Consider the following 144,179-nt stretch of genomic DNA (forward strand, 5'->3'; position numbering starts at 1 on the left):
AGCCGGTGGAGTCGGGTGGAGTCGGGTGGGAGTGATGTGGTCACGTGATGTGGCCTGGTGGGCGAGAGGACACGAGCTGCAGAGTTTTGGATGATCTGTAGCTTGTGAAGGGAAGAGTTGGGAAGGCCGATGAGGAGGAAATTTCCATAATCGAGCCTTGAGGTGACCAATGCGTGGGTGAGGCAGTGGCGGAGTCTGCTGACTGAGGGAAGAGGAACTCATTAAGTCAGCGGGGAGCGATTCCAAAGGACGCCCTAACGCCTGTAACATTGAAACTTTTCAATAAAATGTTTTACAATCAAAATCAATTGTCATAATTATTTTCAATGATAATAATCCTTGGATTTGATAGTGTCTTATCGTGTTATCAGGGCGTTCTGGAGCACTTTACCTCTCAAAGTGCTTCAATGGATATAGGTTTGAAGATGGAATATAAGGGTAACTGGTTTGGGAAATGACAACATTGTGTTGGGGCAGCAAGAATGTTCCAGAGATGTCTCCTCAATATCTGGCAATTTAACATAAACTTAAGACATTTGTTAGGCAGATTGATTGCACTGTGTAATGACTTACAGTATCATACAAGAAACTGCACGAAAAATCAGTTTCATACCTAGAAACAAGAAAATACAAGAATAGACAACATCTTATTCAATGAGCAAGTGTTAAGAATTAGTCATACTTTGAAAGTTACAACCAACTGTACACTCATTGGAAATGGCAATAAGTTTCAAGCTTTGTGTAGGACATGAGTCACACAATAATATTTTTTTGACTTGTCAGGATGATTTTAATAAATTTGTTTTCGACCTCCACAAATTTTAACCGCTGTACTACCTACATGACTCTCGGTTTGTTAGTCCTCATCACATTGGAAAGTTAGATTTCGAAATACGCAGAGAGAAAAAGTTCCTGGTTTTCTAGGTAATTCAGTAAGTTATCAGTTCCTGGTACATTATCAAATATATCTGAGTGGCTGGAAGATAGGCAGCTGGCAAGCTCTCCCCTAATCCTCACAAGTACAGTAAAACTCCTACAAGTCTCAGCTTTATAAATCGTACAATCGCTTAAGCCGTATATGCACCCGAGTCCCATTCATTTTCTTATCAACACTTGAATTTCTTTGCATTCATCGGATTAATTATTCTCCAACTTGTAACGCCACTCCCCTACCTGCCATTACCTCAAATGGCGACCTGACCAGTCACCACATGCATACTTACCGTCCTGTTGCATTGAATCGCACGAAGCACAGACCTGTCGCTTTATGAGCAGAACTTCATTTTCCGAGATTCAATGCGTTTCCAATGCATGTGGCGACTGGTCAATACTACATGCCTGTAACAATATAAATGCAAATTGTTGTGGTTGTTGCGTGTTCAGCTGGGATCGTCCTACCCATTATCGGAGGTATTGAAAGTCATTGAAAGAATGGAAGTCACTGTCACTGATGTTAAGCCAGTCAACAAAATTAAATTATACAACAGTTCACAAGCTATTGGAGACTCCCCCATCAGTGCACCAGAACTACTCAGTTACTTGGAAGTCACGTGAAGAATATGTATTAGCTCCAATACCTTACCTTATTTTGTTAGCTCTGTTACATTACCTCACTTATGTAAGGTACTAGAGGTAACACAAGTGTATGCCTTCAAAAGGGGTTGCAACAATACTGGAGGGAATTTTAAAAATGATATTAATATTTTGGGGAGATATTTCAATTATTTTTGCTCCGTATGGTTAGAAAATTCATCAGGGTACGTACACAGTGTTCAAAACACAGATCAGGCATAACGTGTAATTTGAAAAACATTAAAAATATGTCCAGCATTTGCAGACTTTTATTTGGAAAGTTGTGGTAAGATTTCCAAAAATGCAGCAGTATTTACCACTAGGCAACCAATTCAGACAGAAAATGCACACAAACATATTGCATCAGTTTTGTTTGCTGAATAGTTGGTTTTCCTATTTTCCTACAGATCATTGAAAAAGGGGAACTTAAGTTACCAAAAATATCATTTCCTCTTTATTATATACTGATCATATACAAATCTTTCAGAGTAAGGAATGCAAGTGGGTGACAGTCTGCATCACGTTAATAGCTCTGTTGACAATTAAAGCAGTTTCTTTTCCCCAGTCACAAAGTCGCATCTATTTACAAGAAACTACCCATTGCCGTGTGGAAAATCAATGGACAATTGAGGATTTTTGAGCCCATCCCCATCAAAGCAGTCACATCAGATGTTGGGGTGGATTTTGAGATACAGTGGACAAGATTTGAGGTTATGAGAAAAGATGTGGATAAGATAAGCCAAAACATAAAAAGGGCAAAATACCAGATATTCTGTATTGGAATCTTCACAGAATGAGGAACGGTATCAGTTCAAGGCTGAAAAGGGAATCCGTGGGGAATGAGTGAATACCCTGAAGAATAATATAAACATGTATGGAATGTATCGACGACGTATCAGTTTATTATTAAATATAACCAAACCCAAGTACATGAATTGATATCCTTATTTTTACACAGCATTCCATCTTTTCGTTGTGAAACACGTGTAGAAAAAGAAGTGTAGCCAGGAATCAACCTGAACGGGAAGATAGATCTGGGTTTAATAATAATAATAATAATCCTTGCATTTGATATAGCGCTTTTCACGTCGGGAGGACGTCCCAAAGCGCTTCACAGAACACACTGTAAAGTGAATTGACTGTATATTTGTGGGCGAACGCGGCAGCCAATTGCGCACAGCAATGTCCCACAAACAGTCGTAGATTGAAAATGACCAATTTATTATTGTTTTTGTTTTGGAGGATTATTATTAGGCTCTGTGTGGAGTAAGGAAACTTGCCCAAGGTTTCGCCCTCTGCCGGGAATTGAACTCAGGTCTCTCACTTGCAAAGCGAGTGCTCTAACCACTGAGCTACAGGACTCAACATCTCATTTGATGAATGGCATCTCCAGTAATACAGCACTCCATTGAAGAACCAGCCCACACAATGAGCTTGAAGTCCCTACATGGGGTTTGAACCCAAAATCTGACTCAGAGATCAGAGCACCACCAATTAACTCAGATTTACACCTTTTCAGTACTATAATGAGAAAAATGTATCATGATGAAGCCAGATACAGACATACTGTTTTTTGTAATAGAATGTGTGGACTGCAATTCCAGAATTCACAGTAAAAGGATACAGGGTTAACCCGATGCGGGTCACGGAGACATACAGACCAGCTTGCCTTCTAAATTAATATGCGTTAGAGCACATTGCTACAAACAATCAAAAGAGCACTCTAGTTCCAGTAAGTCACCCAGAGGCAAGGTTTCAAGGCCTAAAGGATCCGAGTTTGCGAGGCCAGTGAACCGATCTGGTGGTGTCCCTGATGAATCAGTCTGCAAGGACTGCAGACCAGGAAGGGTGGTGAAGAAAGTGTTGTTGTACGGAGAGGGGATATACGATGAGCGCTGTGCAGGTGATTGATATGCCTGAAAAGTAGACAACAACAAACAAAACAATCGAGTCAATACATGCTTGAAGGGCCAGAGCACAACTGAAGTAAAGAATTGTCCACAAGACCTTATGGTGACCATCACTAAATTAAAATGAGCTGTTTGAAATATTTGTGTAAGTTCCCACAGCCCAACATGTACTGTACTAGCTTCAGCAATTTGATCGATGGTTAGAATTATTGACAACAGAAGCAAATTGAGATTATTCCCTCTAAAAGATATGCTCAGACACTAGAAAAGCTAACACCATTTATGCAACCCATTTTTTCCAGCCAAATAATTGTTAAAAATCAAAACATTGATATCCTTCAAAAATGAAAGTGAATCCAGCAATCACCTGCACTGCATAACTTACCATTTCTCTGTGGGATGTGCCCTGGATAACTTGGTTAGAGACACGGTTCACAAGATCATCAACAGACAATCCTGACAGCGTGCCACCATTTTCCTCCTTTACTTTATTGATGAACGAATGAAATACATCTCTGGAGCACAAAAACAAGATCAAATTAATCAGACTCATGCTGCTAATAACTACATCTTACCAACAAATTACAAGAAATCTAACAAAATTAGGTCATTTCTGGGGGTGAGAAGCTGTTACAAGTTCCCTAAGACTTTGCAGTCAGGTATATCTGAAATTATTCACACCATTAATTCAGAATAAAATAGTATTCCATGAGCAACCTTACATTCTTATTTTTCAATACATTTTAGTGGTTTTTGCTTTTGAAAGATGCTCCCATTTGGATTTAAGTCTACAAGAATGGGTCAAGTCTAGACGGTGGTCGAGACCAGTCTCAAAGCCCTTCACAGATATACTGTAAAACAGTGTATTTTATGGGTGAAAGTAGCAGTCAATTTGCACACAAACAACCATTAACTGAGTGACCAATTTTATTGGAGACACTGGGATAAACTTCATTTTGAATAGTGCCATGGGATCTTTAACATCCTCCTGAACAGCAGACGTTTTAACATCTCATTCAAAGGATGTTACCTCTTAAAATGCAGATGAACTGCAAAACTGCATTGGAGTATCAGCAAAGACTACATGGGTTCCTAACGTGGGGCTTGAACTCACAATCTTCTGACTCAAGTGGCGAGAGTGCAACAGCTGAGTCAGACTGACACCAACACAAAATTTCCCAATCCCTTTGCTCAAAATCATCCATATGGTGAACACGCCTTAGCAGTAGGACCTGAACACGAAAAATGAAAGGGCATTTCTGAGGTTAACGACAAGAGATGACTAATAATGATGTCCAGCATTGGAAGGTGGCAAATTGAAGCTGTAGTACTTTTCTCAGCATCGAGTTGGGTTGCTTTATCTAGAGAAAGACAATAATAATCCTTTGCATTTGATATAATGCCTTATCATGTCTGAGACTTAAAGCGCTTCACTGAATTTACTGTAAGTGAAATGACTGTATTTTGTGGGCGAAACGCAGCAGCCAATTACACACTGCAGTGTCCCACAAACAATCGTGGATTGAAGTGACCAATTCATTATTATTTTTTTTGAAGGACTTATTACCCCCATAAAAGCAATCCACCAATTGACTAACAACCGGGATCCTACTTACTACTAGGTAAGCAGAGCTGTGTGGAGTAAGGAAACTTGCCCAACATTTCGCCCTCACGGGAATCAAACCCAGGTCTCTCGTTTGCGAGTGATCCAAACCATTGAACTACAGGACTCCGATATAAGTATAAAACTTACTTGCTTGTTCCAGGGAATTGGAAGAAAAGTTGTTCCATTACTGCATGATAAGATGATCTTGGTTCTGTAAGTTTGGTTAAGCCAACATCGTTTGTAATGTTGCTGGTAGATGTTCTTAAAACAGCATCAGGAAATGTATGCTCAACTCCACCAAATGACATTTGTCCATGTAAAATCTGAAAGTCCTCATTCTTCATGCCCGGTGGCACAGATTGTAAAGATGTTAACTCTGTATCAAAGGATTTGGCTCCTGGCACAGAAGTCTCAAACAAATGGTTCTGATGATTTCCAGGCTCATGTGTGGTTAATGTAGAAAGGGAAATATCTGGGATTTTCTCTTTTGTTTCAAATGAAAGAGAGGAATTTGGTATTTCCAAACCACCAGTCTGTCTACCATTTGAAAACTGAACAGATGTGTCGAGGAGTAATCTTTCTTGACCAGCAGACATCCTATAATTCATTCTACGTTCAGGATTTTGGATATAGTCCAAATGATCAACGGCCAAGTTTGGCGGCACATTTGGAGATTTTGCACGATTAGCAAGCCAAGCAGCTGATGTGTAGGAGTCTTTGTCTGTTCCCACTGAAGATGAAGCACTTCCGTCAAGCCTAAGGAAAGCAGGTTTGGATCCTGGTAAAATCCAGCTATTTTCCGAGGGTGCAGAATTTCCACCAAATACAACATGCTTGCTCACGTCCAATCGTGTTGGAGATGCTGAAGCTCTTTGCTGTTTTGCAGAATAGTTAGAACTTTGAAATTTAGACTTATACAAGGATGATATTAAATTGCTGGAAGATGTACCGTAGGACTCTCCATCACTGTATTGTGGTAGAGCTGTAGCAGCCTAAATGAAAATATAATGCTCAGTAAAATCAAATTCTATGAAATCCAGGGCTACATATCTTTATAGTACATCTTTGACTGAGAAGTTTGGAAGAATACTCAGATCCAATTATAAAGAATTCTTTATTTGATACGTTGCTAATAATGTCTACACATCTCAAATTACATCAGAGTAAAATGTAGTGTTTATATAATAATCCTTGCATTTGATATAGCACCTTATCACGTCTTCGAGACGTATCAAAGCACTTCACAGAATATACTGTAAAGTGTAATGACTGTATATTTTTGTGGGAGAAATGATAGGCTTTGAGTAATCCCTCAGATTAGTCACCCGAGTCCGATTATGTGATAGTAAAGGAAACTTACATTGATTTGTCCTTGAATTTCTTTGATTCTTTTCTCTCTCACGTCACCAGCAGCATCCAAAAAAACAATATTTCTATGTAAATGTGAAAAAAATTACAAGAATTTACATTTCAAAACTGCTAGAGTTTTATAAAATATGAAATATCTTATTTGTGTTTTAAATTAATGGCCCTGCCTCATCAAGTAGTAACAAAAAGGAGATCCATTTGGAATTTACTATCTTCCGTTTGGTAAAAGATTGATATTGTACTTTGTAAGAAACATGGTATTTGGTCTATACGGACAGGTTATCTCTGTGCACATCAAAAGAGTATTGCTTCCTTTCAAAGGGGAGGCGGAAAAAAAACCTTCATGGTGCATGGAAGTCACTTAACAAACCTTATCGATTCTAATAATAATGTTTCTGAGACTCTCCAAGTCTGGCTTTGTACAGCATGAGACGGCGAGATCTGTTTGAAGTACATTCTTGTAATTTTCAAACACTTACTGTGCGTTCTGCGTAGAATAAAGCTTCATATTTCCACCAGCCTCCTTCAGCAAATGATTGGGTCCGTGCAACTCTATGTATTTCATCCATTCAGAAGTCTGAACCTACACCAGGCAATGGAATGAAATATAACATGTTAAATACTGAAATTGGGCTGCAACATACATTAAAATATGCAATACAAAGTATCTGAAAACATTCTCCAGATTTTCTTATTCCTTCGTCTGATCTCCATTTAACCACATTTTATAAAGACTTCAATTTCAAGAAGTGAGAAAAATGTCATTTATTTTCTGGCTAAAATACACACATCTAGTTTCACCTTACCATTAAATGTAATTGGTGGTACAGAGAATGAAATCAGAAGGACCAGAAGGATCAGAAGGACAGCATCACTCCCTTTAAATAACCCCAGTGAGAAGCTTAAGTAACACTTGACTGATTGATATAAAAATCCTTGCATTTGATATAGCCCTTTATCACGTCTTCTAGACGTCTCAAAGCGCTTCACAGAATATACTGTAAAGTGAATTGACTGTATTTTGTAGGTGAAACGCTCCTAACATGTTGAAGCTTTGGTTAACAGGTAAAAGGAAAAGTCTAAACCTCCAAGTCTCACAAATGAGGATAACANTTTTTTTTAATCTCTAGGTTTTGAGCATTTTATTGTACAAAGTAGAATACACTAAATTATAATACAGTATCGCTGCTAGGTGATCATCTAATGAACCATATTCACTATTCAAGAATAAGTGTGAAATTGTAATAAGTGATAAATATCAATTTCATCCAGCTTAGATGGCTGCACAGACATTGCCATAATCTATTATTCAAACACCTACCTCAGCAGAATGTATTCTGTTTGCTGAATCTCTGCAATTTTCCTTTTGCTTGTGAAGAACTTTCTGTAATTTCTTCTTATCCCGTGCCCATTTGGCCCTAATATCAATAAGTGACACCCACACTTAGGCACAGATATCCCAAAGACTAACACTATCATATTTACACAAGTAAGAATGTTCCAGGGTTAAAATATTGCTCTGCTTGGTATGTTTAACAGCTGTTCTCCCCTGGTTAATGGTGAAAATGCAGTTTTACTGACACCTTTGTTTCATCAAATTAAATGTTCCAATATTTTTCCACATTGGTAGTGTATAAAATACAGTAAAGTAAAATGGCTTCAAGCAGTAAAGCAACATGGAGTTGGAAACCCCGTCAATACTTCCCAAGACTCAGGATTATGGGGATGTTGAAAAATAATTCCTGATTTCAAAGTTCTGTGCATGTGATTGAAATATTAACAAAAATGTACTGGATCGCTCACCATTGTCAGTCAACATAACCAGCAGTGAGCATTCCTCTCCAAGTAGTCTGAGGCTCATGTGATTTACTATTCAGCCCAAATTCATACAGTATTTCTACATGAATGCAGATTTAGTGTATAAAATGTAGTACAAATATCACATTAAATAACCTACAACCTTATTGTTTGAAAGAAGTGTGATCACCATATAAAAACGGGAAGTTACTTTAAGTTTCCCATTAGGAGGGAAAATTAGAAAATTTCCAATGAGGCTGGAGGAGAGCGCCTTGGAACAGTTTTGTTTAATAATTGTGTACAAATGAGTTCCTTATTTATTTTCCCACTTTTTGTACTTCTGCTTTGCTTTAAAGAGAAGCTGGCGAGGGCAGGACTAAGCCACCCTTCCGAAATAAAGAAGGAATAAAGTAGTGGTGGGGAAGACACCAAGAGTAATATGGCTCCTGTACACACACACACTGAGACGTTACCCTGCATGAGGGGTTCTTATATAAATGCAAGTGGTTGTACAATACTAAATCTTTGAAGGAACTGTGTTGCCCTAGATTTCCCCAAGTTTAGATTGAAGTCTACTTATCTATAGACTGAATGAACAAGGAACAATGTATTTTTATCTGCTGGATTACCCAATTATAATACGCCAACATTAAATGCACACTTCTTAACATTGTGGGTGTGCAGTGGCAACCAGTAGAATACCTTTCTTTCTGCATCTCTTCTTTCAGCTTCAGAATTTGTGTATCTTTTTCCTGAATATGTTTCCTGTTACTAAAAAGAAAAAAAAAGTATTGTAGCACACTTGGCTAGATGTGAAATGCTTTCATTCTGCAAACAACACATTTAGTGCAAAATGATATGGTAATTATGTTCACAATTTCGCTCACGTTCTCAATTCATTGAACATTTCAGTGCAGGAGGCTCTTTGGACTAACCAAATACACTTAGCGTACTCCAATTGAAAGGAAAAGCTTGTCTGGACAGCAGAGCTCTCTTCCCATTCCCCTCACAATTTTAACAGATTTTTCAACAGTCAAACATACAGTACATAGCATTCCCAAAGTCAGGCCTTAACTTAAGCAGATAAATCAGTTATCATCATACACAGAACCCAGAGCAGCCTCTCAAATGAGACCAGCAAGTTTAGGCAGCAAGTGATGATAAAAGCGGTCACCCTGGCTCAGCTGGTAGCATTATGGTACCATTATTCTAAAACAGAAGTTTGTAGGTTCAAATCCCAGGTTGCACCTTTATACCCATAGTCCAGAGTGACATACCAATGCTGCGCTGAAGGAGCGATGCATAGTCAGAGGCACCATCTTTCTAAGGAGATGTTAAACCAAGTCCTGTCTGTTTTGGATGGATGTTAAAGAATCCATGGCATTAAGTAACAACAACAAAATTACATATGTGTCGCACCTTTCAGATCGGGAGATCGTCCCAAGCCATTGGATAATCAGTTTTTCGGATCCGAGCTGGGGATCAGGGAGGGTGGAGAAAGGAAGGTGATCGAAGAGGAGGGTCTTGAAACAGGTCTTGAAGGAGGTAAGGGAGGGGGCAAGGCAGAAGGACTGCGGGATGGAGAGGAGCTCCTCTGGATGCCCCAGCCAACAATCCCTATTGTTGCTGTAAGGCACTATATCAAATGGCAGGATTTTAATTATAAACACTCCATACCTTTCACAATTATCCTTCACAGATTTAAACCTTTCCTGTGCCTCGCAGAGTTCTTGTAACTGAAGCTTTCTTTTATGATTCATTTTCTCTTTCGTTTCTTCCAACTGCAGTTTTGCTGCTGTGAATTTCTCTCTCAGTTTCTATTACATAGAGGCAGTAGTACATATTTTAGAAAAAGACAGTATTGGGAAGAAAAGTTGCTGTGACACATACAAAAGCTACAATGAGGTTCACAAGATTTTAATCTAACAACCCGTCCCTGACTTTATGCTTGAAACACAATAACTTCAATAACAATAACTTCCTCTCATTCAATAGTATTGTGTTTATTTCTGCAGATCTCAAAAATTGCTACTCCATTTTCAAAACGAATACTAGAATTTCTTGTTTCTGCCTGGACCCGATATATGCACCACATGCGTTTGTTTTGTGCAATGAAAAGCTCATAGCTCTCCCCAACTCACCTAATGAGGTTGGCCATTTTAGCACATAGATTTGAACCAGACTGTAAGAAGTCAGCATGCTACCTTTATGCAACAGCCTTAGAAGCAAGTTCACACGACTGTACAGTTACGTGCATTATAATAGGACTGGAATAATGCGCTTCAGTTCAGTTTCTGGGATTTGCAAAAGAAAATTAAATCGTAATTTATAGCTTTATAGTGATGGCTACAAGTAGAAACTCATTGCCAAAACCAAATAGGGTTGGTACCCAAGTAACAACAACCTGCATTTATAGAGTCTCTCAGGCTGGGTAGCATCGTAGAGCGCTTGACAGTGGCTGAGCACGACCCCGAGCCGGAAGTGGGGGGGGGAGAGAGGGAGATGTGTGCATTTTATAATGGTGTGTTCCAAATACGCATCCACACCAAGAGAACAGGAGAATTCAATGGAAAGAAATTTGCTGTTTACGGGGTTCACTGCTCAATGGGGGAAACACAGAACTTCGGATGAACATCTTCTATTCAGGAACAACTGAAGCAAATCGATATTGGACAATACCCAAAATAGAGTACAAGACCAGCACCAGTTATATCAGAGTAAATGACACTGACCTCCTCCCTGAGCACAAGCTGCTCATGCTTTTCTTTTGAGGCTTGGATTTCAAATGGATTTTCAGAATTTAATCGGACGTACAGTCTTTCCGATTTCTCATAGTTCTGTAAGAGCTGGATCCTCTCGTGATACAGGTGCAGAAAGGTTCTCTAGAAAGCAAAACCCAGCAGTTTATACAGTGCAGTATCAGTAGAGAGATTTAACAAAGAATTTTATGATTCTAGTTTTACCTCTCTGGTTTCAAATGGTTTTATTGGGTCAGTGAGGACTTCAGCATTGCAAAACGTTGTACTCTGAGGAAAAAAAAATATATTTCATATAATCTGGGGATGGGGGGGGGTGGAGAAAACAATATTTTTTTAAAAAAATTCTCTGGTTTTAAAACTTCAGATCCCTCAGAAGTAAAATGAATCCTGTAGTTTTTACCATAGTAGTCACCAATCTGTATTTAAATTAAAGTGACCTTTATTTTTCAAAAACAATCTGGTCTGAAAGGGGATTTCCAGAACATTTCCCACCAATCTCACTGCGTAACTTAAACCAAATGACATCTTTCTGTAGAATTCTCAAATGGTACGAAATACAATTACTGAGAATTTATTAAAACTACTCACCACTTAATGTTTTAATACACAAATGATTTTACTATGGGAGCAGAAAAAAATGGGTTTCTACATATCTCATGTAGGTTTTTTTTTAAGATAATAAGCTGAGAGCGATTCAATGATTGGAAACACAGGAAAGTAGAATCTAATCCAAAATGTTTCTTCTTCATAAAGCCCTTTTTTTTTAAAAGCTGTTTATTTAAAATTCACAAGATTCATTCTTTGGCACCATTTGACTGGCCAGGAGAGTTCAAACAGGATGATAATTTTGTCCATATTCCTAAAGTCAACCAGTCATTCATAGCCACATCAATTTCAGGTTCGCAAGATTTCTAGTTCCTATCTCATTGTTGAATTCCTCAGTTAGATAGCTATTTTAACATGAAATTTGCAGGAGACTAATATGCTTTGGTTTGCTAACCTGAACATCCTTCTTTTGGTCCTGGATGAATAAACCAGAATGGAGAGGAACACTGAGAGAATGAGGCTGGAAATGCGGTGCAGATGACTCCTTGTGGGCAGTTAATGAACCATCCGCTAATCTTTCAATCTTTGGTGACGGCCCGTTTGCTTTAGTGTTGCATTTACTCTTTTTATCCGGATAAACCCCCAATGGAGATAATTGCATTTGGTCCTCAAAAGCATGATCCAAATAGGCTTTGATGCTTGAACTCCGCAACTTCACTTCCTCACATTTTGGTGCCTTTTGACAGAGATCAAGATTTTCAGAGCCTACGGAACTGGTTTCATCCAGATTAGACATGGAGCTGAAAGATTAAGTGCAGGAAGGTCATTTCAAAGAGTTATAATGACTGAAGAATTACATAGAATATACAGCACAGAAACAGGCCATTCGGCCCAACTGGTTTACGCTCCACTTTCTCCCTCATGTTCTTATCTAACTTCCCCATAAATGCATCCGTGCTATTCGCCTCAACTAGTCTTTGTGGTAGCAAGATCCTCATTCCCACCACTCTCTGGGTAAAGAAGTAATTCAACACAGATTTGGTCCCGATTATTTCTAGCTTTGAAAAATGGAATGTCAGCTAAACTTTCAACTCAAGTTATTCAAGCCGACTTGCTGAGGAGGTGGATCCCAGTCCAAATCAGTCAAACCTAAGCACTCGAGCAAAGAGCCAATATCACAAATCAGCCCAAAAGCAGGTCACGCACAGGCCGATAGACAGTAAACATGTTTCTCGCCGGTCTCAGCCCTCACAATGACACCATCTACAGCATCAATATTGATATTTTCTCTTCCCACAAAGGCATCCCTTGTGTCACCCACATTGAGTCTCCTAGTTGTGGATTTGGAGTGTGAAAGGAAAGGCTCATAAAGTCGAAATGATATTTTCTGTTGGTAAATGCGGGAGTAATCGAGGGTAAGGGAGCAGAAGTACGAGTTCAGAAATGATTAATATGAGTCGAGCAAAGAAATCTAAGTGGTTTCGATAGAAAACTGAATGGGAATTGGTTGAATGTACAACTTAGACGACTATACAATTTATAAATCACGGTTTTTACACCACTGCTTTTACACCATATCCAATATCCATTCTCTTTCAAATAATAGGTGATCAGCAGTGAACTGAAATAGGTTTTCCTGTCACCGTCAGGAAAAGTTTCAGAAATAAGGAGATTCAAAGTGGTCACATCAATGGTACCAATGGTATCAAGACAACAATCTTGATTTGAAGCACTTTCTGCCCAGAAAATAATTTTTAAAAATCCTTGCATTTGATTCAGCACAAAATGGAAATAAATTGGGAGTTTTAACATCACATTTACATTTCTGACGAGGGCCAACTTCAGGGATGTGCTAACATGCCATTGAAAAGCTCTCATGAAGAATTTTTCAACGGTGGAATTTCCCAAAACATTCATGTTCCTTATTGCAAGTAAAGTCAAATAGGTATGCAAATTATCACCCACGAAAATGTCAACCCATTCACATTTATTTCCAATTAACTAAATTATTCAGTGCTAAATTCGACAACACAATGGGATAATGCTTGTGAGATCCCCAAAACACTGATTAGGAATGGAATGTGTTTAGGTGGGGGGTGGGAGTGGTTTGTTCCACTTAGTGTCCTAGTGCTGGGATTGGTTTCATAGCAATTCTACTTTGTAAACTTTAAGCCCTATTTTGCAGTAGTTTATTTGCCAAAGATTGGCTGAAATTGTAGGCTTTTACCAATTAACTTTTATCAATCAAGTGAAAGGAACCTGAAGCCTCTGGGCCAAACTGTACAAGTATATGTTTTGGCTTAGGAGAAGCAGGCTTTCTTGGGGGAAAAACGTTGGAAAGGTAATAATAAGCAAAAAAAACAGAACACCGGCTTGACGTACAGCTGAAAATGTGCTCAATGTAGTGTTAAAAAAAAGGCGATATTCCGACTCGAGTAAATCATTTGCCTAGAGTAGGGTGCAGCTAAATGTGTTCCTAAGAATAAACTCAGGAATGGTTTAGGATTCCTGCAAACCTTCTCCATATTTGTACAATTGCCTTCCAATATGAAATGATTCTTACCAGCTTTTGTCATTCTTTATCCGTTCATTTGAAGGGCCTGAAAATTTCTGAATGTCGGAAGTGGAGCAAAAAGTGTGGGGGAGGGGGGGAAGGAGGGAAGATGGAATAGATCAGAATTGTCAAAGTAAATCAAGTGCCACACAAATATTTACCAACTTTACAATAAAAATTGGCAATCTGAAAGTATCAAAATGCAACTAAATATAAACAGCATCAATAACAACAATTATTTTGCATACATTTCTGTGTCAACATATTTACGACAATATGCTTCTGAAAGAAGTATTACATAATCAGGTGGCCGGTGCAGTGCCACCCACATTTCATGCTGACATTAAGTATTTGCAGATAATGAACACAATGTACAAGCAGTCCAGATCATTTCAATCCCCCTTTGGCTTCCCATTACTTTGCAACAAAGTCTAGAGACTGGCACCCGATTCCTCCAGACCGGATAAAATAAAAGCAAGTATCCACACTGATTAATCACATCATACACTAAAATATATTAAACTAGATAACTCTTCATTCAAAGAGAAAAGGGCCCCAGTGATGAATTATCCGATGTGGTGAGTTAACCCTTGGACCTCACTTTATGGTCCCAGGGTGGTCAGCCTTGCTCTCTCTCGCTTGCTCAGCCAGCCCGCTCGCCACGCACACAGCATCTGAGGATGCGTGCTCAACGCTCGCTAAGTCTCCGCACCAGTCACAGGATAGGACGGGAAGACACAGCAGCCCTCCAATAGACCACAGGCCTCTGCGATCTGACATGTGCGCCCAACCTCCACCGAGTGCCCACAATAGTCAGCACGCGAGGTGATGCAAGACGCCATGTTATAGGACGAGTTATCCAATGAATTTTACATTGTAAGCACTCACAAGGCTTTCTACAATGCAACGGATTACATGTTAAGAGGAGTGACCATATTTATATGGGAAGGATATCGACAGCGTGATAACTTGGAAGTGATAGTGACGAACGACTTAATCCAGGCTAAGTTATCTGGAGTTTTCTGTAAGTGGTGTGCTTTTTTATAACCTGTTGTGTCTTTGCACACAGCAAAATTCTGTTGCATGATTTATAGAACGCAAATCCACTATGGGCAAAAATCAGGAGGGAGAAGAAGCTATTCCTAAAGTCAGAATTTGAGTGTGAAGCAGGAACAATAATGAACGTATTACAACGAGGCTGATAACGATCCTTGCATTGGTCGCAACTTCCCTCTAATTTTGGGGAAAAATTTATACAGCAAACACTAGGAATGAGGAAGGACTTAAAATACCTTGGGTTTGATTTCTTTCTTTCTGGCTCCAAAGGTTTCATCCTGTTGAGATGAAAAAGCAATTCCGTGCTCAAAACAAGTAAAGAAATAAATGCTCTGATCAGAAGACTTTGATTCTATCCGAATAGTACATCTTCTTAGGTTCAAGTGCAGTCTACTGCCAATTATCTGAATGTGTTCAGCAAGTACAAATATGGCTTCAGAATAGGTATTTTCCTACTGTTTATTTGTCCATTCACAAGAAAATGTGATAAAATGATGCTGAGCATAGATTTTAAAAACCCAATGATAGTCGAAAGTAGAGACGGAGATTTTGGCACTTTCACAAGCTTGAGGATTTGGAACCTTTTATTAAACAAGAGTCACCTAAAAATAGTTATAAAAGCCAAGAAACAGTTCAGAAAATAAGCAAGTCCTAATAGTAGCAGGTCAAGAAGAGAAATGAGAGGAAGGTTGGAAAAGACCCATATACATGAAAGTTGATGGTCTTTCAAATGTCAAACGTTCCCAGTATTCTTGATATATTCAACTCGACACAAAAATGAAGCAGGAAAAGCGAAGACAGGAACTCTGAAGATTTATGCTTTTAGCGCAGCGGAGTATGTGCTGCAGCATCAAGACACTGATCATGAGCAGTCAGGTCAAAACAACCGAACTTGAAAACACATGTAAATCTTTTCAGATAGCCAGCTGACAGAAAAATCTGTATTCCCTCGAGGTTAGAAGGTTGAAGTGTGATCTAATTAAGTTTTTTAAAATAATAAAGGGATTCAACAGGGTCACTCCATTCAGCGTGAAGGATGCTATGTAAAGGCAAGTTGTTGATGAACACAGATTCTTATTTCGGAGTCTAAGAGTCTTTCACTGGAGATAACTGGGCAAGAAGGTTCCTAGATTTACCTGAATCTAAAATACAAGGGTGAAAAGGTCGAACCTTAAATATTGGCTTCTATCAAATACTGATCAACCAGCTGTGGTTTCCAGCATTTTCTATTTTTAATTTGTTTTCCATGATTTTTTTCCCCCCCTTTGAATCTCTGCTGAATGGCATCTGTTCCATTTTCTATACACAGCTGAGGGAATTTACTCCTACTTTAATCAGAAAAGCTAAAATATCGTTACGTTTCATGAAATGGAGAAGCTCAGTATCAAATTTTAATTGTCTACTACTAGGAATCAGTGTTAGTTATCAGCACACATTTACTCGAGTTCAACAGCAATGTATGTTTCTGAGAACAAAGAATGATAAGTCAGATTTACTGTACCTTCAGTTCACTTCGATCAGTCTTTTTGCTCAAGGTATCTATTTGAAAAAAACACATCAACCCAGCTTTATTTTGCATTAGATCTAGATCAAATATCAAATCAGATTACATTTGATCGGTCACTTGATCGTTTCCTAAAGGTGCATTTTATGGCTTCAACTGCATCATGCAAGATTAGTTAGTTTCCAAAACGATTGTGCCATAAATGAATGTCAGTTTTTTTTGCAGTATTTTGTGCTTCATATTGAAATTGGTAACATGGTTATCTCATCTAATCTTACACCCACTTAATTATTAAAACAAATGGTTGCCTCCCTCCTGCTCCAGGTAAAATAATCCCATTTCTTTTCACTACCACATTCCATTGATGCCCAAGACCTGATTACATTAAGGTTATTGCTTCCAGTGAAGTTAGAACCCTCTCTGTAACCACATGCTGGGTCTTGTGAATATTTGAGTTTTCTGGGGAAGGTGGGGGAGAAATTTCAATCACCTCAAATAACTACATTTTGCCAATTGAGAAAATATCCTCAAATAATCCAGAAACAGAAAAACTGAACATTAACATCATCAGGTAAGGACATCGACCAGAAGTAATTTCCATATGGAACGGTAGTTAATTACTCACCAGACTGTTCTTGTTGGATGTTAGATGGTGCTTTTCCAAGACTTTGATTCTTTTTCTTTTCTTTTTTTCTGCCAATCTTCCTCATGCTTTTAGAGGATAAATAGATATTTAAAAAAGTAACATACTTCATTGTAAAATCTATGCATCCACGGAGTTAGAATTATTTTGCACTTAATGACTAACTCTACATTTAGGTTTTATTTAAAAGCAACATTAAAAGATTTAATGCACTTATTTGTTTACCATGTTTATTCATAATATCAGATCAAAATGTACCCAGTGCCATCTGTTACTTGGATAAGTCAAGCTGTGCAAAATTCATTTAGCAGTATCAAGGTTTAGCTAATATTTTTAATTAATTATATCCGCAGTACTGAATCTTTTATTTAAAAACACATAAAGAATAGACAGCGATCAGAAAGACGGAGTATTGCAGCAGCTGGATAAAGGAGTAGGCTTGAAATATAACTTTTGATAAGTAAAGTATACTGAGCAGTACACATTCAACAAAAGGACAGGTGGGAAAGGATTTGGGTGTGACATTTGGTTAAACACAAAGTGTCTAGTCAACGGGTATTGATCACTAACCAAATTCCCAGATGCATCTAAAATTATTACCGAGCTCACATTTGGAATTCTCCACACAATTTCTGACATTACAATTTAGACACCACACTACAAATTGGGACAGGATTCAGAGAAAGCGACAAGGATGATCTAGTGATTTAAGGCTCTGAATTATGAAGAATGCATGAATGCAGTTTGAAACATTGACTGTCCAGCGCCTTGGGACGTCCTTCTGATGTGAACGTCGCTATACAAAGTAATTTTGTTGTTGTATTTGTTGATGTGCAGGATGGAAACAAAATATTTTATTGTGATCTGGCCAGTCGCAAATGTATTTTGAAATATCTAAAATAAAAATCTTATTTTGAAGGCATCCCAAAATAGATTTAAAGAGAAGCATAAACAGAATTCACATCTTTATAAAGCTGGATAACAGAAATACTGAATTTTTCAACACCCAAAAAATTGTCAGGCAACTAAAAATATTCAGAAACTTACTTGCTAGAGGACTGCTTAGCACCTGTGCTTTGGCTATTTTTCTTTTCTTTCGGCTTTGGAATTTCAATCTGGGAAGACAAAATGTAAATTTATCCAATACTTTAAATAAATGTTGAAAAATTAAATTAAGCGAGTGAATAAACTAATGTCTAAAATTCCCCTGAAAGATGTTTTCTTGCAAACACTAATATGGTGACTAATACTCTGCAGGAAATTATTGCAAAACCAAAACTATGTGGCTTTAGCTGGTTAAATTCCAGCAGCCCCCCAACGCACAAGCATTGCCTGATGCTTTCCAGATTTTCATAAGGGTGCATCACCCCTGAGAGCGTCTAGCTTAGGTGATAGCACTCTTGCCTCTAAGTCAGAAGGATATGGGTTCAAACTCCACATCTGGACTTTAAGCTCGCACAGTTTAGGTTGAGACTCCAATGCAGTTCTGCAGAGGTGGTGTGCTTCAGATGAGACTTTAAACTAAGGTCCCACCTGCCTATTCAAGTGGACGTTGAAGATCCCATGTCAAGACTCGAAAAGTTTCTCCCGGTCTCCCAGCCAACAGTCGCCCCCCAAAAAAATATTGGTCATTTTATGGCAGTTTGTGGGACATTGTCATGGGCAATTGGGCTGCCACATCTGCAAACAAATGCACACAAGTAAATCCTGTTGGAAAATGTTTTGGGAAGTCCTCTGGAAAGTCCTCCCGGTGTGCAATTATACTCCATGCCAGAAATTCCCATGCATTGGTGGCACAAATATAGGCTACTTTAGTTTGTATAGGTTGAGACTCTAATGGGCAATGGGTTTCCACATGTGTCAGATGCACAGCTGACCGAAAAAAATGTAAGCTTACAATCTTATGACGAGAATCCTGAAAAATGTCCACTTTCCAGATGCAGCCAACACAGTCTGGTGTGTGGCAATTAAAGCCAAGGATTTCCTATAACAAAAGCAAAATGTAATTTGTGAGCATTTCCCTGTTTGGGAGGCAAAATAAAGTATTTTGACCATCAAAAGACAAACAAGTTCACTTTCTCCAGCTTACTCTCTATGTTTCTTAACCTTTTAGAATCTTCTAACCAGTGCTACCCCATCAACATTGTAATAACTAAATGAAAAGTTCTCCCTCTTAATTCTTCAAACTATACAATAAAATGAAGAAACAATTTACAATGTACAAGTACACACCTTTTCTATTTTGTCTTGGAATGCTTTAATTTTGCAGCGCTTCCAGCAGTATATGTGATACTCAATGCGACAATTCTGACTGCAATGCACACGAACAAACCCCTTCAGATACAAAATGAAGGAAAGGACATGTAAATTGAACATTGGGAAAAGGGTTACGAACAAAACTGACATCTTACATCTTCATTAAAAAGATGATTCAAATCTGACATTATTGAAAAAAAAGTGTAACATGACGGATCAATTATATATAATGTATAACTGACTTGAATGGAACATTCGGATTAAGAACATTTGGATATAACGTCAACCATTATACTGGTGATATTTGTGATACGATCATAGGGAAGACGGTTTTAGATTTAATTTTACTTTTTAGGTCAAAAAAATCTTACATTCGCATGAACCACTGCATAAATCAAAAAACTCCTACCTTGAAATCCGGATCAGATCTATAAATATTACATTTGATGTTGTGCATATGACACAACTCATAATGACAAACGGCATCAGGGCGTGGGTGGAACCAACACTCTTTAAGAAGGGAGTCCAGCAGCTCCTAGGTTGAAATATAGTGCAAAAGATTCAAACCAAATGAATTTCACGGCTGCAAGTCTTTGCTTAAATAAATGCCCTGGTTAGAATCCCATTTCTGCTGATGGAAAGTCTGGGGTGAGAAGAATTACAGAGAAGAGAATATGATGTACCTGCTTTATCTACCAAGAATCGAGCTGAAAAGTTCACCAGATAGAAGCGCACGGTACAGAACGTTCTACTCAAACACAAGCTTATTTAATAGCCAGTTTGAGCATTATTCTGAAAATGTGCAGCAATACTAACACAGCCTTAAGTTATTTAACAACGGGTCTAGATTATCCAGTGTACAAGTTTACTCTAAAAAGGTATTATGAAGCTTTCTTACTTTGAGTACTCCATCCTTAGTTTCTTCAATAATTGTATCAGTGCTTGGCCACACCTGAAGCCCTGGGACTAAATTATTGTCAACCAGTGCAAGAGACTTCTCTAGCGTTGTCCTTGCTTCTTTATGTCTAAAACGAAAAGTAAAGATAATAATAATTATCCTTGCATTGTCATCGTCGAAACGTCGCACTGTGAAGTGGTGGTATTTTGTGGGTGCACAACATGATTAATGGATAAAGTAAAATGTATGATTCTTAAAATTAGCTAAAGTACAAAAACTAAACACTCTTCCTCCTCTTATCCTTGGATCAATCCCCATCTGATCAGGAAAGATGTGGAGCTCAAGCCAAATTCACATGCTACAGCATTTCAATTATTTCATCTTTCAATTTTGCTTTTAGAAACATGGAAAGATTGGGTTAAAAGCAAGAATAGTCCTTTACTCCAACAACTTTTGTGATTTGAACTGTATTACCTATTCCACTTGAGGTAGACACGGCTTAGACCATAATATGGTAGACAGATGAAGTGACGGAAATCTGCACCATTCAACTCTTCTAGCATTTTCATAAAATGCCGTTCAGCCTCCAAAATATCCTATGGAAAAGAGGTATAATTTGTTAATTAGCATCCTTTCTTTCAAAGCGTGTCACAACACCTGCTATAGTGTTGCAATGTTTCAGCATACTTTGCAACCAACTGTATTTTCACCATTGAAATAAATGTATTTTCATCATCTCTGAAAAACTACCTACTACACGTTGAAATCAAATGGCCCTGAATTAACTGAAATAAATGACCCTAAAAGAAACCCTTAAATCCTGAACCACAGGATTGCAGGTTAATCGTTGCATATCCTTCACCTTTCAACGATAACTGTAAAAGATACATCTCCCTAGTACCTTGTAGACTGGTACTCATTATACTGGGATTTAAACAATGCAACCATGGTCGAGTGCCAGCACAGCTAACTCCTAAAAATTGCAACAAAAAATAACCTGTGGATAAGATAGCCATTATAATTTTCAATAAGGAAAAAATACTGAAACAAAATTATAATTCTTTGCAGCTATTTGAATTTTTACAAAAACGGGCCTCTGTGGCAAGACCCTCTTTTTTCCTATATATAAAAATATAAACTCACCTGAATTAAGTTTTTCCCGAGGAAGGACACTCCACAGGCATACTGTATAATAATGTACTCCAGAGTCGTCAAATTATACACCTGTAAGGAAAAATCTTTTGAAATTCAGAAACCTTCAGACTCCTATATACAATATATATTTAGAGTGTCTGTCATGTCAGGAGGACATCTCAAAACACTTCACCCTCCTGGTTGGGCAACAAATGACCAAAGTGGAGTTCAGTTTACAAAAACACATGAACCCAAAGTAATTAAACATGCCGAAATGATACAGAACAAAAAAAAAGAATAAAGTAACCAGAATGTTATATTTGCATTGAAATAGTGTACATCATAACAACTTCACTGGCACAGCCTCAGCAACTATTACGAAATTAAGTCAATGATTCAGAAGACGTTTACCAGGAAAAAATTATATTGCTTCCTAAGAGCCATCATAGACTTGTGACAGTCTAGACTTAAAAACTAGACTTTATACATGAAATTCATTACTTCATCAAACCACAAGCAAAGTGGCCAGTTCCAACACTGAAACCATGCACCCTCACCCACAGCAGAAAGGAGGATAAAAAGTGATGAGGTGCGTACTGAAAATTAACCTTTCGCACCATTCAAAATCAAGGCTTTAAGTCAAGACTGCTGTTAGCATTGCTGTTAATTTCTATGCTGCAATAGAGAGCAAGAAAAGTATGCAGGTCTGGAATCACAGCAGCATAAGAAACATCTGTACAAACTGTTTCAAAAGAATTTTGGTGTAAAGTACTCCACTCGTCCTCAAGGGATTAAATCAAAAGAGCTTCAAAAAGTCACAAATGCAAGAATGTGCACTGCGGATCATGTTTTCTCTCAGCTGATTTCAAGCCGTTTCAGCATCAAAACTTGCTAACAACTGCCTGCTCTGAAGATGAACACAGAGTGATGAGTTACTGTCCAGACATGAGAGATTCCCTCACTGAGGTAAGTGTTCACCCGTCTCCAATAAAAAGTTTTTAGTATTTTTGAAAAATTCTGGTTACTCTCGTCAGAATGTTTAAAATAATGTTAACGGCTAAGAATTAGATTTCATTCATCATCGACGTGAAAAATAGTTTGTGACAGAACTCGCTCACTATGAAAAAGGTGTTGCAAATTTAAAAACAGATTGATTTTACGGTCTTCAAATATTTACCGCTCTAAATCTCCACACTGGAACTTTACCTTTTTCTCTTTTATTAGATTGAGTGCGTTCAGGTAGCTCTCCTGAGCACTCCTAAAATTAGAAGTAATCAAAGCTTCGGAGGCTTCTTTCAGTTTGCCTCTGATCAATCTTTCTTCCACCTGTGACAAAACAGGACATGTTAAAGCCTTAACATTTATCGGTAAACAGTTTAAATAAAAACTATTTTCGCTTTGATAACACGGGATTTTATCTTCAGCTCCTATTAAATCCCTATCCTAGGCCACTTCTTTTATTGAACCAATAATTTGCTGATCACAAAGGATCTGATACTATGATATCGGATACTGCTGTGCGTAATTAGCTGCCACATTTCACCCAGAAAATATACAGTCTACACTTTACAGTATGTCCTGTGAAGCGTTTTGAGACGCCTCGTGATAAGGCGCTGTATCAAATACAAGGATTATTATTATTATCTGTTCATGTTACTCTCCAGAAAAGTAAAGTTGGATTTATGCTGCATGTAACTATGGACTGCTATTCTGCTAATTGGGTGCTTTTAGTGAATTTTTATCCACCCCTCCAACCCACTCCCATATGCTCAATTCTGAAGTTCACAATCCAGAGCCCAAAGCACCAATTTCCAAATTTGTGATCACAGTGCTGCACTGATAGTGAGCAGGATACTGACATTTCAGCAATGAAAAACTTAAAAGGTTATTAACCTGAAAAGCTAACTGTTTAAGATCGAGCAAAATAGTCCAGAACATACACATCAATGATAAATTGACCACAGTACAGAACATTGCTTCTCAATGCAAATGTTGCCAAGAATTAGCATTTGCAACCTTTGCACTGTTTATATTGCAAGATGCTTCAGAACTAGTCAGATATCCCCAGTGCTGCGATCTTACCTGATTTATTGTCATTTATATTGTTACACTGCTGCTGAAATAAATCCAGAGCCCTGGAGATAATTTGTGAAGAACACATTTTCACTAGTCCCAATCTTGCTTAATCTCTGGAAGAAGACCAGTTAACCATATCATACCTAAACTACATTTCAAGGCTGTTTCAGCAAGTTGAAACCTCAGCTTCGCTCTCACAATTTGCTCTTCACCACCACCAGAAACAAATCTCACTTTTATATTGCAGAATTGACTTTGACAACACTGTCGCAAGATAAATGTGTGTTGGTATACATTATTTCTACAATACATTTTTTTCTTTTCAGCAAGTGATTATTTTTTGGATCAGCCAGGTGGATGTGAATCAACATGCTAAAGAGTATCCAAACCACAGAGAGTTCCCCATTTGTATTCCACCTACACATTGTAATTTCCTCAAATACAGAATACACCCTGCTTACCTAATTCCAGAGAATATTAGTGTGCGGATATTCCAGCTAAAATATTCCAGGAATTTAACCAGTTAAAACACGCACAGCTCTTCATCGAGAGCAATACCTGGATAACTTCCAGCAACTTCTACATCTAGGTACACCCTATCCATTAGGGATTTGGTTTGAAGGTTTAATAGGAGCCAAGTGGGAAGAATAGTATAGTCTCCCAATAATATGAGCCTCAAAGTTCAGTCCCTTAGCCAGTCTGGCTTGTCTGTCATCAGCAGTGCCCCAATGTACTGCGGAGCCACCTGGATCGGAAACTTGACAACTGAGAATGCCACTCTCTTGCCAAGTATGTCACCTTGCAACCGGCTCAGCTCCAAGGAGACCCTGTTTACCTCCTTGTAAACTTCAAACAGAGCTGACATGCAGATTCCTACGGACAGGATTACCTAGTGAGAAAGGTCTTTCAATCACTGCACTGAATCCTTCCAAAGAAACAGTGCTCTGTAGAAGCCTTCATTGTGGATAAATGGATCGGGATTTGAGGAAGTGCAGAACCTTTATAATTTTACCCAAAAGAAGATCTTCAATATTTAAAGAAAGATCATTTCAGGGATATGTGGCTGTAGACTTACAGAGCTGACCTTTGACCTTGGCACTTAGTCATCTCAATTGGAAGACACAGGAGTAGTTTTGAAATTTAGAATTAGTAAGACTTTGCATGCCTTTGCAACATAAAGCAATGTTGTGAGAAACTGCAGGGCACAAAGAATCACTTAAAGAAAAAAAAACACACACCCACTTTGTGGTTTTCAAATGTCACCAAAAAATACCAAAAGGGCACTTTGGTTTTGGTTGTCTGATGTCATTTGACTACATCACAAAACTTCCACCATGTCGGGTTTCCCTCAAATGAAGTGGGGATAGTTGTTTGGCATTTCAAGTTAACGCACAAGTTTCAGTTAACATTTGCATAGGTTGTGTCTGTATGCTTGATAAAAAATTGTGTGGGAGGGTGTCATCGGAGATCACTATATATACACTCACTCAGACAGACACACATGTGAAGCATTAAGCTGAAAACTTACAGTTCACAGCTGAATCTCCAAATGTGCGGATTTGCGAGGACTACAAAATGCAAGGAATGGTTAACACTATCCCAGTGGTAAGTAACTAAACAGTGTTTTAAGTTTCTGTCTTGAATTATATGAAATGCAATGGATGAATTTATAGCAAGTTATGTTGTGTACATACTCTATCTCTTTCCAATTACAGAAAGATAACCAGTTTAATGATTTTTTTAAAGAAGTATGTTCAGTTGACAATTGCAGTATTTTTACTGCGCAGAATCCAATGATTCAGTAATGGCATAAAACTACTACATTTATTTAAATCCTGAAGAGCCTGTTTCCTTGTTTATCGTTCTTCTGTAAATAGCTACTTGTACTGAATATCTGCCAACTGGCCATCCCATCAAAATCGTCATTCTTCACGATCGAGCTCCCAAAGTGATAGACAATTAAACCAAGAAGGAGTTAGCACAGCAACATCATATCATACACTTCTGGAGTACACAGAATCAAATCTGCTAGGAAGCTTCTGCCTTTAAAGATGACTTGTACCACCAGATCCTTTCCTTTAATGTTAACTTCCTGCAATTTATGCCAGTTATGTTGACTTCAAACAAATAATAATCCTTGCATTAGATATATCACCTTATCCCGTCTTTAAAATGTCTCAAAGCACGTAACAGTATTACACTGCAAATTGAATTGACTGTATATTTTGTGAGCAAAACACAGCAGCCAGTTGCGCACAGCAGTGTCCCACAAGCAGTCGTGCCAAAACAAGTTACATTTTGCCCGTTTTTCCCCTTTCAGTGTCCTTACCTCTAAAGTCGCTTCCCATTTTTTGTCGTTCTTTTCCTGCTGTACTTGCTTGGCCTCTTGACCCTTGCCATCATTGCTTGCACACTCTGTTTCAGCAGGCATTAGATTACTGTAAAAATAATAGATGTTCTTCTGAATATTTAAAAAAATACAACCTATTAAATGATTGCAATCTTCATGCAACAGTATGATTATAGCTGCATATGAATGAGAAATGCTGAATACAAGTAAAAGGCTTAGTTTGGATTGTTAACATTTTCAAAGGATAAGAAAGGATTAGATGAAAATCCTCCAACGTTTGAGTAGCTCAATGTCATTTGAGTTATATATGATAGGAACCGAACTAATGTCTGGTAAAGGAACAATGGAATGTGTATAAAATAGCTATAATCTAGAGAGTAAGGGGTTTTCTCAGTCAATTTCTTACCTTTCATTAACTGCCTGAGGTGCTGTTGGTGACGTCAGCGAGGGTGAAGTGTTTCCAGGATCCAAGTCGAACCGTGGCCTGGCTTTCCTTGGATCTATATCAGACAATAAATCCTTCTCATGACCTACTTCAGATGACAAAACAGCTGTCCCACCGTCTGCTTCAGAGGACAGGACACCGTTACTAGAATCCACCTCAGATGTTGACGAGATATCCTTCCCAGATTCCACATCAGACGTCGACGGGATACCTTTCCCAGAATCCTCATCTGACGATGACTGGATACCATTCCCAGAATCCACATCAGATGTTGATGGGATAGTTTTCCCAGAATCCATATCAGATGTTGAGGGGATATTTTGTCCAGAATCCACATCAGATGTTGATGGGATATTTTGTCCAGAATCCACATTAGATGTTGATGGGATAGCTTTCCCAGAATCCACATTAAATGTTGATGGGATAGTTTTCCCAGAATCCACATCAGATGTTGAGGGGATACTTTTTCCAGAATCCACATCAGATGTTGAGGGGATACTTTTTCCAGAATCCACATCAGGCGTTGACCGGATACTTTTTCCAGAATCCACATCAGATGACAGGACAGCTTTGGCAGGGTCCACATCAGATGACAGGACAGATTCCAGAGGAACCACATCAGCCTTTATGGGAATTTCAGATTTCACATCACTGGAAGGAAGTGAAAAACGTCCTTTCTGCTGTTTAGGTTTCAAAGTTGCATCCGATTCAGCGTCAGAAGCATCACATTCAGATAAGGCGCTCTTATAGCCTCGACCTTGGGTTGAATCAGTACTGTAATCTTTGTCAGACTCAGAGCCATCATCGTCTTTGAAGTCTAAAGGCAGGAAGGGAATCTGTGGAAAAATGTGTTAAAAAAATACTTTTTGAATAATATATACATATTTCATTTACAGTCGAGAACAAAATAAATAAGATACATAGATTTACAAAGGAAGCTTAAATTTTTTTTTAAAAACTCAATTTGCTTCCCTAAAATTGTATTCTAATTAGAATTGTAAGGCAAGTTCTCTAACCAATATGCAACAGGATTCCATAACCTTCCTGAGTGGCTTCCAAACCGAACCTTGTAATGAGTAAATACGCCATAACAGCTTCTTGTTGTAACAGTGTTTCAGGCTTCTATACAACTTGGATTATTTGTCTGCTCCCGTCAGGCAGATAGCAATCAATAAACCCGAACAGGGAGTGCCAGCAGGCTATTTGAATGTATTGCAGCCAAGCTTGATATTTTATTTTGGCATAAGTACAAGCACATTTCCAGCAGAGGTTACTAGATAGCAATCACAAAGACAAATCCTCATTTACTCTGCAAAGCAAAATGAAAATCTCCAGCTTCGTCACACTGGATTCAATACACCAATGCTGCCTGTGGGTGTTAATGCTGCAATGATACGGGTTTTTGCAATGAAATGACCCTGATCACAACAGCATGTACACTCTTTGGTAACTACCATCACTGGTGATCATTACAGACCTGGAAGGAAAAGAGCAGCTACATCCGTGAAGAGGCAACTCAATCTGAAATTTCCAAAGTGTCTGGAAAGTGAATGCTGTCATATCGGGGTTTGTGCACATGTGAACCTTAATTTGGAAGCATTTAACTTTACTGGCCAAATTTCTCAATCAGGACAGAAAAAATAATAATAATCCTTGCATTTGATATAGCGCTTTTCACGTCGGGAGGATATCCCAAAGCGCTTCACAGAACACACTGTAAAGTGAATTGACTGTATATAAAACAAATATTGTTTTTTTCAAAGCCTATTTCTTTTGCTTTCCAGGCAGGTCAGGGCGAAACCTTGGGCAAGTTTCCTTACTCCACACGCCTAATAATAATCCCTCCAAAAACAAAAAACAATAATAAATTGGTCACTTTCAATCTACGACTGTTTGTGGGACATTGCTGTGCGCAATTGGCTGCCGCGTTCGCCCACAAATATACAGTCAATTCACTTAACAGTGTGTTCTGTGAAGCGCTTTGGGACGTCCTCCCGACGTGAAAAGCGCTATATCAAATGCAAGGATTATTATTATTATATATTTTGTGGGTGAACGCGGCAGCCAATTGCGCACAGCAATGTCCCACAAACAGTCGTAGATTGAAAATGACCAATTTATTATTGTTTTTGGTTTTGGAGGGATTATTATTAGGCTCTGTGTGGAGTAAGGAAACTTGCCCGAGGTTTCGCCCTCTGCCTGAAATTGAACTCAGGTCTCTCACTTGCAAAGCGAGTGCTCTAACCACTGAGCTACAGGACTCCATATGTAAATAAAGTAGATCAATAAGTCACAGCAAATGGATAAGAGTGCCAATGCTCGGGTTCAGCCAATTAATCTCTGACCATGGATTAAAATCATTGCCTTCCTGGTTTGTGTGGCTTAGTTGAATGCCCTGTTGTAGTTACTCAAGAGTCAACAGGGGGAAAACTTGCTCCAGGAGATAAGTAACAATGCTACTTTGCTTGCCATTTACTTCCACACAGGAGATACAAGCATTTGTTCCTTGCGTGCACTGATTTTCTTCAACAGAAATAGCTGCAAAAGCAAACAGCCTAAACAGATGGAGCCAGATATCAGAAGCCTTTGCCAGCTAAAATAAGTTCCTTTTTCCCCCCCAATTTCTTGGCAACTGTGATGAGTTGTTCTCGATACAGGTGACTAAATACAAGTAAAAATGAGGCGGTCGTTTGGCAGGTAAGTTTATGAAGATAATCAGTTTACTCATATCAGTTAACTTATTAACCCAGTAAGAAAATTAGAACGGTTACGTTTTAAAATCCAATTAACTAATACATCTAACCCCATCTTAAATCAAACTTACCCCCATAAATGATGTTTGATCATCCAGTTTCAGATCAGGTTGTCCATTGTCTTTAACCCAAACACCCGCATCCTCTACTGCAGGAATCGCATCTTCATCATCTTCATCTGTAATAGATTCACCATCTTCCTCCTCCTCCTCCTCGTCTTCATCATCGTCCTGCTCCTCTTCCTCATCTGTTTTTTCTGAATCAAAACAACCATCTGCGGAACTTTGGTCTTGCCCACTAGGTACAAACAATTAGCCTCATGAATTATTTGAACACCATGTCCTATTTTGGTTGCCAAGAAGGATATAGTAACAACTGAGAAAATACAATGTAGATTTACCGGGATGAAACCAGGGCTAGCAGGATACACTGAACAGAGTTAGGAACTTCTCAGAACTCTCCAAGAGGACAAACAGTATTTTACCACCTGCTTTCCTGAAGGTGCTAATATTCGTGTCCAGTTGCCTCACTTTTTTTGCCCTGGAGAAGAGACTTCTGTTTAAACTTATAAAAGGATTTGATAAGTTAAGCTTAAATAGGGTATTCCAACTCGTTTGCGAGTCCTTAACTAGGATACACAAGTATAAGATAGCAATGAAGAAATTCTAAAGCAATTTAGAAGAATCTTCTTCCCTCAGATGGTAATGTTGAACTTGTTGTCTGAAGTGGTGGTTGAAGTAGTTAGTGAGGATGTATTTAAGAGGAAGCCAGATATACACATGATAAGAGAATGGAGCATAGGCGTAAAGACTGAGTGGAGACCCATGTGGAGTTTAAATACCAGTGGACTAGTTGTGACAAATGGTCTGTTTCCATGCTATTATATTTATGTTATTATGTAAAACTTCTCAGAACTATGTCAGAGAGGACAGTGTTTCTCCTTTTGTGAAGGTGTAATATTAGGGGACAGTTTCCTCATTCACTTTCATCCGGTAACTCACGCAAGTCATTCTTCTTCAGCACCTTGGGAAGTACTCCCAATGTGAAAGGCGCTAATCAAATGTAATCTTGTTGTTATTGTTGTTCTTATGTGAGCCTGGACAATGGGCTCTTAAAATGAGGGTTTCACAGTTGAGTCCAATCTAGTTTGAAAAAGACATCCACACACATGTATTTTCCAGTAGCCACTAGATAATGACCAGAAGCAGGTTGATTTATTCCTTCCCTAGTTGAAAGGCACTAAGACCGATGGTGGGTATTTCCAAGTGCTGACACAGCCCAGCCTAGTCAATTGAACCATTAACCTCTGGCCTGTGTTATAAGTGCCTATTACAAATGATTAACCAAACTTGGAAAAGGATTCTGAAATGTAATTACCTTGTGTTAGATTTTTCCCAGGTCTCCATTTGCTTTTCTGAAACCAAAAAAAGTAAATTATTATTAAATACAAGCACAGAAATCTAGACACGAAAGCCTGTATAACAGAGGTTGAATTGCATTCGACCTCTTAAGAAAACAGCAAACAATTTGCTTAGCAAGCAGATCCGAACATTAAAGCTGGCTACCAAGCCCTGCCAAGTTACAGGTAAGTGTTCTCTCCTCACACATTAGATAATAAAGTTCTGCTTAACCACTTATTTGAACAACAGTGAAAGCCAAATTAGTGCTGAGATTTTTTTTAAATAATTGGAAATGAACCAGTAAATCCTTTTCCAAAAGCACTATACCTAGGATGAGATTAGTTTCCTTTGAAGCTAATCAGGGTCCATGCTGCAAATAGTTACTTCCTCAACTGCTGAATTCTTTTGGTCAATAGAATCAGTGATACAATTCACAAAGTTGGTCATTCCTGCCCGATATAGATCATTGTTACCAGAATTTTAACACGGATCCAAGTTTTAAATACAAAATTTGATCATAACAACAATGCTACATGTTTGCGCTAAAGTGATTTCATATTAAAAAATCAATCATTCACCATTTCTGTACAATGTACGTTTTATGGACAGATACAAAGTAAAGGCTGTGCTAACCTTTCTGTGAAAGTTCCTGCTCAGTTTGAATCAGCTCTTGCTGTTCTATCAGCCCTTTCACATTCAGCCCTTTCCACTGACATACTTGAATTGCCACAGAATTGGCTTTCAATGCACGAATAAACCAGCCTTTTCCACATAATGCTCCAGCGTATAAGTAATGACCCTAAAAAGGAAAAAAAAATCAAAACTACTTTTTAATAAAGTGTAATTTATGGGGAAAACATTCCTCTTTAATTCTGAATTCTTTACAAATGTGGAAATCAGGTTTCAGTCTCATAGCCTTTAGGTTGGTACATATCTGCAATCAATCGGACCATATGTGGTTATGAACTTAGCACAGAACAAGGGTCCAAAGTACATAAAAGATGCAATGGTACAATGGGAAAGAAAAATCAGTACAATGTACACTCAAAGTAAAAGACACCCTTGAGACAAGGCAAGCCAGCTAGTTATTCTTTCAACAAGGTTACAAGTTGTAATGGAGTAGATTTTTTTAAATTCAGTTTCCAGGAGTATTTCAAATTAGTAATATCCAATTCACCTCTATTTGATTACCTCTCCGCAGTCAATGCCAGGAATAGGGCACCAAGACACAACCAAATTATTTAGTGCTACAGGCATCTCATTTTAAGTTTTTTTTTGGGGGGGTCAGCCAGTTGTCTGATATAAGTGGAAACCCATTAACATTTTTAGGCGCAGGTTGGCAAGAGCCAAGGGTTGGGGGCTTCAAAGTGTGCGCTGGGGTAGCTGTGGGGTCTAACCAGCTAAAACCACATAATTTGCCATTGATATTGCTCTCTGGCAAGCTTTCCCGCTGCTTGTCCAGCTGGGACCGCCCCACCCATTAGAGTTTTGGCTTGATGGGTTAACAGGAGCTGAGTGGGATGACTTCCTTCCCCCAGTGACTGGTCTTGCCGATGAACCAGGCTGGCTGGCTGTCCTCAGCATTGCCCTGTAATACCGTGGAGCCCCCTGGCTACAGAGGGATGGCTCGATTCCGACATTCCGTTGCCAAACATGTCACCTTGGAGCCAGTTCAGCTCCAAGGAGACCCTGCTTAAATTGCATTTTAACAACATTGAAAATTATTGGGAAATCCAGTAAATACATTCCTCTTAAAAGAGAGAACAACAATTTGCCAAAATGCAATCAGATAAACCACCAACACCACATGTTGGATTTATTGGACTGATCTCTAAGCAGTAGATACTGAAAAATCATCCAACTTTGGTTTAACTGTGAGACATCAGCTCAAAGAGAATTCTGTCTATCTCAGTTATTGGAAAATCCCAAGTCATACCTACCTCTATGGAATGAGGCCTTAAGACAATGCACCGTTTGGCATCACTCCAGCCTTTTCTGTTAAGCACAAAACAGCACAATGTAAAGTACAGTATTCAAATACAGCAAAACTCAGATTAGCATACCACCACACATCCATTTAGAATTTTAATGAATGCAGTTAAACTGCATAGACATTTACAAAATGAATGAATTAACTGGGCTGAATTATTTCAAAATGTAGTTTTACTTTAAGCAACAGAACTAATTCAGTCTTTCTTCTCAGATCTATAAAAATAGGTTTATATAATGATAAAATTATATCAATTTGAGGACATTTTAAAGAATACTTTATATGCATTTTGTATTTGTAAGGAAGTCGTGAAGAACTGCACGGCATCAAATCTTATCGAAGAGTTAAAATAAAGTAACCTACAAGGGTTCAAACTATATTTAGTTTAAAAATGCAAAGCAATACTATGGAGTCCTGATAGTTTCTGCCTGGAGCAGCTGGTTGACCTGAGACTGGAAGGCTCTGTGATTAAAACCCAAACAATACTTTTAAACACTTCGGGATTTTGAGGTCAATAAGAACGAGTACCATGCTTAAAACTTACTTAAATCGACACAACTGCAAATAGCAGTAGGATCTCTTCTCATACAGCAAATGGTCAAATGCACTGAAACAGGAAGAATTTGCACACATTAGTTCTCTAGTTGCTGTAATTGGATCATTATTACATAAATCAGTCATTTGAACAAATTAATAGGAATGCAAACGGAAGAAAACAAAATCCACAATTCAGATGGTCATAACTACCTATTGAAAATTGCTATGCAAATCTCCAATGGCTGTTGGTTAATAATAATCTTTGCTTTGATATAGTAACATCTTATGACGACTTTGAGATGTCTCAAAGCGCTTCACAGAATATATTGTAAAGTGAATTGACTATATATTTTATGGGTGAAACACGGCAGCCAATTGCACACATAAATGTCCCACAAACAGTCGTGGATTGAGTGACCAATATTTTTGGGTTAAGATAATGGCCGGAGAAACCACAACCTTTTTGGCAGATCATAAAGAGTTTTGGCAGATCGTAAAGAGCCACGATTCAAAGTAATAATTTAGCGGATCTCAGTCACAGTAGCAGTACGGTTGCTTCACTTGGCAGTATTCCCAGGATTGATCACAAAACAGTGGCCATTCCTAGAAAGGTTAGGTGTAGATTTTGGGAAAGGATAGAATTGGGCTCAGCTTTGGTGCTCTCCAAGCCATTTTCAGAATAGCTAAGGACCACACCACACACACACACACACACACACACAACTGGAGTAATAAAGCATTGAAGAGTTCATTAGAACTCTAGGGAATGGTGAAAGGAACTGTACAAATAAGCAGGGGATGTCAAGATGTCAAGAATACTCTTGATCATTCACTTGTGATATTGTAATTCACAATATTTACTGCAAGGGTTTCATTGGCATTTGCATTAGTTAACGCTGTGCTTGACTAGCATCCTGAACTCAATGGGAATGGATGCTGTTTGCAGCATATCTGTAAACAAGGCACTCTATCCGTTTTGCTCCACCGTGCCACAACCTCCTACATTGTTTCCCAAATGTACCTGCACAAAATATTCCCATTCACCCAATAGGTTTCCCATTACAAGTGGGAATTATGCAGTCCCTCTGCATCTCTTACCTTTCCTCAAGCTCCAACATGCACGACTTAAGTACTCCGGGATGCTAACCCGGTTGAAGAGCGCTATATAAATGCAAGTTGTTGACTTACCACACTTTTATTGCCTCATCCAAAGACTTTATTGCTGCTTTGTAGTGCTGCCTTTTCATTTCAGTTTGCCAATGTTCATTAAATATTTTTGCTTGCTGATCAGAAAGAAACAAAAAGAAAATGCTGAAATTTGAAATGGTGAATCTCTCCCAAATTAAAAGTTGATCAAAGCAGTTGACTCTGAAATGTAACTGAATTCAGCTGAAACAAACATTCAGATTGCTAAATAGCCAAACGAGACCACTGTTTTCATTTACAAATCCTTCTCAACTTAACTGAACATGACTACTAAAGGTCTTGCAGCAGTGTTAAGGTTGTGGTTTTTTTCTTATGTAAACACAAACTGCTAGGTAAATTCCACCTTTTGAATGTCGCTGAAAGCCTTGAAGATGAATAATTTAAATATTCAGTGATACGGAACAAACGCATTTAAATATTAACTCGAAAAAGTGGGTTGTGCTCCATGAAGAAAAGCTCTGAAAATAATTTAAACATTTTTTAATAAAAAATAAATGTGTATTGCAGCTTCACTGTTCCTGACTTGTATTCAAAACTGCGATGGATATCGTTTGCGGCACATCCGTGAACGATGTCTACCTTGCCACACCCTGCCACAGTATCCTTTCATTTGTGCTGTTGCCTCAAGGTACCTGCACACAATGCTCCCATTCAAAAAGCACGCTTAGTATTATAAGTGGGATGCACGCAGCCAAGCCCTAACTCTTTCACCTTGAGCCTCCAGAGGCTACAAAGCAGTACACAAATCAGAAGGTATTAATAACTGAGCATTGCTCTGCAGCCTATTTTGTAGCTGTACTGGTTCCATGTGGGTTGCAGGATGGGCAGTGCATCTATCCATACACATACGCAGACACCATATATGCTGCAACATGCTCTTACATTTACTTCCGCTTACCTCCTCTTCCTCAAAGCACTGATCTTCAAATTTTTCCAACAGGTCATTATGATCTATTGAGTATTGGTTTATGTGATTGAAATCTGCAAAAACACAAAAGTTAAGATAACCTTACACCAAAATGGGCCAAAAGAATCAGGACCAACTAATGGAAATGAACTGCTAAACCCAAGACTGTAAAGGTGAAAGTCAAACATTATCATCATTTTTAGTTTTTAAAAACTAGGATTAAAACAGACCACCTCTCATGTCCAAGTGAACAAAAGCACCAAATTGGGGCACCATTAAGCGATACAAATCAGAAGTTTGTAGGTTAATATTTTTCATATCCTCTTTTACAGAAAAGTAATGTATGGTGTTACTCACAATAGAGACCAGTTAGCGCCAGGGCTGTAGCCTTTTGCATTTGATTACCAAAAGTTAGCATTTTCCAGGCATCCCGAAAAAAACCATGCTCCTTTACCACTTTTATTGCCTCTTCCAAAGTGGAACACTTAAAAAGGAAGTAAGCTTTAATTATTTTGACCAAAACAAAAAGAAAAAAATGAATACCTAAATACTAACATTATGCATAAATCAAAGAGCTAATACAACAGAAAGCAGATCATTGCAAGCCACCCACATCAGAAAATCAAAGACGTTACTGCATTTTTCAGGTTAATCATTCAATATTCATATAAATCTTCTCCTTGCCCCATCCTTCAAAATCTCCTTTACTGTAGAGAGGGAGCCAGGCTGAGAATGCCTTGGCTTTTCAAGCTTCCAATTATAAATAACAGGTGTACACTGTGCTGGTGCCACTCCAGATAATCCATTTTACCACTCTGTGCCAAAAAACAATTAGCCAGCCATCAGGCCACCCGCAACATCATCACTTCCTTCTTTGTGCATGTAAAGATCACAAGAAATGACTTTGGTTACCTTCGTAAAGCTCCACACAATCACAGATGTTAGCAGAATCCAATAATAAGCTTTGTTTATAAAAGGAAGTGGACACTGACATTTTCTTATCTAAAAATCCTAAATATTGACATTATGCCATCCAAATCCAGTGTCACATTTCAAATCTTTTCTTGCTTCGAGACACTATCACACCACAAGATTTGAAATGCAGTAGCACATTTTAGACATTTTTGAATTATAGATTCGTCACACACATTGCAGACACTTAGTGGACTACCAGATTATTCTATTTTGATTAGTGTATTTTGCTGTAGAAGCTGCTAGACATATGTGTGTCCCAATGGATCTGAACTGATCTGAACTGATCTGAATTGTGTGTAAGTAAAATGACATCAATGAACGATAAATGTGACAGAATAAGAATTAAATTAAAAATGAGCTTTTCTTACCTGAACAAGGTTTTCACTAACTACACGAACAAACTTTATAAGCAATGGTCGCTTCAGCTGCAAAATAATTTAAAAATAAAATTAGTATTTTCAATAATAAATACAGATCAAATATTTTCCATGCAGGAAAGATGCGCAGTCGCCCTGGTTCCCAAAATGCAGGGAACTTAGTTCAGATCCATTGGGACATCAATGAGCTTTAAGGGGTCCTAAATGCTATTTTATTTTGAATTAACTTGCGATTATTAAAATTTACCCCAAAACAAACACAGCTTTTTCGAAAAAGGGTAAAACTTATTTTGTGCGCTGTACTGCAATTTTAAATGGTAATCCCAAAAGCTTCTTTATGAATACAAATATTAAAAACAGAAGAACTTGGAAGAAACGCTGGATCTTGCCACCTCTTTTTAGTAACAACTTGTATTTCTCGGATTGCTTCTTGGGATGCTGAGCAAACAACAAAGGGGAGGAATGGAGTTATGATCATCGGCTCAATCAAAGAAGTAGATTATTAAATATAATTTAAAAACGTAAAAGAGGGGGCAAGCTAGGGAGGTTGAGGGAGGGAGATCAGGTACTCACAGCATAAACCAGCAAGGCCCTGTGTGCAGATTCTAAGAGGTCTATGATCTTCAGTGTTTTGAGTTCAAGGTCCTGCAGTTCACCACATCTTGAATGAAAGAGGGAAAAACTGTCAGAAAAGTAAGCAATTCCAGAAATTTTATACACCGTGTCCGCATACCAGCGATTAATGGAAAAATATTTTTCCTTCCAATAAAGCTTCTTAATAATATTGCGCGAAAGAATTCCAATGCACCAAATGCAATTACAATAATGATGATACTTATGTTGCTTTACGGGTTTACTTAGTACTGCAGCAAGTAGCAGCTGCCAGCACAAAAAAATATTTCTCAATTGCAGCCTCCAGAGACTGTAACAACAAATCTTAAACAGTCACAGATGACCTTTGTTAAAGAGAGATTATGGTATTGCAGGTAACTCATTCCATCATCAACGGATTGAGAATTGAACTTCAGTTCAAAGTTCATCTAGATTCTTTGAAATTCAGGTGAAAACAAACGGTTTTAACGTGTCATGGTTCATAAAAAAAATTGGTCAGTGAATTTCTACTTCAGAGATCGAAACAAATGTTATGAGCGACATTACGTCAATTCAAAATTATAGTTTGAAAAACAGGCTAAAAGGTCGATACAGTAACAACTGCAGCAACAAACATGTCAGTTCTCAAACTGGGTTCAAAGCAAGATGTTCTTGGATGTTGAAGGAATTTACCCAAAACCTATGGTACAATGGTGAAATAATCGTTATTTTGTTTTTAGAAGGTTGCATACAAATTCTAACAATCAACTCCTTTTTGAACAAAAAAGGTTTTCAGCAGTTCAGTGATCCATTAATTTAGCCGTGTTAAGGCAGGTTAAGCCGCAAGTTCAGCTTAAATATTCCAATTCATCACATCCTCTCACATTTCACCACGTGCATCAACTTGTTGCACCTGCTTCTTCACATTTTTGTGCCAAACACACAAGAGTTTTGCAAGAAGCAGCAACTCATTGCAGCTGCTGTCACTGAACTTACTGCTCATTCTGGACGAGATCTGCCCGAGCAGCCCAGCTCCAATACCGTTTGTCTGGATGAGGTCTACCAAAAAGAATTGGGCTCAAGAGCTGCACTTTCACAGCATGGCAGTGTCTCTTCAAAACAGATGTCCTCAGATAACACCAGCTCTTTGGAATCAACACTGTAAACAAAAATAAGTGCTTGTGGAAAACAAAATTGCTAACTGGACGCAGGCTGATCCATTTCCAATACCTTTTCGAAACGCATGCCAAGTAGAGCCATATTGTACAGCATAAAATGCGCATGGAGTCCTGTAGCTGAGTGGTTAGAGCACTCGCCCCGCAAGCGAGAGGACCTGAATTTGATTCCCATCAGGGCGAAACGGTGGGCAAGTTTCCTTACTCCACACGCCTCTTTACCTAGCAGCAAACAGGAACCCGTTTGTTAGTTGAGCAGCGGATCGCTTTTCTGGGGGTAATAATTCCTTCAAAATAAATGATGAAAAAAATTTGTGGTCACTCAATCCACAACTATTTGTGAGACACTGCTGTGCGCAATTGGCTGCCATACTTCCCTCACAATATATAGTCAATTCGCCTTACAGCATATTCTGTGCAGCATTTTGAGACTTCTCGAAGATGTGATAAGGCGCTATATCAACTTCAAAGATTATTATTATTACTACACATTTATGATGTCAGTATTCCGACATCTAGCATACATTTTCTAGCTAAATGACCTTTTCACGACCGATACTGAATATCCTCTACAACTTTCGAAACACCCATTTTTCACAGAAATTCTCTTTTTATTTCTTCTAAAGTACCCTGCGGCTCCAAAAATATACTGAATTCATCATAATATATTGTAAAAAGCTAAAAAAATCCCAGTTAAATTGCTTCTTTAATGCATTGTCTGTTTCTGTAATCTTTAAGTATATCTCTCAATCACTTTTTACAGAAGGTTACTACACCATTGATCTCATTCTATTCCAGAAGTACAGAAAGAGTCTTTTGGATTTTACTTACCTTCTAAGCCTATGTGTGGAGGGTCAATCTGAGGAAACCATGGTCTTACTTCCTGAAATTACAAATAAATAATTATAAAACAAACTCAATTACTGTGTAAATGGATTATACTACACGTAAAATAGTTTAGCTTAAACTTTGCATATTTAACAAAAACTAAACTTACAATTATCTTCCCTATATAGAGCACACGATAGATACTCTGGCCCACGCCAAAAGACTGAAATATAAGAGCTCCTCAACAAGCTGCACACACATGCACACAGAATTGAAAAAGAATAAAACTTTAGTGATTTGATCTTCATTCCAGTCTAAACTAGCGTCGAGAACTGAAGACATTGACCACCAGATGATCATAAGTCTGCTTCAAATAATTCGAAAGATAACATATCAAATCACATTTACTGAAAATCTGGTAAACCTACATTCAGTCATCCTTATATTAGAAGCAAGTGTCTTGTCTGATCGGGGCCTTATTTTGAACTGTACAAATTCAAAAAAAGTGGGCATACCAGTTTGATGAATCAGATTGCACCATGAAAGTCTTACAAATATATTATACAGCAGCACACAATTCATGATTTTGTGAATCACAATCAAGTGTCACTTGTATGTAGAAATATATATTCTTTCTCTTTATTCTATGAATACAGTGTAATCCTTGCGTTGTTGTGACTGCATGTGTAGGCGAACTATTGGTAATACAATACTATGAACCACTTCTTTGAACTTTCCTCTCCTTCAAAAAACATACTTAACTTTCTCCTGTCCTAACTCGTTGTTTTCAAGGCTAATAAGGCTATGGAATTCCTCAGCTCCCAATGCATTTTCTCCCCCCTATACTCAACAAAGATTTAAACCACAATCTTGCCTTTATTTATCCAATGTAACTTGGCTAATCTTGTGCCCTGTTCTTTGACTCTTAGGTTCACACTATGTCGAATCAGTGCAGCAAATATTTTTTTCTCTGGCCAGCCGAGTGTCCGACACATATGGAAACCCATCACCACACCTAAGAGTATCCAAAGCAAACTGAGAATTTGTTGCATCCCACAGAGCCATGCAAATTCTAGAGATAAGATTGTTGCAATGCAATGCGCACTCTTTCCCTGGAAGGACACATCCTGCTCACCTAATTCCAGAAAGTATTTGACACAGCTTGGGGACCACCGGATTCCAGAGTACCTCTGGAGTGCTGCTGGAGTCCAACCAGCTAAAATCACACAGCTTGCCATCGACAGCACTGTCTTTAAGCTTTCCCACTGTTTGGCCGGCTAGGACAACCCTACACTTGGAGCTTTGGTTTGCAGGGTTAACTGCAGCGATGTGGGAGGATTTCCTACCCTTAGCGACTGGTCTGCCCTTCCAAGTCCTGCCGATGAGCCAGGTTGGCTGTGCTGATATCAGCAGTTCCCTGGAATACTGCAGACCGAGTGCTCCCAGCTACTTCTGTTTTTGTACTGCAAATCTGTCTGGTTCAGGAACTGGATTACCCAGGTATGGTGGTCCAAAGTTTACACGTGAATGGGGATAGGGGAAAGCGACCAAAGGAGCATCAAAGGGGAAGGGCTTAAGGTAGGTCCTGAAGGATTGGAGTGAGAGTGAGTAAATTGTAAAAATTCTGGATTGTATGGAGATTAATACATACATTTTGTTGAACAGAAGATAGTCTAGTTACTGAAACGTGGGAATCCACAACACAACATTAACACAATTTTAGGCCTGGCTTTGTTGGAAGCACTCTTGCTTGAGGTCAGAAAGTTGTGTGTTGCGAAGGACACTGCTGTGGCAAACTGGCTGCCACATTTCACCCATGAAATACAGTCGCTACACTTTACAGCATATCCTGTGTAAGGCTTTGAGACAGCTCGATGACGTGACAAGGCAGTATATCAAATACAATTATTTTTATTACATATCAAATTGCAGCGATTGAGAACTGCTAACGAGCTAAGACAGTCCCCAGCCGGGCACTGTAAAAAAGGGTTTTAAATCCATGCGCCTGCTGCTGATGAGCTCCAGTACGGGAAATGCACTTCACCCACAAAATATACAGTCAATTCACTTTACAGCGTGTTTAAAGTGAAGCGCTTTGAGGCGTCTCGAAGACGCGATAAGGCGCTGTATCAAATGCGAGGATTATTATGTGTGTGTATTATTATATCCTGTCCCCTAACATCTCGGGGTACGTCTCCTTATCGGAGTCCTGTAGCTCAGTGGTTAGAGCACTCGCTTTGTAAGTGAGAGACCTGAGTTCAATTCCAGGCAGAGGGCGAAACCTTGGGCAAGTTTCCTTACTCCACAGAGCCTAATAATAATCCCTCCAAAACCAAAAACAATAATAAATTGGTTATTTTCAATCCACGACTGTTTGTGGGACATTGCTGTGCGCAATTGGCTGCCGCGTTCGCCCACATACAGTCAATTCACTTTACAGTGTGTTCTGTGAAGGGCTTTGGGACGTCCTCCTGATGTGAAAAGCGCTATATCAAATGCGAGGATTATTATTATTATTATTATTATTATTAACCTCGTCAGACGAAACGATATCTGGTAAATCACAGGAATCAGACGAGGTGCAACCGTCGCTGTCCCAGACTTCGGCTTCCATGTCCGCAAACTAGGAAGGAAGGAGGGAGGGAGGGTTGGGGGGTGCGGAGGAGGGTTGGGGGGTGCGGGGGAGGGTGGGGGGTGTGCGGGGTTTCCCAGACGAGTTGATAAACAGTTCCTGTCTTAACCACGAGTCACCACCCAGCGGTTCCTGTGGGGGAGGGGAATAAAAAAAATTCTGTCATACCCCACAAGAACAAAAGATGGAAAAAAAAAGTAACGACCACGAAACCGACACAGTTTTTTCAACCGAGAGAGAGAGAGAGAGAGGGGGGAGAGGGAGGGAGGGAGAGAGTGGGAGGGGGGAAACGGAGATGGAGGGAGGGAGTGGGAAAGAGGGAAGGAGTGGGGAGGGAGAGAGAGTGGGAAGGAGGGAGTGGGAGAGAGAGAGACTGTAATTCAAAAGCAAACACGTTGCTCGGAGCGAACAAGTGAGACACCGTGCGGCCCTGACCCTCCCCGGGCCCGAGCTCAAGAGTCTCCATCGCAACCCCAACCTGGTGCCGCCGCCAACACAGAGAGAGGAGGAGGAGGAGCAGATGATGATGATAATTCCTCCACCGCCAACACTTTCCAAACCCTCCCCTCCCCTTTGCCCTTTACTCGTGACGTTATCCGTGTCTATCTCAGAGCGAGTCTCTCTCCGGTACGCCTCCCGCCTCACCCCCGCCCCCCGCTTCGTGTTTACCTGCGGTGAGCGACGTCCTTTCCGCGCGTCCAAACTCTGACCTCGCGCGTTGGTGGTTTTTTTTACAAAATGGCGGCGGCTCCTTTCCCCCCCTCCCTCCCGCCCCACTCCTCCTCTCGCGTAACGTCATCATCTCGCGAGGCCGCGCGCGGGGCACGCTGGGATTTGTAGTCCACCGGCCGACTCGCCTCGCTCGATGGGTGGTCACGTGATGGGAGGCAGTGGGTGGGCATAGCATGTATATATATGTTACTATATATATATATTATATATATGTGTGTGTATAATAATAGTAATAAGTCATCTCCGGGTTTCATTAGAGGGCCGTTATCACCTCGCCAAGACGCCTCGAAGCGCTTCATAACAATAGTAACAATAAATAATAATACTTGCATTTGATATAGCGCTTTTTCCACGCCGGCTCGACATCTGAAAAGCGCTTCACAGAATGTGCTGCAAAGTGAATCGATTGCATACTTGTGCACGGGCGAAACGCACACAACACCGCGAAGCGGGAGCGACCGTGTTGTGTTTTGCGGGTGAAACGTGGCAGGCAATTGCGCCCAGGGGTGACGCAACAGTCGTGGATCCAGCGACATGTTATTGTTATCGAGCACATCGATTCAGACAAATTAATGGCATTTTGTAGTGCACCAACTGTATATTTTGCAGGCAATAATTCAAGTAGGATATATTTCTAGAACTATCTGGATTAAGGACTTTGCAAGAGTCTTATTGTGTGGCAATGAACTTAAATCTAAGAAATCTCACCCATTCCTGCTTTAAATGCAATCAGAGAAACTAGTTTAGCCAGACCAGTTAGACCATTTTTTTGGGTGGAGGTCTAGAACCATAAAAATTCATGGCCATTCGGCCCTCTTCAGTCAACAGAAGATACTAACTACACTGGTAAAATTCCTCATGTAATCTGCAATTAATAAGTCTCCAGAGAATCTAGTTTACTCATTGACAACCTAAGGCATGTCATGGGTGTTGTCATTCAAGTATCTGGTGAGATGGATGATACATCTCAAATCAGAGATAAATATCTACTCGTATGAAGTGAAGCACATCATCTAACCCCAATCTCCACATTGTTAAATGGGCTACAGGTACAAGCTAACCTGCTTGGTGTGCAGACGTGAAAATGGAATCCAGAAGGGAAGGACTCCCTATCAATGTGTGCAGCACCTTCATATTGTAGTAACTTCGTTTCTGTCGTGTAGACTGACGTTAAGGATTACACTACAGAACTTACTCCCCTAAGAACAAGCCCGCCCACACAGGAGAGAATCCAATTTGATATTGCAACTAAACAAAATGTCAAGTGTTTATTTTAAGTGGTGACTATTTGCAACTCTTGCATTTGATGTAATAACAATCCATGCACTTGATATAGCACTTTCCATGTCTTCGACACCTCAAAGAGCTTCACAGAAGACTGTAAAGTGAATTGACCGTATATTTGTGGGCAAAACGCAGCAGCCAATTCCACACAGCAGTGTTCCACAAACAGTCGTGGATTGAAAATGACCAATTTATTATTGCTTTGTTTTGGAGGGATTATTACTCCTGTGTGGAGTAAGGAAACTTGCCCAAGATTTCGCTCTGCCTGGAATCGAACACAGGTATCTCGCTTGCAAGGCGAGTGCTCGAACCACTGAGCTACAGGACTCCGATATAAAGGCCTGTAGATGTGGAAGATGTGTTGTGAGTCACAATTCTGAATCCCAGACACTCTTTCTACCCCATGCCCCCACCCATCCCAAGCAGCTTTGTATGCAATTCACGGAAGTCTGATGCTGACGTAGCACTGTATTGCCTGAAATGCTAGTCTCTGCCGTGTAGATTTTCTAGTGACTGTAATCAATAGTCTTACCCCCCCCCCAACTCAAAAATGTAGACAAGATTCTGGTCATAAATTTTATTTGAACTTTGAAGCATAACTGCATTTTAAATTGTTAAAGTTTCACTTTCTAAAGATTAAAAGGATCGCAGATTTGAAATCTGTAGCCAATGGCCATCCCCTCCAATTTTGCCTTTAACCTTCTCATCTTCCATTGTAGCCTCCCTGTTAAAAGCATATTACTTCAGGGGATTCTTGGCAAAGACATTTTCACGCTGTTGAGTCATCGATTTGTATTTTTCAACTTCTTGGACCGTAGGTTGATTCAATGTCTTCCTATTTAAGGCAACCTAAAGAACAAGTTACCATTAGTATACAATATTGAAAAAAAACAACTATTGAAAAAAATTATTGGATTATAAACTCGCTCAGACATCCAAGGAAGGTACTTAAACCAGCATTAGCCCCAAAAGGCTTTCGGTGTAAACTGCGAATGATTTGGTATAAACATCATCACAGCGGGATAATCAGTGTGCACCAATATAAACGTTACAGATCAGTTGTCATATCACCTTTGTCAATTGTGATGGTGATCTTGTTCTCCTTCCCAGCGCTCTTGTCCACTGCAGATACTGTGGTCACGATTTGATGACTCTTCCACCTTTGCATTACGAGATGGAATTAAAATTAACACTCAAGTCATGAACTTAATTGAAAATTTACAAAAGCACCATATCAATACAGTTCCAAGTCTAAACCAGTATACCTTTACCTAGATGAGCACACCAGGGTGGATGTCAAGAGAATGTGGTGGAAGTCTGTTTTTTTGTTCGGCCAACTCACGACTTAGTTACATTTGTCTTTCGCTTGTCCATGACCTCCAATTTTGCCTTTCATCTTCCATTGTGGCCTTTATGTTAAAAGCATAGGACTTCAGGGCATTCTTTGCAGAGACCTTCTCATGCTGTCAAGTCATCCTCAGATTTGTATTTTTCAGCTTCTTCAACCACGCGCTCGATGTCTTTTTTTGTCAAGGCAACCTAATGAACAAGTTACCATTAGTATGCAATATTGAAAAAAACTACATTACATTCATTGAATTATAAACTCGCTCAGACATCCAAGGAAGGTACTTAAACCAGCATTAGCCCCAAAGAGACTTCCGGTGTAAACTGCGAATGATTTGGTATAAACATCATCACAGCGGAGTAATCAGTGTGCATCAATATGAACGTTACAGATCAGTTGTCATATTACCTTGTTATTTGTGAGGTGATCTTGTTCTCCTTACAGTACTCTTGTCCACTGCAGATACATTCAATATACCCACACAGCCTACAAAAATACAATTACTGGTTTCTTCTGTTGGTTCTCCCATTAGCCTTCTTCAGCTTCTGGAACAAATCCGTCAATACAATATTGTCAAACAATTGAAAAGTAGGAACAAAAAGCAAAGCACATAATTGATCAGTCAGCCATCCAAGGAAGTGTTGCCAACACACATCTAACAAGTTTCTGGTGGAAACTACGAATGATCATAGCTCACAAAAATTACAGCACTTCATTTATTTATAAGGCTCAATGTTACGTCTCTTGAATTAGATAAGCTTCAATGTTGATTTTACCTGATCTTAGTCCAGCCAGTTGGCTTCCATGTTAAAAAGCATATTACTTCAGGGCATTCTTGGCAAAGACCTTCTCATGCTGTTGAGTCATCCTCAGATTTGTATTTTTCAGCCTCATTGCTAAGGTGACCTAAGGAACAAGTTACCATTAGTATGTAATAGTGAAAAAACCTACATTAGAATAATGGATTTATAAATTCGCTCAGACATCCAAGGAAGGTACTTAAACCAGCATTAGTCCCAAAAGACTTTTGGTGTAAACTACGAATGATTTGGTATAAACATCATCACAGCGGGTTAATAGGTGTGTGTCAACATAAATAATACAGGTCGGTTGCCATATTACCTTTGTACGGTGACCTTGTTCTCCTTTCAGCACTCGTGTCCACTGCTTCAAGATACCAGCCTCATTGGCCTTTCACCTTCAAATACATAGAATTAGGTGCAGGCAATTAGTCATGACCTCAATTGAAAATTTCTAAAACCATATCATTCAGTTCCTGTGTCTAAACTACTATGTCCTTACCCAGATGAGCACACTACTATGGTGTCAGAGTAGGTGGGGAAAGTCTGATTTTTGCCCAGCCAGTTGATGATCTTGTTAAGATTCATCCATCAGCTCTTGCTCGTCATCATCTCCGATTTTGCCTTTCAACTTCAAACATGGCCTCAGTGTTAAAAAGCAAGGGACTCCAGAGCATTCTTTGCAGAGACCTTGCCGCGCTGTAGGTCATCCTCAGATTTATATCTTCCAGCTTCTTGGACCATACGTTCAATTGCTTTCTTGCTGAGGTGACCTAAAGAACAAGTTAACATTAGTATGCAATATTGAAAAAAACTACATAAAGCGTTTGGTATCATAAACTCGCTCAGACATCCAAGGAAGGTACTTAAACCAGCATTAGCCCCGAGAGACTTTCGGTGTAAACTACGAATGATTTGGTATAAACATCATCACAGCGGGATAAATCTGTGTGCCAATATAAACTTTACAGACCAGGTGTCATATTACCTGTCATTTGTGATGGTGATCTTGTTCTCCTTTCAGCACTCTTGTCAACTTAAGGATACATTCAAGATAACAAGATAGCAGGCTGCAAATACCTTCAAATACCTAGATTGAAGTGAAATTAGCAATTAGTCAGAAGCTCAATTGAAAACTTATAAAACCACATCACAAAGTTTGTTCCTGCGTCTAAAGCATGATGTCCTTACCTGGATGAGCATACCAGCCTGGTTGTCAAAAGTGGTGAAAGTCCGACTTCGATGCTCTTACTCCAACTCTTGTCATTGAAGAAATCCTGCAGCAATTTCTGGATTTGGGGAATACGAGGAACCACCAGCGAGCCTGGTGAGTATTGACATCACGCAATGATTTCTCCACAGGCTCCAGGATATGATGGAACAAGGCAGCACTAAGCCCTTCAAAACATGCTCTGATAATCGAGTTGTAGAAATCAACTCCCTCACAATCTGAATACTTCATGACATCTCATTGTTACTTTGTTCTCAATTAGAACTCAGGATACCCATGTTAGTTGCTGCAGTACCACATTCAGTTCCCAGTTAAATATATTTTAAAAGTTCTCCTGATAGTTTAGCTGGAACTGCCATGGTCCTTAAAAAAAGATTTGAACACAAGGTTGAGGTCACCACCCCCAAATTTTCGATATTCTCCTCTTCCACTCAGTGGCATCTAAACTTCCAAATTAGTTTTGTAAATGTTTGAACCTATTTACATTGTGTATCTCAGATATCCCCAACAATTTTCTGCCGATGGAAAATATCCAATCACTGCAATAGTTTTAAATCCCATGAACATTCACAATTCCTACAACTTGTGCAAGTTCACCTGCTTACAGTGAATGTGTAACCAGTGTGGCACAGAAGACGGTAGAAACCAAAGGGAAAGATTCACAACACCTAAGAACAAGCCCACAAAGAAAAATAGGAGAATTCAAATTGATATTGTAACTAAAACAAAATGCCGAGTGTTAAGTGCAGTGACTATATGCAATAATCTCAAGTGTAGCACCTTCACATCTCAATGTCTGATATGCTACCTCTGGAAATGTAGATTTAGTAATGATTGTAATCCTTGAATCTTTTCCCTGCTAACCCCAGAAGTTATTCAAGTTAAGACGAGACAAGATTCTGGTCATAAGTTTTATTTGAACTCAGATTTGCATCATAATTGCATATTAAGTTGTTAAAGTTTTCATCCTCAAGGATTTGTCAGTAAAAAGTATCACAATTGCAACAATTCCTTAAGATCAGCTATGGGGCAGATTTGAAATCTGCAGCCAATGGCCAGCCTGGCTGCGTACCAAGTCAAACATTCCTAATGACCGTAATGACGTGCTTTAATCAACCTCCTCAATTGTTGGTCCTGAAGCACCACCTGCACCAGATGGTGCACCCCCAGCTCCAGGAAATCCCCCTGGCATGCCACCTGGCATACCACCAGGCATGCCACCAGCTCCCTGGTACAGCTTGGTGATGATTGGATTGCAGATCTTTTCCAGTTCCTTCTGTTGATGTTCATACTCATCTTTTTCAGCAGTCTGGAACAAATCAGAGGATGTACCATTGTAAAATTAAACTGTTTACTGGTGGAAACTACAAAGGTCATACTTTATCACAGCAGTCACAACATTTCATTAAGTCTTAATGATGAGCGTTTGAATTCTCTTACATTAAGCAAGCTTGAATGTTTATTTTACCTGATTTTTGTCCAGCCAGCTGATGACTTCATTACATTTGTCCATTATCTTTTGCTTATCATCATCTGCAATCTTGCCTTTCATCTTCTCATCTTCAATTGTGGCCTTCATGTTGAAAGCATAGGACTCCAGGGCATTCTTTGAAGAGACCTTGTCACGCTGTTGGTCATCCTCAGATTTGTACTTTTCAGCTTCTTGGACCATACGTTCAATGTCTTCCTTGCTAAGGCGACCTAAAGAACAAGTTATCATTAGTATGCAGTATTGNAAAAAAATTTACATTACGTCATTGATTTGTAATCGCTCAGACATCCAAGGAAGGTACTTAAACCAGCATTAGCCCCAAAAGGCTTTTGGTGTAAACTACGAATGATTTGGTATAAGCATCATCACAGCGGGGTAATCAGTGTGCGTTAATATAAATGTTACAGATTAGTTAGCAGATTACCTTTGTCATTTGTGATGGTGATCTTGTTCTCCTTCCCAGTGCTCTTGTCCACTGCAGATACATTCAATATACCATTGGCATCAATATCAAATGTCACCTCAATCTGAGGTACACCCCGTGGAGCAGGTGGAATTCCAGTCAGCTCAAACTTGCCCAGCAAGTTGTTATCCTTGGTCATGGCTCTTTCACCTTCAAATACCTAGATTGAATTGAAATTAGCAATCAGTAATGATCTCAATTGAAACTTTAAAAAACCACTGCATCACCAGCAGTTATCTAGTCTAAACCATTATGTCCTTACCTGGATGAGCACACCAGGCTGGTTGTCAGAGTAAGTGGTGAAAGTCTGAGTTTGTTTGGTTGGGATGGTTGTGTTGCGTTTGATCAAGACAGTCATGACACCACCAGCTGTTTCAATACCCAGAGATAGTGGGGTGACGTCCAATAGCAGCAGATCCTGGACATTTTCTGACTTGTCACCAGCCAAGATGGCAGCCTGCACAGCTGGAAAAAACAGAAGTGTCATAAAAACAGGCATGCGGATCAGACATTTAGTGAATGTTCCAATTTATTGAACTAAGACATTGAGTGCTTACCTGCACCATATGCAACAGCCTCATCAGGATTGATGCTCTTATTCAATTCTTTGCCATTGAAGAAGTCCTGCAGCAATTTCTGGATTTTGGGAATACGAGTGGAACCACCAACGAGCACAATGTCGTGGATCTGAGCCTTGTCAAGTTTGGCATCACGCAAGGATTTCTCTACAGGATCTAGTGTGCCACGGAACAGGTCAGCATTGAGCTCTTCAAAACGTGCCCTGGTGATTGAGGTGTAGAAATCAACTCCCTCATATAGGGAATCGATCTCAATACTTGCTTGCGTACTCGATGACAGGGTACGCTTTGCACGTTCGCAAGCGGTGCGGAGACGGCGGACAGCTCTCTTGTTGTCGGTAATGTCCTTCTTATATTTGCGTTTGAATTCAGTAATGAAGTGATTGACCATTCGGCTGTCAAAGTCTTCACCACCAAGATGAGTGTCACCAGCTGTTGACTTCACTTCAAAGATTCCATCTTCAATGGTCAGGATGGAAACATCAAAGGTACCACCACCCAGGTCAAAAATAAGTACATTTCTTTCAGCACCCACCTATAGAAAGACCAAATTATAGTTTTACAACAACCATTTACACTCATATAGCACCTTCCACATAGGGCAGCATCTCAAAGCATTTTTTTTATTCAAACTGAATGGAATTCCATGTCAAATCACGTTCATATGTACACAATATCCCAAACAATACAAAAATTACTCTGGACTTAATGCAGTTTTAAAACATGGCATACCTTCTTGTCCAAGCCATAGGCAATAGCAGCTGCTGTTGGTTCATTGATTATACGAAGCACATTAAGGCCAGCGATGGTACCAGCATCCTTTGTGGCCTGCCGCTGAGAGTCATTGAAATAAGCTGGGACTGTGACAACAGCATTTGTGATGGTCTAATAGATAAAAAATGTTAAAGATTAGAAAATTGAAATTATTCAAAACATTGACTAAGCACAAAACTGTTAAGTATGATGACATACCTTTCCAAGGTAGGCCTCTGCAATTTCCTTCATTTTAGTCAATACCATAGAAGAAACCTCTTCTGGGTAGAAAGACTTCTTCTCTGCTTTGTATTCTACCATGACCTTGGGCCGTCCATTGTCACTTATGACATCAAAGGGCCAATGTTTCATGTCAGACTGAACCACCGCATCTTCAAACCTGCGGCCAATGAGACGCTTTGCATCTGCAGAGATTAAATCCCATTAAAAAAGTACCATAGCCTTCATATTAAAAAAACTAGAAACTCTTCCAGAAGTGCATAAAATTGGTTTTAACACCCTTTTGAGTCATTTGAAATAACAACCCTTACAGTTCAATGATCCGTGGGGTATCATCCTGGATTAGGTCAAATCCAGACATGGAGTTTTAAAGTACTGACCTGGAGTATCACCAACTGAGGCAACCTGACAAAAACAAGTAAGCCTTACAAGTTAGTTTAATAAACTCACCAAAAACTGTGTTGGTTGGGTTCATTGCCACTTGGTTCTTGGCCGCATCACCAATGAGTCTTTCTGTATCAGTGAAGGCCACATAGCTTGGAGTGGTGCGATTTCCTTGGTCATTGGCAATAATTTCAACTTTTCCATGTTGGAAGACCCCCACACATGAGTAGGTGGTCCCGAGATCAATACCAACAGCTGGTCCCTTGGACATTTTGGCTGCAAAGGAGCAACAAAGCAACACATTTAAATTGCGCAAGGAAGTGCTGCAGGAACCTTAACCACAATCACACCCTATACTATTTGCTAATACCAAGGACTAAAAAATGCTTACACAAGTCATTGCATTATAAAATGCAATAAAATAAATCATTCTTTAACAGCAGTAAAAAATTCTTACTGTGCATTATTGTAAGCCACACCAGATCAAAGTATAAATCTAAACAAGCAGATTGCTGGAGGGGTAGTGAGGATTCCTTCCACCGGAAGAATGACTCATACTTGAAATGATGACTAAGAAATCAGCCCCTGCAGTAGATGGGAGTGTTACGTCTATCAATCACCTCTTTTTCCCTGCCCCCTCCAAAAAGCCACCCGCCATGGGGCGACTTAATCCACGCCATGAACAAAAGAGCACGTGGTACTCCTCACATGCAGTGAGAAGAAATGGTCAGCGTCTGCTAGCCAAAAAAACGATTATCTGAACAATCAACGACTGAAGAGAGGATATTCTAAACCACCCGCACACCATCCAATCCTTACTTAACTTTCAGGTTTGCCAGAAATTAAAATACATTTGTAGCCCAAAGCCAACCAAATATTAACCCTAAAGTGGCACAATAGCATGCACAACCTTTTATGCAGGAACACCGAAGTGGCTAATTGGGCGTGAAATGAATCTGACAACATTTCTCACAACAATCTTATTAAAAGAGGATTTTTTTTTGATTTGCGCCGTTGCGCCTGCCCTTTTTTAATGCAACAACGCGTCGTTGGCGAAGGGGTGGGGGGAGAAAGCAAGCGAGCGAAAAAGAGAAACAAAGTAGTTGTTCGGATCTGGAATACACCGCCGTAAAGGGCGCCAGAAGCTGGTTTGATAGCAACTTTCCACGGAAGTGGATAGACACTTGGGGAGGACAAATTTGCAAGGAAGAGACCAGGGCACCGGGATTAATTTGATCACAATGGGGTGAATTGCCTCCTCCCGTGCTGTATAAACCTGCAATTGCATGTTAAAAATGTTTTAAAAAGAACAAAAACTAGTTTAACGGGTCTCTTCTCCCCTTCCGTCATACTCAAGTCTTAAATACTTGCATAAAATGGTGGTGGTGGGGGAGGAAAGGGAGGAGGGAGGGTTGGTTTGGCCCGAAGCCAACTCTTTTCTCTTTGTATAAATAATCCTTACATATTAAAACACAAGAGCTCTACCAGGTCTTTGAGGTGTCTCAAAGAATATACTGTGAAGTGTAGTGACTGTGTGTATAGATACACACATATACATAGATATTTTTGTGTGGCTGAAACGAGGCAGCACCACATTAATTGCGCTACAGCAGCTATGAACCCCCTTTCTTCCCGCTCAACAAACAAACAGCCGTGGAATTGTTTGAAGTGAGTGACCAAAGGAAATTAAGACACTCACTTGGGGGGGGGAGGGAGAGGAGGAGGGGGGGAGGAAGAGGAGGAGGGGGTGGAAGAGGAGGAGGGGGGTGGAAGAGGAGGAGGGGGGGTGGAAGAGGAGGAGGGGGGGTGGAAGAGGAGGAGGGGGAGTGGAAGAGGAGGAGGGGGAAGAGTGGGGGGGAAGAGGGGAGGGGGGGGGGAGAGGAGGGGGGGGGGGAGAGGAGTGTGTGGGGGAAGAAGGGTTCATTAATTTCGCTTAAGTTTTTGAATTCAAATAAAATAAAGGGTTCGACAAACCGCTGCCCCTCGCGGGCGAAACAACCGCCGCTTTAAAAGAAGAGAGAGAGCGCGGAGACGGCGGTAACTCTTGACACGCGGCCCCGGGGGTGGGAGGGGGGGGGGGGTCAGCTCCCAACACCACCCCCCCCCACCCAAACCCCCGCCAGCCCCCCCCCCCAGCCCCAACGGTTTCTTTTTTTAAAAAAAAGCAGCACACACACACACACACATATATACATTTTGAAAAACAACCGGAGCTTCGGCTTTTTTTTAAAAAAAAACGGTAAATAAAAACCGTTGGGGATTTTCTTCGCCCTCAACCACCGAAAAGAAAACCACACACAAAACCACACACACACACTCACACACACAGACGCGCCGCCGCCGCCGCCCGTCCGCGCCGAGTTACCTGGAGAGAGGATTCTTCAGATGGTCCTTATTCTTTTAATTTAAAAGCGTGTCGGTCGGTCGCTGTTGTTGCTGCTGCGGCTGTTGTTGTTCGCACGACGACACGACACGAGCTGCCGTCCTCTCCCGCTCCGCGCCTGCAAATGAGACCGGGGCCGCGCCCGCGCCGCCGCTTTTATGCGCGCCTTGTTGGAAGCTTCCAGAAAGAGCCGGCTACGTCACCCCGCGGCCTACCCGATGACGCCGTCTCCGCCAATCAGCGAGCGAGGGGAGGGGGCGGGCGCAAGGGAAGTGATTGACACCAGAGGAAGGCGGGGCTCCGCGCTTCCCTTCCATCTCTTCTCCCCCTCCCCCCCCCCCCCCCCTTCTCCTCTCCTCCCCCCACACGTTGCCCAATTGGGCGGGTTCACGCCCAATTTGGGCGGTTTTCTACCCTGCTGGGCGTGAATTGGGCGTTTTTCCTGTTTTTTTGCAAAGAAAATCGTGTTTTAAATCTGCAAAAAAACGTCGTCCCCTCCCCCCCCCCCCCACCTTGAAGAGGTTTTCTTGCACTGCTTCGAAAACACAAATCTTGCTGGATCGGTCACTCTGCTGTTCCAACGTTGCGTAAGGTTGGGCTGCTTTTTGGGCTACAAAGGTATTTTAATTTTAATTTCAGACCAACCTTGCAACCCCTTGACCCCCCCCCCCCACCCCCCAGGACGTAAAAAGAAGGACCCTGTTAAAACGTTCTCGACCCGTTCCCCGCCCACACTTTTCTACAAGCCGTAGCTTACCACATCAATCCCTTTGCAAAGAGCCGGCACAGCCACTACGGGCCGGATGGCCTCCTTCTGCGCTGTACGATTCTGGCCTCTGAACGACCGATTGGATTGTCTTTCCAATAAAAAAGTTTAAGGGGCAGAATTTATTGTTGGAGTGGGGGCGGCGGAGGGGAGCAGCGTCCAAATTTTAATGCATAAAATAATCCTGGCATTTGTCTCAAAGCGCTTCACGGGATATACTGTAAAGTGAATTGACCGTATATTTGTGGGCGAAACACAGCAGCCAACTAACTGCGCCCAGCGGTGCGCCCACAAACAGTCCCACAAAATTTTAAGACTGGATTCAGAAGTTTTAATATTTTGACCCCAGGCTAAGGCGAGACCGGAAGAGGAACTTCGGGCTTCTCGAGGAAGCTTCTAGAGAGAATTGAAAAAAAAATGTTTTGGCACTGCTGTTACTCTCAAAGGTGCAGCTAATGATTTACCAGCTCATTTCCATCAAATTAGTGTGTCACTTGCTCCGGCTAAAGATCTAACCTATCCTATCCTTTTTTGGGCACCTGCTGGAGACCCCTTAAGTGTGTTTGAGGACTGCGGAGAAATATAAAAATAGATTTGCTGTAACCACGCTTACGTTGCAGCCTACGGATGCTGCTCTACAGTCTCTTGAGCCTTTAGACTGAAACAAAATTTCAACCATTTCTCGCTTTGCTCATTGCGTACACAGGGCACACAGTAGTTATGTTAATCCTTTCGTTTGATATAGGATCCTCGAGACATTTCAAAGCACCTCACAGAATATACGGTAAACAAAATTACGTTCGTATAGTGCCCTTTCACGTCGGGAGGACGTCCCAGCGGCACTGGACAATCAGTGTTTCGGACACAAGCTGGGGGTCGGGGAGGATGGAGGGCAGGGAGGGAAAGGAGGGTGATCAAAGGCACAGTCGAAGAGGAAGGTCTCGAAGAGGATGGGTCAATTGACTATATTTTGTGGGTGGAAAGGAATAGCACCAAATGTGTTGCACTGTCGAACATAATAATAAATAATAATCCTTGCATTTGATATAGCGCTTTTTACTTCGGGAAGACGTCCCAAAGCGCTTCACAGAACACACGGAAAAGTGAACTGACTGTACATTTGTGGGCGAACGCGGCAGCCAATTGCGCACAGCAATGTCCCACAAACAGTCGTAGATTGAAAATGACCAATTTATTATTGTTTGGGGTTTTTTGGAGGGATTATTATTAGGCTCTGTGTGGAGTAAGGAAACTTGCCCAAGGTTTCGCCCTCTGCCGGGAATTGAACTCAGGTCTCTCGCTTGCAAAGCGAGTGCTCTAACCACTGAGCTACAGGACTCCCGGGTGGGTGGAAAGGAATAGCACCAAGAAAGGGACTGTCGAGCATCTTAGCTCAATGAATACGAAATACTGCAACGCCCTAGCAATCTGAATTGAACAGAAAATGCTGGATAAGTGCAGGCTCTTTCTTCTCCAAGTGATCAGCAAAAGCAAGACAAGCAAGTTAAATGTTTGGAATGTGACTCAGTTTGACTAATAAGAGCCACACCAAAAATGTTAAGCAACGTCCTGATCAGCCTGCTCTGCATTGCCAGCATTTTATTGAGTTTGTTCAAGCCCATTGTGAGAATCTTTTCAGTGTTTGTTTAAAGTTGAAGCCTGAAAGGTTGCAAGAGGAAGCAAAGTCGGGGAGTTTCACATTTTAAAGGTTAAAGGAAACTTACACCAAGAGATGACGTAAAAAAATCTTGAATTTCACACAGTAAACAAACATGCAGGGAGGACAGCGGCGGATGCAAGATGTCGAAACTTCGGCTTGGGGCGGAAAAAGGCCAAGAGGAAAGAGGCATTCTGAGAAATAATTAGAATAAAGAAAGTTGGAGCAGTGGTCGCTTCCATGGGAAGCCACTTTGGTAAAGAATGGAATGACATAGGGCAAGTGTACAGTTTACATTGATTTTGTGCCTTTCATGCCAGGATAGCTCTAAGTGATTGATAAGGCCACCTGGGCATCTGAGCTGGAGGTGGGAGTTGAAATGGGTAGGGAGGAGAAAGGTGACCAAAAGGTTTCTCGCAGTGCACTGGCCAACAAGCCCCCAAATAAAATCGGTCGCTCAATCCACGACTGTGCGCAATCGGTTGCTGGGTTTTGCCCACAAACTACGGTCAACCACTTTATAGTATAATCCGTGAAGCGCTTTGCTTTGGTGGCTGCAAAGCTGTACTCTCAGAACATCACCTAATACAATCGTGCTTGTGACCCCCCCCCCCCCCACCCACCACCCACTCCAAATTCTAAGCTTAGGGAATTTGTGGGCAGGTAACCCAATAAAGCTATACAAGCTTTTGTTTCCTTGTGAACGCAGTAGTTTAACGTCCCCTTCCCCTGGGCATTCAGTTAGATTCTATCTTGGGGTTTCCAGAGTTTGCCCTCAATGGGAGACTTCCTATACCTTTGCAGTAAGAAAAGGGTGATTTCAGCTGGGTTAGTAAACGGTCCTATTTTATCAGGAGTACGATGCAACCAGAGACTACCAATTTGTATTATGGGTCAAGTTTCATAGCAAGAGAACATGTAGTACAGTACACGACCATTTTTTTCCCACCATTGTCCAGCTTACAGCTGGGCTGCACAGCTCAGATCAATGCTTCCCATTGCAAAATGTTCCACCAGTTAAATCAGGGACGCGAAACCCTCTGCAGTTAAGTTTTGGACTCGGGAGAAGGTCGAGCGATGAGGGCCGACACTTGTCACCCGTTACTGAGACGGCGTCACGGCATTCCATTTCAAAACCAGGATGCAGAATTATTGCGGAAAGCAAGGTAGTTAACTGGAACCAAGCTAACCGATTCCATGGATCAGTGCCTCTTGTAAGTTCTCCAAGAACAGAAGTCTGGGAACAGTCTAAAGGATACGCAAGAGGAACAATCACCAATATGTAAAGAAAATATTAAAAACCCAGATCCGCTCACTTCCGAGGTGAGTGCTCTAAGCGACAGGATTCCATACTTTACCAAGTAGATACAATTCAAACGTAGACAGAGATCGCTCCGCTCAAAACCCACAGAACATAATAATAATCCTTGAATTTGATATAGTGCTTTTCACGTCTTCTAGACGTCTCAAAGCGCTTCACAGAGTAGACAAAGTGTATTGACTGTATATTTGTGGGCGAAATGATCAATTCATATAATGCAATACATAAGATCAGTGAATCTTTGTTGAATATTGCAATGGATATTGCGCGTCACAAAAGATTGACCGCACATGGACGTGGCTAGATTGAGAAATCATTGCACAAAAACATAGTTGCCAATATTTATTGAAACTCTTGTATGAACAACGGCCACTTTTCAGAGATATTGGAGGCTGTAGTTTGGAACTAATTCTGCTCAACCAGAACTCTCACAGCTTTCAGAATAGAATATTTAGGGATGGGGCATTAATGCATTCCAGAAAAGAAGAGATTTCAACTGGAATAAATTTATTTAACAAGAAAGTGTTGTTCAATCTTAGTCATTCACTTCCACATTTAATTCCAGTGTAAGAGTACATTTCTCATTCCTAAATTGCAGTACACAGGTAAACATCCAGTTATCTAATACTGATGTAAACATACAAAACATCCCACATCTTTAGTCAACTTCTTCAATGGTTGGTCCAGTGGAACCTCCTCCAGGAACAGAGCCAGCACCAGGAAAGCCTTCTGGCATACCACCAGGCATCCCGCCAGTACTCTGATACAATTTGGTAATGATCGGATTGCAGATCTTCTCAATTTCTTTCAGTTGATGTTCATATTCATCCTTTTCTGCAGTCTTAAAAAGAATTAAAGATATGTCAAATCAGCTATGTCTAGAACCCAGTTAAAAAAAAAGCAAAATAATTGAATAGGGAATGCAACATTTTACTTTGTCCCTAAATGAATGTGAAACATTTCAGGATCCGTCAAGCGTGAAACTATACAGCAGGTGAGATCCTGGAAGGTGTTGATTGATAGGGCAACGCCATTGGTATGTAGTTTTGCCCACAAAGTAGTCAATCCACTTTAGAGTATATACTGTGAAACGCTTTTGAGATTTCTCAATGACATGATTAGATGTTATATTCAAAACAAGGATTCATATTAGCAAAGTTAGCTGATTTCCAAATGGGTTACTTCTAGTTGGGTTGCAACAGGAGTTTTACAAATGGCTTCAGCGCCCTCAGTTTCCACTCCATAGCCTTCTCTGAAAAATGTATCCTGTGTTCTCTATATGACCCTCAGAAATTTACTGGAGGGTTTTTTTGCCATGGCTAATTTTAAACATTCAGCATACCTGGTTCTTGTCTAGCCAGTTGATAACTTCATTACATTTTTCCAGAATTTTCTGCTTATCATCATCACCAATTTTTCCCTTTAACTTTTCATCCTCAATGGTAGCTTTCATATTGAAGGTGTACGATTCCAGAGAGTTCTTTGATGACACCTTATCTCGTTGCTGCTCATCCTCTGCTTTGTATTTCTCAGCTTCCTGAACCATACGCTCAATGTCTTCTTTGCTCAAACGACCTATTTGATTAAGCCACAAGATAAATATGCACATTATATTTAACTTTGGTGTTACTTCATTATTCATCAAAAACAGGTACTAAGCAAAGCCTCGACTATTAATGTGCAGATTGATACATTTCTTTAATTTCCTCAACACTGACAGGTTTCTATTGCAAAGTTAGCTAACTGGGACATTGCTGTGTTGGTGGTAATGATATCATGGCCAAGGGATCTGCAAACTCGTCCGAATGGAGCCTCCAAATTGATTTCCACCCCAGCAGGTGACAGGAATGTCTCACATTTTTAGGAAGCTGCTTTCCTGTTTGCCTCATTGTTTCAGCTATCTCAACCCCGCAGGCGATAGGAACAGTCTTGTGTTTCAATTGTTTGCAGTATCTCAAGTCAATTTCAATTTGGAAGGTTATTGCTATTGTCTGAATGCATCCTCGTTTGCACTGTTATTCCCGTGCTTTTTAGGAGTGTCATATTACATGAACAAATGTATAAAACGCCAGGTGTTTGATCAGGCAAGGGCAGCTATACCTTGTAGGGATTTCTAATAAGAAGTTGATCAACTTGTCAACCCGGCTCAAACCCTCTGACTTAATTTAAGGCTTTGGGGATGTTGTCAAATTGTATGCTGGGGACAATAAATATTTAAAATGTATTTAGTGTAGTGCATATTTTAATTCGTTAATATAAACTGGATACTAGTTTTGTCCTCCCAACTTTAGTTACTAAGGATTTGGTACAAAATACCAAGTTCCCTGACTTAATTTACTTTATTTCTGAAAGCTACACTTTTAGAATTACCTTTGTCATTTGTGATGGTGATCTTGTTCTCCTTCCCAGTGCTCTTGTCCACGGCAGATACATTCAAGATACCATTGGCATCAATATCAAATGTCACCTCAATCTGAGGTACGCCTCGTGGAGCAGGTGGAATTCCAGTCAGCTCAAACTTGCCCAGCAAGTTGTTATCCTTAGTCATGGCCCTTTCACCTTCATAAACCTAAGTTAATAAGACAGTTAGACCCACTGACATTCCTTCCCACTCTCAAATATAAGATGCTAACTAAGAAAATCTCCAATTTAAATAATTCAAATTTCCTCCACACTTTATAAATTCATCCATATTCAAATTTATATTAATGATGACCCATGTTAAGATTACATTTTCAGATTTCATCAGCAGTAAGGATACTTGTGAAATATTTAATTCTTACCTGGATGAGCACACCAGGCTGGTTGTCAGAGTATGTGGTGAAAGTCTGAGTTTGTTTGGTTGGAATGGTAGTGTTCCGCTTGATGAGTACAGTCATAACACCACCAGCTGTCTCGATACCCAGGGAGAGAGGGGTGACATCCAGCAGCAGCAGATCTTGGACGTTCTCTGATTTGTCACCAGCCAAGATAGCAGCCTGCACAGCTAAAGAAAATGTTGCAGTTTCAATAAGATGACCATTCTTAATTAAAAGAAAACAATTTTAAATGGACCTACAACAACAACATTACATTTGTACAGCGCCTTTCACGTCGGGAGGATGTCCCAAGGACGACCTAGTTTCATGACTACAATTCAGATGAGCTACACTCCCAGTCTTCCCTCTTCTTCCACCTCATCTAGGTGGCAGATAAGACAGTTTAATCAGATAGCAGAAAAGGAACTTTTAGACATGTAGTTCCCAAAAGAGCACTCCTGATCGACCTAGTGCACATCTAGGTCGACCTAGTGCATAAGGGAGAATGTAGTGGCAGTCCTTCACACTGTGGTACAGTTTATGATATAATTATAATTATATGTATTAAGGGAAAGCCTGCACCCCGTAAGAATATTACAGAAGCAAAATGTTTCCGTACCTGCACCATATGCAACAGCCTCATCAGGATTGATGCTCTTATTCAATTCTTTGCCATTGAAGAAGTCCTGCAGTAATTTCTGGATTTTGGGAATACGAGTGGAACCACCAACGAGCACAATGTCGTGGATCTGAGCCTTGTCAAGTTTGGCATCACGCAAGGATTTCTCTACAGGATCTAGTGTGCCACGGAACAGGTCAGCATTGAGCTCTTCAAAACGTGCCCTGGTGATTGAGGTGTAGAAATCAACTCCCTCATATAGGGAATCGATCTCAATACTTGCTTGCGTACTCGATGACAGGGTACGCTTTGCACGTTCGCAAGCGGTGCGGAGACGGCGGACAGCTCTCTTATTATCGCTAACATCTTTCTTATATTTGCGTTTGAATTCAGCAATGAAGTGGTTGACCATTCGGCTGTCAAAGTCTTCACCACCAAGATGAGTGTCACCAGCTGTTGACTTCACTTCAAAGATTCCATCTTCAATGGTCAAGATGGAAACGTCAAAGGTACCACCACCCAGGTCAAAAATAAGTACATTTCTTTCAGCACCCACCTGCAAAGTTTGAACATACATTCTGTTTGATCCTTGATACATCCACATAAAATGATTCAACTGATTTTAAAGGAATAGGCAAACTATTCTCTGTTTCAAAATACTGTACCTTTTTATCTAACCCGTAAGCAATAGCTGCAGCTGTTGGTTCATTTATAATACGGAGTACATTGAGGCCAGAAATTGTTCCGGCATCTTTAGTTGCTTGACGCTGAGAATCATTGAAGTAAGCAGGTACGGTAACAACAGCGTTTGTAACTATCTGTAAGATGCAAAAATATGTCTTAGCAACAGGAATCCAATGTAATTATTCAGTTAATCACCACATTAACAAGATCATTTTTAAAACTCTGTGCTACGAAAAAAAAATTGTATGAAGTTAATGAACTTAAAAAACAAATCAATGGAATGATGAGTTAGATTCCATTTTTGAAGGCAATCAGTCAGAAACCCCAATTAGTCTTTATCCTTAAGGTAAGCCCCTTCCTTAACATTGTATTTGAGTGACCCTTTTATTGAATATTAGAGTCAGGATTTATTTTTAAAACGTGATACGAATTTCTTCCTTATTGCAAAGGTAGAAGTCAAACAAAAATAAACTCAATTTAAGCTAAATAACTACCATGGGTCAAACACACATACCTTTCCAAGGTAGGCTTCTGCAATCTCCTTCATTTTTGTTAGCACCATTGAAGAAATTTCCTCGGGATAAAAAGTCTTATGCTCTCCTTTATATTCCACTTGAACTTTGGGACGACCACCATCACTTACAACATCAAAAGGCCAGTGCTTCATATCAGCCTGGACTACAGTATCTTCAAATCTGCGGCCAATCAGACGCTTTGCATCTGTTTTTTGAAAATAAAGAGACCATTTACAAACCAAAATATAAAATATTTCCCTTTTTCTTCTTCAACTGTAGTTCCACAGCAAATTATGTGCATGCAAGTAACGCCAGTCTCCACTAGCTCCCCATCCCCAAGAGATCGAGTTCCAAGATCCTCGTCCTCATTTCCAAGGCCATCCACGGCTTTGCCCCCTCCTGCCTCTCTGACCTGCTGACTCCCTACCAACCTGCCTTCTCCCTCCGTTCAGCGGGCTCCGGTCTGCTCCATATCTCCCATCCGACCCGCCCTACCATCGGTGGCCGGGCTTTCAGTCTCTGCCTCCACACTCTGGATCTCCATCTCATGGTCCCTTCGCCTCGCTTCCTCGCTTGCCTCCTTCAAGGCTGGTCTCAAGATCCTTCTCTTCGATTGTCGCCCTCCCACCTCTCTGCCTTCCCTCACCCCCTACACCACCCCTCCCCCATGCTCGGGCCCCGACACCTGACTGTTCAGCGCTTTGGGACGTCCCCGTGACATGAAAGGCGCTCTATAAATGTAATTTTGTTGTTGTATACTATAATGTTCTGCCTGAATCCTAGAAATTAAAGTACATTCCGCCCATCAGGTCTCTGCTGGTTCGTTTTAAGTGACTTTGTCCAAGAGTAATGATAATTAACCATGTGTAAACTTGAAAGGCAATTGCAGGGAACATGAGAACCAACCCGATATTGCCTGGTGGTCATATACGTTTTCCAGTCAAGGTTTCTGAATAAACCAGGATTTGGAATCCTCGTTGATACTGTCTTACCTAACAACAACAATTTACACTTGCATTGAGCTCTTCACAGTGGAAAGATGTCTCAGGGCACCGGAGACACAAAGGCCAATTGTGTTTCAATTGCTGCCCTGGGATTTGAGCCTGCAACTCATAAGTTGCATTACTTATTGCTACAGTGCCTTGACTCACTAAGCTATGAGGAGAATTGTAATTACTAAAATGGAATCCATGTAATATGAAAGCTTTTCCATATTAATAAGTATTTTGGTTTAGTCTGATTAAGTGCTAACAGTAATAAATCTGGAATGACAGTTTATAAAAATGAAAACATGTTACCATACAGTAAATAAATCTGTGTAACTCACCAAAGACTGTGTTGGTTGGATTCATCGCCACCTGGTTCTTGGCGGCATCACCGATGAGCCTTTCTGTATCAGTAAAGGCAACATAGCTTGGAGTGGTGCGGTTACCTTGGTCGTTGGCAATAATTTCAACTTTGCCATGTTGGAAGACTCCGACACAGGAGTAAGTGGTTCCAAGATCAATGCCTATTGATGGTCCCTTGGACATTTTGCCTAAAAAAATGCTGAAAGGTAGATTTGGTACTCAAAACATATTCACCAATGCCAGTAATTTGTGACTTCTAGTAAGCAAACAATCAATTTCAATACAATCAATTACAGTTTAATTGAGATTTGCAGAGTGTATAATTTGATGATAGAAAATAAAGGAGATTTTCTATTTTAAACTTGAATCTTATTTCACGCCTACAACAGAAGTCAGGCACAATTGTAAACACTTATCAAAAAGAGAAACACAATATCAATTATGTGCCACCTGTGGGACCCCTTGGCTTAACCCATCCTTCGGATGTGATGTTAAACCAAGGTGGATGTTAAAGATCCCATTGCAATATTTGAAAAGAGAAGTGTTTCCCGCTGTCCTGACTAACAATCCCCCAAATTAAATTGGTTATTCATTTCATAACCACTTTGGAAACATTCCTGTGCAAAAATTAGTTGCCACATTCTCCCACAAAAAACACACACTCAGCCACTCCACATTACAGCATTTCACATGAAGCACTTTGGGATATCCTCCCGATAAGAAAGGTGCAATACTAAATGTAAGAATCTTTATTATTCTCCCATAAAACCAAACTAAATAGAGGAATCAATGTCTACAATGATTAAGATATCTCTTCTGGACTCCAGCATTAAGTGAAACAAGGTTACTTCCTGCAAAAGACCTGAGAAACTTCTGTGTTCAGACTATGCACAAGATTTGAATTCAATACAACTTGCATTAATACAACTTCCCTCATGCAGGGTAGCAGCCCAGAACGCTCGACAGTGGCGGAGCACAAAATGGACTCAAGTGCTGGTAAAGAAGATCTTCAGGCATGACCTGAAGATGGGGAAGGAAGAGGCAAGCCGGAGGGATAGAGGAAGAGTGCTCCAGAGTTGTAGTAGTTAAAAGCGCTGCCCCCATGGTAGAACACGAGGGTACGACAGACATGCAGGAGGCTGGATGGAGCCACTCAAGCAGAGACAGCGCATAGTGGGTTGGGGCGGTGGGGGGGTTAATCAGATTGGAAAATAAGGAGGTGCCGTGGCATGAAGGCATTTGAAAACAAGCGTGACGATCTTTAAATCAATCCATTCGGCAATACAGAACCAGTGGAGCCTGGTAAGAACTGGAGTGATGGGGGTACGGAGCTTAGTGCAGGTTGTGGCGTTTTGGATTAGTTGGATCTTGTGCATCGTGCAACTGGGAAGTCCGGCAAAGGGGGGATTTGAAAAGTCGAGGCAGGAGGTGACGAACGCATGGACAGGTGTTTCGGCTGCGGCTGGAGTAAGGTACGGTCGAAGGTGGGCAATGTGGCGGAGGTGGAGGAAGGCAGTACTGGTCAGGGACCAGATGTGGGAAAGGACAGTTGTGGGTCGAACCTGACACCTAGGTTGCGCAAACGAGTTAGTAAGTAGTGCTTCAACCAAGCAGTCTTTTCACTGGCACAGGATTAGATAACAATTACTGATGCAGCATCCCCATTCATGGAAAATGGAGTTGAGATCATTATAGCAGCTTCCATAGATAAATCCACCAATCAAGTCTTAATCACTGTACAGTATTTTAAAAAGAGATGTATTAAGTCAAAGGCCACTAACGCACGTAAAGCAAAATTTGAAGCACACTCATAAACATTCAAAATTATTACAGTTAACACAAAAAAGCATGGATGGAGGGATTGGCTCTAACTAAAATATTTGTTTAAAAACACACAAGACTAAGCCGGTGGGGGAGGGGAGAGATATAATAATCCTTACATATCATATAATACTTTATCACGTGAATTGACTGTACATTTTGTGGGCACAATAGGCTTCTTTTGGGAAAAAAACACTCTCCTAATGTCATGGTGATTCATTCGGCGTTACCTGAACAAAATTCTAATAACAATAGCAGCTTACATTTGATATTCGATCATCACCCCTTCGAGACACCTCAAAGCGCTTCGCAGAACAAACCGTGAAGTGAACTGACTGTGTATTATTTTTCTCGGGAGGGATTATGTTCACCGGCAGTGGAAACCCTTTGCCCCCCCCTCCCCGCCCCCCCGAGATGGACGTCTCGAGTTCCTTTCCGATTTTCCTTTCGGTTTAAAGATCCCGGACCGGATTTAACCTTGCCCGAGGGAGCTTGCCCATTTTAAAATGGAATCTGAGCCCATTTAGCATCAAATGACACCCCTTTCTTTTCATCCTTCTCTTCCCACCCCCCCCCCCCCCACCCACACCCACCCACTCCCCGACCCTCCCCTCTCAGACGCCCCCAAAATCCCGCCCCTCCCCCTCCTCCCCGACGACCATTTAAGAATGAATGAAATTATTCCCAAACGCACAATTTAACTGTAAAACAAACGTGTGTGTGTGTTTATACATATATATACACACTCACACACTCAACATATATATTTTATATATAAATCGAGATGAGGTGAGGGGAGGAGGAGGAAGCGGGGTATTGTGACAAGACAGCTGGATCCTTACCGTTATGTCCATCCTGCCATCATGAAAGGGAAAGGGGGAGCAAATACAGCGCTCAAAAAATATAGCCCCCGCGCCCCCAAAACCGTCACCCACAAGAACACACAAAGTCACTCCACTTGACCAGCGGTTGCCCGCGAAGCGCTTTCGAGGCGCCTGGTCGACTCGATCGGGCGCTGTAATCCGCGGGCAAGGATTATTATCAATTAATTAATAATAATAATTATCATCATCATCATCATCGCAGCTCACACAAAGCCATGAGCTGCACCGGGCGGGGCGGGGCGAGCCGGCTTCCCCGTTGCTCTGGCCATCCGGCGTCCCCGACGACTTTGATCGGGCGGTCGGGCGGGCGGCGCATCAGAAGGCAAGGACGATTTATTATGGATGTATGCGTTGATTTGATTGATCGATCGTCGTGATCGACTGTGATCAATAAAAAAAAAAGACCGTTCGTCGGGAGGGCTTCGAGCGACGGACAGCCGTAGAACGCAAGACCGTACGCGGGCGGCGGCCACTCACCTGCTCCTGAGGTATGGCGCGCGAGGTATTTCTGAGGTAAATTGTTCGATCTGAGGTAATGGTCAACCGGCCTCCTCTCAGGGGCAGCAGCTCGGACTGACTGACTGACTCCCGTCGACCGTTATCTTCGTCCTCCCGCCTTCCCCTCCCGTCACCTGAGAAGCTTCCAGAAGGATCCAGCACCCTCCAGCCAATGGGGAGGCAGGCAGGTGGCTCCTCCCCCCCCCTTCCCTCGCTTGACGTCACACACGGGCAGCGGGCGGCCAATGGGCGGGCGACGCCGTTCAAAACGCGTCGCGACGTCGCGTCGACGTCATGACGTCGCCGACCCGCGACGGCTCGCGTCCTGGAAGCTTCTGGAAAGCGGATGCGTGTGTGGGCTCTTCTCTCTTGTTGCAAGGTCAGGCTGAGGTCTTTCTACCCCCCCCCGCCCGGTAGGAGGGAGGGAGGGAGGGGAGGAAGGCAAGACGGACAAGACAGACAGATAAACCACACACGTGTATGTGTGTGTGAGAAGGGGAGAGAGAGAGAGGGGGGGAGAAGGTGGGAGAGAGGGGGAGAAGGATAGAGAGGGGGGGAGAAGGTGAGAGAGGTGGAGAAGGAGAGAGGGGGAGAAGGAGAGAGAGGGAGAAGGTGAGAGAGGGTGAAAGAGAGAGGGGGAGAAGGAGAGAGAGGGGGGGGAGAAGGTGAGAGAGGGAGAAGGTGAGAGAGGGTGAAAGAGAGAGGGGGAGAAGGTGAGAGAGGTGGAGAAGGTGAGAGGGGGAGAAGGAGAGAGAGGGAGAAGGTGAGAGAGGGTGAAAGAGAGAGGGGGAGAAGGAGAGAGAGAGGGAGAAGGTGAGAGGGTGGAGAAGGTGAGAGAGAGGAGGAGAAAGTGAGAGACAGAGAGGGGGAGAAGGAGAGAGAGAGAGAGAAAGAGGGGGGGGGGGCAGGTGAGGGATGAGAAGAGCAGGAAGGAGGGACCGAGAGAGAGGGAACGAGTTTGAAGGGTTGGGATAGAGAGAGAGAGAGAGAGAGATAGAAGGTGGAGAGGGACACAGAGAGAAGGAGGGAGGAAGACAGAAGACAAAAGACAGAGATGGAGGAAGGAAAGAGAGACAGGTGTGAGGGGGGGGGGGGGAGAGAGAGATGAGAAGCAGTGGCTGAGTGGCACTTTACATTTATGGGCAGACTGTCAGGAACTGTGCAGATCTTGTCCTCTCCTGCACGAGGCTCCGCAAGCCCATCACCCCATCCTCGCTGTGCTCAGTGGGTCCCCGTCTCCCAGCAGATCCAGTTCCAGATCCTATTCCCTCTGCCTTCAATCCCAACACGGTCCCATCCCTACCCACTACCTCTCTAAACCCCACCGGCCCGACTGCTCGGGTGCCCGTTCCCAGCTCTGGCAATGCACACGCGGACGCCCTCCTGACGTGAAAGGCAGTGGAAATATAAATGTAAATTGTATTGGTGTTGTATCATTTCACATCGCGAGGGTGCCATAAAAAGCTTCAGAACACTCACTGAGAGTCTTGAGCTAGTGTGGAGCAGACGATAATAATAATAATAATCTTTGCTGTTGATATCATGTAGACTTATATCTTTGAGAAGTCTCGTTTCACAGAATATACTGTAAAGTGCATTGACTGTATATTTTGGGGCGAAATGCAGCGGTCAGCAGCCAGGAAGCAATTTTAAATCTTAGGTAGGCCTAAAATAGCTCTGATTTGCACTGAAGTGACACCAACTCACTTAACTCATCTGCCACCTCCCTTTGGCTCAGCGTAGTGCTCCGCCACTGTCAAGCGCTCTGGGACGCTAACCAGCATGAGGAGAGCTATATCAATGCAAATTATTGTTGATGATACATTCATAATAAAGGTACTACATTACTGAATTTTGATGTTTTTGACATTTTGCTAAGCCTTTCTCAGCTTTGTTTTGTATCAAAAACAAGAACTGGTGAAAATCCAGGACCTACATTGCAAAACCATGCAAGTTGGTACAACTAAACTGCCTAATTCATATTCTACACACTTTTTTGTAGGAAAATCCAATCAGATGGGAAAATAAAACCTCCCATAGGTCTTGATCTAACAGTTCCTCGAATGCTTTCTTCAGTTTTGCTTAAATTGCAGGACCTAAAGACAGATCTGCTTCGTTTGATTGTTTTTTGGTGCACGGAATCATTGCATCTCAGCGGGTGGGGGCTGAGAGTGCGGTAAAAGAGATTGCCTTAAAAAGCAGGAGGGAATGGTCAAAGTCTCTGGGATAGAGCTCCAGATATTAATTGTCTGTGGGTAAAGAAATTCATCAAAATCTGTAAAATAGGTTAATTCTGGAAAGGTTTACTTCAGCAGAACAGGACCTGAGTGCTGAAGAATACACATAATCAGCATTCTTTTCAGCCATTGAAAGTAAATATACTGTATTAATCTGTCACCCTTGTTTGGCCATCATCCCTTATCCATCTTGATCAGTGAGTTTACAAACATTGACAACAAAATGGCTACCTCACTAACGGCTCACCAAACTTATTCAGTGGTCGTGCAGTTGAGTCGTACAAATTAGAAGACTGCAAGTTCCATTCTTGGCACTCCATCTCAAGAAGATCCTTTTTGGCCATGATCTCAACCTGCAGATTGGGTGCAAAGTCCTCATTGCCTCCTGTTGTGAAAGATGCTATAATAAATACCTCTGATGTAAGCTCATCTCAACTAGGTCAGTACAAGATTGTTGTAAGATTTTTCTCAGCAATCTGGGTTAAGGAAGGAAAAATGAAGATACATGTTTTATTTTATTCAAGGAACACTGACGAATCTTACAGCTGGAAAAAGACTAAGAAACAGATTTTTTTTAAAAAGTATGACTTCAAGAGAGGGAATTGGAAAGCCACCCCAAATGAACTTAGATTGCAGAAAGGTGTCAAAGACAGCACTGCTGCTTTCTCAAGCCTTCTTGAATCTGTTTCTTGCAGTTTGCTAAATCCCTGCTGTTTTCATGATGCACTTTTATGATAAGTCACAGTCCTTCGTTCACTTGTGCCAAAACATGATTCATAGATTCACCTCGTGCTGTGTTTGAATTTGACACTTATATAATTCCACTGTGTTAAGCCAGTTATCTGATTCTTTGTACAGATTTGCTGGTGTAGCTTTAACATTTTATTAACAAATATTGATTGAAAGAGCATGAAGTGTTCCCTAAATACACACCCAAGGGAGAAGAGTATGGGAGGAAGTAAAGTGAGTGAAGACTGGTGTGGAAAATAAACACTCGCACAGACAAGTTGGGCTGTGTCAGTACTGAACAATCTATGTAAATCTCTTACAACAGCAACAACAATAAGATTACATTTGTAGAGCGCCTTTCACGTCGGGAGGACGTCCCAAGGCGCTGGACTGAGTACAGCATTTCAGACCCGAGCTGGGGTTGGGGGTGGAAGAAGAGGGAGGGAAAGGAGTGGCCGATGGCATGGTCGAAGAGGAGGGTCTTGAGGCGGGACTTGAAGGAGGCTAAGGAGGGGGCGAGGCGGAGTGACTGGGGGATGGAATTCCAGAGGCTGGGGGCAGAGTGGCTGAAGGCTCTCCCGCCAATGGTTCGGGGGGACATGGAGCAGGCCAGATTCGGCTGAGTGGAGGGAACGGGCGGGTTGGTAGGGGCTTAACCAATTGTCGTTTAGCTTTCAGTAGCAGAGCTATTCAGAATAATACTTGTGATGCCACTCCAGACTTCTTTTCACCGGTAGTAAAGAAACCACCACCAGGAAAATGAGTCAGAAAAATGGAAATTTCACTCTTGTATTTGCTGCATTCAGCCGTTGCCGAGAAATGTTTGCTCCTGTGACGCCATTAGAGGAAAAGAGTTACAGTCCCAGAACTGGCATTCCCAAACGTAATAACAACAACTTCCCGGAGCGCTTCTCAGTGGTATAGTCTTGACAACGAGCCAGTAGGTTGAAAGAGGAGGGAGGTGACCGTAAGCCATAAGCACGATCAAAAAGGAATTTCTTTTGGCACGACTTGAAGGTGGAGAGGGAGGAGAGGCAAGACAGAGGGATCAAGAGAGAGTTCCAGAGTTTTGGGATGTAATGACCACTCTTGTGCAGGCAAGTAGTATCCAAAACATTTTTTTTAACCTGCATTAAATATAGTGCAACATTTATATCAAGCTATTTATTATCAATAAACATTTTTGCATGTATTTCTGTTTATTAAAACATTTCAAAATTCTGAATTTGATTCATATTATGCCAACAATTATTGCTTGGGTGCTCCACTTTGTGAGTTTAAGTGCTATACTTTTAACTTTAGCCATCTATGCTTTAGAAATATGTCCGTCTTCTTATAATTAATATTATTAGCTATGTTTAGAAATAAGTGTAATGCAATTTTGAAAGTAAAATTGAATTCTACATTTATAATGTGTTATTCATAGCTTAAAATTGTATTTCATTTATTTATAAGTTCAGAGGGACAAATTTGTTAAAGTCACTGGAGCAACATAAGAGTTTAGCCCGAAGCAATAAATTCACTGCATAGAATACAAGGGGCAGAATAACTTGCTGTATATTTTTTATAAATTACAATTGTATGAAAATAGAAGTTGAAATTCAGTCATCGAGCGTAGAAGATAATTTTTAAAACATTTTTAAACTGTACAAAACAAAGATAAGTTTTACTCTACTGCAAAATAGCTTATATTATACATCACTTTCTTTTTCGGTTTTATTTAGGTGATCTTCGTGGATGCCGTTGGAATGTTGCTGCTCCAAATGTTCCACTGAATTTATACGAACTGCATACTGCGTGACTAAATTTTGCTCTGTGTAAGGCAAAAAAATATGTTCTGTACAAGAAGAAAAAATAGGTTGTACTTGAGTTTGCAATACCTGAATTAATAATACTGATTTCCTTCCCAAAAAGTGAAGATTTTAATGGGATTTCAATATTGGTAACTGATTGTTTAAAAAATTTTGTTTGGATAAATTATGATTTGTTTCTTAAGAGCTTGAAGAAGAAGGAAAAGTGCAAAGAAATTCTGTACTAAGGATTAAACAGATTAAACTAATAAATATTCACTGTCTCATAAGGCTGGGAGCAAGAGGCCTCAATAACCCGTTTAATCCCTGTTATCCTTTGACTGCAGTGTTTTTAAGATTTAATCTGTGTCTAGTTTTTATCATACATATAATCTGAAAAAACATTATGCAGTCTTAAAAAAAGCCTTTAATTTATATGTTGAAAAAAATGTTAATCTTGTTACACTTTTTGATTAAAAAATGCTACTGTTCTCAAAGGAGTTAATCATCCCTAGTTACCTCGATTATTACTTTCGTGTCGAAAATTGTCTTCATTACTTGACTTGTTTGATCTGTTGCTTTCAACGGTTTGTTCAGAATCATCATTCTCTGTAAAAGCAAAAGCTAATTTTAACCACTATACCTACAATGGTATCCAACAAGCATACAGTAAAAGCAAACAGCGCAGTTAAAAGCAAACATCTTCAAGGAATTAATAATAATAATTCTTGTGTTAGATACAGAACCTTATCTCATTGAAACATGTCAAAACAGCAACGAATGTCGAAAATGTCCAAGTCGAGATGAATGACCAATTTTAAATGGAGGATTGTTGACCATGGACCCTGGGAGCAACTCATTTTTCAAATTGTAGACAAGGTCAACAGTATCACTGTTTAGATTTATTGGTTATATTAATTTGCTTTGTTTTTCTTTGGTAATTTGATCATGCGGCAAAAGTGCTTTAGATTTATAATTTGTCCTCAATTCTTAACATTCTATTAATTTAGTTACCCCAGTATTAACCATTAAAGTGGCCTATTCTCAGGCCTCTACTGCATAATAATAATACTTGCTTTGATATAGCATTAAGAACATCAGTGAATCTGCTATACAAATGTAATTTGTTGTTGAAGTGAGTGATTTGCAGAATTGTTTGAATACTACCGTGGGATTTTAATATACACCTGAAAAGGCAACCGGGACCTTAGTTTCATCTAAAGTTCAGCCTTGGAGGATCTGTAAGCATTACAATCCTATTGACTGTTTTGGCTTCAGAGTTTTTCTCTGAAAAACAAACTATTGTCCACTAAGTGTTATTTCTTGCTGATTGAGATCATGAAGTCAACATAGCATGTTGATACACCATGTGTCTTTCACTATTGGGTTATTTAACTGGTGGAATTGTTTTTTTAGTAGCTAAAATAAGATATTTTTAAAATGCAGACTTACGTTTTTTCCATTTCATGTGCTCTTTCCTCACTTTTAGCACAAATAATTGGATAATAATGAATAAAGCACAGATCAGGAATGCTATAAGTATCAGTATTAAAGCTGTGCTATGCTTCATTTGGTTCGTTTGATTGCTGCGGTTTTCAGATTTCTCTTCTGTAAAAGATGACAATCAGGGTTAATAAACTGTCCATAACAGAAACAAAGGGTAACATAGCATTACATAGAGCAATACAGCATGGAAACAGGGCATTTGGTTCAATATGTCGCCCAATATTCCACACGAGCCCCCATCTCTCCTATTTCCCTCATCTATTACACTCTACCATTACTTCTCCCTCTTGTATGCATCAAGTTTCCTCTTAAATACAGTAAAACTCACATTAGCCTTATCAGTCTAGGCCATAACATTTAATATATTTATGCAATGTCCAAGTTGCAGGCAAAATTGTATAAATCATATAAAATCTGATTTAATTAATAATCTGCACATGCGTAATTCAAAGCAGCTGGTAAGTGTGCATGTGGTACTTTGTCACTAAGTTAGGTTGTTATTAATTAGACTTCTTTGACTTCTTGTATTAATTATCCTAAGTGGTTTTGATTGGAAACTGAATGGGGCTCACGGACTCAGGAAATTATACGATTTATAAAGATGATAAATAATTAACATTTATAAAGATAAGACTTACGTGAGTTTTACTGTTCATTGATGCAAGTATTTAATTGTGCATTAATATCCTGGTTTTTCAGATTCAGACAGAAAGTAAGACATATGGCACTACTTCTGCCAAAATCCTCCTTGACAAGTTACTTGAAGCAAGGATTAAAAGCAGAGTCATCCTGTCAACCTAACAGAATTAATTCATCTTAGATCTGTAAATTCAGCCTTGCTTTTCTTTTACGTGGCATTAGTCAGGAAGACGATCCAAAATGTATTCTGTGTTTTATGTGAGTGGATGAGGGGAGGGAGCAACAGATAAACAGTTGGGGATTTAATCCAGGCTGTTCTACTTAGAACGGGATGAAATGTACATTTGTTTTCCAAAGCATGAGAAAGGACATTAATAATGATCCCATGGATTCTGCTGAATAACGGGAAGCTACATAAAATCCGTCACTTGCACAAACTAAATTAATTCACCCATTGTCTCCAAAGAGTTACCAGTACAAGTGAACAGCACAACCAAATTAAGATATGTTTTACATATCTGCATCAAATCTGTTTTGCTTCTATTGCTGTCACCCCCCAATACAAACCACAATGTGTGTGTCTGAAGAATAGTCTACGCAGTAAGATACTTCGATAAAGAGTTAAGACAAAGAACAGAAGGAGCATCTTTACTGGTCTCAAACCCTGAAAGTCTATGTATTCCAGAAATACTTTATGAAATGTGTTTGTTTGTGGGAATAGGTTCATTGTGATCTATTTCACCTGATATGTTTTTATTATTAAATCTTCGGTGAACGTTACAGTGATTTCTAAACAATGACAACATTGGATGATGCATTGTATCATGAACGTGATTATAGTACTCTGCTCTTAGATATAGAGAACCGTGTAACAGATCCTCAAGTCTTATATTACATCTCAAGGGAATTGAACATACCTCAGTATTTATTTTGTGTGTTTTTAATAAATCCTGCACTAGGTTTTATAATGCTACATTTATTGATTTGAATATCAATTCTGTGACTTGTTGCCATATCTTGTACACCTCAAACAGCTCAATGCATATAACTTGGAAATGTCTAGTTTCTCACACGTTTTATGTACTCGCTGTCAAGTTTAATGATTCTGTATTTTTATCAGATTTATCTGATAAAAATAAATGACCAATTTATCCTGAGTATTGCTGGCATTTGAGTTATATGAACAGTTAAAACTGTTTTATTAGTTTTTCTGGCAATTGTGCCAAAATTTACTGAGTACTTATACTTTGCATTGCCATTTTTATTTGAAATATCACATCTTTTCCATAATAAAATATAAATTGAAGAATATAATCATGTACCATGTTGCTCTGTGCTGTTGCTTTCAGTTGAATTGCTGTAGAATGCTGCAAAAAAAATAATGTGCAGTTAACAAGATAAGACAATTACACATCTTTTAATAAAAAAACATATTTCATTTTATAAACCGTTAACTTACAGGTGTGCAAATCTGCTTTAGTTTGCAAGGTGCTTTGACCACTAACTGTTACTGGTGACTCTTCATCGGTTGTTGAGTTTGAATTCATTGACGTCTCACTTTCTGTTGATGAAAGAAAAATTGGATTAAGCTTCCGAGGTCAGTACAAAGAAATCCTGCAAATAGTTTGAAACCAACATCCTCGTGTTGTCACAAATTGTCTTTCTGAGTTCCTGATATTCAATGAAAATATCAAAAGTGACATGATATCATTCTAAATCAACCGCTTGGCAGAAATAGGGGTCAACAGTTTTTGCAGAAAAATTTCAAATGCTACATCTTAAGTATTGATAATACAACAGCAGTGAATTACCGTTTGTAAGGATTTGGGGATCTTCTGTTGATGTGAAGAAAGAATCTGAAATTAATAAAAGCAAGAAATTAACATATTTACATTTGATCATCACATTGTATTTTTTAAATGTTTATTGAAGTTCAAATTTGTTACAAATCACCTTTTACATAATTTAAAGTTTTTTTTTGAAGCGATTGCAACAGGAAACGCATGTTGAATCTCTTTGCGTTGTATTCTTGCTGATCTTTGCATCGTGCTTTGACTGAACAAACACGCAAATTACGTTTGTGTAGTGCCTTTCACGTCGGGAGGATGGCCCAAGGCGATGGACAGTCAGGGATTTGGACCAGAGGGTTGGAATTGGGGTGGGTGGGCCGGAGGGCAGGGAGGATAGGGCAAGGAGAGTGGCCGAGCGCGTGGTCGAGAGGGGGCGGGGGGTCTTGAGACATGCTTTGAAGGAGGGAAGGCAGGGAGCAAAACGAAGGAACTGGACCATGGAGTTCCAAAGAGAGGGGTAGAGAAAACTGGGACGTCCTCACGACATAAAGGCGCTACACAAATGTAATTTAGTATTGTATTGTAAATTAATTAAAGTGATTAAAAAAAATACAGCAACTGTCGTGAAACTATAGTGTACTTTGGATATCTTTGAACGTGCGGTACTTTACATGTCAAATAAAACTCTGTGAACTTTATTAAACGAGAGCAATTTTTGACCACTGATAGTTTGATGCGTTATTGCACTCAACCACCAGGTGGAACCCGTCCGTCAATGAATAAATAGCGTCGTTCCATCAAAAAATAGTAAGCTGTGGCTCAAATGGGGTGAATACACAAGGAACTGGAAGTTACGATGGAATAATAATAGAATAATCCTTGCATTTGATAAAGCGCCTTATCGCCTCTTCGAGACGTCTCAAAGCGCTTCACAGGATGTACTGTCAAGTGAATTGGCCGTATATTTTGTGGGCGAAACACGGCAGCCAATTGCGCACAGCAGCGTCCCCACAAACAGTCGTGCATTGAGTGAGCAAATTATTATTTTTAAAATGGAGGGTTTTTTAACCCCCGGAAAAACGATCCGCCAATCGACTAACAACCGGGTTCCAACTTACTGCTTGGTAAATAGAGGCGTGTGGAGTAAGAAAACTTGCCCAACGTTTCGCCCTGCCGGGAATCGAACCTAGGTCCTCTCGCTTGCAAGGTGAATGTTTTAACCTCCAAGCTACAGGACTCAACTCTTTGCCTCAACGTCTTTACAAAGTTTACCCCGGTTTGAACTGATTTGCTAAATGATAGGCTTTATGGTTATATTTCCATCTAAGGAAGTACAGAATGAATTGTCATTCTTGCTCTCTAGATACGATTTCCTATTGATGTGAGGACATTATCAGTACAGTAAATCAGAATAGGAAAATATACAATTGACACTTCATAAATAAATAACCATTTTATCTTAGAAAAATGTGCACTCACGGCTGGTTGGGAAAGCATTTTGGGTGCTGTTTTCAGTCATTGATTCTGGTCTGATTTCTGATAATAAAAAAAAGGAGAGAAATTACTATTCATTTTCCATCATAAGGTTAGGTTTCGCCATAAGCAATTCGAGTGGAGTGAAACCTCAGAAAGCAATCAGCATAACATTGTGCTACATATATGCAAAATGTTGTTAATAATAATCCTTGATTAATCCTTGATTATAAAGTATATTTGATACGGCGCCTTATCATGTAGTTGAGACGCGGCAAGACACTCCGCAGAATATACTGTAAAGTGAATTGACTACATTTTGTGGGCGAAACGTTGTTGAAAATGTGTTCTTAAAAAAAACGACGATAAATTGAGAAATTGAGATTATCCTTGACACCCATAAGTAATATTGGAGTGTTTAAAAATCTCATTTGACATTTCACCTGCCACACTCCTGGACAAGGACACGTCTCATGGAGCAGAGTGCGGCTGCAGTTGTGAAAGGGAAGCTTTAACCTCATGTTTGCTTGACTCCCACAACACTACCACAGAGGAAGATGTGTGAAATCATTCACTTTGATGGGGAAGGTGAGAATTTTCTTTTAAAAAAAAATCTAATTTTGAAAAGAAATTACCATTTGTTGTGTGCGTGTACGATTCAGTCGATCGGAGAGGATTATCTGGAAAACAAAATACAATGGAATCGCTGTTAGAAAGAGCGAGAAAGAGTTAGAAAGAGATGTTTTTACTGTGCGGTTAGGGCTTTGGATCCTTGTATTGACTTATCCAAAAGGTCTAATTGTATGGTGACAGGCGTGGTGAAGCCCAGATACAAAATACCAATACAAAATTACATTAGTGTTAGCACTTTTCACGTCGGGAGGATGTCCCAAGGCGCTGGAGAGTCTGTGGATTGGGATCAGGGAGAGTGGAGGGCAGGGAGGGTAGGAGGGTTGCCGAAGGCATGGTCGAAGAGGAGGGTCTTGAGACCCGGCTGACTTCTGGCTCGTCAGGTGGCCGCCAACATTTCATTCTGCGAACCATGCATGAGTTGTGACTGGAAGTCAGCTATGATAGCTGACGGTCGTACTTTCTGTATCGGTCCTGTAGCTCAGAATAAGGAAGTGCTGACCAGCGATCAGCATTGGTTGGGGATTTTCGCCCACACAATGTACAGTCAATTCACTTTAAAGTATATTCTGTGAAGCGCTTTGAGATTTCCTGAAGGTGCTATGCCAAATTATTATTTAATAATTAGGATTATTATTATTAAGGATTATTATTATTATGGACTGGTATCATTATGAGTGCAGCGTACAGAGACAAAAACACTATATTGTTTACTGTATTTGAAGAACATTCAACTCACAATCAGTGGAAGAAGATGTGTCCGAGGTGATGCTTTCATCCTTCTCACTGCTATTCGTGGGTACTATTATTTGGATTTTTCTTGCTACAGAAAAAAAAGTTCAGCAGATATAACACACCAGGACTATAATTAACATCTGGCTTTGTACTATCTCTATTGACCCATTTCTATTGATAGAGTGATTAAGTTAAAATAAAAATGTTAAAGCAACAGTTTTAAATATGAAAGTGAATTCCAACACTTTTGTTCCTGAACTCATTAAACTACCATGTATATAAGATACGTTTCAAACAAAAGATTAGATTGTTTATGCAATGGTAGTGCAATTTCAATTTCCAACAAGTAAAGTCTACTACTAATACAAAATATTTAGTTATTTCCATTGCTAGTTAAAATCAATCAATCATTAAAGCTAATATGTAAGTCCAAGTTCAACAAAAACATATTAGAAACAATAATTTATCATTAGAAATAATTGTTGTCATTTCCTGGGTTAATTTAGAGGTGTTTCTTGCTGTTAGAATAATACAGTATGTTGAAATTCCACCTGTTATTGACTGGTGCAATTTGCAGCCTATTTTGAACATCAGTCGGTGACGTTCACTCAGAACCTTGCGAATAGGAGTAACACACTTACATTTACTGCCAAATTGTAAAGTTGCTCTAAGAGTATTCGTCAAGCCTTCATGTTCAACCAGACAGTCAATTCTCAATTCATTGTAATGTTCGATGATTTTCAGCGTGCTGGTTGTTGTAAACTTCAGTCCATTATTTTCAAGTTCATACGTTGTGTGCACTGTATAAAAAGATTCATCACACATAGGTCAGTGACCATAGATCAATGGCAGATTCATATGTTGCGATGTTACAAAGGTCATTCAAAGTATTTGGCTAATATTTGACCTTAATGCTGGACATTGGAAGTACTTGGACTGGAATTATAGCACTTCTTTTGTAATTTTCTTTTGCATTTTTTTTCATTCTTTTCAAGCTCTGCGAAAGTCGTGGGTAATAAGTGGAGAATGACAGCTCCCGGTGAGCAAATAAATCCATCGTGGGACCTTGCAAAATTGCCTGCCGCCTTCGTCTACAAAATACACAGCCACTACACTTTACCATAATCCTCTCTTGCCAGCTTTATGGTAAAAAGGCTCATGAGGAATTGAAGTTTCATCGAAAAACTTTTCCAACCAATGAACATCATCGCAAGAGAGGTTTGGGTAAGTAAATCCTTTGGCCTATTTTATCTAATTTGTCCAACATCTTCCCATAACAGCATAAGGTATTTCTCAAGGTAGTTGACTGTCCTCGCATTCACCCTCCCTCCCCACTTTGAAATCCCACCTAAAGACCTTTCTTTTTGATCTCCCCCTGGCTTAGGGTCAGACTGCGCCACTGTCAAGCACTCCGGGATGCTACCCTACGTGCAGGACGCAATATAAATCCAAGTTGTTGTTGTATCACCTTTGCTGGCATCTATGGGTCACCATTAATAGGTTAATGTTCCTCACCTTGCAGCCTCACTTCGTTGTTTAGCAGCCAGGTGATTTGGGGCTTGGGTTTGCTTCCGGTGGTAATACATGTGAAAACCTTCTTCTCTTCTCCATGCAACTCATGCTTGGTCATGGACAGCGTAGGGCGATTTGGCGGTGCTGGGGAGTAAAGGCAAAAACCTTCTTTTTACAATGCTTCAGCAAAAGCTTAACGGCATGTTACACAGCAGCACTTTCTTTAGAAATAATAATAATAATTAAATTTGTTACGCTGTCATTTCACATTGGGAGCGTGTCTCAAAGCATACTGTGCATGTTCTAGGAATGATAAAAGCGTGACTATAATTAGCTATTTTTAATCTCTTGAATCTACATACCTAGAACTCTTAGGAGCACTTGTTTAGTTTCTATTGCGTATCCGTATTGTAAACAAGTGTAAGTGCCTCCATCTTCTACTGTGGTATTAAGAAGGCTGACAATTAACATGGTGTTTGAGAAGTTCACTAACTTGTACCTTGTGTCTTTGAGACCTGTTGAAAGAATGAAAACTGTTAACCACAACTTTCATTGATAATATCTGCAAGCTGGAGTAATATTTCACTCAGATGCCTAAGAACATCTTTTTACTCAAAGCCAAATCGGATTATATTATTATAGACTGGCATTACAGAAATATTATAGTTTTTTTTAAGAAAAGTCTATTGGTTCAGTAAGGGCACTATAAAACATTTGATCTGTTTTGATATACATCACTTGGTAATCTGCTGCTGCTTATGTTTAAATAAAAATAGCTTACATCATTACTTAACGATAGCAACTGAAATGGGAGAAAAACAGTGAGCGGAATATAAAAGCTATAACAAGATGATTATTTTGAGTAGCACTGGCTTGTAGCAGACCACATTGGTGTCTGTAATTGCTGCTATTTGGATTCACAAGCTGTTGGACAGGAAGCACAAGTACATGCAGACAGTACATACACTGGCCACATGTTGAGTCAGTGACCCAAATTGCCGCCTCCAACATTGCATCCAAACCACTTGATACACTTTCCAAACCATTCTCTTTTTAGTTGATTGATCTTCTTCTCCGACGAAGACGGTGACGTCTGTTAGAATACAGTTCCACTGCAACTGGTCACCTTCCGGTTTCTTATCAAACTGCAATTCGTCATCTACAAGCCTGGACAGTGTCATCAGACCAGTCCTATGCAGACTATCAGAGCATCTCAGCCAAGCCCTAATCTTATTTATTTGACATGTGCAAGTAAGGTGTATGGGTACATGTACTGCTTATTGATGAGGAACAAAAGCCCTGGGTGATTTTATTTCCTCCCATGGTGCCCTGAGTGTCTTTTATAGTAATAATAATCCTTGCATTTGATATAGCGCCTTATCACGTCTTCGAGACGTCTCAAAGCGCTTCACAGAATATACTGTAAAGTGTAGTGACTGCGAATTTTGTGGGTGAAATTCACAGTCTTCACTTTTCTCCACTTACCACCTAATCTCACTGTGCAATTTTCTTTTGCTCAACTATTGGATTGGTTGCCTCAGGCAATTGGGTTTGACAATGAACGATGATTTTCTCTCTCTTACCTCGCATGTTGGTAAAGAATATAACATAACCTCTTGGATTTTTCCACTCGATGACTGCTGACTCACTGCCATTTATTGTGCAGTTGAGAATTGCTGGTTCTCCCTCAAGCACAGTGATCTTCTGTATCTCCAGATGTTGTGAATTTGCTGGAAACAGAAAGGACATTGAAAGATTTTATCATTTCACAGGAAGTCCTCATGATATGCCATTTCACCCTTATTTGCCAGTAAATCCTGTACAAATTTTATCATCAGAATAGGTCTGGCTTTATGAAGTTGGGTAATGATAAGAATAATAATCCTTGCATTTGATATAGCGCCTTATCACGTCGTTGAGATGTCTCAAAGCGCTTCACAGAATCTACTGTAAAGTGAATTGACTGTATATTTTTTACCTGTTAAAAGGCATATTTTCCAGTGATACCTTTTAAGGGTTCCAGGTTTGAAAGGTTTTTTTTATAAAAAAAGGTTTTGCTGCATTATAACTTCCTACGCTAAGTGTAAGCATTGTGACTACCGTGGCCTTTTTTGGTGTGAAAACAACTGAAAGCAGGTGTGATTCGCTGCAACACTTATGAAGCCCCTCTGGAAAGTTAATTGGGCGACGGTGTAACTGTTTGTCAAAAAAAATTTCAGGCTAAAACCTCACGTTATTCACGCTTCTATTTTAAACACATTAGGAGGCAGCTACTTTCATTTCAGAATGAATCATCTGCTAAGTGTCTGAAAGAAGAAGAAAACCGACCAAATCCATATTCAAACCACAAAAAACTGCACTTTTCACAGTGAACTTGCACAGTCTTTCTTATAACAATGAAGCTTTACTTAAGTTAATCATTTGAACCTTGATTAATACTAAAGCTTTATTAGCTGCCTTTCAGTTCAACCCCACAGAGGCAAACCATCCTGCTTTCTACCAAACTCCGCAACATCAATTTCAATAACAATTTGTTAGTGCCCTTCACGAAGGGTAGCTCCCCAACATTTCCACAGCTGACGTAAAAGAGACCTTTGGACACCTGTCCAAATAAAGCCTTCAAATCCTACGAATCTTTCCACCAACAATTTCAATTTGAAGTTTTTTTTTAAATAGTTATCTTTCAATACCTAAATAGCTCTTTGAGACACAGACAAATTGGTATCTGACCACTAAAACCAATGTATGCTGGCAGTACGCTGCTAAGCCATCGTAGACTATAAGGTCTCGGGAATTGATTCCTCTTTTGTGCTCCTTTAGGGTTAGGGCGAGTCCTTCCCCATCTTTAGGTTCCCCATGAAGTCCTTCCTTTTCGACTGTGCCTCCCCCCCTGACTCGGTTCTAAGGCTCCGCCACTAACAAACACTCTGGGACACTCTCCTGTGCTGGGAGCGCTGTATAAATGCGAGTTATTGTTGTTTAATGTAACAAAAATAATAATATTTTAATCATCCTTGCATTTGAGAATGAATCGTGAAAATAATTTCTCTGCTGAGAGGGGATTTGAGGACAAGAGGACATGAATTCAAGATTGTGACCAGAGGAGTAATAATAATAATAATAATCCTTGCATTTGATATAGCGCTTTTCACGTCGGGAGGACGTCCCAAAGCACTTCACAGAACACACTGTAAAGTGAATTGACTGTATATTTGTGGGCGAACGCGGCAGCCAATTGTGCACAGCAATGTCCCACAAACAGTCGTAGATCGAAAATGACCAATTTTATTATTGTTTTTTGGTTTTGGAGGGTTTATTATTAAGCTCTGTGTGGAGTAAGGAAACTTGCCCAAGGTTTCGCCCTCTGCCTGGAACTGAATTCAGGTCTCTCACTTGCAAAGCGAGTGCTCTAACCACTGAGCTACAGGACTCCACGTACAAGGAGAAGTGTAGAAGAACTTTTAGAGAGTTCAGGGAATGAACAGAGAATTGAGAATTAGATGGATGGCCTCTTGGTGGAGCAAAGAGCAACATAAAAAAGGGGCAAATGGTCTCTAATTGCTTCTTGCACAGATCATAGTTTTGGACAATTAATGTCAATGTTAAATCTTCTTTTACTGCTAAGTTTTTAACAGTATTCCCAAACAGAGTGTACTGAAATTTCAGGGAAGTTGGTTACTCCACTCAACTCTGCTTACAATACAATATGTATTTCCATTTATATAGCGACTTTCACATCGGGAGGACATTCCAAGGCACTGGACAGTTTAAGGTTTGCACAGTTAGGGGGCGGGAGAGTTCTGTATTTTCTTAGCCAGACCAATGCATGAATCATTCTTTCTACAGCAGGGCATTCAGACCGAAAGACGGGGGAAGTGGATTGGGGGTGGAGTGAGGGTGGGGAACATATGATGTCGCCTCCACTTGAACTAAATCTAAACCCTGAAAATACTGGGAGGTTCGCTCATGAGATCACAAGAGAAATTGTGGAACTCGCTGCCGGAAGCTGTGGTTGAAATGAAAAGTATGAATGTATCACAGAGGAAATTGATGCATAGATGAGGGAGAAGGGAATAAAGGGGAATGAGTAGGGATTAGGAAGGGTAGAGGCTGTATGCAGTATAGATTAGCATGGACTAGTTAGACCGAACAACTTGTTTCTATGCTATAAAGGTCTATGTGATTCTACGCATTCAAATGAAGAAGGCCCATTTGATCCCATTGTATGTCAGCCTGGCTCAGTAATAGCACTACCGCCTCTGATTCAGAAGGTTGTGGGGTCAAACCCCACGTCGGAAGTTGGATCACATTGTTTAAGCTGACATTCCAGTGCAGTCCTGGGGTGCCGTATACTTCAGATGAGATGTTAAACTAAGGCCTTGTCTGCTTGTTTAGGGAGATGTTAAAGATCCCATGGACACTATTCGAAAAGAGAGGGGACTTTGTCCGGGTTTCCTGGTCAGCAGTCCCCCAAATAAAATTGGTCACTCACTCCATGGATGATTGTCAGACTTTCTCAATCTATTTAATGTTACAATATCCCATTTCAGATGTCTCTTACCAAAGCTGTAAGAAGAGTGAGCTCTAGCTCACATAGTCTATTGAAAGAATTGCAGTTAGATACCCTTACTCCCTGGAAACAAAAGCAAACCAAATTGTTTCTAATCATCCATATGGACCATTAGAAAGAACTTGGCAACCCACCTGATAAAATTATAATCTTAAAACCTTAATAAGACTTCAAACATTTATAACTAGTTTGGAGATGTGTTCATCATTCTACAGTGTAAATCTTATGCCAATCAATAACAATTCCAATATAATCAGGGACATCTTAAGAATGGAAATCCTATTATCAAGATTTAACAAACAACTTGTTTCATGATAAAAGTAAGATAAATCCCAATAACAATAATCATAATAATCCTTACATTTTCTATAGTGCTTTTCACATCAGGAGGATGTCCAAAAGCGCTTCATGGGGTACACCATAAAAGTGTATTGATTGGTACATGTTTTGTGGATGAATGTCGTAACCAATTTGTACACGGTAATTGTCCCCACAAACAGCCATAAGTACTTGTGAATAACCAATTTTATTTGAGGGAGTGTTGGTCAGCACAACAACTTCTCTTTTTGAGCAGTGTCATGGGATCTTTAATGTCCACCTGAAGAGACGGGACCTCAGTTTAATATCTCATCTGAAGGATGATATATTATGTAGCGAGATGGATGTCAATTCTCGACATGATAAGGTGCGATATCAAATGGAAGGATTATTATTATTATTGACCTGAATCTAAGATATCCCCTCAACAGGCAGACTATAGAATATATGGAGGAAAAAAACTGAACCTTACAACAACAACAAGATTACATTTGTATAGCCTTTCACGTCGGGAGGACGTCCCAAGGCGCTGGGATCTTAATACAATTGTTAGACACAACTTTTGTATTCATAGAAAGAAACACTTATTATATATCTTACAGTCATGTGAAAAACAAATGTCTCTCTCCGACATTTTTCTAGCTCTCGCTGTCTCTCGCTGTTTCTCTCTCTGATTTGATTAGTTTGGTTGTATCTGTCTCACACACTCTCTGTCTCTTTCATTCTCTGCCTGTCTCTCTGGCTATCTCTCTGGCTCTCTTTCTTTCTCGCTCTGTCTATCTATCTGTCTCTCTCCCACTTTTCCTTACTCTGACCCTTTCTCTGTCTCTTTTTCTCTCACTCTCTTTCTCAATTTCTGTCTGTAAAATACCTGTGAAAAAAAATAAACACCTCGCTAAACCAGATGAGGTTATACAACTCAATTACTTCTCGTCGACATCGCAATCCAAATGTACTTCATATTTACCTCACTGATCGACCATAATCGACCAAAAACAAAACACACCTACAGATTTAGGGCAACATTGAATTCTATGGCAACGCCTAATTTTAATGCAGTTTTTAATGAAAAAGACCCAGGCCTTAGAATCGAGTAGACACCGTGTGAACATAGCAATTTGTTTTTTATCTGGTATTTCATCAAGGAAATTCTTCTAAACTCTTTTAAGCACAGGTAGCGACGTCTAGTCAATCTCATGATAATTAACCACATTCTTAATCGGACTGACAATCTGAATAACTAAGATAAAGAAAAAATATCAGCGTAATTTACAGAACATTTTCATAGAGAAAATCTCCCCGCTCGGAAACCTTCAATTGCCTTTGAAGTTAAACGCTCGTTGCAATTACTGCGTGCATCTGTCTGTGTGTTTGAAAAAAACACTGAATAAGTTCATAAAACAGGATGTCAGCCCCAGCTTCAAAATGTGCTGTGGTTTTCCAGCAAAAGCTTCTTTTTTCAAAGCAAAACATTTCAACAAGCTTAACGTTTTACAGAAATAAAAGTTAAAAACCCTATTGACTTACCTGGCAGCACCGAGAGGACAAAAAACAAGCACAGAACTGAGCTCAGAGCCATGGTATCCTTTCAGAAGATGCTCAGAGTATCACTGGCTGGTCTACTCCACTACTTCTGTATTTGTATTTGTGAAACCAAAGGCTGAGCCTGGGTTACCGTGATGTCACCCAGCCATAAATGGTGATTGAATTTCCGTCAACCATTCGATCTAGGCGTAAATTCAGACACGGCTCTGGGTAACTAATGCAGTAGAGCACACAGATCGAACTACGCGACAATACAGTATTTTACTGACAACATGCCAGAGTCGTATGGCAGTCAATGCATGAGAAAAGGATTTTAAAAAATAATAGGACGCAAAATAACTATGGTATGGCGCCTTTCATGCTGGGAGGGGTTTTGGGTTGGAGGGCGGGTCGGTAACCAGAGGACATAGATTTTAAGATAATCGGCAAAAGAACCAGAGGGGAGACAAGGAGACAGTTTTTTTACCCAGCGAGTTATTACGGTCTAGAATACGCTGCCTGAAAGGGCGGTGGAAGCAGATTTGATAGTTGCTTTCAAAAAGGAATTGGATAGGTACTTGAAAAGGAAAAATTTGTAGGGCCATGGGGTAAGAGTGAGATTAGTTGGTCACTCTTTCAAAGAGCTGGCACAGGCTTCCTTCTATGTTACCTACCTTTGGGATAACATTTGTGATATTCCTTAAAACAGCCCTTGACCTAATGCTTTAAGGAGCTCAACAAATTTCACCGCCTTTATTTTATTTTAATGCTGTTGCCTTCACGCTGTGCTTTTAGCTTCAGTGTATCTTAATCTTTCTTTTGATAATAATAATCCTTGCATTCGATATAGCGCCTTATCACGTCTTCGAGACGCCTCAAAGCGCTTCACAGAATATACTGTAAAGTGAATTGACTGTATATTTTGTGGGTGAAAAGGGGCAGCCAATTGCGCACAGCGGCGTCCCTCAAACAGCGGTGGATTGAAGCGACCAATTTTTATCGTTTTTGAAGGAATTATTAGCCCCCCCAGAGAAGCGATCCGCCAATCGACTAAGAATCCTTAGGTAAACAGAGGCGCATTGGGCAAGGAAACTTGCCCAACATTTCGCCCTGCTGGGAATCGAACCCAGGTCTCTGGAGTTTTCTGTTGTGGTCTCAGTTTGTTTTTTTACATATACAAGTCTTTCTTTGGTCTTAGCCTCTGATTCTTTTTGTGACCTACTCATTTAGTAAGTGATCCACCCAAACATGAGTGTGTGGGTCGTGGAGACTCCCTCACAAGCCAAACTTTGGACTTGCACAAACCGCCTGTGCTATAATTACATCTGAGTGTGACTTGGAAAAAAACAGAAGGTGTGACGCATACATACAGAATGATTGTGAAATTAGTTGAAGTGTTGGGAGGGGTGGTGCGGGGGGGGTTTGGCTAACAAGTGTCCACTAGTGACCTTAAGTCTCTCCCACGTGGAGTGAGATCACGCATGAGATGCTCTGCTTTTGGTTCACACCCCCTCTCCCTTCCGCTTCTTACCTTCACGGCTTCACACTACAAGTTGCAAACAAGTCGCATTCTGCAGTGTTCTCTGACTGAGTGGGGTAACCGTTTCCATACCAGACTATTTCCTGTTTGATGATACATAAAGCAGCTTGATGCTGTGAGGGGAGGGCAGTCGGCTGGCTCTTCTAGACCCCACGTTCCCTACGCCAACAGCTCGTACTTTAGCGCAGGTTCTTCTGTTCTTAGTTGCCAAAGTGGCCTCAGGCAACGGTTAGCTTTTGATTGACTTTCCATGGACCGCAGGAGGTTTACAGAACAGGATAGGAACAGCAGGCGACAATAGAGGTAATAAGGTGAAAGGAAGAGACAACAAGGAAGTAAGGAGGAACCCAAGAGATAGCGGACAAGCTAACGGGGAGAGGAAGAGCAGATTGAAGAGCATACTGCAGCATGTTGCCATCATTATAATCATTGCTAATTCACCCCTGTTTTGAGACCTATTTCTTCGAACGTGCTTTTGGTCATCATTACTCCATATGTCTGCGTTTACCTAGCAGTACGTAGAAACCCGGTTCTTAGTCGATTGGCGGATAATCCCTTGGTAACAATACTGCAATGGTAATAATTCCTTCAAAATAACAAAATTTTAAAAAATGATAAATTGGTCGCTCAATCCACAAAATACACAGTCAATTCAGTTTACATTCTGTGAAGCGCTTTGAGACGTCTCAAAGATGTGATAAGGCGCTATATCAAATGCAAGGATTATTATTAATAATAATTTGATATAGCACTTTTTCATGTCTTCTAGACATCTCAAAGCGCTTCACAGCATTGACTGGAAAGTGATTAACTGTATATTTGTAGGCGAAACATGGCAGCGAATTGTACACAGCACTGTCCAACAAACATTCGTCGATTGAAGTGACCAATTTTATTATTGCTTTTGCTTTTTTTGAAGGATTATTATCAGGCATCTATCAGGCAAGGAAACTTGCCCAAGGTTTTGTCCTGCTGGGAATCAAACCCATTTTATTAGTATCATTAATATTAGTACTATTATTATTTCCAGCTCCCATCACACTCCTAAGTTACCTCCCCTCCGAGTTCAGGTGCTCAGTCAGTGATGTGAAGCACTTTGGAGACGTCCTGTTAACCTGAAAGACTATATAAAGGAAAATTGTCGACGTCGTTCTCCTTTCAAAACGCTCAAGAAATTTGAACAGAGAACGTTCAGCATTAATCGGGAAGTTATCAGGTGGTTAAACGTTTAATAAAAAAAGTAAAATTGTGTGAGTTTTTTCCCGGATTGAATGAAAACTAAGAAGTGTGAGCAACAAAAGCCCAAACTTCCCTCCTGACCACAGAAACCAAAGCAAAACTGAGCCCTGACTATTTCCCACTAATCAGGACTGGAATCATTTCTACCATTTCCCGCCACCCCCCCCCACAAACTTCACACCTGTATGCATGGGGGTGAATTGTACCTTGGTGCGTCCCCCCGACATGAAAGGCGCTATACAAATGTAATTTGTTGTCGTTGTTGGTGGTGTGCGTAGATTTGCTGCTCCCTACAGTGGCTACACTTTACCCAACATGTGTGAAGTGCGTCAAGATAATCTCACAGGAGCAATATCAAATGCAGGGATTATCGAGACGTTAAACCGAGGTCCCGAATGCCTGTTCAGGTGGATGTTAAATATCCCGTGGCCACCGTCCGAGAAGAGAAAGGAGTTTCTCTCTCTCGGTGTCCTGGCAATAACCCAGAATAAAAATTGGTCACTCGCTCCACGGCTGTTTGTGGGACACTGCTGTGCGCAACGGGCTGCTGTGTTTTGCCCACAGAATACAGTAAATCCACTTTACGGTATACCCTGTGAAGAGTTTTGAGATGGCAGGCGTTCCAGGACACTACCCCGAGCGAGGGGTGCCCTATAAATGCAAGCTGTTGTTGACGTTGTCTCTCTGAAGTGATAAAGCGCCTCATCAAACGCAAGGATTATTTTATTATTATTATTACTATCGTTATTATTATTATCTTTGTTCCCACCTCCGTTTGCTGGGACAGAACCTTAACTCCCACGTAGACTAACTTTTGATTCACAAACGTGTCGCGTGCAGAATTCGGTGGATATCAAGGGTGTCTGGAAAATAAACAAAAACTTTTCAAGAATCAATGTGATGATCTCCTTGACTGAAAATTGCCGTCATATTATGCTGCTCATACTTGTAAGCATGCGAGAGCTCTTTATGGCCTGGAAAGTATATTTAGTGACCTTGTGTAATGCTGGTGGATACTTGGGGAATGAGAAGCCTTGTGACCAAACCACATTTCATTTAGAAATCTAGAAAGAGGAAGATTGACTTATAGATAGTAAACATAATGCTGTGGCTTAAAGCTATCATCAGGGGTGCTGTTTTAAACTGCACGTTTCTCGTGTTTCACTGAGGTTTTGGCTAGAAATTGAAATCGAGTGGTTTATATGGGGATTCAGGCTGCTTGAGTTGATAATAATAATCCTTGCATTTGATACAGTGCCTTATCACGTCTTCGAGACGTCTCGAAACGCGTCCCAGGATATACTGTCAAGTGAATTGACTGCATATTTCGTGGGCGAAACGCGGCAGCCAATTGCGCACAGCAGCGTCCCACAAATAGTCGTGGATTAATAATAACCAAATTATTATTTTTTTTTGGAAAGAATCATTAACTCCGGAAAAACGATCCGTCAATTTGCTAACAACCGGGTTCCTACTTACTGCGAGGTAAACAGAGGCGTTTGGAGGAAGGAAACTTGCCCAACGTTTCGCCCTGCCCTGAATCAAACCCAGGTCTCTCGCTTGCGAGGCAAATGCTCTAACCCCTGAGCTCCAGAACTTCACAGTTGCTCAGAAAACCCAGCCCTGGGAATATCTACTGGGAGAGAAACACACCTCTCTCACACCTTCCATCTATTTAATGCGATTTTAACACAGGCAAATAAAACGCAAATTTAAAAATATAGTAATAATACTAATCATAATCTTTGCATTTGACATAGCGCCTTATCACGTCACTGAATAGTCTAAAAGCCCTTTACTGTGCATTGTGGGTTGACTGTGTATTTTGGGGGTGAAATGTACTTTACAGAGACTCCAACTGAGTCTCTGTAAAGCGCTTTGAGAACATTTAGCATTGTGAAAGGCACAGTACAAGTTCCAGTTGTTGTTTCCCATAAATGCCCAGCAAAACGATAAATGTGGACAGGATTGCCTGAGGGTTGGGGTGGTGGGGGGTAGAAAAGCACCCACGGTTAGATTAATACAATGCCACTTCAAATTTTTTTTCCTGGGTATTTTTCAGTGCATTTGAAATACTGTTTGGTTCTGTCACTTTGTAAAATGAAAACAACTTTATTTCCTGTTACTCTGTGCGTGGTGCCAGGCCAACTCTAAGCTTTGGAGTTTCCACCCTGTTCGGTGGTTTTGCTTTAAAAGAAGTGTGTGATGAGGTACTCTTTGAGATCGAGCAGTTGCTGATTGAGGAGAGTTTCTCAAATTTCTCAAGTGGCTTCAGTCGGACAGAAATATCTCTGATATCTCTGACTTCCAGCAGTCAAATTGAGTTCAATTGTATGTACTGCAACAGGTTTGAGCTGTGTTCTCTCCTGTTCAGGAGAATCCTCACAGTCCACAGACCAGGTGGATGATAATAATAATAATAATCCTTGCATTTGACATAGCGCCTTATCACATCTTCGAGACGTCTCAAAGTGCTTCACAGGATATACTGTGAAGTGAATCAACTGTATATATTGAGTGCGAAACGAGGCAGCCATCAGTGTCCCACAAACAGTCGTGGATTGAGTGAACAAATGATTGTTATTTTTAACCTTCTTTTTGAAGGGATAATTACCCCCGAAAACGCGATTCACCAATCGACTAACAACCAGGTTCTTACTTACTGCCGGGTAAACAGAAGCGTTTGGAGTAAGGAAACTTGCTTAAGGTTTTGTCCTGCCCGGGAATTGAAACCAGGTTAACTCGCTTGCGAGGCGAGTGCGCTAACTGCTGAGCTACAGGATCCTTTATCCAGAAGTCCATCGTGGGAACCAGAATCAAATGAAATTGCCGTTATTATTTTACGCTGACTCTGTGAACAACAAAAACTTGCATTTAGACAGCGCCCCTCCCAAGAGCTTGACAGTGGTGGAGCACAGAGCTGAGTTGGGGGGGAGGTGACCGTAGGCACGGTCAAAGAGGATGGACTTCAGGAGCGACCTGAAGATGGGGAAGGAAAGGGGCGAGGCGGAGGGACAGTGGGAGAGAGTGCCAGAGTTTTAGGGATAATATTAAAATGTAATTATTATATTACAGTTTAACGATTATCTCTGAATAGGACGACTCCGAGGACTGAACTTCCTCTCTCTTAAAATTTAAGATCGTGGAACATTTCGGAATATTCTTGAATTCAGTCTGGACTCAGGTACGAAGAACAGCGTGTCGCCTGTTCAGCCCCCGGCTTAAACCCGCAAGAAGTAACTTTCCCCTGATTGACACAAGTTTGGAATTTTATTGTCTGCTTTTAGAAGAATTTCAGACACTTGAATGGAAATCCCCTGAGAGTCCCGATGGGGCAGTGACTAGTTTCTATGAGGAAGGAGTTAAAAAACAAAAGAGATGATGTGAATGTTTGCAGAGAGTCTAAAAGTGAATCCAGTTGAGGGAAGCGCTTAGAGAGTGGGAGGTTTGCAGAACTCAGGGTTCCAGACACTACCCCTTTCTAAACATCCTGATAAATGTTTCTTTGACGACACAGTCATGATACGGTGCCTGTTAAATAATAACCCTTGCATTTGACTTAGCGCCTCATCGCGTCCTTGAGACGCCTCAAAGCGCTCCACAGAATATACTGTAAAGTGGAGTGACTGTGTATTTTGTGGGCGAAACGTGGTTTATGTCAGGTTAGTTTTAAATTGTTTCCCACCAATACTTTTCCAAACTTTCTTCCCCTTTACGTGTTTTTACCATACACCCACCCTCCTGCCGCACTCCGACAGTACTTTCACGCACACTCTGCTTGTCAGAAATGCATGATTTTTCAGAGAGAGTGAGAGAGTGAGAGAGTGTGCGAATTGCGTCTGGTAACCCGCACAATGTACATTGTTGTCACAATAAATTGGAGTGAAAGTGAACTTCAGGAGTTCCCCTCAAGTCGTGACCTCGGTGTACATTGTGCAGTTCTCTTCTCGTAAGTGGTTTGACTAAGCAATGATTCACTTTACCTGCGAGTCTTTTGTATTCCGTACTCTTGTGCAGCAAACAGCAAAACAGCAAAATGGCATTTATAGAGCGCCTTTCACATCGGGAGGACATCCCAAAGTGCTGAACTCAGGTGTCGGGGCCCGAGCATGGGGGAGTGGTGGTTTCCTACCTTTAACATAAAAACATCTCAAAGCGCTTCACAGGTTTCCGCTGTGAAGTGTAGTGACTGAGTATTTTTTTTAGCTAATCTGCAAACACAGCATCATAACCCGCAAACAGCCTTGAGTATGGATTTATATTGGAGATTGCTGGCCAGGAGGCCGAGAGAAAATCCCTTCTCTTTCCGAATTCGAGCGCACACCAGCGTGTCAATCGTCTTGAAGTCACTCCAAACCTTTTTTTTTGATATAATTATGAAGGACATTTGGCGCCCGCGGGAAAAAATAAATCTTAAGCGAAACCGGCACCACCGGGTGATTGGTCTGTATCGCCCTCTAGTGCTCCCGGTATGAAAAGCACAGGGTTTGAGGGAGGATTGCAATCCGGTCTGATTCACATCAGCTGTCCTTTTCCCAGTTCACAAGGGACATTGGGGTGGAGCAGGGCAGCTGAATCCTGTTAAGGCTCACCTCTACTTTGGTCCACTTCTCGTTGCCGCTTGACTGTGGTTAGTTCGGTTAAAAGACCGCATTAACACAACCACAAATTGCATCCGTGCGTACAGTGCCTTTCACGTCGGGAGGACGTCCCAAGCTGCTGGACTGTCAAGGGTTTTGTGCCCGAGCCGGGGGTTGGATTAAGACGGGAGGGTGGGCGAGGGTGATGGGAAGATGTCAGAAGACATGGTCAAAGATTGAGGTATTTATACGATTATTATATGTTAAAACATAATAATCCTGGCATTTGACATAGCTCCTATAATATCTTCAAGTGCTTCACAGTACTTGCTGTCTGGGGTAATGATTCTGTACTGTATTTGAAGGCAAATCTGGCAGCCAATTTAAGCACAGCAAAGCCCCCACAAACAGCCATGAAATTAGAGGACCCAATTTATCTGGAGGATAAAGTGATGGATGATGTCTTCAGGGGTTAATCAGTGGCTGTAGCCTGAGATGGGCCTGAGTTGATCAGGCAATTGTGTGAACAGAGGAAGAAGGATAACCTTTTACAAAGCTATAAATTAATCATTTAGGCAATTGATGATTCTCTTTGCAGAGCAGCTGAGCTTGCTTTTAAAGAGGGCAGGGAATACATTTTAAAGAAGAGAGGTTTGAAAAGGAGGAATGGTGCAACCCAATGAGAAAAAAAACCCTGGTTCAAAGGCCAGTTAAGAATGAGAAGGTTTACTTAATTTGACGTAAGAGTTGGGATTGTATTTTCTCGGTGGGATTTACTGATGGAGCATGATAGAGTTTTTTTTTAAGATTATGAGATTTGATAAGGCGGCTATGCATTTCACTTGTTGTTTTCACTTGTTGGTGAGTCGAAAGGTAATAAATATAAGATAGTCACTAACCTATCTAAAGAGAGTTTAGAAGTAACTTCTTTATTCAGAGTTGATAAGAGTACATAGAGAAAAACTGTTTCCTCTGGCGGGCGAGTCGGTAACCAGAGGACATGGATTTAAGATAATTGGCAAAAGAACCAAAGGCGTGACGAGGAGAATTTTTTTTAATCCAGGAAGTTATGGTCTGGAACGCACTCCATAGTAGTTTTCAAAAGGGAATTGGATAGGGACTTCAATGTGCAGGTCTGTAGGGTTAGAGCGGGTGAGTGGGACTAGTTAGTAGCTCTTTCGAAGAGCGGGCGCCATGAGCCGAAAGTCCTCCTCCTGTGCCGTAAGATTCTGTGAGGTGAGAATGTGAAACTCGCTGCAGGAAGTTGTGGTTGAAGCAAAAAGCCTCAATGTATTTAGCAGGAAACCCAAATGTCTACACGAAGAAGGATTTAAATGATGGGATGGAGGCTTTCATGGAATATAAATACTGGGGTGGACTAGTTGGGCTGAATGGTATGTTTCCGTGCTGCAACCTTCTATGATGATTCGGGTTGATGTTGCCATTGAAACTTTACACTGCATATACAGTTTGGTGACAAAATTGCCTGATATGACCCATATATATGATGAAAAGTAGCATTTTTATTCAGTGCCTTTCATGTAGAAATATTTTGACCCGTTAACAAAAAAGTGGCAAGGCAGCTTATCTGTGCTGACAATGTCTTGTAACCAGCAATGAGATGCATACAGTCAATTGGTGAAGCGTAGATCAGACCTCCTGCTCACACAGCTCAGGTGTTTCATTATTAAGGCAGTGATTTCGTCATCAACCGTATAATGATGCACTTCAAGAGACGGTTTTCACAGGATCTTCAAAGGCAGCGAAGCTAGTGTTGCCTCCAGTTGTACCAGGTTCTTTTATTTCTGTCTGTGTACAAGTTGAGCCCTCAGCCCACCCCCACAAGCTGGTAATTGGCTTTGATATTCTTGTGTTTCTGTCCCACGTAAAATGGGGAAAAAATCAAATTGGCCGTGCTTTCAACCACTAAGCCCCGATACAATAGGACTCTTGAGTTCAATCCTTTTGTCTTGTCCCTCTCCTTCTCACCCCCAACCACCTTGCCATCCGCCCTTCTTGACTCCAACCCCCACCTTGGGTGCAAAGCCTTAGCTCTCCAGCGCTTTGGGACGTCCTCCCGACGTGAAAGGCACTCTATAAATCGAGTTTTGGCTGTGAGCTCGAAGCTCTATCATGGAGCCTGAGCCCAAGTCCTCGTGACCTGAAGCCCAGAGTGCGATCAACCGAGCCAGGCTGACACCTAAATGAGCAGACTGTGGTTCGAAGCGATAACAAAGAACCTTTCAAGGCGGCGAATAAAGAAGCGAATTGACTGAGCTGCAGAACACCAGCAAGTGGCAACTTCCAACAGAAGAAGAACGAAGAGCCACACAGTGCGATCATTAGTTATCGAACATTAACATCGGGTTGCGCGCGAGACTCTTGAGCTCTGCATAATTTGAAAGGGTAAAACCGCAGCTGCCTTTGTCCGTGCTGTTCCATTAGGAAGATCGCCTTGACGTTTATGAAGCATTAGTGCTCCCTTTGCTTCACCTCTGTTACTGTGAGAGGCTGAACATTTTGCCGCGTTTGACTCCTACTCGCTCAGGGATCATTTTTGCTATCGCGTGTTTGTTTATTTTAAGGGGGCGGGGGGCGACCCTTTTATAACGTATAACATTAGGTGGAGATATAGTTTTATTCCCCCCTCTCGGGGAGCTCATTTCTTCTTCTTGGGTGGGGTGATGGGACAATGGTTCCATTTCAGGCAACGAAGGCTTGTGTCGATTGTAAATTTATTCAGGAGTCAACGCTAGCTTGAGACGCTTTCTACAAAAGTGTCATGGCAATTGGTGTACCGACCAGTTTTAGTGGTTTTTAAAGCCACTTTAATGCTTTGTTTTCGAGGTTCAGTTCAACTGCATAAGTGTTTTTTTTAAAAATCTCTCACTCTCTCTCTCTCTAAGGTTCTTGTCTCCTGTCGTAAGTCACATTGGCCTGCAAATCGGGAGGAAATTGTTGCTTTTAAATGTTAACATTTTCACACAGTGCAGCAGCCACCCGCCAGGCGCTCAGTTTGATGTTTCAACCAAAAGCGTTCTGTAGGACTTGGTTACAGCACTCGCCTCGCAAGTGAGAGGACCTGGGTTCGATTCCCAACAGGGCGGAACATTAGGCAAGTTTCCTTACTCCACCCGCCTCCGTTTACCAAGCTGTAAGTAGGAACCCGGTTACTTGATTGCCAGATCACTTCTCCGGGGGTAATACGCCTTCAGAATAAAGTATAGTAATCTACAGTCAACTCACTTTACAGGATATTCTCTGACTGTACGTTTTGTGGGTGACAGTCAATTGCGCACAGCAGTGTCCCACAAATAGTCGTGGATTGAGTGACCAATTTATTATTATTTTTTGTGTGTGTGTGTGAAGGAATTATTACCCCCTGGGAAAAGCGATCCGCCAATCGATGGTATCTCGTCACCGCAAATAAAAAGCCATTTTGCAACATGTTTGTTCTTATCTTGATGCAGACGAGAGCTGTTAAAACCTGCCAATATTTGAGTGGAATTAATCCGTTTCGATGCTTCAAGCTGTGCTGGCTGGGATTTGCCGACCAAGAAGTTCATGTTCATTTTCTTTTCAAAAGTGCAATTAGCCCGGCTCCTATTCTTCTTCTTAAAAACAAGTGAAGACGGATTCCAGCATATTGATCCATCAAGTTGAGTAGTTTCTCTTCCTCGCTGCTTCTGTCTCGACACGATTTTGAAACCAGAAAATGTGATAAGGCAAAAGTCCACATTATTCACGTGGGGGGGGAGACACGCAATTAGATACAGAATTAGCCAGGGTGACTTTTCGTGCGTTGAGTCTAGGGCTCGTGAAGGTTATTGAGTAACTGCGGCTCATGTCAAAGCAACAGTGCGCAATAAAATCTGTCGGGAACAGTTGGCCAGTTTATTAGCTGATGAAACTTGCTGCTAGTCACCTTATGCTCTGGGTTCACCTAATACAGATTTATTCTTGCGATGAACCTGCTGGTAATCTCTCTTGATGATGAAAGGTTATGTTAGCCTTGGCTCGTTGCAACACCTCCTGTTCAGTTCCTTGACCAAGGGTGAGCTCCATCAGCTAACAAACTGACCAACATCTCCCAGTGGATTTTATTGTGCCCGGCTGCTTTGATGCGAGGTGTAGACACTCTGTAACCCTCCTGAACCTGGAAGACACACACGTACACAAACACGCGTGTGTGTCTCGGCTGATTCCATTCCATGTCTGTCAGGTTGATTGATAGCAAACAGCTGGTCTCTCCTCGAGGTGGGAATTCTGAACTCGTGTTTCATTGCACACCGAAGAAACAAAATTTACACTTTTTTTTCACTTTATAAAATTGCAACCGACTCATTAACTGGGGCTCCCAGCAGCTTTTCTCTTCCCTCCCCCGCCCCACCCTCACCGACTACCCCCACCACCCCATCCATTAGTTTGTTTGCAGTAAAGCTATGAAGTGCATTAACGCATTCCCTCGAAAGGAAAGGCATGAGGTTTATTTATATTGTTTGGAGTAAGAATTCCAAGTTATTGTTTATTGTCCTTTTTAACTATGGTTTTCGGCATTACAGGAATTTTCTGCCCGAGCTAGGTACGAGCGAAAAATAAACCGCTCGGGCAAATTACTCCTTTGCCTCCTTTTATTTGAAGGCATCGGTTTCCTTCCTCCAATCTGGTCCTGAGCTTGCCTCATGTGCTGTACCTGTGACGCCTAGTAGGGGTCTCTCTTTAGCAATCCAGAACAGTAGCTCTAGCCATTTGCAATGTCTCCGCCAAAAACTACTTGTTTAGTAAAACGGTGCCATTTTGAACCAAAGGGGACTTCTTCATTCTTTGAGACGTCTCGAAGCCGCAATAATCAAATGCAAGGATTGTTGTTTATTCAGACCTCTCCTGCATTTCTGTTGAAGCGAAGTTCAGGAATTCTCTATAAATAGCTGTTTTAAATGGCTGCAAAATTGCTTGCATTTTTGCCGAGTTCCGACTTTACCATAATACTTATATTTAATACAGCTCCTTTTGTATCGGGAGGACCCCTCGAACAACAACAAATACCATTGCATTGGGCATTTCACGTGGAGAGGACGTCCTAAAGCACTGGCCTTAAATCAAAGAATTTAAGGAGGTACAGTGACTGCATTTTGCAGGTGAACTCAGCAGCCAACTTGTGCACAACAAAGTCCCGCAAACAGCCATGAAGCGAATGACCAATTTTATCTGGTAGACTGTTGGCCAGGACGTCGGGAGAAACTTCTCTTTTTGAATGGTACCATGGGATCTTTCATGGCCATGTGAACTAACAAGATCTTGGCTTAATGTCTTAACAGCAACAACAACTTGGATTTATGTAGGCCCTCCACGCCGGACGGCATCTCAGAGCGCTTAACTGAAGGATGGCACCTCTAATAATGCCACCTACACCCCCCCACCCCCCCCCCAACCCACAACTTTCTGTCTCAGAGACAAAATCGCTACCAACTGATCCAGGTTGACCCTTGGAACTAACCCATGGTCCTTTCTGTCCTTTTATTTTTGAACTTCCGCTTAAAATACACTTTTGCCGCCGGTTTTGTGACTTGGAAGAAAATGAGGGGCTCTAATCGAGATTTCCGTAAGTCGCAGATGAAAATAGCTAAGGCACAAATCTTTCCGCTGGAGCCCCTTTAATCATCCATTCTGTAATTGAATCTGGATAGAACAAAAGGAAATACTCAACAATAACAAGGCGCTCGGCACAGAAGTGAATTAGCTTTGTAAATGGGTAATTGTCTCTAGGTGAGATCTGACAGTGGATTGAATCTAATTAGAGTGAAGACCATTAATAACTGGGTAATTGGGGGAACATGTTCTTGGATCAGACTTTTGTGTTTTGCTTGGGTGAGGAATCGTGGGAGGAGATTAGAAGTCTAAAGGGATTTGGTTCAGTTCTCTTTATCTGATGTGTACGTCTGCCGGCAAATAAATTTCAACTTCTCTGCTCTGGGTAGCTATGACTTGCTCTCTAATACAGAAATCCTAGCAAATAACTTTCTTTGTGCAAGATTTTCAAATGGATCTTGAACGGTGGAGGCAAATAGATCTTACACTGGCTAGGATTGACAAAGATTATCTGCGTAGACCCCGCTCCCACTTGTATTCTGGCAAGAACACAATCCAAAGGGCCTTCCTCAGCCTGATCTGTTTGATGTGACTCTCAATGATGTAAAGACATTTTGGACTCTGCAAATTCAACCAAAGTGTACCGGTTGTCAAACTTGGGTCATCTTAAACACTTACAGTGGAGTTAATGAATGTCCATTTGAAACCTTAAGTGATGCAACCAAGTGCACCATGTTCACTTGACTGTTAGCCTGATGGTACTCTGTTCCTTTTTTTTTCTTGCGCGAGAGATTGCTTTAGTTTGGAGCGTACCACAGTGTGACATGTATGTTCAAGGTGCCTGAGGAGGCAGTGTGAGAATATCCGCTTGATATCTGCGTACACTTTGAACCTAATCCCCAGTGCTACCACCACTGTGATCAGTTACCATCCATCTTGTACAATACATACATTAGTCCAATGAGGCAATAATTCAATCAAATAAAACTTTACAATTCCACTCTTTGATATCCTTTTAGCCAAACAATGTCCTGTTTAATTTGACGTTGAAACTCATCCATCAGGTAACTCCTATATACTTGGCTGATTGGGACCATTAGCAAATTAATTACTGCAACACAAACTAAATAACCTTTTAAAATGAAATAAGCACAGAATTCAAGGGGGACTAATGTATCTTCTGGGCTGAGCTCCAAAGGGCTCCCACCACTTCTTTTCCCCCATAATGTTTGGATTGCCAATATAATGTCAAATCTCAGAGCGATTGATGTAAAGCACAGAAATAGTGATTGCTTTCAACTCTCAACTTATTAATGATCGTGGCCCATTGCGGAGGGCAAGAATTGGGCCGAAATACAAGTATCTTGCACATTACTTGACACTGCATTTGGAATGTTAAGAATTCTGCAATTAAAGTCTGGTGTATCGGAATAGCAGTTAAGAAACTATTACTTGCACTGTACTGAAGAATCAGTGGTCAATTCTATTGATCACCCTCCATTCAAGGATATGACCTTCAAGAGAGCTCCTAATTCAATCCATCCATCCTCAATTCCACATATTTGGAAGAAATGCTTCTAATTTTAATCGTATTGGCTTCTTGTATTGACTCCGTTCCCCGATCACCCCAGTCCTGGCCAGACTGCACTGACTCCCTATCCCAGAGAGGATCGATTTCAAGGTCCTCACCCTCGTATTCAAGTCCCTGCACTCCTCTGCACCCCCCTACCTTTCTGACCTCTCTCCTCAGCACAGTACCCGTTCCCTTCGTTCCTCCGGGTCTGGCCTCCTCCTCGTCCCCTGAGTCCTCCGCTCCCTCGGCGGCCACGCCATCAACCACTGTGCCCCGGCTCTGGAATTCCCTTCCCCGCCCCCTCTATTCCCATTTTCAGGTCTCTGCTGAAGACCTTTCTTTTCGACCGCGGCTTTGGTCACCTTCCTCCCCCTCCCCCCGGCTCCTCCCCCTCCCCCTGGCTCGGTCCCGGGATCCGTGACTGTGAAGCGCTCTGAGATGCCGTCCGGTGTGGAGGGCACTATATAAATCAAAGTTGTTGTTGTTCTTCTGGGCTCTGTTGGTGTCATTATTTCTGCTGTCATCAGAATCTGGCTCTATCCACTTGGTAGGAACTTGATGTGTGAGGATGTCTTCAATTGAAAGTGCAGGATTCACTCAGTCAGAGATGAACTTGTTAAAAGTGTGTTTGAATGTGGTGCAACTTTGAAATTCAACTCTTTGAAGACTCTTTTGGTTTGCTTGGTGTCTGACACATGCTCCAAACCCATCACCAGGCTTATAGAGCGTGCAAACCAGACTGATCAGCAATGCGCTTTAATCAATCTCATTGCTGTGAACCAACTTTCATTCAAACACAAAGTGGGAGATTTTTGAAGATGCTTTTTGATGTAAACTTCCCCACCCTTTGGAACTCCATCCCAGAATCGCTTCACTCCATCCCTTGCCTCTTTCAAGGCTGGTCTCAAAACCCTCCTCTTCCACCTCGCTTTCAGTCATCCTCCTACCCCTACCCTCCTGCCCTCCAACCCTCCTGATCCCAACCCCCAGCTTGGGTCCAAATCCTGACTGTCCTGGATGAGCTTCCAAAGTGAAAGGCGCTATAAAATATGAGTGCTTTTAATTAAATGATGCTGAGCGACCTTCCAGACAGATTTCTTCGAAACAAAACTCCGCCTGGTTTCATTTGTTGTAGATCAAAAAGGTTGTGAGTTGAGTACTAATTTCCTAGAGGTGCAAATTACCTCTTTGCAGCTTTATGACTTGGCTGGGGATCAAATCGTCTGGTTAATTGACAGGATCTCCTTTTATTTTTAAAAAAAAACTTGGTGAACTTGGGTTTATCCATGAGAGAGCCTCCAGATGAGCCCAGTTTGGGCCAAATTAAAATATTCCATTTAAGGAAACTTCCCTAAGACTTTACCCCGCAAGGGAATTGAACCTGGGTCCTCTCGTTTGTGAGGTGAGCGCTCTAATCAACGCACTACAGGATTCCAAGGTTTACAGGATTGTCCGGATTGCATTTTTTTAGGCGAATACATCCCGTTCCTGGTTGAAACATCTCATTCCTTGGGTTGAACGATTCAGTCACAATTAACAGTTCATCCATCTTGTCAGAGGTTTCTTGTACGCCATGGGCTAAATTGTCAGCGGCACCACATGCCTTTCAGCGTTGGGTACAGACACGGATGGTCAAATAGACCAAGTAGCAGTGGTTCTGGAGCTGAGAAATGTCATCTGTCGCCAACAACTAAGGTTGAATAATGGGAGGTTATACTTGTAAGGTTCGATGTCTTTGCTTTATTGCCTGTGATGGTCAGGGCAAAGGTTCTTAAGAATCCATTGCTCGGGCAGGTCTTACACAGAATGAATTTGGCGATTCTTTCTTGTATGCTGCTGTTGAGAATCCTTCAAACTGTAGGCAAGATAATGAACTTCCCTCCGTCCCACTCTGTTCAAAAATACCTGGATTATTCCACAGCTCACACTGTGCCCCACCGTGGTTTAACAAGCTTCACATCCTTCACCGAAAAAAAATACCTCAAAAGGTGTTGTAAAATGACCAGAATCAATGCGCGATCTGCCAGAACTGCTCTACAAAACGTGAGAATAACAATTTTTTTTTGGTGGTGGTGGGGGGGGAAGAAGAAATGATTTATCTTGTGATAAAGTGAATACAAGGTCCCATTCTTTAGATTTCTTGTCGACTGCAGTGTTGAGGAAGGAAAGGGGATGGAATCATGGAAACGTACAGCGCAGAAGCTGTTCGTCTTGTCTGCCCTGGCACTTTTTAAAAAGCAATCCTTTCAGTCCCACTTACCTGCCCTTTCCCCCGACAATCTGCTTTCGCAACAATCGATAGCAGTCAAAATGTTTTTCAGCCAACCTCCTTGAAAAGTGAACAGAAAGAATAATCGGGCATCGTGTTTCTTCGGTGACTAACCATTAGAGGGCAGTGGAGCCTCGTTCATACTATACAACGGTATCAAAAAAATATTAAATCCAAGATTATTTGTAAAATTCTTTATACATTGTGTGTTGATTTGCACTATTTGTAGCGTTCGGGTCATTATTTAATATGCGACTGATCTGGAGTGGGACAAATTGAGTGGGAGAATTGGAAAGCTGAGCTTCCTTCATTTAAGTTGAGCCCTGATTAAATGAGTTTCTTCTCTGTTGGGGGTTGTGATATCTTTGCTGTCTTTGAGTTAGTACTTAATGGATATAAGAGAGCGTGAGAAGCTCATAGTTCAGAGCTAACTGGTATTATTTCACTCTGAAGACTGTATAGTTAGACTGAGTACAGTGGGAAACATTTAATGGAGCTCTTGCTGTTAGAGAAGCTATAAATCAAACCTGATTTTGTGTGTAGGATATGTGTTTATCTCCTCTTCCCGCCTCGGTAGCAGCTGAACAGATGATCTGGGCCTATATGACTGTTTAGTTTCTCTAATAATAATCCTTGCATTTGATATAACGTCTTATCATGTTTTTGAGACTTCTCAAAGCGCTTCACACAATATACTGTAAAGTGTAGTGACGGTATATTTTGGTGCATCAGCAAATTGTGCACAGCAGTGTCCCACAAACAGTCGGTCGTGAATTGAGTGACCAAATTATTATTTTACTTTGAAGGGATTGTTACCCCCAGAAAAGCAATCCTCCAATCGGCTAACAACCAGATTCCTACTTACTGCTGGGTAAACCGAGGAGTTTGGAGTAAGGAAACTTGCCTAAGGTTTCGCCCTGCCCACACGGGAATCAAACCCAGGTCCTCTCGCTTGCAAGGTGAGTGCTCCAGCCACTAAGCTAGAGGACTCTTTTGGTTTTTAGACTAATACTTACACCCAGATCCTCTCACTTGTATAATTGCATGGTTTCCCAAGCTAGGATTATAAAGCTTGTATAATTATTGTCACATGGAGCCATATAAAACCTTGAATGCATTGAATGCTCCACATAAAAGGATGCCTTGTATTCTGATCACAACTTTGCTATTGAAATGCTTCGTGGGCTTATGCAATGTAATTTATCATCGTGGCCAAAGCATTTTACAGCTTTAACACAGTGGCGGTACAATATGGTTTCACTTCATTCATGGAATGATATTCAGCGTAATCAAATGTTTGCTCATTTCTCTGGTATATTTATGTACTGCATCAGGGAAATGTATTCATCCCCTGCTTTGTTGCTTTGCTGTACAAATGTTTCAGCTTTTAAGAGGTGCATGAATTATATATGATGTGAATGTGCTGTACTTCCCATTAATGGGCTTTGTGTTTAATGTTGTGAAGTGTCTGCTGTGAAATATTGCAATCTCCCAACACTTCCATTACTGAAACCTACATGTCGAAGTCTTGGAGCTCTAAGTTCTAGTTCTATCTCTTATTATTCTCCCAGTGTTTTATGCTGGCTATAGTGCAATTCTTTTTTAACAATGTCAGCTCGATTCAAAAGGCGAACTGAATGAAAGCACAAAGTACGTTTATTGTGTTTGGGTGTTCTATTTCATTAACGGCTCAATATTCATGTTTCCAAACCAGTAATGACTAATGTGTACGAACAGTGTCTTACACGTGTTCCTATCCACCCACATCAATTTGTTTCGCAGAAATCATTGATGCTGCTGTGTGTGTGTGTGTGTGTATATTTTTGTTCTGTTTGCCTGGTTTTAAGGTTAACTTCACCAGTTCAGGTGGACGACAAGGAAACCCATGATGCAGGTCGGAAAGGCAGTTTCTCCTGGCGTCTCAATCTGGGGTATTTTTGGCTAACAATAATAATAATAATCTTTGCATTCCCTATAGCGCCTTATCACATCTTCGAGACGTCTCATAGTGTTTCACAGCATGTATTTTAAAGTGAATTGGAGGCCTGTAGCTCAGTGGTTAGAGCGCTCGCTTTGCAAGTGAGAGACCTGAGTTCAATTCCAGGCAGAGGGCGAAACCTTGGGCAAGTTTCCTTACTCCACACAGAGCCTAACAATAATACCTCCAAAACCAAAAACAATAATAAAATTGGTCATTTTCAATCTACGACTGTTTGTGGGACATTGCTGTGCGCAATTGGCTGCCGCGTTCGCCCACAAATATACAGTCAATTCACTTTACAGTGTGTTCTGTGAAGCGCTTTGGGACGTCCTCCCGACGTGAAAAGCGCTATATCAAATGCAAGGATTATTATTATTATTATTATTAATTGACTGCATATTTTGTGGACAAAATGCAGCAGTCAATTGCACACAGCAGTGTCCCACAAACAGTGGTGCATTGAGTGATCACATTGTTATTAACATTTTTGGGTTCATAACAACAGTTTTGTCTGCCTCCGTGATCGAAGGTTATGTGGTCTTGCTGCAGGAGTCTTTAGAATTCCAACATCAGAATAAGTCTCGTCATTGACAATAATCTAATTAGTGAACTAATTAGATTATTGTCAATGACGAGACTTATTCTGATGTTGGAATTCTAAAGACTCGTGGTGTGTGAACACACAAATATTCTCCCTCTCTGTCATGAGGCAAAGGTGATGAGGTACCACATTAAATGCAAGGATTATTTAGCATCAAACGAGTAAAGAGACTTCATCCCAGGCACAGAGTAAAGCAAAACCAGCCCTGATTCCCAATATAATGGGCATCTCATTAAAGCGTGATATGAAGTCGTACTGAGAGTTCTTGGTCAAAGAGCTGGTGCTCATTGCAGTCTTCACTCTTTCCATTTAATTACTTTGAAAGCTTCGTACTCATTACACAGAGGTTTCTCATTGCCCCTCCTCAAAATGCCCAGCGCTCAGTCCATGTAGATTTTCGTGACCTCTCTTAGTAATTGGGAACATTTGGATAGACTCTGCAGATTCATAAAGCCAGCTTTCGCAATGGCATTACATTGAAGTAATTAGACTGTCGTCAATGGCAAGACCTGCTCTATTACTATGGACTTCTTGATATGTCATTTGCTCTACAGTTTGCAGAAGAAAGGTCTTGAAATAACCCAAGTGGCCTTGATAAACGAGCCGTACCAGACAAGGAAAGGGATATTGCCTGACAGACTCTTTGTCTTCTGAATGCAGTACCACTCCTTTTCATTGCTATGAAGCTTAGCAAGTATCCTTACGCCACACGCCTCGGTTCACCTAGAAGTAAGAACCCAATTGTTAGTCAATTGGCGGATTGCTTTCCAGGGGTAATAATCCACTTTGGTCACTTAATCACAACTATTTGCAGGACACAACTGTGCATATTTGGCTGCTGCATTTTGCCCGTAAAATACACAGTCAAATCACTTGACAATATATTCTGAGAGGTGTTTTGAGACGTTTCCCTGGTGTGATAAGGCCCCGCATCAAATGCAAGGGTTATTTGTTATTTTTCTTCAAAGGAGAGAAAGAATTCATACACGATATGAATGCACGACTTTATGAAGACTTCGGGGTTGAGTGAATTTCCTTGTAGGAAAATGTTCTTGCTTAAATGTCAGCGTGCTACATCATTCCAGCTATCAACTAAACCAGGAATTCCTCAGGAAGCCAAAGCGTAACCTTCAAAAACATAAATATTCGTCAGTTCCGCACTATTTTACTTCCAGATTACAAATTGGAGAAGCGGTTTGCTGTTTTTTTTTTTGAACTCTCTAACTGATTGTGCCACATTCAAGCATTCAAGGTATATAGATTAGGAAATTAATTAGAGGGTGAAAGATTTATTCCCAATGCAAGAAAACAATTTCAATTTGAGGTTAAGTCATTAATAAATTCTGGCATTTACATTCCTGTTTGCTGTGTAATTACTTTCCTCAGTGGAAACAACATCTACTGTCTGTCAGAGGCGGGCGTAGAGGACTTGCAGCCTTGCTCCAGAGCTGCGCAAGACTGATATTGTTAAAAGTACAATATTCTAGCGTCTTTATAAATCTTGACATCAGCATCGTTTGTGAACTGAGCTACAGAATTTTTTTTAAAAAAAATATTCATTTACCTCCACTTATTCCTTGGACTTTTGAATAGTGAAGAATTCTTGCGTTTGACATATTGCGAGTTTGATTTCCGGAGAACATCTTTTGGTACTTCAGAACTTACTGTAAAGTGTAGTGACTGTTTTGTAAGCGAGCACAGCAGGCATCCCACAAACAGTCATCAAGTTCATGACACGATTTTTATGTGGGGCTTGCTGACCAGGACACTGGGAGAAACGTTCTTTTTAAAAAATATAATGCTTCCTGATTTCACGCCTAAATAGCCTAGGTCTAATTTTAAGATCGTAGCCCTTGTTTTGCGTTTCCCCCACCCACAGAGGAAATAGTTTCTCGGTCTCTACTTGGTCAAATGCCTTTATCAAAAGCAGTTAAATGTTCACCTAAACAGGTAGAATAGTCCCAAAAATATATAAAACTAGATGGCCGAAAGAACACTTGGAAGAGGCTGTACTCCATCTATAATTAATATTGTTTTCTGCTTCACAGAGTAGCCATATCAAATTGTGGCATCTTTTTTCTTCCTGTAGCAAATTAAAAAATAACGGAGAACTGATGCAGTACTAGGGTCGGAATATAAATCCCCACTTGTCACACAGCACGACTCTGTGCTCCTGGTAAGGAAAATGCTATTTTCAGGCCTTGTATAAAAATCTCCTCACACTATTGCATTGATTGCAGTTGGGCTTGACACGATAGAGAAGGCAAAGAAGCAATCTATATATGATTCCAGCAAAGTGTGTAATTTTTGTGTGGGCCAGGAAGTTGGTAAAGAGTTTATATGCATCTTTGGAAGAAATGTTTTTTGGTTCTTGTCTCGTGTCTAATCGACCTTTGCCTTCTGATCCTTCAGTGAAGCCAATGTACTCCCGGTCTGGGGTGGTGATGGGGGGAACATCGAAACAGGAGGAGGCCATTCAGCCCCTCTAGACTGTTCCACCGTTCCACGAGATCATGGCTGATTTGTACCTCAAGTCCATATCCCTTGACATCCTTACCTTGAGCCACCTCAGTCTTGAAAATTTTAATCGATCCAGAATCCGGATGGGTTTCGTGAATGAAGAGGACATTGTTGCTTTTAAACGACCGTTTGTGGGACACTGCTGTGCGCAAATGACTGATGCATTTCACCCCCCAAAAAAATATACAGTCAATTCACTTTACGTTATATTCTGTTAAAACGCTTTGAGACGACTCGAAGATGTGTTAAGGCGCTATATCAAATTCAAGGATTATTAAGAAAAAAAATCGCAGTGTTGTGTAGCTAAATGTCTCCAAAACATTTCACAGGGAGACTGTGCAGGGTGGGAGATTAATAGAGGAGGGAAATAACTGAATCAACATTGAACCCCTACCACCCCCAAGAAATATAGTCAATTCATTTCACAATATATCCTGTGAAGCGCTTTGAGACGTCTCAACGATCTGATAAGGCGATGTATCGAATTCAAGGATTATTATTTAGGTTCTCAGAAAGGCTTCAAAGGCAGAGGGAGGGTGTTTCCGGAAAGTAGGGGCAAAGTAGCTGTAGACTTGGCTACTGTTGGGTGGGGTAGAGGACAGGGAGCAAACGTATGTTAGAGCAGGGTGACTGGGACGGGGGAGCTTATGGAGTAACCCTACAGGCCATTTAAATTCTTGGGAAGAAACAAACATGTACACAATGTACTTGAGAATCCAGTCCTAGTCCGGGATAAGCAGGAAAGCGTTTTCCAAATTCTGGATAATAATATAATACAATCCTTGCATTTGATACAGCGCCTTTCCGCATCTTCGAGCCGTCTCAAATCGCGTCACAGAATGTCCTGTAAAGTGAATTGACCGTATATTTTTTGGGCACAACGTGAATGTGGACACACTCCACTCAGTGACCTGTGGATGGACTTCATGTCACTCAAGTCTGGAGTCCACCTCGCTTTTTAACCAAAGCTGTCCAAGGCAGAGTTATTGTTACAATGCTCAGTTTAAGAGCTGGAGTGGGGTGGAAATCAGCATTCAAATCTCGGAGTGTCTCATTGGGAACAGGTGTGAGTGTTTTACATGTGTGCGCTGAGCTCCCAATAAAATACCTCTCAGCGTCCGAGCAGTTGTACCTTATTAGATTAGCTCCGAGATGTACATCTGCTGTTTGGATACCTATTCCCATTGTGTGCTTCAGGGTATGAAGCGTCTGTTGTAACCCTTCACTGGGCCGAAGCCAGCTGACGATGGAGGTAATGAGACCAGGTGAGAACTGAAGGCCATCAGCAAAGTAGAAGAGATAGATGGCTTTTTGTCAAGGTGCCTTTTCCGCTCTGAAGGCTGCTGGATTGGAGTCGCGTAAAGGCACATTTCAGAGGAGAAGGAGGACACGCAGCCTCGAAAACATTGATTGTATCAGTCTGCGATTTATTTATTTTTTCTTTTCCCCTCTGCACCCCCTAGAACTGGGAGGACCCGATTGGAATGATGTGTAAAGGTGGTGGTTTGGGTTGCGATGAAATATACACATTTGAGCAAAGAGCTGAGTTGAGACTGGGTAGGGTGGGATTGGGTGACTCGACGACAACAACTTGCATTTATATAGCACCCCTCACACAGGGTAGCGTCCCAGACTCTGGTTTTACGTTTAAAATAATAATAATACTTGCATTTGTAATGGTGCCTCATCACTTCGTTGAGATGTCTCGAAACACTTCACAGAATATATTGTAAAGTGAATCGACTATGTCTTTTTTTTGTATGTGGGCAGTAGCCAATTGCACACAGCAGTGGTGTTCCTTGCGATAATAATAATAATCCTTGCTTTTGATATAGCGCTTTTCATGTCTTTGAGATGTCTTAAATGTACTGTTCTGGGGCTAATTTTTTTTTAAAGGGGCTTTTTTTTGTCCAATGAAGGCTACACGGGCCTTTGCCAATATATTATTGTTTGAATCTCTTGAATGCTTTATGTCACTGGCGTCAAAATGACATGTGTGCCTGATCAGGCAACTGATTTAACTGACGTGAGATTTGTCAACCCGGGGATCTGTGAATTGAGATGTTGTCTGGCGATCTTGCCGTAATCAAAGAATGCAGCCATTTTCTTACTGGATTGAGATAAACCTCCAAGTGCAGGCGAGGATCACAGCAATGATGCCAGAAATTGAACCCACAACCTTTTGATTCAACCTCTAATTCGAAGACAGCTGATTTTTTTTTAAGAATTTATTTTAGTTTTTTGCAACCCTCTGCTCCTCTTCTAGCTGCCTGTTGCTGGGACAGCAATAATAATAATAATAACCCTTGCACTTGATGTAGCGCCTTATCACGTCTTCGAGACGTCTCAAAGCGCTTCACAGAATATAGCGTGAAGTGGAGTGACTGTGTATTTTGTGGGATGAGGTTCCTGCAGGTGCTGTTTTGCCTATCAAACCAACCACTCGTCCTCTAGTACCCCTCGGCCTGGTTCAGTGGTGGTGGGTTCAAGCTCTCACATCGGGACTTGGAATCACACATTGCGTCAACGCACTGCTGGGGGTGTTGCAATCTCGGCGGTGCTGTCCTTCGGTTGAGACGTTAAATCAAGGTGAACGTTAAAGATCCCTTGGAGCTATTCAAAAAAAACGAAGGGAGTTTTTCTGGTACCCTGGCCACCAATCCCCCAATAAAATTGGTCACTCACTTAATGGGACATTGCTGTGTATAACTGGCAGCTGTTTTCTTTTTGCAGTCAATCCACTTTACAGTATATTCTGTGAAGTGCTTAGAGACATCTCAATGCCGCAAATAGGCACTATTTATCAAATGCAAGTATTATTTTATTGTTCGATCGTCAACTTTGGCAGTGAGTCTCAACTGCAGTGGGCAGTTTTAGTTTGCTTTTACCTTGGACGCTATGTTTCCAAAAGATTTGGGGGCCAAACTTTGGCCCAGCGTTTTTTAAAAAAAAGGTAATTTTTTGTGTGTAAGTTTACAAACCAAACTTAAATGTGATTTACTACCTAGCTCTCCGCAGCCCTGACTGACCTTAAATAACTCTTTACTGGAAGACAGGCCTTCACAACTGGATACCCATTTGCTTCTTCTGCAAATCCACATCATTCACTGCCAAAGACAGCATGCATACACTGGAGGTAAAGCGCATCCAAGCTGGATCATTCAGACCTGCTGTAGCCTGCGTTGCCTTATTAGGAACCCACACACCGGAATGATGAATCGCATCCTTTGCAGCAATGGACAAACGAGAAGAATGAAATGTAATGGCAGTAATTCATGGCCGCATTAAGGGCGAAACGGTGAAACTGAACAACAAACCTAAATCACAAACCGATGCTTCTGATTATTGCGCGTGGCAAAGCTAATGGCAGCAAAACTGAACAACATCTGGCTCGTTAAGCGGCTTGTCTTAAATCACCTCCATTTTTCTCCTCGCCCTGTTATTTACCCCATTCCTCACTTCATTTCCTCTCATAGGATGGGTAGCGCCTTCTGTTATCTCTGAGCTTTTGACGCATTGAATTAGGCTGATTTGAAGTCTGCAGGATTTTGCCGTGAAGTAATAATCCTTGCATTTGATATAAGCATCTTATCCTGTTGTTGAGACTCCTCGAAGCGCTTCTCAGAATATATTGTAAAGCGAACGGACTGTGTATTTTTGTGGGCGAAACACGGCAGGCAGTTGCGCACAAACAGTCGTGGATTTAGTGACCACATTAATTATTAAATACATATTTTTTTGACCAGATCTGGCCCAGGCTCCACTGGCTCCCCGTCACCCATCATCCTCACACTCGTGTTCAAATCCATTCACTCCCTGGCACATCCCTCCCTACCTCTTGGACCTCTTCACTTCCCAATCCACCACCAGTGCCTTTGCTTGACTGGCCTCAATCTCTCCGCCTTACCTCCTTTCTCTCCTTTCTCAAGTCCTGCCTGAAAACCTTCCTTTTCGACCATGCTTACGGCCACCTCCCCTAATCCCCACCCCCCCGCGTCCCCCCACCCCCCACGAAGTCAGGTTCCACCACTGCTAAGCTCTCTGAGATGCTACCCTGTGTTGAGGGCGCTATGTAAGTGCAAGTTGATGTTGGATTACCACCCCTGGAAAAGCGATCCACCAATCGATTAACAGCCGGGTTCCAACTTGCTGCTGGGCAAACAGTAAGGAAATTTGACCAACGCTTTACGCTGCTGGGAATCGAGCCCAGGTCTCTCGCGAGCGAGGCGAGTGCTCTAACCAGATCGTTCTACAATATTTGGTTGGCAAAGGCAGCAGACTATTTGCACACAATGGCCCACAAATAGTTATGAAGTGAATGACCAATTTCATCCGGGTGGGGGGGGGGCGAATGGTCAGTGTCCAGGACACTGGGGGGGAGAGAGAAACTCCTTTTTTTTAAAGAACGGTGACACGGGATCTTTCACCTCCACCTGAACAGGCAGACGGGACCTTATTTTCACATCGACAGCCCCGACAATGCAGCCCACCCCCCCCAGACCTGTATTGGAGTCTCCACAATCCCTTCGCCTTGCTTCCCTCTCTTGCCTCCTTCAAGGCACGCGTCAAGACCTTCCTTGTCAACCGTGCCTTTGGCCGCCCTCCTACCTCTCTACCTTCCCTCAATCCACCCCTCACCCCTCCACACACACTTGGCTGTTCAATGCCTTGGGCTGCGAAAGGCACTTTACAGATGTCATTTTGTTGTTGCCTGGACAATGCCGGTTGAAAGTCATTGAGACTTCGATGGACGACCTTCAGACTCCGAAGCAAGAGTTCTACCAACCGAGCCGGGCTGACGCTCATTTATGTGTAGCGTTAATACCTGTAAAACTGGTGGAGAAAGAAGTTGCAGAGCTCAGAGGAATGATTAGCAATAAAACAGTATTGAAACAATTTCTTACGCCATCTGTTAACCCTTATATAATGATTCCCCACCACCACCCCCTCTCTCCCGCTTTGCACACCGATAATGAAATGCAGTGCGACTTTTCATTGATGCCACTGAATCATTTTGTCTGTCTGTCTGTCTCTGACCAGAATCTCACCACTTTGGCAGTCTATTTAAACAAAATAAAATATAAAATAAAAACAGATTCCAACAAGTGGCGGTGGGTTTGCTTGAGCTTCATATCACCCTCGATCATTTTGAAAATCAACTTCACTTGTGCCCTATTCCCTCGCTTCTCCCATTGACTGAAGAATTTTTGAGTTTGGTAAGCTGATGCCTTTTTGTGTGTGTGTGTGTGGGCGCGTGTGATTAATAGTTAACGTTTTTCTAAGCTTTGATTAGGAATCTGTCCAGGTGCGTAGTGTGGAGTTCACAGGGATATTGCCGGACAGCTGTGACACAACTTATCCATCCTTTTAACACTGGGACAGAACAAATGATTCACTATTTAATTTACCCCATTTGCCATCTGGCACAGTGTAGAGCAACACTGCTGACGGTGCTCTCTGGGTTTCTCTGGCTGTTTATAAGGTTATCACAGCTGCGAGTCAATAATGTTATCTTTATATTACACCATCGTCAAAAAAAAAACTCCACTCTCCAGGCACACTCTTCGCACTCTTCATTATGAATTACTCCGTATTAGAAATGTCAGATCTTTCGATGTGTGATAATTTTCACATTAAGTGTTTTGTTTATGTACTAGTGTAATGCAATTTTCATTTCAAACGCATCTCTTCCCCCCCCCTCCCACCCCCTTAACGGATAACGGATTGAAAACAAACAAATGTCAGGATGCTGAATCCACACCTCATTAAATCTGAGGAGAAATTAAAAGTGCATTATTTTTGACGTTTTCACAATAACTAAAGCGCACTGTGGTTATTAGCCACTCCAGAATATACTTTGTCATCGCCACAAATGGTTCATGACTCATAAGGAATATGAGCTTCACAATTGCCACGAACTGTCTTTATCCATATTCCTCCCAATTGGGGGAAAATATAGACTTGGGTAATACAAATGACTGTTGGGGCCAGTGTGCATTATGTGATGCTGTTGAGTCTCACAACTTAACTAATACTAGATTAGTATATGTGCTGGGCTCATCGTGGGATCGCTTGTCTGGGGGTAATAATCTCTTAATAATAATTTGGTCACTCAAGCCGTGACTTCTTGTGGGACACTGCTGCGTGCAATTGGCTGTTACGTTTTGTCCACAAAATATACAGTCAACTCACTTTGCAGTATATTCTGTGAAGCGCTTTGAGACGTCTCGAAGACGTGATAAGGCGCTATATCAAATGCAAGGATTATTATTATTTTATATGGTTCCTGAAGCCAAGTAGGTCCACAGTACTGCCATGAACTGTCTTTATCCATATTCCATGGCAGTATTTGGAAGGGTAGATTGGTCACTGAGGAAAGGAATTCTTCCCACTTGGCTCCTTTAACCCTGCAAGCTAAAGACCTATCGGAGAGGATATCCTAGCTGGAGAAGCAGCGGGAAGCTTGCAGCGGCAAGCACCAGCAGTATTGCAACACGTTATCTGTGGTTCTCATGCTTTTTTATTGTAGCTGTGTGTGTCTCCAGGGAGGAATTATAGAATTACTTGCTGTGAACATCTCCATTATTGCCATAATTATAATTGACTGCTGCGTTTCTTCCACAAAACACAGTCACTCCACTTTACGGTATATGCTGAGAAGCGCGATGAGACATCTCGCAGATGTGATGAGCGCTATATCAAAAGCAAGGATTATTATTAGTGTGTCGTAGCAAGCCACTGCCAGGATGGTAGAAGGCGAACTAGATGGACTCGGTTAAATAAAAAAAATATTTTGAAGGGTCGGGCAAATTACTGCTCCTGCATGAAAGAAAATGTTCGTTAGAGCAGGAGGTTTGTGTCAAAGTTGTTTGTTTGTGTGGATGAACGAGGTTTTCTCTCTCTGCTTTTATCACGGATAAATTAAGCGCCGAGCTATGGAGGTCACCAAGTGTGAAAGGCGGCTCAACACACGTGCAAATCAAGTCGCTCCAACACAGCTTTCCGGTCCGTCAGTTTTGATGGCTTGACACGCTTCCCATCTTCTTCCATGTTGAATATTTCAAGCGCTGTACCTGAGAATTTTATTGCAGCCACAGAACCATCTATTCTGTCTCTGAAACCCGACAGACCGGAGAATACAAGCTCTGCAAGTGAATGAGAACGTGCTGCATTATTGAACCCCAGTAAGTTTATTTTTGAAACAAAAATTCCCTTTTTTTTTAATTTGAGGTCGAGACTTATTATTTTCAGATTTTGGGGGCATTTTTTGTATCGTTTGGTTTCGTTTTTTTTTCTCTCTTTCTGAATTTACTCCTGCACAATGTTAATTACCCCTCCAAAAAAAAATTGGTCACTCAATCCACGGCTGTTTGTGTGGGACACTGCTGGGCACAATTGGCTGCCGTGTTTCGCCCACAAAATATACAGTCAATCCACTTTACAATAGATTCTGCGATGCACTTTCAGACGTCTCAATGACACGATGAGGAGTTATTTCAAATGCAATTACCTGTACCATTATTATTTATTATTATCAAAGCTAACCAGTGCCTGTGGCTGTCTGATTCCCGTGCTAACTTACATTATTAACTTGCTTCATCAACGCAGATATCCTCTTTGAATTATTATTTTTTGTTCATGAGGTGTTTTGCGAAGGTGAGTGTGGAGAAATGATTTCCGCTGGTTGGTAATTGGAGCCAAGTTATTATTGTTGTTGGAGCACATTGTGTTTTTTTAAGCTGACGATTGGAAGAGCGAAGGGAAAGGAGAATTCTTTTTTTTAAAATCTATGATTTTTCATTCTACGCAGGGCTTTGAGACGCTCGAAGACATGATTAGGCTCTATAAACAAATGCAAGGATTATTATTTGTATTACTCACTTGCGGTATCATGGTGGCTTTCCTTCTGGGAAGCACTTGACTCTACTCGATTGACGAAGCTGGGAGCTGCACTGAGAGGGGAAGCAAGGACCCGAATCCTTCACTGACACAGACAATTAAAGAGTCAACATCCTGTGATGTTAGACCTCAATGAATACGTTGAAGCACAAATCAAGTTCAGCGACATCAGGGTGACATTTCCATCAACGGGACTGTGGCCTTCTGGAGCGACCCCGCCAATTAGTCCCAACTTATGGATAACTTTGTCTTGTTCCCCCCCCCACCCCAAACCACCCAACTTGCTCACAAGGAACGGAGCTGAAACTGACAAAGCCCCAAAGTAACTTCATATGAGACTCAAGTGAGGAAACTCGCGTAAGATCTGGGGCTGCAACGAAACTCCGTCACTGAAACAAAAGGTTACCCAAACGTTTCTTTTGAGTCTCGTGCACCACGAGTTCTGTTTCCCAAATTTGTTTTAAAATCTTACGGGCTCCTTGCTGCTCGCACTTTTCAGGAATCTTTCCATTCGCCTTCCATTTGTGTGGGTACGTAGCATAAAGGGGAAACTGCTTCCCGGGCACTTTTTAGGGTGTGCTTATTTTTTTGTGTGTGACTGTTGCCATGTCAAATCGGCCGCTGGTTTACCTGCGAAACAGTGACTGCACTTTACAGTAAATCCTGCGAAGCACTTTGAGACGTCTCCTGACGTGGAAGTAAATTGCAAGAATGTGTTTTTTGCCCTCTTTCACTTTCTCACATTCTTTGGCTTTTGAATCCCTCCCTCCTTCCTTCCCTCCCTCCTTCCGCATAAAGCACAGCTAAATAAAGGCGGTCTGTTCAACCTCCTCAGTTAGCAGCAAACTGTAACTTGCTCGCATTTATACGTGGCCCTCACGTGGGGTAGCATCTCAGAGTTTTTAAACTATTCTAAAAAGACCGGACAATATTCCAAGGTGCCTTGCATGTGGGGGGAAAAAAAGTACAATAACAACTTGCATTTAACAGCAAACCTCATGCAGGATAGTGTGTCAGAATACTTGAAGTAGGAGTGGAAGCTGGAGTTTTTTTTTAAAAAAAGTATATAAGAAACAATATAGTAAGAATGCGGACTGACATTCTGGGATGTTAAGAACCAAATAAAACTTAGTTTACACAGGGTTTATTATTCATCCCTTCCAGGGACACTTGTTTCATTCAGAGGAGCTCAGATTTTCTCTGGCAGAGTATGAGCTCTGTATTTTATTGCTTGTGAACTTTCTATAAGCTGGAGCCTGTAGGATTTAATTAGCTTCAAACGTCTGGCCACCAGGTCTACTATTCTTGCCTCGTTTGTGCATCCATCATCCAGGGTTGTTTATGAGGGCAGCTTAACAAATACCGATCTCTTCTTTGGGGATTTGAGGGTGCTATCTACTCTGCCCGCACGCTTCTTTCTGGTTTCGGTTTCTGTGGCAGAATCTTTCGTCTCTCACAAGTAAACGGTTCATTTAAAGCTCCCATTAGATCGGTATCGTAAAATGATTTGTTTTCATTTGTGTTTGTGCGTATTTTATTATACAGTAATGTTTTTCCAAAGGATCCTTTTTAATTAAAAACTTAAATTCTTTTTGCTTTACAAATGCCAGTTGGGTGCTTTTTTTATATATAGAATACAATACCCAATCCAAACTTATGTGCCTTGCACATTGGGTGAGTGGGCGAGTGTCCCAAGGTGCTTAACAATCCTAGTTGCCACCTGAGCTGGAGCTGGAAACTGGGAAGGGAGGAGAAAAATAATCAAAAGCTTGATCATGCAACATTATATAATCCCAACAGAAGTCGCTGGGAACACGCAGCAGGTCAGGCAGCACCTATGGAGAGAGGAAAATGAGTTAACATTTGAGGTAGGTAACCTTTCGTCAGAACCCACATCTATAATATATGATTTTAAATTATATATCCCAGTCCGGCTTACCCGTACCTTTTGCAAACGCATCCTGCAACCTTATTTCAATGAACCATGCCTATGCAGTAACACATTCTCTTTCTTAACCAATTTGCTTCCCCGAAGTACATCTCATTCCTTAATAGCTTGGACTCGATGTAAGCGATAGGCTTATTAAACTACTGTATATTGAAATGTAAAATCGAGGTTGGATCATGACCCTAATGTCGCCAATGAACTTTATACCAGTCTATAAAATATCTGTTCAAGTACTGTAGCCAAGGATATACACTAGCTTTGGTTTCTTCCCATTTTTAAAGTAAATTTCCATTTATAGAGCTTGCCATGATATTATCATAGTGCAAATGTCCTTCATTGCAATTGTCTTCAGTAACCATTTTACGGCAATGATTAATCCTAATTTTTTACAATTTTGTTCAGATGTTAAAATCTACATGCGAGACTGTGAACAAAATTCTGATGAAATGCGTTTGTTCAAGAGGAATTTTAATGAACTGCCGATTATAGCTGTTAAAGAGCTGGGCTGTTAAATTGTGTGTCAGCTTAGTCCTGTTGATCGCACCCGTACCTCTGAGTTAGAGGGTTGTGGGTTCAAGCCCTCATGTTGCTTGACACTCCAGCGAGATATTGGGGTGTGCAGAATTGTCCGAGATGGCTTTAAAACGGGCTGACTTTTACCATGAAACAAATGAAATGGGGCCCACTGTGTTATAAACTCTCTTTAATAAGCAGCGAGGAACAAAGGTCTGTGAAAATCAGGCAGAAACCTATCCCAATGGGCAGCAATCAAATGTTGCTTCACATGCAGTCAGTCGGTGAATAAAGAACCAGCAGAACAATTGGATAACCTGGGTGTACAAAACAACAGAAGCTAATGAAAAATGACTATCAATGTCATGGAAACGTTTCCCTACTAGACATTCGTCTGCCAGGTCACCACCTTGTTGCTGTATAATGTATGCCAGTCACACTTGCACATAAAGCCCCAGTCTCTCGCGCGCACACACACTGTCAGTACTTTTATTGCTTAGGGGAGATTATGATTCATAAAAAGGCTAAGTTGATTTTCTCCCATGCTTTTTTTTTCTTTTGAAATGAGAAGCAGGGAAACTAGAACGGCGCTGATTTTCTTGTTCCTGGCCAAGGAATGATCTAAAGGCTTGAACATACGTGGACTGACTTCAAGCTTCGCATGTGACCCAGTCCCACACCACAGACACTTCAATTCTTGTGGAGTCCTGAGGCGTATCGGTTAGAGCACTCGCCTCGCAAGCGAGAGGACCCGGGTTCGATTCCCGGGCAGGGAGAGACATTCGAGGCATGTGGAGTAAGGAAACTTGCTGTTTACCCAGCAGTAAGTAAGAACCCAACCCATTGTTAGTCGATTGGTGGATCGCTTTTCCGGGGGTAATGATCCCTTCAAAAAAAAAAGAATAAATGTGGTCACTTAATCCACGACTGTTTGTGGGACGCTGCTGTGTACAATTGGCTGCTGCTTTTCGCTCACAAAACATAACAGTCAATTCACTTTACAGTATATTCTGTGAAGCGCTGTGAGACGACTGGAAGACACGATAAGGTGGCTTATATCAATTGGAAGGATTATTATTATCTCGTTGTACAGTGGACTGGATCCTTCCCCGAGTTTTTACCCCCTCCCAAAGCGTAGAATTTCAACGACTGCGCTGTTTCCTCCTGTTGCACAACTCGGGACATACAATGTTCCCAATTCTCCTGTTTTTTTTAATACAGCTTAGCTAAATGTAATCAGAAGGCAGCAGCACATTTTAAACCTTTAATTGCTTTTGTGTGAAATGTAGGGTCTGCTCTGATTCTCTCTGTAAACGAGCGAGAGATTGAAACAGGGCTCGGGCTGGGAAAATGTGGAAATGAATTATTCCTCTTGCATTGAAGTCCTAATCCAGATGCAATACTTCTCCATAAGCTAGTTACGGATTTATCAGAACTTGCCCGCATTACAGCAACATTCAATGTGCTTTTTAAACCCGTGCAATATTGATTTTTCTCTCGGCTTCTTGGCAGCTGGATCCGGTAGTGGTCTGATCAATACATTTCTGAAGAAGTTGATTCCATTTACTACTTGAATCATTAACTTGGCACTTGTTTAAGTGCCGGGGCCTCATTTAGTTTGTGTATGCAATTTTAATTCTCGCACTTAATTCTTACATTTACACTGCACTGTCCATTTCTGATTATAAATATTTTATAAACGTTTCAACGGTTTTGTAAATTAGGTTTCAAAGGTACAATCCCTGGCAGTGACTATTATATTATACAGTGAGAGAACTGAGTATTGACTTGAAATGTGGTTTATTTTCTTGTTCGGAAATCCTCTGGTGAAGCTTTCCACTGTTAAATTCTGATGCAATCCCAGTGGTGTTATTTTTCCATCCAGATAAATGTCAACTTCAAATATGCTGTTTATTTTTTTTTAAAATGTGCTTTTCCAGGTTTTGATCTTTTTTCGCATTGAAATTTAGTTGCTGTGGAAATTTCGAACGGCAGTCGTGGAAAATTGGAAATGGTACCTAATGGAGTGACTTTCCTCCTTGGGTTGGAAATAAGCCGGTGGTCTCCTTGGCACAGAACTGGCTCCGAGGTGACATGCCTGGCAATGGCATGTCGAAATCGAGCCAGCCCTCTGTGACGGTCTCTAGTCCGGTTCCTGAGCCAGGTGCGTCTACAGTATTCCAGGGCACTCGCTGCTGATGACAGCACAGCCCAGCCTGGCTCATAGGGAAGGGCCGACCAGTCACTGGGGGCAGAGAGCCATCCCACTCGACTCCTGTTAACCCTGCAAGCCAAAGCCCTCGTGGGTAATGCGGTGCTCGCTGGACAAGCAGCAGAAAAGCTCACTAGATAGCAACATCAATGGCAAGCTATGAGGTTTTAGTTGTTTAGACTCCGGCAGTTACCCCCAAGGGACACTCTGGGATCCCTAAGCATTGGCTTTGCAAACCTGCGTCTAATACTTCCTGAAGTTAGGTAAGCAGCAAGCATCCCTCCGGGGATAGATTGCACATTCCAGTCCAACAATCTATCTCTGGGCTTTCCACGTGGAGGTGGGATGCACGGAAACCTTAGCTTAGTTTGAAGACCCTTAAGCAGGGTGATTGATTTTCTGCATGTGTCAGACACCCGGCTGACCAGCAAAAATGAAATAATGAAAAAGTACAGATGGGAATAAAATATTTAAGTTGATCGACGAAGGTCCCTGCTAATGTTTTATTCTGCAATTTCTCCAAGTTCCTCCCCAGTGGATGTGATGTGCTTCTGACTTCCGTCTGGAGCTGCTGTTATGAATATTTGAAAGCCAATGTCATTATCTCCCCAACCAGACATGTCCCTGTCATGATCTTAGCTCACTTACTTCCAAATAGTCTGGACAGATTTCAACTGCGCGTAGTAGCATTTCTACTGAATTCGCGTGGTGTGCATTGCTTTCTTCTGGGTACAATTTGATGCCCAGTTTGGCTTGGAATCGACTTTTCACAAACTAGCATGTTCTTTCTCGATCTCTCATACGAAAAGTTATTTTCATGTGGGAATCCAGGTACTCAGGCAACTTTTTAAAACTGTTACGTCTCCTTTTAAAGTATTTATATCAATTATTTGTGTGTGTGTGTATTTCTATATACTTTACATTGGTGGACCACATTCAAGTAAGAATAATCCAGTGATTAAAAGATATATACAATACACTTGCTTTCAAACGCATCATTAATAACAAAAGATAACCTCAGAATATGGCCAAATACTCCTTACACCCACATTAATTTACTGCTGTGCGCAATTGGCTGCCGCATTTCACCTACAAAATACATAGTCACTCCACTTTACAGTATGCACTTTACACTGAACTCATCCTATCCCTAAAACCAACCACCTGCTCCCTTGACCCCATCCCCACTCCACTCCTTATCTCCCAGCTCCATTTTCTTGCCCCACACATCACTGACATCATAAACCTGTCCCTCTCCTCTGGCTCTGTCCCCATTCCATTAAAAACTGCCATCATCACGCCCACCCTGAAAAAACCCTCCCTTGATGCGTCGCAGCTATCAAGCTACCGGCCCATCTCCAACCTCCCCTTTCTCTCCAAGGTCTTGGAAAGAGTTGTCGCCTCCCAACTGCGCTCTTTCCTCTCCACCCATTCTCTTTTTGAACCCCTTCAGTCAGGTTTCCGTGCTGCTCATAGCACAGAAACTGCCCTGGTCAAGGTCACCAATGATATCCTGACTATCTGTGACCAGGGCTCCCTCTGTCTCCTCGTCCTCCTCGACCTATCGGCAGCATTCGATACGGTCGACCACGCTATCCTACTCCACCGCTTGTCCTCCCACCTCAACCTTCAAGGCACTGTCCTTGAATGGTTTAGCTCTTACCTTTCCCACCGTCTTCACTTCGTCTCAACGAATGGCTTCTCCTCCACCCCCCGTACTGTCTCATGTGGTGTCCCTCAGGGCTCTGTCCTCGGTCCCCTCCTCTTCACCCTCTATATGCTCCCCCTCGGTGACATCATCCGCAAACATGGGGTTAACTTCCACATGTATGCGGATGACACCCAACTCTACCTTTCCTCCTCTACTCTCAACTCCACGACCACCGATGTCCTGACAGCCTGCCTGTCCGACATCGAGTCCTGGACGAGAGACAACTTTCTTCAGCTCAACGTGCGAAAAACCGAGGCCCTCCTGATTGGCTCACGTCAGCGCCTCCGCACCTCAGGCGCTGACACCATCAGCATCCAAGGCTGCACTCTCCACCTCTCAAAGCCAGTCAGGAACCTCGGCGTTTTGTTCGACCCTGAGCTGTCCTTTCTCCCTCACATCCGCACCACAACTGGCACCGCCTTCCATCACCTCCGGAATATCGCCAGACTACGGCACTACCTCACCCCTCACGCTGCTGAAACCCTGGTTCACGCCTTTGTCACCTCAAGGCTGGACTATGGGAACTCTCTCCTCGCCGGCCTTCCCGCCACCTCCCTCCACAAGCTGCAGGTCATTCAGAACTCTGCAGCTCGTGTACTGTCCCGCACCAGGCTTCGGGACCACATCACTCCTACCCTCGCTCGCCTCCACTGGCTCCCCATCCCCCAGAGGATTGATTTCAAGATCCTCATCCTCACCTACAAGGCCATTCACGGCCTTGCTCCCTCCTACCTCTCCAACCTACTATCCCCCTACCTACCTGCCCGTACCCTCCGTTCCTCTGGCTCCGGTCTGCTCCACGTCCCCCGCCCCAACCGCCCTACTATCGGTGGTCGGGCCTTCAGCCTCTCAGCCCCGAGGCTCTGGAACTCCATCCCCCAGTGCCTTCGCCGCTTCCTCCCTTTCCTCCTTCAAGGCCGGTCTCAAAACCTTTCTCTTTGACCGTGCCTTCAGCTCCCCTCTCGACTCTCTTCCTCCTCCTCGCTCCCTCCCTTCCCTCCCCTCACCCTGACCATTTCCCCCTCCTCTCTCCCTCCCTTCCCTCCCCCTGACCATTTCCCCCCTGCTCGGGTCATGACCCAACTGTGCAGCGCCTTGGGACGTCCTCCTGACGTGAAAGGCGCTCTATAAATGGAATCTTGTTGTTGTTGTTGTTGTATGCTCTGTGAAGCGCTTTGAGACATCTTGAAGATGTGATAAGGCGCTATATCAAATGCAAGGATTATTATAATTCATTATCTAAATTTATACCCCTTATTCCTAACCTTTACTCATCAGCTAACTCTCTCTACCTTGTTGCTGGTCATTCTTTTCTACCTTCATCAGCTTTCTTCGTGTTGCGTGATGACATTACACTCTTCATTCCTCCTGCAAAGCAACTGTTGGATTGCAAAACTTTCATCTTCTCGAGGCCCTTTGGGGCAATGTGCAAATCTGTCTGCTTCCAACTCTTTGTAAACCATTCCTTCATGATTCTCATCAGTTCTACCAATAACTGCCTTTCTCTCAACAACAACAACAACAACAACAAGATTCCATTTATAAAGCGCCTTTCACATCAGGAGGACGTCCCAAGGCGCTGCACAGTTGGGTCATGACCCGAGCAGGGGGGAAATGGTCAGGGTGAGGGGTGGGGAGGGAGCGAGGAGGGTGGAAATGGTCAAGGTGAGGGGAGGGATGGGAGGGAGCGAGAAGGGGGAAGAGAGTTGAGAGGGGAGCTGAAGGCTCGGTCAAAGAGAAAGGTTTTGAGACCGGCCTTGAAGGAGGAGAGGGAGGAAGCAAGGCGAAGGCACTGGGGGATAGAGTTCCAGAGCCTCGGGGCTGAGAGACTGAAGGCCCGACCACCAATGGTAGGGCGATTGGGGCGGGGGACGTGGAGCAGACCGGAGCCGGAGGAACGGAGGGTACGGGCAGGTAGGTAGGGGGATAGTAGGTTAGAGAGGTAGGAGGGAGCAAGGCCGTGAATGGCCTTGTAGGTGAGGATGAGGATCTTGAAACCTCTTATCTTCCTCTCCACTCTTAGTCCTTCATCACACCATTAGCATTCTTATCCTCCCTCTCGCATTTGATCTCAAATGAAACTCTCGTCTGCTTCATTCTGAAACTGCCTCCTTGTTCCAGCTCAAACATTCATTTCCCTTCAAACGTTTAAATCAGAAACTCATCCAAGACTGGGATTTTACAGCCTAGTAAGCCTGAGTAAGGCTTTATGAGCACCACTCTCATTCTGAGAGAAGTGGGTTGTAGTATGAGGGGAGATCCTTCTATCTTACTCTTTCTCTATCAGAGCTCTCGCCTTTCCTTGAGTTAATGAGAATCCTGACCATTACTCCTCTATTCCTCCTTGTTCCCTTCTAGGCTCCATAATGCAGTATTGGTTGTGTATCTCTGACTGTCCAGCACCTTGGGATGTCCTCCTGACACGAAAGGCGCTATAAAATATAATTTGTTGTTATATGTATATATCTATATATAATGTTACATATGAATATATATATAGTGGAAGTGGAAGCTAGTTAAGATGGACACATCAGGGATGGACGTTTTGGCTTAAGACATGTCCGAGGGTAACCAAAGTACAATCTGAGCCAGGCAGCAGCTGCGGATGATCTTTCTCCTCTCTGCATCCAAAATCTGCTGCAATTCTGTCTTCCTAACACAATCGAGTTCACCTTAACTGCTACAAAAGCCCTTTGAGATGTCGTCTTGAAGTGAAAGGCACTGTATGAAAAGTTAGGATTATTCTAATCGGTTGTAGCTTCTCTAGAACATTGGTGCTGGCCTCACTGTGGAACTTGACTCTTTACTTGACTTAAAAAAAAATGCATTGAAGCATAATTGGTATGGAAAGTTAAGGTGAAGCGAGCTCTTTGCGAGTTGACTGTAACCTTGAGGACACATCAATGAAGCAGTTTCATAGGAAGTGCAGTCAAAGTGTTGTACATTGCAATATATTGTCCAGTGAAGTATTGGAGAATTATCCATGACAGAATGGTACACTAGCCTTCAAAATGCATCCATCCTTAGTTTTTTAATAAAAAAATTACATTTGACGCAGGCCAAGACGTGATCGACCTTCATATCTGTGCATCGTCAAAGATTCATCATCGATAAAAATGAACCGAACGTCGCTGTGAACGGCATCACATAATAAATCGGTCACTTCAATCCACGGCTGTTTGTGGGGACGCTGCTGTGCGCAATTGGCTGCCACGTTTCGCCCACAAAATGCACAGTCAATTCACTTCGCACTGTATACTGGAAGCCCTTTTTGAGACGTCTCGAAGATGTGCTAAGGCGCTACATCAAATACAAGGATTGTTGTTATTATTATCACCTTGCGATGTGATGTTAGTGAATGTATTGCCTGCATCATGTGCGAAAAAAAACACCGACATGGTAAATGCCCATCTTTGTAGATAACCAGGGTGGGACGGGATGAGGGGTGCTGGGCTGGGGGAAGATGATTACCTTTGACAGTCGGTGGCCTTTTTGCACTGGAGGCAATTGGATACAAGTGCTTAATTTCCAGGCTGGAGGGCAATTTAGAGTAATTTCATAAGCTGTGGGAGCCCGGATGGAATCTATTGTTTCGTGTAAGGAGTTTCAGTTCTCGTCGAGATAAGGACAGTTTAATTTTATGTACAATGTCCCTGAGCTCACTGTCTCGAGCTTCTCATGACCTCTCTGACATGGGGCTTAGCGAGTTCTCAGGGAAAGTTGTGATGCCCTTTTCTTGAATCTTGCAACATGCGCTGACAGAAAACATCAGCACACGCATTTCTTTCGCTCTTATGCCTTCCAGCAGCAAAAGCCAAACAGCCAATGTTGGCAAAAGACGCAAGCAAAGCCAGGATGATCTTTATAATAATAATAATTCTTACGGTCCCATTGCCGTGCCCCCTCCCTTGCCTCCTGCAAGGCCCATCTCAAGACCTTTCTCTTCGACTTGGTCACCATCCTACCCACACCTTCCCTGCCCTTCTGATCCCAACCCCCAGCTCGGGTGCACATCCTTGGCTGTCCAGGACTTTGGGACGTCTCCCATCATGAAAGGCGCTATACAAATGTAATTTGGTGTTGTTTGGCATAGCACCCTTCACATTAGGAGGACTTCCCAAAGGACTTCACAGGATTTCCTGTGTTTCCCCAGGTGATCGCGGAAGCCAATTTTGCGCACAGCAACGTCCCACAAACAGCCGTGAAATGAGTGAGCAATTTTATATGGGGGGTGGGGGGGAGTGCGGGGATTGTTGGCCTGGACAGGAATGCACACCTCGTATGGAGAATGAAAAATTAGAAATTTTCATTCTTTTTCGAAGCTTTTATGCCAAGAACAAAATCGCCCTAAATATCAGAGCTTTCCGTCCATCTGTTGACTATTCTGGTTCCAGGACTTTTTTTTTACTTGTGAACAACTTGGAAGGATTATTGAGTTCTCTTTTCTTTGCCAGCAATACCTGTTCTCAGATTCCTTGTTAACTCCTCATTTGATATCCAAGCCCACTTCACGTCACATTTAATTAGCAAATAGGCCGTGAGCCATGCACTATTTGTACCCCAAAGATAAAGGAATTACAACTAATAATTGCTAAATTAAGTCTGATAACTTCATTTTATTGCAATTAGATGAAAAAATGAGTTTCCCTGCTGAGCCGAAAGTACAATAAGGGAAACTTTTAATATAGTAAGATACAGAATAATAGAATTGATTCATTTAGAAAGAGGCATGACGTTAAGTATTCTGAGTCCCTTCCTGTGCAAGTGCTCAGATATGACAAATCTCATTAATCTGTATCTATTTATGAATGTAGGAGCAGATGTGGTGCAATTAAAACTTCAGATACCATCAGGGGCTAAGTTTGAGGCTATTCAGGAACTGCTGCAGGTCAACAACCAAGTAAGGAGTTGCATTATGCTGAATAATAGGACAATTAAAACGCATTCTGATTAGGAACAACAGGATAATCGACTGAGTTGAGTGTTTGACCTTTTAAAATGAAACTGGCTTCTTCTCTCTCTCTCGCTCGCGCTCTCTCGCCTTTAGTGTCTCAAACTTATTTAAGTTGAAATGTATCCAGCTGTTCTATATCGGTGTTATCCAGCTGTTCAATTATTATTTGATTTGCCGTTCTTTTCTCTCTGAAATTAAATGTTTAAGGGGGCAATAAAATAGGTTTAAAGATAAAGGAGTACAAAGATTTTTCCAGGGACCACATCTGTTTCAAGTGATTTGGAAAAAAAAAGCAATAACACAACTTCCTTTTTTTGGTCAGAGCTGTGTGTGCGTGTGTGTCTGGTTGTGACAGGTTGGCAAGGACCAAAGCTTGGGAGAGCCAACAAGTGTGCATTAGAAATCTGCTGAAATGTAACCAGCTAAAACCTTCAATGCGTGCCATTGAAAGAACCGCCTGCCAATCTTTCTGCTCTTTGGACCACTCTGCCCAATGGGCTACGCTGGGTTAACAGGAGCTTTGGCCTCTCCCTCTCCACCTTCAAATCCCACCTAAAGACCTTGCTTTTTGATCGTGCTTATGGTCAACCTCCCTCTCCGCTTGGCTCGTTGACGGACCCCGCCACTGTGAAACACTGCGGGACGCTACCCCACCTGAAGGGCGCTGTATAAACCCAAGTCGTCGTGGAGCTGAATGGGAAGAATCCTGCTCCCATTGACCGGTCTGCCCCTCTGTGTCCTCCTGACAAGTCAGGCTGTCTGGTCTATCATTAGCAGTGCCCTGCAGTGCCTCCATTCTGACAATCCAGGATACGTCTCTCTAAGGAGAGACATTGCATTCCAACAATCTATCTCTGGGATTTCCATAAGTCGGTGGGATGCATGGAATTCTCAGTTTGGTTTGGATGCTCTTAAGCACGGTGATGGGTTTCCACCCGTGTCAGACACCCGGCTGATCAAAAATGTCACCTTGGATCCAGCTCAACTCCAAGGAGATCCTTTTAACTCCTCTCTCTACCCTCGACCCTCCACCCCTGCCAGAGGATTTTTATTGTAAATAATATTCAAGTAAGCTAGCTTCACGACTTTTGGCTCAGAGGCAAAACTCGACATTACTTTCCACCCATAAACTGAAAGTAATGGCCTGTAATCTGATTAGTGTTCTTTCTGCACCTCCCAGTCCTGTTTCTATCACCTTGTGAGTCCAATTTCACAGCTGTCATAAGACTGTGATATAAAATATTCCCAATCTCCCAGCAGCCTATTTTGCAATTGACAGATGTGCCCATTTAGAGTTCTATTATTCATGTTTTTTTTTGTGTGTGTGCTTTAAATATTATTTGCAATGATTGTGCTTTGCTAAAAATTTCAATCTTGAAAAATGCTCACAGAGGGATTGACTGAAACAACCTTTTAGTACTGAATTGAGGTGATGTGTACATAAAGATGCAGCTTATGCCCTTGGTTGGCGGGTTGGAGAGAGAACGAAAAGAATTGAAGGAAGGAAGATAAGTGAGGTTTTCCGATTATAATAATCCTTGCATTTGATACAGTGACCTTTCACATCGTTGAGACGTCTCAAAACGCTTCATAGAATATACGATAAAGTGAATTGACTGTATTATTTTATGGGCAAAACGTGGCAGCCAATTGCGTATAGCAGTGTCCCACAAAGAGAGCTCAAGGATTTTTTTTTCAGGGTTTTTTTTTCACAGAAAGCAATTTGACAATTGACTAGCAACCGGGTTCCTACTTACTGCTATGTAAACAGAGGCGTGTGAACTAAGGAAACTTGCCTAAGCTCTTGGCCTGCCCGGGAAACAAACCAGGGTCCTCTCGCTTGCGAGGCGAATGCTCTAACCACTATGTTGCAGGACTCCATGATTCCAGGACCTGAATTAGGAACACCAGTTCCAAAGATTCATCTCTGTGATGAATGTCTGCAGCAAATCTAAGGGGTAATTAATAGTTGATCCAACTAGCAGCTCGCTGATCTATAGCCGAAGTCTAATGCATATGGTGGCCAGCCCTAGCTCAAGTTTGCCATTACGTCAACCCTCTTGTAATGGCCTTAAAATAATGTTTTCGAGCCAGACACATCTGCAATACTCCAGGGCACTGTTGATGGCAGAGCAGCCAGCCAGGCTCATTTCAAGGACAGACTGGAGCAGGGATTTTTCCTACTCAGCTTCTGTTAATGCTACAAGCTGAAGACCTCATGGGTATATTTGTTCTATTCGGACAAGCGGGGGAAGCTTGTCAGCCAGTGCTCTTCAATGGCAAAATATGTGGTTTTAGCTGGTTAAACTCCAGGCAGACTCTGTGGTCCCCAAGCTTTGGCTCTTGCCAACCAACCCCTCCTTTGGTTTCCTGGAGGCAGCAAGTGATATTGGTGGCCGAGGGGAATCTCACTTACAGTCGGCACCATAGGCTCTGCTGTTTACAAAGCTTGCTGTTTGCCTCACATTACCGCCCCACCATCGGCAATCAGGCTGTCAGTTTATCTGCTCCCACTCTTTGGAACTCCATCCCAGAGACCCTATGCCTCGGCCTTTCAATCACCTCCTTCAAGGTCCACCTCAAGACCTTACTCTTTGACCATGTCTTTGGTCATCTTCTACCCACCCCCAAGAGAAATAAGAGACCTGGAGGGGGAAGGGGTGGGAGTTGTGTGTGGGGCTCAGGGAGGAATAACGATTAGCAGACACCAAGTGACAGATCCTATTCCAGAAATGTTGAACGTTTTTGTCTATCACACACACAGAATTTCTTTAATTTTTTATCCCTTGCTCAATTCTAAGGAGATTTCTTGTCCAGCACAAATTGGGACTTGGGCTGACAGTCCAGACAGACGTTCCAGCGCAGTACGGGGTCAATGCCGTACTGAGCGTCTTCTATCGATCCCATTGATAGTATTTAAGCTGGGAGAAGTGCTGCATTATCGGAGGGTTTGCCCTTCGGATTAGACATCAAGCCGAGGCCTCATCTGCTTGTTCAGGTGGATGTTAAAGATTCCTGTGCTCCGATTTTAACAAAAAAAAACGCAATAACTCGCGGGATCTTGGCCAACATTCCCCCAGATAAAATGAGTCATTTACTTAATGGGGACAACATTGCTGTGTGTTGAGTTCGCCCACATGAAGAAAAAAAAGTAGCTGCATGTACATCCTGTGAAGCATTTTGAGATGTCCTCCCAACTTGAAAGGTGCTGTACCAAGTGTGACAATTATTGTTGATATTGATTCTTTCAAGTATGTCAATCAAACTGCCCCGTAATCTCCTCGGCTCTAAGGAATAGAAACCCAGCCTCTCATCATACCTGAGTTCCTTCAGCCCGGATATTTAGTAGAAGCCCTCAAAGAATTCTGAAGATTTGGGTGCCTGAAACTCAACTGAAAATATACAGAGTGGGTTAATACTAGCGTGCAGAGGGAATTGCAGATGTCTTTGATTAACCAAAGGGTTGATCATTTAATCTTTTACATTGGCTGTTAAAGCACTTCAGGATGTCGTTCCACCATGAAATGCGCTATTTATAAATGTAAATTTGTGTCCTATTATGACCCACATCTGCGTATTAATGTGATTAACCCAATCTGCAAATTCATCCCTCAAATGACATGCGCTGATATTTGACAGGAACATTACAGTGGAAGAAACTTTTTGTTGCAAACTTTCTTGCACGAACGAGAGCTGTATTACCACCCACGACACAACCGTATCTGTGAGGTTTGACTTTAACCACTTAGCAAAAGAAGGTTATGCTTATTATCTTTATTTTAAGGTTAATTCACTCTAACATTTCCAAGGCAATTACAGAGATGGAACCGCTGAAGCCCTTGCTCACTCCATTGAAAGAGATGCTCAGAATTTTTTTTTTGTATTAGATATTTATGATTCACTTGGGTGTACACTGAAACCTCCAATGTTCTTCCTTCACTTGGCTCGGGTAATGAATGTCTCAAACTTAATGACATCAATTTAAAACTTTCCTTTTGCTGCTGTTCACGAGCGGCAGTTCCACACAGTAGAGTTGGTCTGCCTGTTTGGGCGAATAATCCTGCCTTCGTGCCAGAACGTTTCTTTAGTGTGGGCTGAATATTAAAAGTCCCCGCTCCAATGCGGCCCACATTGTACTGAGCGTGTTCAGTAGAACATTGCTTATCCACACACATGCTGACATCCTCTGGGCTCTCCCCTGCACTGGCTTGGCTGCCCTCTTATATCATGGTTATTTCAGCCACTTAATATCCAGTTCTTTCGCTTTACAGTATATCCTGTGAAGCGCTTCGAGACGTCTTGAAGAAGTGATAAGGCGCTATGTCAAATGCAAGGATTATTATTATTATTACTATCAGAACAGTTTGGTGCAGAGATGGTGTAGAGAGCCATTTAATTTCATGCCTCAGTGGCCTTAAGTATGAATGTATGACAAAATGAGAAGATCTAAATGTACCTTTCCAGCGTTAGTAGAGGGAAGGGGGGCTGGGAAGAAAACAAAACAGTTCTCAGAAGAACTTTTAAGAACCTAATATGCTTGGTTTGGGTCACACGTTCTAGTCAAAGATCAGATTAATATAATTTCAAGAGATCTGAAGCAAATCTGGTTCAAATCTGGATGTAAACTTTGTCTCAACGACCTGATTAGAATTTGCCCTTTCAACATTTTCTTTGTCACAGTGAGTAAAAACCTTGCAGTGGTAATGACATTTACGTTTTTTTGGAACATTTTAATATTGAATTCAGCCTCCCTGCAGCGACGAAACATTTCCTGATATTTGGGGGAGATAATTTACCTGGACAGCTTCACCTTCTGATACATTGGTTAGCACATTGGTTCCACCCTCTGTACACTGGTTTCATTAATGCCTTCGCTGGTTGCCACTTAAACTGCAATGACGGCACTTTGAGATGTGGTGAGTGCTTGTCCAGGTGGCAGCCAGAGAGCCGATTGGATTATCTTTCCGTTAAGTAAATTTTTTTTTAAAAAAATAGCAATTTGGTCACTCAATCCACGACTGCTTGTGGGACACTGCCGTGCGCAGTTGGCTGCCGCGTTTCGCCCACAAAATATACAATCAATTCACTTCACAGGATACTCTGTGAATCGCTTGGAGTCTCGAAGACATGATAAGGCGTTGCATCAAAATGCAAGGATTATTATTATAAGTCTGAAAGTATGTCTTCGCACCAGGAGTTGTGTGAGAATGGAATGCGATGTCCCAGAGGGATGAATCAATTGAAGTCTTTTGAAAGGCAGCTAAGATTCTCGGGGAAGCAAGAGTATTAAGAGAAAGACGCCGGGATTAAAAAGATTAAGAGCTATCTGGAACGAATAGGCCCTTGTTGTGTTTCCGGCCCGTCGTGCAGAAAAACTAAAAAGATTGCAATCCAAGTGAACAGATGGCGTCTAAACTGCGGACGTCCTGGCTCCCGAGTTTGTAAATGGGAGTTCTCTTGCCTGCGGTGCAGTGCTCGGTCCGGAGGGAGATTTCGCACCATTTTTCAATTTGTAATGGAACAGAGCCGAGCACGGAAGCAAAGTGAGGCCGTCGCAAGAGGGCTGGATCCAACCTTCATTGGTCTCAGCCTCCGTCAGAGCCATTGCCTGTATCCTGCCCGGCAGCATTGTTTTATTAGCTTCCATTGCCGTTCTAAGTGCTGCTGAATTATGCAGTGCGTCGGGGAAATCCTTCAGGGGTCTTTTTCTCGATCAACTTTGTAAACAGGCTCGGCCCTATTCACCTTCAGTCAGTTCATTGAACAATTCACGGAAAGGCTAAATTTGAATCCTTTTTTTTAAAAAAAAAGGAAGTGGAACCACAGAAGAAGGTAATTTGGCCCATAGAATCTATTTTTTATCTCTCTTTCTCTCTCTTTCAGTCCCATTTACCTGCCCTGTAGCTGACTCTTTTTAGGATATCTGTCAGGTTCCCTCTTGAAGTGCGTCAGTCCTCAGTGGTTACGGCACCCACTTGAGTGCTTTAACCTCTGTGCTCCTTCGTGGAGTCCTGTAGCTCAGTGGTTAGAGCACTCGCCTCGCAAGCAAAAGGACCTGGGTTTGACTCCCGGTCAGGGAGAAACCTTAGGCTCTGTTTATGTAACAGTAATTAGGAACCCAGTTGTTAGTCGATTAGCAGATTGCTTTCCTGGGGGTAACAATCCCTTCAAAAAGAATAATAATTTGGTCACTCAATCCATGATTGTTTATTTATGACATAAATCATGAAATATTCAATCAAGAAAAAACTGAAAGCATAATACTGATCGACAACTCTTACCACACTCAGACACTACGTACACACAAATGCAGACTGGTTGCATTGGTACCTGAACCGCTGTTATATGTTTCTTGCACATAAATAGAAGCTGACGTTTAAATATGTCGTTATTTTACGGACAAACTAACTGAGATCCTCCCAAAACATTGAAGGACCGATTCAAAGCCAGATCAGTCCCATTATGGTGTCTCATTACAGCTGAGGTCTGGGCACGGACTGAACCTGGGGCTTTCTGGGCTGTGTTGTTCTTTCAACAGCGGCCATCAACTCAGCAACAACACCAACAACACTTATGTAGCGCCCTGTTATTTCATTCGTTCTGTGCACTGTAACTGGATGGGTGGAGAGAATCTTTCACCGAGACTGAATCAGTGATGTGTGGGGAATATTTGCAACGAAATGAATGCCGCACTTATAAAAGTCTCTTTGCGAGACAGACCAGGCTTCCAGCCACCAGGGAAAAATACCAAATGCCACACATTGTAACCAAGATGGCTCAGTGATGCTTGCGTCAGGAAGTGTTGCAAGGTCACAGCTACGCTACGCGGTGGGTGGTTTTACTGACTGTACAGCAGTCCCAGCGGAGTCCTGTCACACCTAAATATACATCTGCTGAAATCTGTGCCCTTTTCCCCAACATAATTGCAATAATTGCAATACCCCGAGGACTTGAAATGAGATATTCCGTGAACCAGATAAGTCTCCTAAACCAATCTGTCAGCTGCAATGCAGCTCGCACGACTTGTCTAGACTGCTTTTTGGGTCTCTTTTTGCATAGGCTTCAGCTGGTAATATTAATTTCAACCTCTCGTGTTATCTGGGATGCTGGGTATTTGTGAGCCTATTTCTAGGAGATGATGTTTGGGGTCATCTTAAGCTGTTTCTGTACGATTTAAAATATCAGTGCGTCGTGATCTACATTGAATTGGTTTATTCAAGAGAGCTTCTCAAATTGGTTCTTGCTTCTATGGAGGAGCTCATTAGTTTGTCCTTACTTGTATGAGTGACTTAACTTAGAACAGAAAAACGCTCACGTTAACTCAGTCAGCAACAGGAAAGGGTGGGGAGAGGGAAGGGGATGTTTTAGGTTTCGTAAGATAAGATTGTGTGTATTGGGCCGACTTGTTTTCAAATTGACAAAAGGCAAAATACTGCAGAGGCTGGAAATCTGAAATAAAAACAGAAGTCGCTGGCAACACTCAGGAGGTCAGGCAGCATCTACGGAGAGAGGAAAATGAATTAACATTTCAGGTTGACAACCTTTCATCAGAACTGTTCTGATGAATCGTTATCGACCTGAAACAGTCACGTTATTATTGTTATTATTATTATATTAAGTAAGAACAGGCACAGGAGTAAAATATTGCTGACTTAAATAGGATCCTTTTGCGAGCTAATCATGGTTTACCTTTATTACGCATTTTAGCACTATTTAGAAGTACTTTTTAGCAGTAAATCTGTGAAGTTATTCCTCAAGTGTTGTCATGTTTTTCTTTCAATGCATTGACGAATTCAATCTCGGCAAATTTAATTAATTGTTCAACTCCAAGTTGGAAGAATCTTAACTAATTACTTTAATGATCCACAGAAAGGAGCTTTTTGACCTTCGCAAACGAGTTGAGTATTATCTACATAGCTGGTAAGGCTAGAAAATGGTGGCCTGGATTTAAAAATTAACTGGGGAAGAAGAGGCACTTCAAACAACACAAAATCAGATGGCTGGCATGTAAATTATAATAATAAAAATCGCTGTGTATGATATAGCGCTTTACAAATCAGGTGATGTCTCGGTGAGCTTCACAGGATTTACTGTAAAGTAGAGACTGTAATTTTTTAGGTGAATACAGACCCCAGTTTGCACCCAGCAATGTCCACGAACAGCCATGGAGTAAGCAGCCACAGATAATTTTACAGACTGACCAAGACCGTTCGGTTCATTGCATCCGTGCCAGCTCTCTGAAGGAGCCCAAGCTCAACTCATCTCTGGTGATGTTGAGGAGGGGGGAGAGTGGAGTGTGAGGGTTAGTGTTTTAGTGTTGCAGGAGGGAATGGAGATAGGAGCATAAGTGCAGTGAGCTGTGACTGTGTTGTTTATCTAGTCCTGTGTACTCCGTGATCTGAACAACTGCTTCAACTTGTGATTCCCTGCGACGTTGTATTACCAATCATCTTTTTGAAGAGCACTTAACAGTCCTCCGTGAACATCTGCGCTGTCTCGCTTTTGCTTGGACTTTAATGAAATTCAGTGGGGGATGTGACATTTCCTCCGCAGACAATTTACTGATGGTGAAAGCCAGGCTGTGGCTGCTTGCTTCAGAGTAATTCACTGAGCTGAATGCCTAAGAACTCATTCTACCTCTGTGACTTTGACACACTACGAGCCAAAAGCGAGTGTGGATTTGATCATGCTTCATTTTTCCATACCTTCTGCTCAGATGTTCAACTGGATGGACCAGTCACTGGGGGCAAGCAATCCTTCCTCACAGCTCCTGTTAACTCTGTAAGCCAAAGCCCTAATGGGTAAGGTGGTCCTAGCAGGACAAGCAGCAGGAAAGCTTGCCAGAGAGTACTCTCAATGGTACGCTATATGGTTTTAGTTGGTGAGACTCCATCAGTTACCCCAATACACACTCTAGGGTACCCAAGCCTTGGCTCTTGTCAAGCTGTGTCTAATACTTTCTGGAATTAAGGAAGCAGGATGCATCTCTCCAGGGAGGGAGAGAGAGTGCCCATTTCATTCCAGCAATCTATCTCTGGGATTTCCATGTGTAGGTCAGTTTAGTTTGGATACTCTTAAGCACGGTGATGGGTTTCTGCATGGGTCAGACAACGACAACAACTTGCATTTATTTATATGTGCCCTTCACGCGGGGAGGCATCCTGCAGCGCTTTGTGCCTGGAGTGTAATGTGCACTTTTACGCACCATTCTTACCTAATTCTGGAGGGTATGAAGGCCAGGTTGGCGAGAGCCAAGGCTTGGAGACCCCAGAGTGTGAGTCGGAGGTACTGTTGGAGTCTAACCAGCTAAAACCACATGGCGTGCCATTGAGAGCATTGTTTGGCAAGCTTTCCACTGCTTATCCGCCCTACTCACTTTTGGCTTGTAAACCTGAACATTAAAGGCTGGATTCTACACAGCTTGAACACAGCATTGAATAATAAATACATTTTAATCATAATACTTGTTAAGAGCATATTTAACACTGCAGTGCAGTTAACACTTTAGATGCTATCTGCGTACGCACTAACTGGAATGATTCTACAGGTTTAGTCTGAGATATCCCAATCACAGTGTTACAGTTGCCAAGAGAAGCTATTCCCGAATAAATCACCCAGACCTTTCCTCGCGACCATGATGTGGATTGTTGATCAGAAACTTCTAATTCCTCTCTAATTACAACGCAGTCTCGGCATTAAAAGGGCCTTTTAAACTGTGGCCCTGCCTCCACAGACTCCACAGGCCTCTTATCTTTCCTGAGCAGCTGTCATTGGCCACTGCTGTTCCTCAACTAATCCCTCAACCGAGAGCTGAAATCCCACTTTTAAAAGGTTAACAAGATTCAAGCCTCCAGTTGTGAATTTGTCAACTTTCAAAAGGCATCTATTTTTTGGGGGGGTTCAGCAAACAGGATTCCTAGAGGCTGGATTCTTATTCTTTGAGATATCTCGGGAAGTATTGACTGACGAGGAAGTGAAGACCAACCAGTCCATGTCATTGCTTATAATAATAATCCTTGCATTTGATATAGCGCCTTATCACGTCTTCGAGGCGTCTCAAAGCGCTTCACAGGATATACCCGTAAAGTGAATTGCCTGTATATTTTGTGGACGAAACGTGGCAGCCAATTGCGTCCCCACAAACATTCGCGGATTGAGTGACCAATTTATTCTTATACTTAGTCCCCATTTGTTAATTTGGCTCAGTGGCAGCACTCTCGTCTCTGAGTCAGAAGGTTGTGGGTTCAAATCCCACGACGGGACGTGAACTCACATGGTCGAAGAAGCTGACACTTCAATGCTGCTCTCAGTGACTGGTCTGCCCCTCCAAGTCTGGTGAGCCAAGCTGGCTTGCCTGCCATCAGTAGCGCCCTGAAGCATCGTGGACCTGCCTGGCTCGGGAAATGGACTCTCCAGACTGCCACAGAGATCGTCTCAATCCTGGCATTCTGTAATCAAGAATTTCACCTCGGGGCTGAGGGAGTAGCTTAGCTTTGCTTTGAGGAGACCCAATTCATCTCCCTTCCCCCACCTCTCCACCCCTAGAGGAAAGTCGCTATCTTAAAGGCCTTCATGTTGCCTGTAAATGCTAACAGCCACTGAGAGCCAGGACTAAATCATTAAGCAGTGTTTGTTTTCAAAGATTCACCATCTCTGCACAATAACAGTGAAGCAGTGAAGCAAGAACCCTTTTCTCAGGCAAATAGACTGCTCCTATTTTCAACACAATTTCAATGTACTTCAGTGCAGAATTCCCAATGGATAAACCCGAGGTTGGCATGTCACCTAATCTCATTTCCAGCACGAAAATAGACGACAAGCCAATTCTGTAGTGTACGAGTTGTTGCTGATACACAGACAGACAAACTAAAATGGGTTTTCTGAAATATTTTCAACAATGTAGCTCAAATTGCATTTAAGCTATTAACTGATGGTATCACCAAACATTTTCCTGATAATTCAAGAGGGACCTGGGAGAGAGAGTGAGAAAGAATCGACCAATTCTTAGCCATCTTTCAAATCTTTAAACCTGAGTTATAAGTCAGCGTTCTCCAGTTGGTTATATTGATCGATGGGCAAATGGGCGCAGGTTTGCTATCTGCACGTTGGAACTCACTTCGGTAAAACAGAGAGAGAGTCCTGTTTTTACCCTATTTACTCCTCTCAAAATATTTTCAAGCAGTGGAAAAATTGTTGTGATCGGGGAAACCGAGACAGTATAAACAAGGTGCCATGTATTGGGTTGAGTCCAGACTTTTAAACTAATAATAATCCTTGCATTTGATATAGCACCTTATCACATCAATGAGACGTCTCAAAGCGCTTCACAGAATGTTACTGTAAAGTGACTTGACCGTGTATTTCGTGGGCAAAATAAACTTCCCAGGTTAACTCTATTCTAGGGTGAAATTTGAGATGGGGGTTAATTTCTTGACTTTCTTATCCCTCCACCTCAATCCCTTTTATGCCTCCTTCAAAGTCCATCTAAAGACCTTCCTCTTTGACAGCGCCTTCGGCCAACCTCCCACCCCCCCCCAACAATCCCCTGCCCTCCACCCGTCCTGACCCCAACTCCCAGCTTGGTCTGTGCAGTAATATTTCACGTGGTTAAAGCCCTTGGACGTGACAATCCAGTTGCTGCAGCTCACAATAACTGGATGAGGACAATTCCTAGCAACGCTTCACATAGAGATAAGATCTCTTCCCTCTTTTGCACGCTGCTTAAAATTTCAACTGTCTACATATCAATTTCTAAACCCTGTTATGCACTGAGCAATAATCATTTGTGAGTGCCTATCATCTGATAACTAGTAACCTCGCATTTCTGCTTAGAGTTAATAGTCAGTCATACAAATGTGTGGCTCTGAGCCACACGTCAAGGGGAGCCGGTATTTTTTCAGGTTCTAACAAAAAAATAATTCCCGGATTTAGATTTATCAAAGATTAGATGCTCCGTTTCAGGAATAGAGCCAACGAACTGCAGGTAACAAAGGTTGTGTTGTATCACAGTTGCCATTTGATAGAATCAGACCCTGGCTGAATGCGGTTTCCAAGGATTCATGGCTTTCCTCTGATTCAGTTAATGTGCTGAGCAGGGTTACATTACCAGCTTACCACCCTATGAAACTCCATTCTGCATTCCCTTCGCCTCGCTCTCTCCCTTGCCTCCTTCAGGGCACGTCTCAAAACCTTCCTCTTCGACCGAGCCTTGAGCCACCCTCCCTACCTTCCCGAATAATAATAATAATTCTTGCATTTGATACAGCGCTTTTCACGTCTTCTAGACATCCCAAAGCGCTTCACCGAATATACTGTAAAGTGAATTGACTGTATATTTGTGGGCGAAACGCGGCAGCCAATTGCGCACAGCAATGTCCCACAAACAGTCGTGGATTGAAAATGACCAATTTATTATTGTTTTGTTTTTTTGGAGGTATTATTGTTAGGCTCTGTGTGGAGTAAGGAAACTTGCCCAAGGTTTCGCCCTGACCTGCCTAGAATTGAACTCGGGTCTCTCACTTGCAAAGCGAGTGCTCTAACCACTGAGCTACAGGACGCTACAATCCTGACCCCCAGCTTGGATCCAAATCCCTGACTGTCCAGCGCCTTGGGATGTCCTCCCAACATGAAAGGCGCCGCGTAAATGTCATTTGTGTTGTATTGTTGCGTGCAGTTTTCCTTCATTCCTGCCCAAGAAAATAGAGAAAATTTTGCAAGTGTTAGCACGAACCTGATCCATCCGTGCAGTTTGAGCTGCTGATGATCTCACAAAATGGGTGCTTTCACTCTTGATAATAAACCCATTCAAGTTTTTTTTTATGTGTGTGTTCATCACAAATCTTTTCCAAATTTGCAACTATCGTGGTGTCCCGCAGGGCATTGATTAGAGGGTTTGAAAGGGAGGAGGGTCTCAGAGGGGAGTAAGAGATGAATTAGATTTTAAATGAGATTAAGAAAGTAAACCCAGAACAGACCTCTTTTGGACACACCAAAGCAATAATAGAACAAGAGGACCTTAGCTTAGGTTTGCAACATTTCAGGACAAACACCAGGAAGTATTTTGATACCAAGAGGGTAATACGTGATGGGGACAGGTTACCAGAGGAAGGGTGGTTGAGGCCAGGACACTGGACTGATTTGGGGATGGAGAGAGTTTGTTCCCTTGTGGGCAAAATTGCAGCACAGGACTTCAAGACACTGCCAATGGCTGTGACAAGACTAAATGGATTAAAAAAAAGGCAGCGTTTGGTGAAACTGATTCCATCTGAGATTGCGTTTAAAAAGAGCTATGACAGTATCAATAATTAATCCTTGCATTTGATATAGTGCTTTACCATGTCATCGAGTCGATATGGGTCACGGCTGTTGTGGAACTGGCTGCCACGTTTCCCCCACAAAATACACAGTCACTCCACTTCACAGTATATATCCTGTGAAGTGCTTTGAGACGTCTCAACGATGCGATAAGGCACAATTTGTGTCTATCTTATAAACAGCCGTGAAGTGAATAATCAATTTTATTTGTTGGCCCGGGGTGTGGGGGCAGGGGAAGGGAACAACAGTCAACAACAACAGCAACAACTTCATGTGGGACAGCATGTTGAGAGTGCCTAAAATGTAAAGATCACAAGATTGGTGTGGACGAAGAAGGCTCATCTAATCCCATCCATGTTCAGAACACTCCTGTGTTCCATCACCGGATCAAGCTGATTTGAAATGAGTCCGGTGCCTTGGCATTCACCACCTTTCCTCGGCAATGATTACCCTCTGCATAAAGATCAGTTAGAGCTCTCAGTAAGAGAAGCCAAAAGGCTGTGGATTATGGCTGGATCCATTCACATCTTCAAGACGGAGATGGATAGATATTTGTTAGGTCAGGGTATCAGGGGATAAGGGGCAAGGACGGGTAATTGGAGTTGAGGTACAGATCAGCCATGTTCTTATAGAATGGTGGAACAGGCTCGAGGGGCTGAATGGCCTCCTCCTGTTTCTATGTTTCCATGTTGGAAAGCCTGCCAAAGGCAATTTCTCAGCGGGTGTCTGACTTTGTGAACTTCTCTCTGACTCTCAGGTCTCTTCCACATCAAGATAAGTCTCGACAAAGGGTCAGAAAGCAAAACAACCTTTGCCTTTACCACTGTTCGTTCGGGATCTTTCTTTGCTCGTTACTTTTTGGGTTTTTGCGCCTACGTTTCTTTCACCACTTTTGTAATTGTAAAAAAAATGTTAAAAGAAAATATAATGCCAATCTGCTTTAGCAAAAGATCGCACCTTATCTTGTCAAATCCTGAAACTTTGTACCGAGCCAATTTCGTCTCCATAGTTTTGTGTATTATCCGTTCCATTTTGGCACCCTGATATTCCAGTTGCCTGAACACACTTTAATGGCTGCTTCTGTTGCAGTACTGTGAAATGTAATGATTGCTGCTGTGATGTGCATAAATAACTGCAATGCCAATGTTCAGAATCCCTCGCCGAATTTCCTACTGTGTTTTCTGAATGACTGGTGGCTTCATTGAGATTAGAATTTTCCACAACGTATTTTGGGCTTGAGAATGACCGATCTTTGTACGGATTACAAATGGAATGGTTCACCGTATAAGTCTGGCATCAATAGTGGTTGACGTAGCATCTTACGTGTTGTTGAAACCATCTCGAAGCGTTTCAGGGGATTTCTTTAAATTGTAGTACATGTGTGTTTGTAGACGAATACAGCAGTCAATTTAGACATATCAATGTCTTGCAAACAGCCAGGAAGTGCATCACTAATTTTACTTGGAGGATTGCTGCCAGGACACTGGGAGAAACTCCCTTTTCTTTTAGAATACAACAACAACAACTTGTGTTTATATAGCGCCTTCACGCGAGTATTGTCTCGGAGTGCTTAATAGTGCCAAGAGATCTTTCATTTCCACCTGAACAGGTGGATTGAACCTTGACAGGACTGCACCAATGTTCCCTTACCACTGGTAGCATAGGCTCCCCGATGTGGGGCTTGAACCCACAATCTTCTGGCTCCGAGGCGAGAGGAGTCCTGATTGAAACAGATTCACACCATGTAACGTTTCTCCCACAAAGTACAGTCCATTCACTTTACAGTGTATCCTGTGAAGCGCTTTGAGACGTCTCGAAGACGTGATTAGGGGCTATGTCAAATGCAAAGATTATCATTAATCTATACACCCACAAAGACTGCAAGCTCCTGAAATACAAATTCTAGCCCGAACTTGTGAGTATCAACTTTTGAGGACTCATTTACACTCCCAACTTACAATCTGCTGATAACCACTTTGGCTGCAGGCTGTATCTCCGCTCTGCTCAGCTCGGCTGTTAATTGGAATTGGAATAGGCCAGTTTTCTTTGAAAGGTACAGTTCATAACATTGCTGTTAGACAAAGATAAATAAAAGGTACTTGGTATGATGGGGGAGAGGGTTGTGTGTGTATATGTATATATATAATATATTTATACACATGCTGGTTAGTGGAAATGCCATTTTTGCCGCGCGAGAGACATATCGCTGTTAATCTTGCCTTCCCTTTGGGACGTTGCAATATCTAACTGGTTTTCTTGAAGTGTTAAGTAATCTTGCTTTTATTGATGTCTTCCAGATCCTGTACTTGATACTGTTGCCAGCTGTTTTTTGCCCAGATTGTAAATTGCACTTGTCCCAGCAGATTACAAGGGAGATTTGGATGAAAAAAAACCTTTTAGCCCATTTGATCTCATCCTTCCAGAATACTCCACTCTACTTTATTTCCATTTCAGCATTTGTTTTTGCTCAGCCGAGTGTCTGACATAAACCCATCGCCATGGTTTAAGATTATCGAGTTGGTTATTTGACATCCAAGTGCGAATATGTCTGTATTCCAGCTCCAACATCTTGCCTCCTTCAAGACCCTTCTCTTCGACCGTGCCTTCAGTCACCCTCCTACCCCTACTCTTCCTGCCCTCCTACCCCTCCTGATCCCAACCACCAGCTCGGGCGCGGATCTCCAAGGCCTTGGGACGACCTCCTGACATGAAAGGTGCTGTACAAATGTAATTTGTTGTAAGGGTAGACAGTGGAATCACCCAAGTCCATCTCTCTTGAAAGTGGCCTCAGGGTAGACTGGCCATTCAGAGCCTTCAGAATCGGTTGCCTTCGTAATCCTGACCCTGCGATTAATGATTGATGAGCATATCAGAGAGTGTGTTGCGTTAGTGCTTGAGCTGTTGATGGGTTTTTCACGCTCGTGATAATAAACCCGTGTTGTTGAACCTGTACCCGTATCCACATCTGCCCCAGTACCTGCCTGGCCCACTGCAGTATTAAAGTCTTTTAATGTTTTCGATCTGAATTTATTTTGTTCTGTTGCAGGAGTTGGGTAGTCTGGGGTATGTGGGCTGGTTGATACTGTTGCGCAGCCCTCCTGGATGTTTTAGCAATTATCTGCTTTCCAGAAAGTGTTTGACTTTTAAAAATTGGGAAATATAATTGCCGAGAATTTTGACAGCAATGCTTGATAACTGAAGTGCTTTTAGTCTTCGGGGAATATCCCAGCATCTGTATTTATTTGATTTGATCGACTACTTTCACTACAGTTCAGTCCTAATTTAAAGGATAACTAGTTTGGCAAGACATTTTATGCATAGATCAGGGCTTTTATGAACTGCTTATAAACAGTTATATATATATATGTGTATATATTTATGTATATTTTTAAACAACAAACAAAGCCACAATATTTGTTTCGAGCCACATTTCATCTTTCACGCTCGCTGAACGAAAATTGAACTTTTTGTTATGACACAAAGCATAACCTTTCTTATGCATCCTTTTGTGTGCGAAAGTCAACTGAGATGATATATTAACAACCGGTTGTGTCATGAAAACCCAAATAATTGGAGAATATTTTCTGCTTAATTCAGGAATGAACATTGAACGTTGTGAAAGTTCACCCAGTGAAAGGAGCCACAATAAGCTGGATGTATTCATGGTGATGGGTTTAAGCATCCCAGGATGCTACCCTGTGTGAAGGGTGCTATATAAATGCGTGTTGTTGTTGTTTTTGTTATTGTATTCAGCGTCTTTCAGATGGAATAACATTGAGTAGAGACAGGAGAGGAGGCACAGTCCGAGAGGAAAGTCTTCAGCAGAAAGAGTCTTGAT

General features: G+C 41.6%; 4 protein-coding genes, 1 long non-coding RNA gene and 4 other non-coding genes across 10 annotated transcripts; 1 reads left to right on the top strand and 8 right to left on the bottom strand.

Moving 5' to 3' along the window:
* Window positions 1-1,975: 1,975 nt before the first annotated feature.
* On the bottom strand, window positions 1,976-41,827 carry LOC103180318. The gene is made up of 38 exons (XM_007896104.2): window positions 41,747-41,827; window positions 39,217-39,268; window positions 38,207-38,369; window positions 37,193-37,280; window positions 36,611-36,667; window positions 35,625-35,751; window positions 35,259-35,341; window positions 34,343-34,437; window positions 33,162-33,224; window positions 32,568-32,622; window positions 31,261-31,426; window positions 30,605-30,641; window positions 29,299-29,524; window positions 26,436-27,310; window positions 26,009-26,117; window positions 22,810-22,929; window positions 21,613-21,693; window positions 20,944-21,065; window positions 20,470-20,596; window positions 19,981-20,106; window positions 19,548-19,649; window positions 19,213-19,299; window positions 18,363-18,430; window positions 17,298-17,383; window positions 16,670-16,707; window positions 15,405-15,446; window positions 14,122-14,168; window positions 12,013-12,358; window positions 11,217-11,279; window positions 10,986-11,135; window positions 9,931-10,070; window positions 8,956-9,024; window positions 7,778-7,874; window positions 6,936-7,039; window positions 6,449-6,521; window positions 5,236-6,080; window positions 3,868-3,997; window positions 1,976-3,488 (listed from the first exon to the last, which is right to left on the bottom strand). Exons 1-38 carry the CDS (start codon window positions 41,825-41,827, stop codon window positions 3,273-3,275), a joined length of 5,556 nt encoding a protein of 1,851 aa, XP_007894295.2. The 3' UTR covers window positions 1,976-3,272.
* A 2,956-nt stretch (window positions 41,828-44,783) lies between these two features.
* On the bottom strand, window positions 44,784-66,616 carry LOC103180319 (heat shock cognate 71 kDa protein). Of its 2 annotated transcripts, NM_001292214.1 has the most exon segments (9): window positions 57,808-58,118; window positions 58,620-58,852; window positions 59,648-59,846; window positions 60,061-60,263; window positions 60,695-61,250; window positions 61,360-61,512; window positions 61,893-62,098; window positions 63,221-63,441; window positions 66,425-66,547. In NM_001292214.1, coding segments are annotated over 8 exon segments (1,938 nt in total). In that variant the 5' UTR covers window positions 63,426-63,441; window positions 66,425-66,547; the 3' UTR covers window positions 57,808-57,935.
* Window positions 44,785-44,882, bottom strand: LOC121850812. The gene has a single exon (XR_006085784.1). It is a non-coding gene; the product is annotated as a small nucleolar RNA SNORD14 (small nucleolar RNA).
* LOC121850814 lies at window positions 45,469-45,567 on the bottom strand. Its single transcript, XR_006085786.1, has one exon. It is a non-coding gene; the product is annotated as a small nucleolar RNA SNORD14 (small nucleolar RNA).
* On the bottom strand, window positions 46,184-46,281 carry LOC121850815. The gene has a single exon (XR_006085787.1). It is a non-coding gene; the product is annotated as a small nucleolar RNA SNORD14 (small nucleolar RNA).
* hspa8 (heat shock protein 8) lies at window positions 48,142-53,659 on the bottom strand. Its single transcript, NM_001292219.1, is given in 9 exon segments — window positions 48,142-48,549; window positions 48,709-48,941; window positions 49,157-49,355; window positions 49,458-49,660; window positions 49,753-50,308; window positions 50,506-50,658; window positions 50,746-50,951; window positions 51,217-51,426; window positions 53,516-53,659. Coding segments are annotated over 8 exon segments (1,956 nt in total). The 5' UTR covers window positions 51,422-51,426; window positions 53,516-53,659; the 3' UTR covers window positions 48,142-48,348.
* Window positions 49,009-49,106, bottom strand: LOC121850813. Its single transcript, XR_006085785.1, has one exon. It is a non-coding gene; the product is annotated as a small nucleolar RNA SNORD14 (small nucleolar RNA).
* Window positions 66,617-70,707: 4,091 nt separating the features above from the next.
* Window positions 70,708-85,981, bottom strand: LOC103180351 (cytotoxic and regulatory T cell molecule). The gene is made up of 14 exons (XM_007896145.2): window positions 85,902-85,981; window positions 81,070-81,216; window positions 79,849-80,001; window positions 79,490-79,630; window positions 78,616-78,774; window positions 77,979-78,062; window positions 77,245-77,289; window positions 76,616-76,672; window positions 75,158-75,202; window positions 74,806-74,907; window positions 74,669-74,713; window positions 72,654-72,809; window positions 71,721-71,810; window positions 70,708-71,224 (listed from the first exon to the last, which is right to left on the bottom strand). The coding sequence occupies exons 1-14, from the start codon at window positions 85,951-85,953 to the stop codon at window positions 71,103-71,105; spliced, it is 1,398 nt and encodes a 465-aa protein (XP_007894336.2). The 5' UTR covers window positions 85,954-85,981; the 3' UTR covers window positions 70,708-71,102.
* On the top strand, window positions 71,140-74,508 carry LOC121850771. Its single transcript, XR_006085748.1, has 3 exons — window positions 71,140-71,228; window positions 71,939-72,080; window positions 73,407-74,508. It is a non-coding gene; the product is annotated as an uncharacterized LOC121850771 (long non-coding RNA).
* Window positions 85,982-144,179: the final 58,198 nt, after the last annotated feature.

This window comes from Callorhinchus milii, unplaced genomic scaffold (assembly GCF_018977255.1).
Source record: "Callorhinchus milii isolate IMCB2004 unplaced genomic scaffold, IMCB_Cmil_1.0 Scaffold25, whole genome shotgun sequence".
NCBI classification, from domain to species: Eukaryota; Metazoa; Chordata; class Chondrichthyes; order Chimaeriformes; family Callorhinchidae; genus Callorhinchus; species Callorhinchus milii.

Bases quoted from the DNA above. Each gene is read 5' to 3' on its own strand.
- LOC103180319 (XM_042343814.1), bottom strand. From the start codon at position 63,425: ATGTCCAAGGGACCATCAATAGGCATTGATCTTGGAACCACTTACTCC. The intron at 62,099-63,220 runs GTGAGTTACACA...TTCAAAAAACAG, and splicing joins TCCAACCAACACAGTCTTTG to ATGCAAAGCGTCTGATTGGC. The intron at 61,513-61,892 runs GTATGTGTGTTT...TGCATCTTACAG, and splicing joins CAGAAGCCTACCTTGGAAAG to ATAGTTACAAACGCTGTTGT.
- LOC103180318 (XM_007896104.2), bottom strand. From the start codon at position 41,827: ATGGAAGCCGAAGTCTGGGACAGCGACGGTTGCACCTCGTCTGATTCC. The intron at 35,342-35,624 runs GTGAGTAACACC...GTGTTTTTGCAG, and splicing joins GGCGCTAACTGGTCTCTATT to ATTTCAATCACATAAACCAA. The intron at 6,522-6,935 runs GTAAGTGTTTGA...ACATTTACATAG, and splicing joins TATTCTACGCAGAACGCACA to AAATATTGTTTTTTTGGATG.
- LOC103180351 (XM_007896145.2), bottom strand. From the start codon at position 85,953: ATGGCTCTGAGCTCAGTTCTGTGCTTGTTTTTTGTCCTCTCGGTGCTG. The intron at 80,002-81,069 runs GTAAGAGAGAGA...TTCTTTCAACAG, and splicing joins ATTCTTTACCAACATGCGAG to GTCTCAAAGACACAAGGTAC. The intron at 71,811-72,653 runs GTAAGTCTGCAT...TTGCTTTTACAG, and splicing joins GCACATGAAATGGAAAAAAC to AGAATGATGATTCTGAACAA.